This window comes from Carassius carassius, chromosome 4 (assembly GCF_963082965.1).
Source record: "Carassius carassius chromosome 4, fCarCar2.1, whole genome shotgun sequence".
Classification (NCBI taxonomy): domain Eukaryota; kingdom Metazoa; phylum Chordata; class Actinopteri; order Cypriniformes; family Cyprinidae; genus Carassius; species Carassius carassius.
The window spans coordinates 33,419,301-33,563,479 of record NC_081758.1 but is presented as its reverse complement, the minus strand read 5'-3'; the positions used below and the strand labels follow the sequence as shown (position 1 = coordinate 33,563,479).

The 144,179-nt window shown below is 38.3% G+C and overlaps 6 protein-coding genes and 1 long non-coding RNA gene across 12 annotated transcripts; 1 reads left to right on the top strand and 6 right to left on the bottom strand.

Annotated features, from left to right (window-relative positions):
* Positions 1 to 24,043: 24,043 nt before the first annotated feature.
* LOC132131192 (uncharacterized) lies at positions 24,044 to 25,584 on the bottom strand. Its single transcript, XR_009428854.1, has 2 exons — positions 25,393 to 25,584; positions 24,044 to 24,390 (listed from the first exon to the last, which is right to left on the bottom strand). It is a non-coding gene; the product is annotated as an uncharacterized LOC132131192 (long non-coding RNA).
* A 3,908-nt stretch (positions 25,585 to 29,492) lies between these two features.
* On the bottom strand, positions 29,493 to 47,029 carry LOC132139876 (SWI/SNF-related matrix-associated actin-dependent regulator of chromatin subfamily A member 5-like). Its single transcript, XM_059548544.1, has 25 exons — positions 46,854 to 47,029; positions 44,427 to 44,510; positions 43,271 to 43,437; positions 43,034 to 43,134; positions 40,429 to 40,529; positions 39,992 to 40,171; positions 39,695 to 39,850; positions 39,385 to 39,516; positions 38,772 to 38,840; positions 38,550 to 38,659; positions 38,069 to 38,295; positions 37,824 to 37,945; positions 36,188 to 36,340; positions 35,921 to 36,053; positions 35,221 to 35,366; positions 34,894 to 35,022; positions 34,566 to 34,676; positions 33,341 to 33,454; positions 33,099 to 33,221; positions 32,865 to 32,997; positions 32,343 to 32,461; positions 32,019 to 32,093; positions 31,783 to 31,920; positions 30,562 to 30,672; positions 29,493 to 30,159 (listed from the first exon to the last, which is right to left on the bottom strand). The coding sequence occupies exons 1-25, from the start codon at positions 46,908 to 46,910 to the stop codon at positions 30,100 to 30,102; spliced, it is 3,051 nt and encodes a 1,016-aa protein (XP_059404527.1). The 5' UTR covers positions 46,911 to 47,029; the 3' UTR covers positions 29,493 to 30,099.
* Positions 47,030 to 48,691: 1,662 nt separating this feature from the next.
* LOC132139875 (GRB2-associated-binding protein 3-like) lies at positions 48,692 to 77,900 on the top strand. Its single transcript, XM_059548543.1, has 10 exons — positions 48,692 to 48,869; positions 58,969 to 59,272; positions 67,610 to 67,814; positions 69,153 to 69,556; positions 70,281 to 70,333; positions 70,475 to 70,706; positions 74,584 to 74,674; positions 75,025 to 75,108; positions 76,394 to 76,505; positions 76,750 to 77,900. The coding sequence occupies exons 1-10, from the start codon at positions 48,798 to 48,800 to the stop codon at positions 76,864 to 76,866; spliced, it is 1,674 nt and encodes a 557-aa protein (XP_059404526.1). The 5' UTR covers positions 48,692 to 48,797; the 3' UTR covers positions 76,867 to 77,900.
* A 2,746-nt stretch (positions 77,901 to 80,646) lies between these two features.
* On the bottom strand, positions 80,647 to 115,635 carry LOC132139874 (rho guanine nucleotide exchange factor 9). Of its 4 annotated transcripts, none has more exons than XM_059548539.1 (11): positions 115,452 to 115,635; positions 99,926 to 100,105; positions 99,513 to 99,596; positions 92,190 to 92,405; positions 86,256 to 86,435; positions 85,927 to 86,159; positions 85,623 to 85,752; positions 83,702 to 83,833; positions 82,240 to 82,483; positions 81,955 to 82,023; positions 80,647 to 81,571 (listed from the first exon to the last, which is right to left on the bottom strand). In XM_059548539.1, the coding sequence occupies exons 1-11, from the start codon at positions 115,458 to 115,460 to the stop codon at positions 81,399 to 81,401; spliced, it is 1,650 nt and encodes a 549-aa protein (XP_059404522.1). In that variant the 5' UTR covers positions 115,461 to 115,635; the 3' UTR covers positions 80,647 to 81,398. The 4 variants fall into 4 exon arrangements, with proteins under 4 accessions (XP_059404522.1, XP_059404523.1, XP_059404524.1 ...); XM_059548540.1 differs by lacking the exon at positions 115,452 to 115,635 and adding an exon at positions 114,722 to 114,813; XM_059548541.1 differs by lacking the exon at positions 99,513 to 99,596.
* Positions 115,636 to 121,108: 5,473 nt separating this feature from the next.
* On the bottom strand, positions 121,109 to 124,464 carry LOC132139873 (APC membrane recruitment protein 1-like). Its single transcript, XM_059548537.1, has one exon. It carries the CDS (start codon positions 124,360 to 124,362, stop codon positions 121,498 to 121,500), a length of 2,865 nt encoding a protein of 954 aa, XP_059404520.1. The 5' UTR covers positions 124,363 to 124,464; the 3' UTR covers positions 121,109 to 121,497.
* A 4,294-nt stretch (positions 124,465 to 128,758) lies between these two features.
* LOC132139872 (ankyrin repeat and SOCS box protein 12-like) lies at positions 128,759 to 131,742 on the bottom strand. 3 transcript variants are annotated; one of them, XM_059548534.1, is made up of 4 exons: positions 131,610 to 131,742; positions 130,718 to 130,916; positions 130,054 to 130,626; positions 128,759 to 129,191 (listed from the first exon to the last, which is right to left on the bottom strand). In XM_059548534.1, the coding sequence occupies exons 1-4, from the start codon at positions 131,715 to 131,717 to the stop codon at positions 129,037 to 129,039; spliced, it is 1,035 nt and encodes a 344-aa protein (XP_059404517.1). In that variant the 5' UTR covers positions 131,718 to 131,742; the 3' UTR covers positions 128,759 to 129,036. The 3 variants fall into 3 exon arrangements, with proteins under 3 accessions (XP_059404517.1, XP_059404519.1, XP_059404518.1); XM_059548536.1 differs by lacking the exon at positions 131,610 to 131,742 and adding an exon at positions 130,996 to 131,541; XM_059548535.1 differs by lacking the exon at positions 131,610 to 131,742 and adding an exon at positions 130,996 to 131,548 and having other exon boundaries at positions 130,054 to 130,916.
* A 1,076-nt stretch (positions 131,743 to 132,818) lies between these two features.
* Positions 132,819 to 141,473, bottom strand: LOC132139871 (myotubularin-related protein 8-like). Its single transcript, XM_059548533.1, has 14 exons — positions 141,296 to 141,473; positions 139,470 to 139,592; positions 139,206 to 139,368; positions 138,025 to 138,179; positions 137,295 to 137,423; positions 136,679 to 136,813; positions 136,131 to 136,263; positions 135,890 to 135,999; positions 135,675 to 135,800; positions 135,072 to 135,121; positions 133,981 to 134,181; positions 133,657 to 133,785; positions 133,356 to 133,482; positions 132,819 to 133,270 (listed from the first exon to the last, which is right to left on the bottom strand). Exons 1-14 carry the CDS (start codon positions 141,317 to 141,319, stop codon positions 132,977 to 132,979), a joined length of 1,899 nt encoding a protein of 632 aa, XP_059404516.1. The 5' UTR covers positions 141,320 to 141,473; the 3' UTR covers positions 132,819 to 132,976.
* Between the last annotated feature and the right edge of the window lie 2,706 nt (positions 141,474 to 144,179).

Below are 144,179 nucleotides of genomic sequence, written 5' to 3'. Positions count from 1 at the left end.
TAAAACGCGAGTTAATATCGGCGTGGCTTTCCAGCGATAGCGAGAACTGAGGGAACTCAAGAGGCTGAAAAGTGACTCCTTGATGGCTTTATTTCTGCTGGACAGGTAAATCTTTCTTTTTGTATTTTGATCATACATATTTTTTTCATGAAGCATGTGTCATTAGCACACATAGCTGCGTAATATAGCTAACATAACATTACTTAGCGAGCCGTAGTAGAGGCTTTGGAAGGAGCCCAGAAGGGAGGGGGTGGAGTGAATGGAAATAATGAGCTGTCTTTAAAACAGTCGTGAGAGGTCTACAGTCACTCGATTTTTATACTTTCTTTTTCAGAGTACTTACATTTTAATTATGTATTGATATATAAACAAATTTGGAAAAAAAGTTTTTTATAAATTTTTTTACCTACCCTGCCTTTAAATAAAAAATATTAAGCAGCACAGCTGTTTTCAACTTTGACAATAATACAGACTTTCTAACTCATTTTGTTAGATTATCACAGAAACAAGATAATCACAGAAAAAATCATCATCTTTTTGCTTCACATGTAAATTAATCTTGTTTTAAGGGTGTTTTACTAGAAAACAAGGCAAAAATACTCATTAAGAACATTCTTTTTGCAGTGTGTTTGCTGTTATAGAGTACATCAGCCTAACCACTAACACACACACACACACACTTCAACTGTAAGACAACATTTAGTGTACCTGTCCCAGTATGTAAGCTTTGAAACATTACTATTCATGATATACTATTCATGACACACAAAACATACTGCACCACTTATAAACACACACACACACATACACAATCTTAGACTGTTAGACAGCATTTGCTGGTCACAGTCTGTCAGCGTTTCAAGCGTTCAGACATTACAGTATATGACAACTACAGACAGACCCGCACACACATACGCATACTGTAACATTTCGCTGAGCTTCATAATATAACCTGACACTTCCAAAAGCAAACCTCTTATCGTCTAAAGGTCATTGTGAATCTTCCTACAGTTGTTTAGAAATGTGAGTGTTGCTGCAATATCTTCCGACCTGCTTTTTTTAATCTTGCCAAAGGGTCCGTCAGAATCATCACAGACCCGTTCTTCTCGGGGGTTTTTTTTCTTTCTTTTTTTTTTTTGCTGCGTTGTCATGGTGATATGATTATTGCCTACCAACAGTAGAAGAACAGGATGTCGTGTTCTCTCTCTGTACAGTTTGAGCTGTGAGAGAGATTACTATTATAGCTCGCTGTAGAGATGATGAGGTGGCTCAAAGTGGAATGCATTTAATTATTTTAATGATTCGCTGCATTATAACAAGGATGTTTTCATTTATATTTTTCTCAGTCTCCATTCAGACGAAAAGGATCCAGAATTGGGCTAAAGTTCATGCGATCAGTCTTTTGGATGGAGTGTGCCGCATAAAAGAACAGTGACATGCGTACTATGCAAGACCCTGCCTGCCATCTCTCTCCTACCTTTCTCTCTGATTCAGTCACCTTTCGGCAACCCCTCATTCTTTATCCTGCTTTTCAATTTTTATTGCCCACCTTTTTCTTCGGCTCCTCCCGTCTTTGGCCCCAGTTGCCCCCGTCGCGCAGTTATACCGTGAACACCCCACACACATGGAGTTCAGGTATATAGAGGCTCATTCATCAAGGTGTCAGTGGTGATTCTGTGGTAAATTAGCCATGTCCATCCTCTCTACTCTGGACTCCCTCTTATAAACCCGCCTTCGGGGAAAGCATCCCTCAACCTTTCTCCTTCCTCGAACAGTGGTGGGGGGGGGGGTTTGTGGTATAGGTCACTGAGAGAAGGAGGGACAGAGATTATTGGGTTTGTACTTCGTTTTCCCCACTTGATCGGATACATTAATGCTGCATTGTGGCTTTTTGCCCTCAGGGTCGTTCAGCCAAACCTCGGTTCAAAAGCCACAACCTGCTTCAACATTCAGAGCTCTTACAAGCATATTTATCGCTTTAATTAAATCACCTTCGTACAGCCCAATTAAAGAAAACAAAAGCATCACATCACTGGTTGAGTTTGTTTGTGAACTGTTTTTTTTTTTTTTTATAAAATGAGTCTTATATTTTAGACCAGATATTAGATTAGACTGCACAAACCCACAAACGTTCATACGACACAAATAGTTTCAAAGCTTTAAAATGTTAAGAAAATAACAAAATCAATGATGAACTTGATCTATTCTTTTTCTATTTCATGTTTCCTTTTTATAATATAATAATAAAAAACTTGCAATTTGTACTGCGTTAAGCTAACTGAGACATTTTATAGCACTTGCATATCATTGCTCTTTTGTTGATTTTAATTTCTCATTTGTAAGTCGCTTTGGATAAAAGCGTCTGCTAAATGAAATGTAAATTATGAAAATTTTTACCAAATATGAGACAATTTCTGCTGTAAAGCAGCTCTAAGAGACAATAGTGTCATTTTTCTACTAAATTCAGTTTAGTTAAAGGGGTCATATGATGCTGCTAAAAAGAACATTATTTGGTGTATTGAAATGTGTTGGTGAAAAGCGAGGTGTGCTCTGATTGGCCAGCTATCCAGTATATTATGATTGGCCGAATACCTCAAGTGTGTGACGGAAATGTTGTGATGCCCTGTCCGGCTGGAGCGACGAGACATAAACATAAAACCCATTATGAACATGATATAAACATGATTTCTAGTCACATCCTCTTTTGGAAGGCCAAACAAATTAGTTTAGAATTCGGCGTTATGCAAATCTTCCCACATGGTGACGGAGAGATGTGGGGGCATGTTAGAAAGAGCCATTTTAGGGGGGTGTGGACAAGTCTTAACTTTTATAAAGACATCTCTCTTTGGATTTGAGACTTTAGTCTTTGCAACTTTACATATCTTCTTCATGCACAAAGAGCTTGTAACACTTCAAAGAGAAAGGAATAAATGAAATTGCATCATATGAATCCTTTAAATAATGTATTTCATCAATTATGACCAAGTTAAGCTACTGTATAAGCAGCTCTGTTGAAGACAGTTTTTTCATTATTTATCTTGATTTAGTTGTGTTGATTCAATTAAGTTTAATAACCATGTTAATGTTAAATATTGATTATATTACTGAATATTAAGTGTCTTTTAAAAACCAACTAAGCATTGGAAAGGAACTCAAACTAGCTTCAGTCAGGGCCTGAAATACAACATGTCCCACATTATTTTGTGCTACATATGCAGCAATCAAATTTAGCAATTTTGTCTGGTGAATGATAAAACAGGCAAAAAATAAATAAATACTACATTAACGGTTGGCGGCTGTACTGCGTTTGAGCTCCGTCACTATATTCTTTTCATTGACTATTTTTAACTCAAAAAACAATTGTATACATCATCGTTTCCGTTTATATAACGTGTGAATATATCCTCTATTGTATTCTACAACAAAAACAATCAGAGCGCCTCGCTATCACTAGTTTTATTTTGATCTCCCGGGTCCGCTATTAGCTTTTAGCCCGTTAGCATCAGCGGCGTGGTTGCAGCTAACTGCGCTAACATTGCTAATACTCTATTCACACACATTACCACTGCTGTACTCACTGTTACTTGCTTTAATGGCGGATGAATGTCTCCACTCTGTGCAGCTCGAGCTCGAGGCCGTGGGAAAGCAGATTCGCGACCTGGAGGTGAGGCAGGCCCAGCTGAGAGAGCGGAGAACCGCGCTGGAATCATCCCGGGCTGACGCTCACAAGTCCGGGGTAAGTATACAGCGATCTGTTAACAGTCCCACCACGTCTACTCCGTGTGTTTCTCTGCACAGGCCCGGTGCACCCAGGACGCGATCTTCCCAGATGTCCTTCACTGCGACGCCGGGACACCACGGACCCTGGGTGCATCCACAGCGGAGGACGCGAGCCGGGTCCCGGGCGACGACTTCTCCCCCTCCTGCCTTCGACATCTCCATCCGGAACCGCTTCGCTCCCCTCCGCGAGACAGGACGCGACGCTGTGATCATCGGAGACTCCATCGTCCGACACGTAAGTGCTACGTTAGCCGAAGGTAAAGTGCACACTCATTGTTTGCCTGGTGCTCGTGTTCTCGATGTTTCTGCGCAGATACCCGCGATCCTGAAGGTCGACGAGAGCCCCAGAGCGGTCGTGCTTCACGCCGGGGTTAACGACACCACGCTGCGGCAGACGGAGACGTTGAAGAGGGACTTCAGCAGCCTGATCAAGACGGTTCGCAGCACGACGCCCGCGGCGACGATCGTCGTGTCAGGACCACTGCCCACGTATCGATGAGGACACGAAAGGTTCAGTAGACTTTTTGCTTTAAATGAATGGTTGTTGTCATGGTGTAAAGAACAGAAACTGCTATTTGTTAATAACTGGAATCTTTTCTGGGAGCGTCCTAGGCTGTTTCGCGCTGATGGATTACACCCCAGCAGAATCGGAGCGGAGCTGCTCTCTGACAACATCTCCAGGACACTTCGCTCCATGTGACTAGTAAGACAATTCTCTAATAACTATTATGATGAGTTTTGTTCCACCCGCTTAAATGATAAAAGTACTTGTGCTGTAAAAACTATTAAGACTGTGTCTGTTCCCCGAATAGTGAGGTCAAAATATAATGTAGGATCTAGAAAAAATCTTATCGTAATTAAACCAGGAAAATGTAAAGTAAATGAACAAAAACAATTTTTAAAGTTTGGGCTCATAAATATTAGATCACTCACACCCAAAGCAGTTATTGTAAATGAAATGATCACAGAAAATAGTTTTGATGTACTCTGCTTGACTGAAACCTGGCTAAAACCAAATGATTATTTTGGTCTAAATGAGTCTACTCCACCAAACTACTGTTATAAGCATGAGCCCCGTCAGACTGGTCGTGGAGGAGGTGTTGCAACAATATATAGTGATATTCTCAATGTTACCCAGAAAACAGGATACAGGTTTAACTCTTTTGAAATACTTCTGCTAAATGTTACACTGTCAGACATGCAAAAGAAATCTAATGTATCTCTTGCTCTGGCTACTGTGTATAGACCACCAGGGCCGTATACAGAATTCCTAAAAGAATTTGCAGATTTCCTCTCAGACCTTCTAGTTACAGTTGATAAGGCGCTAATCATGGGAGATTTTAATATTCACGTTGATAATGCAAATGATACATTAGGACTTGCGTTTACTGACCTAATAAACTCCTTTGGAGTCAAGCAAAATGTCACCGGGCCCACTCATCGTTTTAATCATACACTAGATCTAATTATATCGCATGGAATCGATCTTACTGCTATAGATATTGTACCCCAATGTGATGATATTACAGACCATTTCCTTGTATCGTGCATGCTGCGTATAACTGATATTAACTATATGTCTCAGCGTTACCGTCTGGGCAGAACTATTGTTCCAGCCACCAAAGACAGATCCGCAAATAACCTGCCTGATCTATCTCAACTGCTATTTGTACCCAAAAATACACATGAATTAGACGAAATTACTGACAACATGGGCACTATTTTCTCTAATACATTAGAAGCTGTTGCCCCCATCAAATTGAAAAAGGTTAGAGAAAAACGTACTGTGCCATGGTATAACAGTAATACTCACTCTCTCAAGAAAGTAACTCGTAGTCTTGAACGCAAATGGAGAAAAACTAACTTGGAAGTTTTTAAAATTGCATGGAAAAACAGTATGTCCAGCTATAGACAGGCTCTAAAAACTGCTAGGGCAGAGCATATCCACAAACTCATTGAAAATAACCAAAACAATCCAAGGTTTTTATTTAGCACAGTGGCTAAATTAACAAATTACCAGACGCCACCTGATTCAAATATTCCACCAACGTTAAATAGTAATGACTTTATGAAATTCTTCACTGATAAAATAGATAACATTAGAAATACAATAGCGAATGTAGATTCTACAGCGTCTAACACTTCAGTTTCATCCATCGCACCCAAAGATAAACTGCAGTGCTTTACAAATATAGGACAGGAAGAGCTAAATAAACTTATCACTGTATCTAAACCAACAACATGTTTATTAGATCCTGTACCCACTAAATTACTAAAAGAGCTGTTACCTGTAGCCGAAGAACCACTTCTCAATATCATTAACTCGTCGTTATCTTTAGGTCACGTCCCAAAACCATTCAAGCTGGCGGTTATCAAGCCTCTTATTAAGAAACCAAAACTAGATCCTAGTGTACTGGCAAATTATAGGCCTATTTCAAATCTTCCATTTATGTCTAAAATTTTAGAAAAAGTTGTGTCTGCTCAATTGAGCACCTTCCTGCATAAAAATGATCTGTATTTCAGTCAGGTTTTAGGCCCCACCATAGCACAGAAACTGCACTTGTTAAAATTACAAATGACCTGCTTCTTGCGTCAGATCAAGGCTGCATCTCATTTCTAGTCTTACTTGATCTTAGTGCTGCGTTCGACACCATAGATCATGACATACTCATAGATCGATTACAAAACTATACAGGTATTCAAAGGCAGGCTCTAAGATGGTTTAGATCCTACCTGTCCGATCGCTACCATTTTGTTTACTTAAATGGGGTGTCATCTCATTTATCATCAGTAAAATATGGAGTGCCACAAGGATCCGTCCTAGGTCCCCTTCTATTTTCAATATACATGTTGCCCCTTGGTAATATTATTAGAAAATACGGAATTAGCTTCCACTGTTATGCTGATGATACTCAGCTATATATTTCAACGAGACCAGATGAAACTTCCCAATTATCTAAGCTAACAGAGTGTGTTAAAAATGTAAAAGATTGGATGACAAATAATTTTCTCCAATTAAATTCGGATAAGACAGAGATATTAATTATTGGACCAAAAAACACCACACAGAATCTTGTAGATTACAATCTGCAACTAGACGGATGTACTGTTACTTCCTCTACAGTCAGAAATCTGGGTGTTATATTAGAAAGCAATTTGTCTTTTGAAAATCATATTTCCAATGTTACAAAAACCGCATTCTTCCATCTTAGAAACATTGCCAAGCTACGAAACATGTTATCTGTTTCTGATGCAGAAAAGCTAGTTCATGCTTTCATGACCTCTAGACTGGACTATTGTAATGGACTTCTAGGTGGTTGTCCTGCTTCGTCAATAAACAAGCTACAGGTAGTCCAAAATGCAGCAGCTAGAGTCCTTACCAGGTCAAGAAAATATGATCATATTACCCCAATTTTACAGTCTCTGCACTGGCTACCTATTAAGTTCCGTATCTGTTACAAATTATCATTACTTACCTATAAGGCCCTAAATGGTTTAGCTCCTGCGTACCTAACTAGCCTTCTACCACGCTACAACCCATCACGCACCCTAAGGTCACAAAACGCTGGACTTTTGGTAGTTCCTAGGATAGCAAAGTCCACTAAAGGAGGTAGAGCTTTTTCACATTTGGCTCCCAAACTCTGGAATAGCCTTCCTGATAATGTTCGGGGTTCAGACACACTCTCTCTGTTTAAATCTAGATTAAAAACGCATCTCTTTCGCCAAGCATTCGAATAATGTATCTCTTAAATTGTGAGTGTAGTTGCATCTGCATTTTTATTCTTTAGCTTGGGTTAAACTAATTTTACTTTGTTGGATCAGCAGCTATGCTAATGATGTCTCTATTATCATTTCTATGTTTTGCCACAGGATTTACATCCCGTGGTAACTAGGATTTACACAAGCTCCAGTCTGGATCCAGAACACCTGAGAAGAGATGATGCTGACCCTCAGAGGACCCCAGATGATCCTAACCTTGAATCAACAAACAGAACTAACAATTATTGCTACATGTGTGACTGCATCATATAATTACTATTAATTAATAATATTGATAGTTCATCATCTAGCTGACTACGTCTTGTATTATTATTATTATTTTTATTTTTCTAAAATCCTGTCAAACGTGCACAAACTACTAGCTACTACTAAATATTGTAGAAACATAATTTTCTGTAAAGTTGCTTTGTAACGATTTGTATTGTAAAAAGCGCTATACCAATAAACTTGAATTGAATTGAATTGAATTGAACATGAGTTATGACATAGAAACCGTATTGCAGTGCCCTGACAACCACCTAGTATTATGACGGTGCATTTTTGAAACTGTAAAAAAAAAAGCCTTATGACAATGCATGACCTGTTTTTCTGTGTTCAAGGCAACTGATCTGTTTCTGAAGAAAAACCCTGAGTTTGCAGGTATGAATTGATTCTACAAGAAACTCTTAAGACTTTTGTAAGTTAATGAGACCTGTGAGTGTGTGTTTAAGCAGCTTTAATTCCCTGTGGGAAAATCCATCAGCTGAGGGAGAAAGCCAACAGAAGCAAACACAGCCAAACCACTCTGAAACTCGTAAGTCATGAATGACACTGAAATGTCCTTCAGTTGTTTCAAGGTTTTCAGATTATACATTATGGTAGTTTTGAATGGCATTTTAAGATTTTCTATTTTCAATCATTAAATTAAAATATTGTACATATAACATAGAGGAGAGTGGGGTGAGATGCACCAGTACTTACTGTGTGTTGTTCTTCAGTGAGAAATGAGAGGTAAATCTTAAATTGTAAATGAGGAATGCCTCTGATTAGCTGAAGTCATAAGGCAGCATGAGGTGTTAAAAATACAGAAATTGTACAAAAGGTGAATTATGGGTATTATGTAACTATTTCTCAATTACAAGTACCAAGGTAAAACATACTTTAGTGAAAGTAGACAGATAACACATTTAATTCCACTCACAGATCTAAAAGTTCTTAGATTAGAAATAGACAAATTAAATCAATCAGACACAGGATTTTCTCATTAAAGTAACTTTGATAGACAAACTTTGTAGTAAGTAAACTCTTTAATCACAATTTGTCCTGACTGTGTAGAGCTTTAGAAAACATTACATTTAACTGAAACCAATATCCTGAAATTCTTAAGCTTTAAATTTTTTTTTGTAATTTATATGGTTGAATTCATTCTTGAGAGATAGTGATCATTAAAAGTCTAGGTTTTAGTAATTTATGATGTGTTTCTTCATGAGGAACAGTTACCTGTTATAGTTATTGTCAACTATATTTTCAACTAAAATAGATTTCAGTGGACATTTTAAGTAAAATCTGGGAGTGCTTTTGATGTGACTTTTTTTTAAGAGGCTTAAGTCTTCATTAAGTAATATACTTTACAGACAGGGTTTTAATAGTGTTTTCATTTATGCTTACAAGAAAAAACAAAACATTTTTTACCCCCATTCAAATCACATTTAATCTTTCAAAGTGTATTGTATAAATGTAAACAATGAAAATATGACTTCTTAAAAATGTGTTGCCATGATTCAACTTTCCCTAGTTCCCAACTTTTTAATGGAGGATTTAGATGCAGGATTTTTAAGGATGAGAATGAAAATTCTGTCATTATTTACTCACCCTGACTTCCCAATCTGTTTGAGTTACTTTCTTCTGTGGAATATAATAAAAGAAGACCAAAATTCTCTAAATTTACCAACATTTTACCATGTCTACCTACACTCTTCAAAATATCAGCTTTTGTGTTCTGTAGAATAAAGAGAAAGAATCTGTATCATGAAGGACCACACCCATCCCTCCCAAAGTCTCTTCAGGCTCCTACCATCAGGAAGACGGTACCGTAGCATCAGAGCCCACTCCACCAGACTGCTCAACAGCTTTTTTCCCCAGGCTGTGATAGCCCTGAACTTAAATCACTCCGCCCCCCTCTGAAACTCCACACAAACCCCCTATTTCCTGAAACATGGATCACCAAACACCCCCCAATCTTACCACATCACTTAAAAACTGTGTGCAGCATTCGTATAGTTTGTATATTTTCAGTAAACACTTATATATAGTAAATTTATAGTCAAAATCTGTCAGGTTAGTTGTGTATAGATTTATACTGTTTTACTTAATTGTTGTATGTCTGTATTTATGTGTATATTTATGTCTGTATTTTACCGTGGTCCTGTGAGGTACGACATTTCATTCTACTGTATGTACATACATGTAGTGGAATGACAATAAAGCTCAACTTGACTTGACTTGAGAGCAGAGGTGGGTAGAGTACCCATAAACTGTACTCAAGTAAAAGTAAAAGTACTTCTAGAAATATTTACTCAAGTAAAAGTAAAAGTACTAGTCTTGAATAGTTACTTGAGTAAGAGTAAAAGAGTATCGGATAAAAAATCTACTCAAGTAGTTAGTTACTAGTTACTTTGGGTCATATATACTGAGCCTATTTTTATTTAGATATATAGATAAAATGTATGTAATGTATGTGTGCGTGTATAAATGTATATATTTCATCAGCCTTTACTCCAATTTATGTAATTTATATAGGTGTCATGCCATAACATATTTTTAATACGACTGACTTTATATTAAATGTGAATTTAACATTGAAAGTTAATGTGATATAAATATTGCTACTAATCTTTCATTGTTCAGAAAGAGAGCAAATAACATTTACATGATTAAAGATAATTTTCACTGACAGTCTAGATTTCAATCACTCTCAGAAACTCCCATTAAAATCACTGAAACTGTTAACACTGTGAAATCAATATCTTAATTAAAGATTCGTACACACATCTGCACTTTGTTGTTTCTGCGAGAGAATTCGCCAGAAAGAGGTATTCAGTCAGTGAGCGAGTGAAGGAAGCACCGGCATTTTAGCGATGACTCATCTGAACGCCTCTGATTGGCCAATGCTTTAATAAGCTCAAAAGAATCATGTGTGATTTGTTATAATGCGCAGCGCTGTATAAACGCATCTATCTCTGGCTAGCGCCAGCAAGCAATCACAGATCTGAATTTAGCAGCTGATAATATTACTCGCTGAACGTACTTGCACCAGTGTGATTGTATTAAAATTAATAAAATCTTAAACGGCTATTTTTTGTCTTTTGGAAGCTGCATTCAACTTGACTCCCCTCTGTTATAAGCCACACACGTACAACAAACAAATGTCACAGTGGTATCGTGTACTGTAATCGAATGTAGCCCAAGTTATTACCTGTTAAACAGTAGACAGCACACGCGGTGTTCATCTAATAAGGATCTCCATCGCTAGCAAATAATAACCTTTGCAGATTTCAATTCAGTGCAGTTCCAGCCACGTTTTCAACGCTCTTTCTGTTCTTAAACGTTACAACTCTGAGTGAACCACTTCAGACGCTCAGCGCGTGCGGCAGGGAACTGAACGACTCATTCAAACTGATTCATGAACCAATTCACTCGTTTGCCAATTGGTTTGATCAAGCCTTTGAACAGAATTGACTCAAAAGAATGAATCATTCGCGAATGGGCATCGCTCATTGCCCAGAGAAAAGTAGACGGCGCGTTTAGAATAAACTGAAGCATTATAACATTTATTGCATTAAGATAAAGTAACGAGAGGAGCGTCGCCCACAGTAACGAAGTAAAAGTACAGATTTTTCCCCAAAAATTTACTCAAGTAAGAGTATAAAGTACCCATCTTTAAATATACTCCGAAAAGTATTCGTTACCCCAAAAAATTACTCAAGTAAATGTAACGAAGTAAATGTAACTCGTTACTACCCACCTCTGCTTGAGAGCAAGGTTCTTCTTTCTGTCTGTAAGGATGATGAACTATGAGACCTGAAGCTCAGTGCTCCCCCTTACCCCTGGATACAGGTTAGGGTGAATGGAAAAGGGTGACTTTTACCAGTCGTCAGAAGGATAAAACACGTGCCACAGGTAGGTGCATAGTAATAACTCAACAGTTGCTGATTACAATTTCTTCAAATTCTTCTCGCTTTGTGAGCTTCGGAAGCGTTCAATTGTTTATGCAGCCAGCCGTGAAGAAGATCCCCCGTTGGGCTTAAAATGACAAATTTAACGTCATTCACAAGTTCTTAATGCAGACACAACCTACAAAAACAACAGAAAACATGTATTACCATGTATTTTACATGTGTGTATGTGTGTGTGTGTGCATGCACACTGTTTTCCCCAGCATACAGGTAGTATAGCTCTCCCTAAGGACAGATCTTAGAGTGAGCAAGCAAGTAAGAACCAGGCTTAGTGGAGATCCAGGGGAGAGAGGGGGATTTCTGACAACTCAAGCCCAGTGGGGAGTGAGGGAGCTGGGCTAAAAGAGCAGAAAGTGGGAGGGTGGGTATCTGGATCTTAGCTTTACTGATGTATAGACCAGCAGTGCAGAGATGGATGTGAGATAGTAAAGAAAGAGAAATAAAAAGGGGGGAAGAGACAGAGGCAAGGGAGTGAGGAATAGAAATGATCACTTTCTTGATACAGCTTTCTTTTTTAATGCTTTCTCTCACACATAGCCGCCTCCTCCAACACCACATTCAACATATGCAGAGGGGGAGAAGAATATGGAAGGTAGACGTTTTAAGCAACATTTATGAAATGCCGATTCACTGTAATTGCAGGGCAGAATTCAAGACGTGATCAAAATGAAGGGATTACAAGCACACGCACATATTCACTCTGTTCGTGTAAGGACATATTTCTATGTAAAGCTAATTATAATGACTAACCCAATATAACTAAAAACCCTAACCTGATCCTAAAACAAAACATTTTGCATCTTCAGAATATATATATCTGTCTATGATTAATTGATTATTTTCATCATTTTTTTGTTTGTTTGTTTTAACCACAGATTCAGGACAACAACAGATTTAATCCATTTAGGGACAATTGGACAATTGTTGTTAAATAAACCTCACTATTATTTCTATTATTGTGGGGACTTTTGTCTTGATTTTATTGCTTTTATTAGCTAACGAAATTTTCAATCCCCTAAACATAACTCACAGATACCTTTCTGCATGTTTCGATTTCCGTTATCTTTTAAGCATTTCTAAAACGCTTTTCTCGCTGGGACCATTGACTGGTATCCCAATATAGATGGTTGTGGGGAAGGTATGACAGAGAGAGAGATGATGAACATTTTTAAAAACTATCATTAATTTCTATTGAGTCAGTGTTGCATCAGTGTCATCACACAATCAAAATTCTCTGCCGCTGGCCCTGTGTGTGCGTGAGAGAGAGAGAGCAAATATCCACCCTGATCTTACACACACACCAACAAATCTAAATAGAGGGGTGAGTGATTGACTAATATAAAGGGCAGTTGTTGCTTTGCATTTATTATTGATCGAACTTAAAGAAATGTAGAAATAACAAGCAAGTATTAAATGCCAGTGGCACTAAAAAATGCTCCCTTAGGTGAATGCTGAATATCTTATTGCAGAGCTCTTTTAAAACTTTCATTTGAGGTCCAGTATGTGTGTACGTCCAGCATGTTAAGACTGAATGCAAACTAAACAACTTAATACCGTGTTTAGGATCATTAAGATAATCAGAGTTTGCAAATGAAATTGGCCATAAAGACCTGGCTGGAAAGTAAACATTCTGGGTTCACAAATTAAATGTAAAAAATCAAATGGCCTTTTTAATACTATTGTTTTCAAATTAGGAAGAACATTTATATGTTTATTTGGAGCCTAAATCATTGACATTTTAGAATATTAGAAGACAAAATATCCCAATTAACACACATTATTCACACACATACATGTGTTAATGTGTTTTACAAAACCAGTTTACTTTTAAAAGTGAAGAAAGAATAGTATATATTTCTTGTTCCATTTTAATTCACTCATTGAGAAATACAAAACATTTTTATCCTACATATTTTGTGAACAGATGGAGTCAATGAAATTTTCAAATCTGATGATGTTTGCTGAACTCAGAATGAACTTGATTAGATGATGTTTATGAGTGTGAAACACTGACAGCTACGAACACAGACTCATTTTTATCACTTTTTAGCAGCACTTAATAAGCAAATGAGGCATTGTCGGTTTAACACTTGAAGAAGGGAGAATAGTATATAAAAATTATTTTCTTTTACCGTGTTATTTTAATAGCTGCACTTCATTTGGATTAGATACAAACAATATGTTCAACTGGACCATGCTGCTTGGAAGGCAGAACAAATGTAAACATCCATTGAGACTAGATCTGTGCCGCGGTCTGCTAATTGACGACTGCTAGCTTTTGTTCAGAGAATGTCCTGATGTATTATGCAGGGCGGTGATTTCATCAAAATCAATCGGAGGGTATAAAGAATGAATGACAGGCTGGAGTCCCTTTCAGGTAAATCAGTTTGCTGAGCAGCCATCTTGACAATGTCCCCCAGGCAGCTATTTTTTATCTAGGCAATAGGCATGCAGGTACAGATCTAATTGAATGGGGGAAAACAGAAATCTCGGAAACTGTTTGTCAAGATTACTTTTCAATAACATCAGGTCAACAATCATAAATCAAACATTTTGCTTCTTTAGTTCAAATCACACTGAAAAAAAAGGTATGCATGTTCTGGAGTAAAAAGTGCCATTGCAGTTTCTCTAATTCATTTCCCCAAGAGTGTTCTGTCTTTTCCTTTTACTACTGTCTTGTGACTCCCACAGGGCAATGGCATTCTCATCAGGTCACATGAGAGTTCAGCTCTGGGCTTTACTGTGACCCCTGCTGCAGTTTACTGTTAAATCACATTTACCATTACCAGACATAATCTAACTAACAGGCGCCCAATGAGATTTGGTCCATCGACACAGTACTGAATTCACCAACCAAACAGAAAGCAGCATTATACAATAATACAACAATAATCCATAATAAATAAAGAAATCCTCGGTGAGCATAAGAGGACTCTTTCAAAGACATTACAAGATCTGAAAGACCCAAACGTTTTGAGCGATAGTGTATATAAAAGTTTCAGTGTTTATTTTGGTATTTAATAGTTTTGTGTGTTGGTGGTGCTTGTATTTAGCTGTTTTATTAAAATTAAAAAGGCTTTTTTCTTGGAACTTGACATGTGCACAGGTTTGGTAAGATCAGTGGTTGGTTCAGGGTTAGACTCTAGGATTTGATAATAAATTGTTTGGGCAGTTGTATGATTATAACACCTGCTGGTCTCAATGTTCTCCTACAGAGAAACACTTTGTAAATCTTTAGTACTGAGTTTTAAAAGATCCGGCCACAGCAGGGAGCCTTCAAAGGGTTAACTAAAGAAAGTCATAGCAAGAGAGAGAGTCTTTCTTTTTGATCTCTTGCCCCGTAGAGACGTGTGGAATTGTGGGATAGCTACAGCCTCTTTCCCACATTTGTATCTCCATGGTAACAACCCACAGGGAGGTGGAAGGGTGGAAGTGAGCTAATCTCTAAGTCGATACCGAAGAATGTTCAACTCTAACTAAACTCTGAGAGTGGGGAGAGTTAATCTATTCTCTCTTCCTACTCGATGAGCTGTGTTTGTGTGTGTGTTTTGCTGGTTATAGTATTTTGCTGTTTACATGGTTTTGTTTTCTGTCTGTTGATCTTCCATGAAGCTTCAATAAATAATTTAATAAATATTTGGGTGGTAATTAATTATTTAAAGGCAATATTTATATTTGTTGCATTGAATTATTCGGCCTGTATATTACCTGTATCAGATGAGCATTTTTCAAGTATTTGTACTATTATTTAGAAGACTTTAACTTATACTTGTAGACTATAACTTATACCAAAGTATAATATTTTATTTTTTAATCCACTATATTTTAGAGAAGTATGTTGTTTCTTGTTATTTTGAATTGAAGAAACCGAAACCTGCTCCGAGATGGAAAAGCAATCTGTCTGAATCTTTTGAGGTGATTCTTTTCAATGAAACTGTTGAATTGGTTAACAGAGTGCAATGAATAATTCATTCTCGAATTGGACTGATCCGATTGCACCTTTTCTTTAGTCAACAACTGATTCATTGATCCGGTTGGAGCATTGACTGATGGCATGAAAAGTCACTTATTTCCATTTTTTTACCAAAGGTTATAGCTTGTACTAAAAAGGTGCTATAAAAATAATTCATCCAAAAGAGAAATTTCTGCAAGCTCCTTTATATACTTTTAATGCATATGACAAAAGAAGACATTCTGAATGCTGGTAATCAAACAGTGTTCTATTGTCCATATAGTGGATATCAATGGTAACCAAACCCGAGACATACAGTGGTTATGGAAACGAATCACCCGCTTTTGAAGTCATATTTTATTGCTTTGCAGCCTGAAATGAAGACAGACACAGTGTATGTTTTATCCAGCTGTATTTTATCAAGTGCAACTGAAAAAACATCCAAGTGAAAGATATAACACCAACAACTTAGAAAAAAAAAACAATCACAGAGTTGGAAAAAGAAGCACCACCTCCTAAAAAGGACTCAATCAGGTGTAGCTAATCACCTTCTCAATGTCACACAAAGCCCTTTGACTTTCAACTGTGACCAGCTGTGGTCATTCTGATTAACTCTGCATGAAAAGAGCTTTCCTGGAGCATTTTAGTCCTTGGTAATACAACTGAAGCAAACAATCAACCATGGGTGGCAAGGCACTGTCAAAAGATATCTGGGATACAGTTGTGGATAGACACAAGTCAGGAGATGGACTTTATCAACGCCTAGAAGCACAGTGAAATTTATTATTAGATATTAATTACTAAGGGTATTTGGTACAACACAGACCCTCCCTGGATCAGGACGTCACTCCAAACTGGATGAAGGAGCAGGAGGAAATTGGTCAGAGAGGTGATAAAGAGGCCTACAGCAACTTGCAAGCTGTTGCAGGAATTTATGACAAAAAATGGTCACTGTGTGTGTGCATGTGTCAACAAAATCACTAATTATCCATAAATGTGGCTTATATGGGAGGGTTGCAAGTAAAGCCACTCCTCAAGAAAGGCCACATGCAGTCACAAGTCACGAGTTTTGCCAAAACGCACCTTAAAGATTCTGAGGAAATCTGAATTATTTGGCCTCAATACCAAACAATATGTCTGGCAGAAATCCAATACAGCTCACCATCCAAATAACAGCATTCCTATACAGTAATGCATGGAGGTGGTAATATCCTGTAATGCAGGTGTTTCTCTGCAGCAGGGACTGAAGCACTTGCAAGAAAGTTGTTAATGGGAAGCAGGTTTAGTTTCCAACATGACAATGACCCAAAGCACACAGCAAAACTGAGCACACAGTGGTTGAAGGAGAAAAAGGTGAATGTCCTCGCATGGTCTGTCAGAGCCCAGACTTAAACCCCTGATTTAAAAAAATATTTTGAATGACTTGATGACTGCAGTCCACAAACAAATCACCAAAAATGTAACTAAACTTGAGCAGTTCAGCAAAGAAGAATGGGCAAATATTGCAAACTCTAGATGTGCAAAGTTTGCAGAGACATCCCAACAGACTAAAGGCTGTATTTAAAGCAAAAGGTTGTTCAACAAAATACTACAAAAGAGAGTGATCCTTTTTCCAACTCAGTGATTCCGTATTTTTATTGTAATTTTTTTAACGACCTGTTGGTGTTATATCTTTCATTTGGATGATATGATTAAGTTGCACTGAGCTGTAGTTAGAAATTAATTTCTAAGGGGAGTGATTCTTTTCTGTGAACACTGTATCTCAAAATCTTCTTTTATGTTCCACAGAAAATTTGGAACAACACAAGGATGTGTTATATTTCATTAGAGTACCTGCACTTTAACTCTGGTATTCGGTCCACCACTCCTCTTTAACATAAAGCTGGTTTAATTGCCAATTTGAATGTTTTTCTCAGTTCTACTCAGTTTCAAGGCCTCACTCTTTCCTCAGAAGACAGGCTATAGTCAGATTAAAGGACTGTCACAATGTCTTTGAGTTCAAGGGGCAACAGTATCAAAGTTGTGGTGACAGTGAGAGAGAAGGATGAGGTGTGGAAGCCACACAAAAAGACTGTTTGGAAGCACTTTTACACTGCAAAGAGAAATTGCTGAGAGATTAAATTTTGCTTTTATAGTGCAGACCAGGCAAGTGGTGAATGAAACAGAGTCTTGATGCTGGCCAGATTTGAACCTGCAACCCTTGGAGCACAACAGGTTTTTATGCATGTTTTAAAACCATTCTTTCCTATTCTTTTCTCCAGTTTTTGTACTGACAAGAAATCATGACTAAAAGAAAACTTGTTATTGGCATCTATACAATCATATACAAAAAAAATATTTTTAATTTTAAGAGACCTATCTTAAATTTAGGTTATATAAATATATATATATATATATATATATATATATATATATATATATATATATATATATATATATATATATATATATATATATATATATATGCGCCCATAATGTTTTTTTAATGTCCTACTTTAAAAACACATGTGCTGTTTGGTTAAAAAAAAAAGTAAGTATCAAGCCCTGCGGTATATGAATGCCAGCACAGAACACAGGGAAGCTCTGGCAGTGTGAATGAACAAAATCCCACAACAGTTGCTGAAAAAACTTCTTTGTGTGAAAGAAGCTTGTACCAGGAGCACATACTACACCTGCGGTGCCACGGCTCCAACACGCTGGGTCCTCAACACGCTGGTGTTCATTGTATCTCCCTCTATGGTGAATGCAGGGAGTAGGCATGAAGATCATGAGGGCATATTTCCAGCATTCAAACTCTGAAAAATAATCTGATGAATTTATTTATGAAAGATGAAATGCTGGTCAACTAGAATGAGTGAAGAAAAGCAAGGTCAACATCTCAGATGTTCTGGCATTTATTGAAAATGAAGTCATCATGAAGGCATTTGGGAAAAGATTGTGCCAGGATCTGGACCTGCTGCTCTGAATCATGTTCTGAAAACAGACAGGCGTACAAACTTCGACCCTCCCTAATAAACCCATAAAGGTTTCTTTTTGTGTTGCTCATAGGGGAGATCTCAAATGTAGTGTATGTCAGCTCTGAAACTCTAACGCTTTGAATGTGTGGATTTTAGACCGCAAACAACCTGTATCGCTTCCCACATACACAACCAATCAGAAATGAGTGACAGTTAAATTCCCTGAACATAAGGCAACTGAAAATACTGAGAGAGAAAAAGACCACAGCAGAAGCAGGCAAGTAACCCGACGTGACTCCAGAGCTGGGACTTTGTGTGTGTGCGCGCAGGGACTCGTGTCAGCAGAGGGGCTGGCTGATGGAACGTCAGAGGCTGCAGATGAAGGGATGAGAAATTACGATGAGCTGAGCTTGGCTGTGTGACACTGGCCAAAAGCGTGTGAGGGAGATGTGAGCTCTGTAAATCAGATTAATCTTTACTCAGATGAGACGAAAGGGAAAAGCATCAAGGCTGGGTATTTTTTTCCTGATAAGTTTGTTGCTGCTGTCTACTGGGCAAAAAGATTGAGGGGCTACAAATTCAGTTCAGACTTTATGTAGCACCTTTTGTGCAACAGTGCAGCCTTACATGCTGGTAAATACATAATAAATTATTACACAAGTAAATCCATTATGTATTAAAAAGAAATATAAAATACATAAGCATGGTGGAAAGAGCAACTTTGAATGGCATGAATCATTCACTAGTTTTCAGGCTAGTATAAACCGGTTACTGGTGGTTTGGAGCTGTAGTGACCAGTTTTATTGTTTTAGTTCAAGATTTTGTCTTCTTATTAGGGATATGCCGGTATCATGTTGCGATTAATTGCTAATGCTTTTATTACGGTATACAGTATTATCACAGTATTGGAATTTAGTTTAGTGTGCCATTAAACAGTATAGCAGGTTTAATAACTTTTTTCTTATAACAAAAATAACTGAATATTTTAATACAATAAAGCAATACAGAAAAATATATAAAGTTGACCGCTTTACACAGATTAACGTGCAAAAGAACTATAAAGACCAATAGGTATCACTTTACAATAAGATTAATGCATTAACATTGACAATGAGAAATTGCTACAGAAGTTATTAATCTTTGTAAAAAATAAATAAATACGAGTCTTAGTTCATGTTAGCTCATTAAATAACACAGTTGCAAATTTCGATTTTAACAACATGTTATTAAATATTGGAATGCCTAAGATTGATGAATGTTCAGAAGAATTTTTCATTGGCAGTTTATGTTAACTAATGAATTAACTTATGTTAAATAATGAAGCCCTAATGTAAAGTGTAAACGAACATCAAAACACTTTCAAACAATATCTAGATCATGTTGTAGTCCAAATAATAAACAAAAAAGTTTGAAAATGTATAGACTATGAAGTCTAAATTTGTAAATATTTGGCGCTGTGAGGAACACCATAGCAAATCCACAAGTCTGAATGGCTATTTAAATCTATTTAAATACCTTTTAGAAAGTAGTGCAGCTGCTTTGGTGTTTCCAGGGTAAGGGCTGCATTTTCTGCAGTTTAGCGCCATCTGCTGTCAGGGAGTGAATGTGCTTTCATTCAGCGTGTCTCTCACGTGTTCACGTCAGAGCAGACACGTTTCTTTCAAGCAGCATACAGCGGTGTTGTGCATTTTGACCAGTTGATGGGAAAAGTATACTTAAAATTTATCCCAAATTCTGAATAATTTATAATGTATAATTATTCACGGTAATTTTTAGATTTCAATCTTTGTTTTAGAATTATTTTCATTTAAATATTTATCATATTTTGGCAATATTTCATTATATTCATAAAGTCTATTTGACAATTATAGTATATTGAATTGTAGTACTTATAGAATTAAACTCTAGGGGTGTAAGAAAATAAAGATACATGTGGGGATCGCAATATTTTGTTTGGCGAAACTGTATCGATTTTCAAAAACAGAATATCGATATTTAAAAAAATAATAATAATCATACAAGATTCATGGCAGTTATTTCATTTTGAGTTTATATCCCGACCACTAGATGGCAGTCTTCATTTCTGAACAAATCCTGAGTGACAGGAAATACTAGCATTAGGGCGCGCCACTAATGTTAGCGTTAATATAGTTCGCTGCTAGTAATAGAGAATGAAAGAATTGTCCCAGTTCCCGTGTTGATGTACAAAAAGCTGAAGTTAACCGTCATTTGGGCTTTTGTGGTAATGTCCACTGCACTGTGGCACTGGTTTCCGTCGCTTGCCGCGACCCGTGTTAAGAGGCTCGCGCGGGGCACAGCCATAGGCAGAAGGGTCACCGCGCCCGCAGCTTTCTCTCATTGTGGGGGCTTTTTGTGCAGTTGGTGCGGTGCTCGCATCACAGTTTGGGCGATTCCATGCAGAACATAAATACAAACTGAAAAAACCTGTGAAATCCAAGTGGAAAGGTTTAGTTTTCTTTAAGAATCCTGTAAGCACTTTATTTTACAGTGATAGTAAACAGATGCAATTCTTTTAATCGGATCAAAATATTGTATGTTACAATTGTAAATTTCACACTGTGAACCTTTAAGCAGGGTCTAAAAATAAATATGGTCTTTTTATAAAAATAAATTTTATACGTATTACACATTTAATTAAAGGATCCTGCAAGCACTTAAATTTTTCCCCCTTTACTCATACTGCACAAAAAGTGTATCAATAATGATCAAAGTTACAGGGACTGATTATTGCAAATGCAGATCGCCCTGTGTTCTGGTTCAATAATTTGTATTTATTTATTTATTGCTAATGTTTGCATATGGTGGTGTTCTTAATGACAGCTTTCCTAAAAATATATCCTATTCCAAAGTAAGAAATATCCCAATATATTGCCTTGTTTACAGTATCGCAATGTATTGCAACATATCGTATCTCAACCCCAGTATCATGATAAGTATCGTATATCAGATTCTTGGCAATACACAGCCCTATTAAACTCAATAAAAAACAAAACGTGTGTGTGTGTGTGTGTGTGTGTATATATATATATATATATATATATATAGTCAACATTTAAAGTGGATCAAATCCTTTCATTAAAGTTGTCCTAAAACCTGAAATCGTTCTTTTATTATGACAATTTTAATGAACCTTTTTGATCCACTTCAAATTGACTACTGTATATAAACACACACACACACACAATTTATATTTCGTTTTTTTTTTTTTTTGCAGCATTTTAGGTCATACGAATAGCTTTATCAAGTTTAAAAAAAGTCTAACTTTTTAAAAATGCATCTTAAGACATCTGCTTTTTTAGTTTGTTTTAGTGCACTATGTCTTTTTTTTTTTTTTTTCGCAAGAACGCATCATCTGTGAACAACTCCTCAGAGACTCTGATGTCTTCTGCAGGCTGTTCCATAGCTGAGGATTGTACATCCTCATAAATGCTAGTTCTGCCTGTTAGAACATGTTTAGAAGACCACAGAGACCTGTTTGTAACAAACTTCACTAGCTTATTAGATATGTGCTGAGCTGCAAATACATTATGGGATCTGAACACCAGCAAAGCTAAATCAATTTTAACATTTACTAGTATCCAATCAAGGGACTTCAAGGCATGTGTAATGTGATAAAGCTGGAACATTTTGGAGCCTTTCTTGGGCAGGTCAGATGATACAGGCACTGTAAAATTCCAGCGTGTGGACCAGCTGAAACAGCGACAAGATGTAATGTATTCTGAGGGGAAGAAGAGCTAAATAAATGCTTTATGGGATTTACTGGAAATTTCACGCTTTGTGACATCCACCACTTCTGCCACTGCTCATCCCTTTTGTTCACATGGAGATTTTATGCACGAATTGGTGTTAATGAGAGAAGGCGGGAGCGGGTTTCACAACTTCCTCTCTCTTTCTCTCTTTCCTTTTCGTTCCCTCTCTTCTAATTGCAATGCATACACATTAAGCAATCCATATTTTCAGACTTGCTCTCTCTTGCTCTCATTTTATCTCTTTTTCACCTGATTGTATGCACACATTAACATATATTTCCATTCGGCCTAAAAGCAGTGGCTTTGTCTGCTGCCGAATATCAAGAGAATGTACCTGCATGTTTATGAGTGATGGAGACATGGGACAATTATGAACAGAAAATTACATTTTGTTCATACTGGAAACAGAATGTAAATGGGCAACTGATGTCACAAACTCTCTGTGTGTGTGTGTGTGTGTGTGTGTGTGTGTGTGTGTGTGTGTGTGTGTGTGTGTGTGTGTGTGTGTGTGTGTGTGTGTGTGTGTAAGAGAGAGTTTTGGCATTATTTATTGAGATAAAGTGAAGGCAGCCTTAAGAAATCCAGCAAATTCTCTGCCATCTCACGATCAGGGATTAGCCAAGTCTGCATGAGCAAACACACACACACACACACTCTATCTTTGTCACACACTCACAAAAATGCAATCACTTAAACTCCAAGTAAGGCAAAGACCTCGTATGCATGCAAACACACATTAAATTAATTAACTCTAGTAATTAGTCATCTCCATTTAAGATATGACATAGCAGAGAGCGAGAGAGAGAGAGAGAGAGAGAGAGCCATTGACTGTGGAAGCAGAAGTCAACTCACAGGCACTCGGTCGCCATGGGAACCACTGATGCCCCCGACAGGGGGTCACACATGATCAGGTCAGCCCAAAGCCCCCTTATCAACTTGTGCTGTTCACAGATTTCACTTTGTTTCTCAGCCTCACATCCGTGCGATGGGGGGGCCACAATGTTTTTATAGGGAAAAAATGACATTGTCCTCTAAAAGCTGACAAGCCTATGATGTTCTGACTCACATTCTTTGTTGTCTCTCGTGATGAAACGTCTTGTGGTGTGATGTGGCGCTCTGATCTAGGACCAGCTGCTCACTCTAAACATTATCAGAGAAAGCACATGGCAGCTCTTAGACTGGTGGACATGGGTAGCCAGTGAACGCACTGCTGGATGTTGGCGGAAAGAGACCATGCCGTTTCCATTTTCGAGGCTGAGGTATTGAACGGGCTAGAAAAGATCACAGTCACACTACACAAAGTTTTGCTGAGGATAGGGGAAAGAATGAAAGAGAAAGAAAAGTGTCCCCGCCCATGTCTGCAGTGGGAATGAAATAGTGGCATTCATGAAAACTGTGTTCTTTTGGTCTGTGATGTCATATCTTATAAGTCTGTTTAATTTTTTTTTTTATTCTTTTGTGCCACTGAAGTGCTCTTGTTTAATCATTCTGAATGTATTTCTTCTTTAAAAAGTTTAAAGGTGGTGCTCTACAAGTGACTATCAATATGCGTACAGCTAACAAAAAAACTCACAAAGAAAGCCCCCCACATTTAAGGTAAAAACAGACACACCAACTTTAATATTAAAAATAACATGAGTATGGTTAAAATTACAGTGGTACGATATCATATCAGTACCTGTTATACAGCACAGTTCAGCAGTTCACACAGTGTGATGTGTGAAGCATGGAAAATGTTGACAAATGATTCATTTGTCAACGCAAGGCCACTAAGGAGATGTTTTTTCATTTAATGAGATATTTATAATTAATCCAGGTAAATGTCAGTGTTGAAAATGCCCTTTTTTCCCTCAGCAGATTGTGTTCTCAGCACAGGCTCTCGTGTGCGCTCAGGGACTCTGCATCTGACAGCCGCAGCTCCTTTTTCCTACACAGGGCTACAGAGAGCAAGCTCTGAACTTTAATAAGACTAAATGAGCTTCCAAACACAGAGATAAAGAGCAGTTTATCCCTGTTGTGTGGAAATCAGATGGTCTAAATGCATTCGTCACTGTATACAAGACAGAATATGATGAAGACAAAATCCAGGATGGATTAGTTAAATATATTGATAGAGTATGATTGATTCATAAGTATAATTAGGACTATTGCACACTACAAAGTCCTCAAGTCTTTTCTTCTGTCTATTTGAAAAATCCAACCAATCAAGCACGTTTTGTAAAAGAAATAAGAATTACATAACTCTTATACATCGGGTGTATATAATAATAATAACAATAATTTATTTATTATAGTATTACTGTTGTTGTTGTTGTTGTTGTTTTTATAGCAATATGTTTTATATATTACATATTTGATTGGATTACTTATTATTGTTTGAATGATTAGGTGACTAGTCAGAAATTCACAACATTAATAGAAAGAAATATTTCCAACATATATTTTGTCACTATTAAAAATTTCTTTATACAGGAACTTATATAGCTGTCTTTAATATTTTATGAAGGGGTCCCAAGGGGGATCATAATATTTAGGTCTGTGACATTAGAAAGTTTGAAAACCTCTGTGAGCATTAATTTAGTATTGATACCTTGGTCTAAATCTTCTAAAGCCAAAATTCTGGTATTGATTCAATCCTATTCCAGTGTGAATACAAGTGTAGCCAGACTTTTGGCCCGGGCATGAAGTCTAGTCCTAACTGCAGCTTTGTCTGACCAAGAACTGCTTAATTAATAAGCAACAGATCATTTGTTAAGGCAAGTTTATCTGAAATTAATTATACCACTGGCAATTTTTGTATTCAATAGGCAAGAGGCGGTGAACAGACTGCGGATGATGCGTGTCTGTGCCATCTGAAGCTAGTGTAAACCCAACTTTCACACTATATTTGTTTAAATTATTTTGCATTGTAAATATAATTCAGGATAAGCAAATCTTACCAGAATTTCACTGGATTGCCTTTCATGGCCTTATCTGGTCACGAGATGCTGATCTTCTCTCTTTTTTTCATTATTGCATTCTATCTGTGAGGCTGTAGATTTATTGATCATCCATGCAGGAACAGACATAGAACGTGTCAAATGAATGATTCTAAAGAAATAGGACAGAAGTGATTCACATCAAATGCATCCTAACAGATGTTCCATAGAATGTGAATTAAAGTAACTGATTCATTACAAGTGTCATTCAAACTACTCAGAACACTGTCATTCACAGGAGGTAAGCTGCATCCATGGCAACAAACTCCGAAATCTGTGTTCGGTCCTTTCATTCTACTCGGAGAGACGCGGTGTCCCTGTAGCACACCAGTGTCTCTTTTGTACATCTGGATAAACAAATTACTCCAAGCCAATTAGTACAAGCTGTTAACACTAGTGTTTCAAGGTCCCTTCACATTAAGTGTATTGCAGTTAAAAATTATTTTAATAAATGCTATAAATGCAACATCAGTAGCTGAAATAGAAATTAATAGATTTTTTTTTTTGTCTGTACTTTTAACAGACAAAAATAAACTATCAGAGCATAATAATTATTTGGGAAAAGGCTGGGTGGGGTGCAGGAACCTGAACAATTCTCCCTAACGGCTTTAAGCATGAATGCAGATGGTCTGTGGTTTAAGAATGATGCTCTTGTGACTTTTGGTTTAAAAGATGTAATTACAACTACGGGTGTATAAATGATTATGAACTGGAGGGGGGAATATGTCTCCTCATATTTAGAGAAATCTAGAGTACGTATGTTTGTCCATAGCAATTGTACTGCAAATTAGCCTTACTATGGAATAAAACTGAGGCTGTGAAGGACAGAAGTACTGTGTGTACGTGGATTGTGTGGTTTAACAACACGTCGAATATTCAACTGTCCAAAGGACAGTAGACCAAAAAAAAAGTTATGACAGTTGTGAGTTCAAAAAAGTGATTTGATCTAGGACCCTTAGACAGTGTTTTCCATTGTCAAGACTGTTAATCTACCCCTCACAGCCTCATTTTCATCTGTGTTAACTTTAATACAGCATCTAACCTTTAAAGGCTCTTTGTCATTAATTATATTTTACTCCAGTGTTCAGTCACATGATCCTTCAGAATACATTTTAATATACTGATTCGATGCTCAAAAAACATTTCTTATTATCAGTGTTTAAAACTTGTGCTGTTTAACATTTTTGCTGGAAACTGATCAATTATTCAGGATGCTTTGCTCAGTATAAAGTAAAAGATTACAGTAGTAGAAATCTTTTATAACATAAAATATGCGTTTGCTCATTAAGGAAGTATTAAATTGTTTAAAAGTGGCTTTAAATCAATATACTATTATATATATTACTATTACATATATATACACCTTTTTTGACATATCTGATGTTTATGTCAAACTCGTAGTTAATATAAGCTATTATTTGACTTCAGAAGAGCTTGAATATAATGGTAATATAAAATCATTAGTTCTTATGCAGGCTAGACGCCATATAGAATTTAACATGGATGAAAGCAATGCTTTGAAGGATGGACTTACAGTCTTTACAATGTCACACACTGTATAAATATCCTAGATCCTGTTCATGTCATTTAAAACTGTTTAAAATAAGTTTTTGTCTACTTTCAGAAAGACTGAAATCAGATTACAATCATAATGCTGTTAAATAGTAGTACAATTTAAAGAACACACTGTACTGTACTTGTATCCCTCACAGCCTCAATTTTATTTCTTTCTAAATTATATGGAGTATATTTCTTTAAGAGGTTCAGCATATTCAAACTTGTAATGTGGTTGAGTAGCCTACAAGACATGCGAGAACCAGTGACATCAGTGATGTCAACCTGGTTCATCTTGTTATAAAATCATGTAAAAAGCATCATTTTCAAGACTATCCAAACTCACATGCCATTATATTCATGATCTTCATAGTTGCAATGCCTAATAAGCAGTAGTTCATAGCTCTGAACAGTACGGGCTGTGAGAATTCATTACAAGGAAAACATTTTGTGGTAAACAACCTCTTACACTTTAGAGCACATTCCATTTTCATCAAGTCTCATATCGTATTTTGAAAACTAAGACATTATGTTCATACTCAATTCTACCTGTTCCTGTCCCCACTGAAGCAGAAGAGTGAATATTGCAGTATACCCCTTCTTTCTTGCTCTTTCTGAGCTGCATATGTGTTATGTAGTGCGTTTGGTTGAGTGAGATAAGGCACAAATCACATTAACACCTGCATTCAAGACACACACACTGATACACGCGCGCGCACGGAGATGGATGATGGGGGAGATTGGATTTATGGGCCAGTGAGCAGGAAGCAGAATGCAAGAGTGTGACTGCAGTTCTGTCACAGCAGGTCATTTGGGTACTAATGAGAGTGTGTGTGTGTGTGTGTGTGCCTTGCATAAACCCCTATATAGACTGTTTCAACGGCAACAACATAAACAAACGTTACTGCGCATGCGCGCTTTTGTGGACCTAACTTAACTTCCGGTAGACTTCCAAATAGAATCAATAACAACAGCCAAGTCCCTCTAGAGTGGATATTTTTTGATAACAAACAAAATATGTTTGCCGCGTGGATTAGGCGGACTTAATGAAAATGCAAATTCATTCTTTGCCAGCAGGAGATGTTTTAAAGCATAGACATAAAGCGCGAGAAATAGAGGTTTCCCCAGTAACAGTTGTAAACAAAGCAGAGCTACGCTCACACGCTGCTTTATCAGGCATATAACATGCAAGTCTTCCTTCAGAAATACAGCGATATAAAAACACCTGTGCCTCGTTTTGATATTTAAACATATAAATGTAAGGAATTATTATTAATAAACGTGCAGTATGTAACTTTACTCATGTTTATTCAACGAAGCCTTTTTGAAAATAGATCAGTTTTAAAATTGTGGCGAGTCTCCAAAAATAAATAAATGTATGGGAAACACATTCCGCAGCACAACCACCTGACCCCAACTTCAGTCTACTCCTCACCTTGACTTTAACTGTGTTTGTAGAAGGCACTGCAGCCAGACCAATATACACAACACAGACCGGAAGTTAACTTAGGTCCAGGCGCGTGCGCCCGATGAAACCGTCTATAGGTGCGATTGAGACCCAAATACCAGCTGCAAATTCAATTTGAATCCCCCCATTTTTATACAAAGTAGACTGAAGAGGCAGCGATAGAGATATAGGCAGGGAGAAATAGAGAGACTGTGTTAAGTGCTGTTGAACCAAAGCGGTTACCTGATGGTAAGTTACAGGTTTCTTGTCTTGTCTGCCTGCGCGCTTAAATAAGATGTCATCATTGCGGTATGGTAGCGGATGTCACCAGAACCAATGAAGTGCTCCGAGTGAGACTAAAGTTGGATACCGGCCAGCAGCTCATCTCTGCTCGTTCAGGTGTTTCTTCGTGCCTTTAAGACAACCGGTTTCTGCATTCACGTTGTCTGAGTGTGTGACAGACACGGTGAGGGCGCGCTGTACACATTAAACAGCCGAGTGGAGAGAATGTTCTGTAGCGCGCCAGGCTGAGAGAAAGTACAACAGCGCACCCATGTGGCTAGAAATGCGGTACTGCAGCCGCTGTCACTCACCAAGTGTAGCGTTCCGGAGTAAATGCAGCGCTCGTTTTGACAGTGACCAAGATTATTCTAGGTTTAATTTTAAATTAAGTATTTTATTTTCAATTCGTCTTCTTAATTTACTTTTCATTCTGTTATTGTTTTGTTTTTCAGTATATTAGGACTGCCAAAATTTATGCACTGACATTTAAAAAAAAAATGTGTCTGGTGTAATATGGTCTCTAGCTTTAGGGGAGAAAAAAATACTTAAACCAGTCTTTATGGTTTGCCGGTCTCGGAGACTGGGTTCAGAGGGGTTTTGGCTTCTTTCAGGTGGTCCTTTGGTCACTGTGAATTACCTTCAGTGTAGAAGAAAAACTTTAATTGCCGTTTTGACATGCCTGGTTGCTTGTTTAGGATTTTTAGACCCATTAAAAGGTTTGTAACGTCAAAGTGACACAATTGTTTTCCACACTAAAAACATAAGATATAAACAAAAATAAGATGTAAACAGATCCTACAATTTATTTTTTTAATAATACTGGACTTGTACATATAAAGATAAGGAAAGATTCAAACGAGTCCAAACAAATAAAAAGTGTAAAATAGCTTAAATGCAACAGTAAAATGGCACGTGAATATATAAAAGAGCTTAAGAAGACTGGATGTGCAAAGCTACAGATCACATGGATTAAGGTGCAGATCACAGAGACCTTAAACATACAATAACAGGCAAAAAGATTTTCATTTATAAAACACAAACAAGACCAGAACAGGCTTTAGAGCCTCTATTTAGCATGCTAAATAAATGTCAATGTTGATATGAACAAGGAACATTTAGATTTTTTTTTTTTTTAATACAAATAAGCTTTAGCAAAACGTGTAGCTGCCAACATGTGTGCAGCCCGTGGGACAAAATCAATACGGTGTGGAGATATTTTAGATGTCCCAAAAAAAGGTTTTTGTTAAAATGTACATGTGTATTTTAAGAAACTTGTGTTGAGTGACAGACATAACAGATAAAAACAGAACGGCCAAACACTGTAGAAGGGCGTCTGATTATTGTAGTGCTTCGTAATGGAGAACAAAGAGCTGCGGATACACAAGTCAGGTACGAGATTTCTTCTCTTTCCTGTCAGACGACACTTCGGCTTTACGCTTTTGAGCCTGTGAAATGATGAAACAAACATGTTTTTAGGAAAATCAGAACGTCAAATAGATAGATAGATTGTAGTTAGCATGTGATGTAACAGTACTGAAGCAAGAGAGAACAGCCAAAATAAAAAGGGAAAAAATGCTCCTCGCTCCAGGCAAAATCTTGCAACTCACCATGCACATGCTCTGATAGATAAACAGATACATAGATAGATAGACAGAGTTGAAATAGTCAGTGGAATATACTATAATTTACTGCGGACAGTAAATCTGAGGGGAATTTTGTTCATTTGCATGTTGCTCTTGTTTAAGTTGTTCAGGCGTGATTCTGAACTAGAGGGAAAGTCTCTGGGGACGTGAAGCACAGAGCACAACAACAGATGGAGCGAAAAGAAAGAAGACAGGACGTATTACTGATTGTCCTTTGGGTGTTCTTCTCTTTTTCTCAGCGCGCTCTTTTTCCTCTATCTCCATGTTCTCTTTCTCAATGAGAGAAATGAGCGTGTTACAGCGCCGCTGCAGCTCCTAGCAAACCAGACAAAACACATGGAGGGAAACTCTTTCATCATCTCAGCACAACAGTTATACATCACATCTCATCTCATCTCATCGACTTTTGTAATTGCTTTCAGGCACCACACAAGCATCTGCACCCACTCGCTTTCACAAACACGCACGCCAATGTGACCTGAAAAAGATCCCAGGATATAATGTGTTTAAAAACAAATTTGCATCCAGGGCTTTTTTGATGCTGATGCGTCTCTTTATGCGAGCTTCTCCTCGCTCTATCTGAGCCATGATCTTCTCAATAGCCTGCAGCTCATTACAGCGTTCCCAAAACACCGCTATTATAATGATAAACAACGTGTGAGGCATGTGTAGTTATTATAGAAGTGAAATATTTTTTGTGAGTTACTTTTCAGACTAGTGTAAGGTAGTTATTTATGCATTTTATGAATGTGTCTGTATAGGATATAATGCGTAAAAAAAAAAATTTGCATTTGAGTCTGACATGCATACACATTTACTCAGCTGTCTAATTGGGAACGTTCCATAGGCTTTTATATTTTATTTTATTGTTTTTACATAAACATTACAGACTAATTTTAAACCATCTTAATGGGTTAGAATTTATTAACTTTAGGACCTTCCCAAAAAGAAGCTTTGTCAGATTCAGTTCACTTCTGGGAACAATGTTGTCCCCAAAGTAAAGCTAGGTAAACCCTGTTCACACACACACACAACCATGAAAATATATCCATATGAGATTTTCCATTAACATCTAATCTGATCTGACTGTAACAGTTACATAAACTTAACATTCATAATAAATTAAGGTGCTTTTTAGACTCTTTAATTCATATTTTTTTTATGTGGGGATGCCTCTAAAAAAGGCTTTGCAATTGACACTTAATATCCCTTTTTTAAAGGTATATATATATATATATATATATATATATATATATATATATATATATATATACCCTAAGGTACAAAAGCTTAAAAGTACACTATACCTAAAGTGTATATATTAGTACCTTTTGAAAAGTTACCACCCAGTGACAGTTTGGTACAGGGTTTTGTTTTTTTTCTGAGAGTGAGGGAGTCTTGGCTCTAACACAAACAAGTGCTCACCATGGCAGTCCGGGACTTGATGAACCAGTCGAATCTGAACTGTGGAGCATTCCGTACACACTGTCGAAGTTCTTCATAGACATATTCTTTATCAAAGCCCATCTTATGCAACATGCAAATCAGAAACCTGTCTTCCTCCTGCAGGGGCAAACACACACACACACACACATAGAAAAGTTTCCATATTTGAAGTTTTTAGTAAACCCACTACACACATCTCTCTCACATGCACCCACCTCTGTATAGTTCTTTCCTTTGTTTGTGCCATACTGGATGCGAAGCTGGTGGAACGGAGCCTTGTACCGCGCTATCTACAAAAACACATGTCATCAAACAAGTAATATTTACTAATTATTCCTGCATCAAAAATTTTATTTTCTCTTAAAGTTTCTTGCTTCGTGTGATAAGGCTATGACTTCATTGTCTAATTTTGAGGCTGCTCATCATAGAAAGCAAGGAATAATAAGGCTACCACACAATCATAATTCAGCAGCCATTAAAGACAAACTGGCTTGTCAACAACATAATTCAATTGCATGGCAAGTTTTTGAAAGGTTGACCTTGACATCCAGGGCTTTTTTGATGCTGATGCGTCTCTGGATGCGAGCTTCTCCTCGCTCTATCTGAGCCATGATCTTCTCAATATCCTGCAGCTCATTACAGCGTTCCCAAAACACCGCTATTATAATGATAAACAACGTGTGAGGCATGTGTAGTTATTATAGAAGTGAAATAATAACTAATAATGGAAAAATAGTTTTTTGTGTGGTTCAGACTTGTGCATTTTATGTGAGTATGAGTGTGTATGATGACAGTAACAATAATATTTTATTCTAATAATATTAAATAAATATAACATTTATAACTTTTTATTGCTGTCATTATCCTTGTTTTTACTTTTTTGTTGTTTTTGTTGGGTCACATGAACCCACAAATCCAGCCAAATTATACAGGGTTCCCTTACACCATTAAATTAAAGCAACCCACCAACTAGCGGATTTTGAAAATATGTAGTTTGCATATCACATGTGTTATTTCTTTATATGTATGGTTGTGTACAGTTGATCTGGTGTGTATTGTACCAGAGTACTCCATGACTTCTTCCGGCGTCTTGCCCTCCACCTCTCTGGCGATGTTGTCAATATCATCACGACCATACTTCTCATTAGCTTTAATAAACTGATTGAAATCACGCTTGTTCCAGTTTGTGAAGCCCTGGTAAAAACAAACGTATTCTTTCATAGCACTGTGCTCTGTACTTGACACATTTATAAGTGTGTGTATATATGAGTGATAGGGAGGGTACTTCTGTGTACTTGTGTGAGTAGTTTCTCTTTTTCCTCTGTCTCTTCAGGTGAGAGGGGTTCTGCCTTGTCTAACTTTGCTTGTTCCTCCTTTTGGACCTGTGCTGAATTTGGGATATCTGGATTACGTGGAACCTACAAAAAACAACCATACACAGGCGCACACAGCTTTATATCAGATGCTTCAACACCAAACACTTGAGAAGATTGCACACAAATATTGAATACAATCAGGATGTACAGAAAGTGCTTACCTTGTATCCGATGGTTTTCCTGTAGTAAAGAATCTCCATCTCCAGCAGCTCAAACAGACGTGGTGGAAAGAACTGAAAGTCCTGGATGTTGGGCTGCTTTGGGGGTCGAGGTGCCTGGATCACATCCACACACACACACACACACACACGCACACTTTTTATGATATCTCCTCATACACTTGTGTGTCAATATTTTCATGCAAACATTTGTGTGGTACTTGATGTGTACTGTATAAGGACAAAACATTGTTATGCTCCTGGCAGATGCATCTTTATCTAGCAGACACTTCACTTTAATCAAAACACTCATTTGGTTTTCAATTTAATTTAATGATATTCATTAAAATTGAGGTTTACTGGCTCCCTGCTGAACGTGTTTTGCTGACAGGGTTATCACTTTATAAACGATCAACTTCCATCACATTTGCTAGAAAGGCAATATTAAAGCTAGTTTACACTGCCCTAGCAAATACCAACAAAACACAATTTTTCCAATGGTTGTTGGTTTTTGACAGTTACTTTTCACAATATTCTTGAATCTAGAATAATATTTATGATTGCTGGGACAATCTGATCGAGAGTAAGTGCTATTTTAGTATTATTTGTATACTATTATAGTATTTGATAATACTTTATACAATTTAAAAATATCAATTCAAATTAATCTATAAAATCCGAACAATTGCCCAACCCTACTGTTTATAATACTCTCCTATCCTAATAAAAAGGGCAAAATTAAATCTTTAAAAAAATTCAAGATGAACTGGAACACTGCATTTAATTCTTTAGCAGCCACTTTTAATCTAATTGATGTTTTTTATGACTTACAGTGCACTATTTGAAACTGTCCCTCAGGAGCAATCTAGAGTTAAGTGTCTCTCTCAAGGGCACAGCAGTGACAGGACAGACAGAAGAAGAACCTCCAGTTCATGAGGTCATTTTCTGAGTCAGCGTTTGAACCTTCAACCTTTGTGTTTCAACTCTATCCATTACATCCCTCCAACACATGATAACACAGCACCCTTCTTCTGAGTTACTTCTACATTTATTTTAACTCACTGGCTCCAGTCCAGCTGCCAGTCTGATGAAAACCGTGATCCGAGTGCATTATTTATTGTGTACTGTAGTAGGGCTGTGTACACTGAACTTGCATTAGAGTATGCAGTCATGAGTTGTGCTGACAAAAAAATCATTTCAGAGTGTCTAAACCATGCACGTGTGTTACCTTTGGGGCTCTTGGTTCGCTGACTCGCAGTGCTTCTCTGAAGTAAGCATCTACAGCATAATTGGCCTTCCTTTCTCTCTTAGGAGGCTCGATCCATTCGATCAAACTTAGCTGCACAACACAAAGAGTTCTTTAACACACACTTACACACACACGCTTTCAGCTACAAACATACACTTTCAGCTTCACATAAACTCTTACAGTCTGTGACATAAAAGTGCAAAGCTTAAAAAGCTGCCAAAGGCACACCAATAGACTCAGATGCACCTCAGAGCTTTTTTATACACAAGTATGAATCGATTCCCAACCGGTAAACCTCCACACTAACTTTTTGTTTCTCTCTGTAATCCTCTCCCTCAAAGTTGTAAAGGCTGGTCTCGGTGCAACCTGTGTCCATGCTGAAGTTCCTCAGTGAGCTCTCACCGAGGTTCTTCAAGCGTTCGTTCATCTCCGCCGTCTGAGTGGGAAAACAGGGTTATATAGAAGCAACTGGAGTGTAAGAATATGATTGTGAAGGAAATCTGATGGGTTTTTATTCATACATATTTGAATATGAATGTTTTCGGAATTTGAATCTGATGCTCTTATGAAGTTTACCAGTAAAATAAAACCAACTTTGTAGTTTTCAGTCTAGTCTGTGTTTGTGTCCACTCACCTTCTTGGCGCCTCTTTCCAGAATGGTGTTAATGTCTTCATCTGTTAGTTCACTGTCTTTAGAGGCGAACACGTGTGTTGCTCCATGTCGAATCATTTGTAGCATATCGTCCTTCCCAAGTTTATTCTGCTGGTCAATCAGCCGTCCTGTAAGAGGACAAATAACAGCACATAATAGGTCATAGGACTGACACAAAGGCTACTTTCTTTTTTATATATACATTTTTCACAGTTCAGTTTGTGTCATAAATTGGTTAGGTAACCACATACACTACTAACCAGTTTTATTACACTAAACTATTCCAACTAAAAACTTTTAAAAAGTAGTGTCTTTTGAACAGTAGTGTTTCAACATCACACACCAAACCCATGCATCCACTGGGAAATCTATTAGCATCTACAATTTGCAAACCATCTTTAGGATTTTGTTTACTTAAGTAATGCAAATTACTTATAATTACACATTTGCAATACAAAGTCTGAGTTCTTTTTGTTCAATTAACTGTTAAATCAATTTCCTCTCTGTCAGTACAGCCTTTCAGAGAGAGAATTACTGTAATTACTTCTGGAAAATAGACACCTTAAAATTCATACAGTTTAAATATTTATATTTTTAGAAGTATCATTATACATGAGAATTGAACCGTGAGGAATCTTTTTTTTTCTCTGCAGGGACTTTTTTACTCCTAGTGTTTTCCTACCCTGCTGAATCACTATAGAGTCCAGACGTAGTTTCATCTCCGCTCTCTCCACAATTCTCTCCTCCACTGTGTTGTCTGTGATCAACCTGAACACTTTTACTGGTTTCCTCTGTCCAATACGGTGAGCACGGTCCTAAAAAACAGTACACGGCACAACAACCATTTAAGACAACAATCATAAAGAAAGCTGGCATCTCTCTGAGGCTCACAATGATAAAGATTAGTCAGCTTGGTTTTGTAGTTTTGTGTGTGTGCAGTGTTTTTCACCATGGCCTGCAGGTCCACCTGTGGGTTCCAGTCTGAGTCGTAGAGAATCACCACGTCAGCTGTAGCCAAATTAATCCCCAGCCCACCTGCCCGTGTGCTCAGCATGAAGATAAATTTACTGCTGTTTGGGGCATTAAAAGCATCTATGGCTTGCTAATGCACAACAACAGAGATTAGAAAAGACATGAGAAGAGAGAGACAAATTATGGAACACACAACACTATTTAAACACTCATACACTTATTTATCTAACACACACACACACTTAGTCTACACTTCAAATCTGCATGTAATATACCTGTACATATAAAACTGTCTATTGTAATATACCTGCACATACAATTGTCAATTTGTATATTGTTATTCCATATTTACTTGTTCTATTCTTTTCTTTCCTTTTATTTAATCTGTGTTTTTGTTCTGTCGCTGTCATTCTGTTGCACTGCGGAGCTTCTGTCATGAAAACAAATTCCTCGTATGTGTAAACATACCTGCCAATAAAGTTAATTCTGATTCTGATTATGAAATTATTTATTTGAACTACTTATCTAATTATAATTCATATGGTTTACTTATCATTAGTACTCAATCAGTGTGGTCAGTGGCCAATTTACATATAAATAATGCAATTTGTGTATAAAACTAATTTTTACATATACAACAAATTTACCTAGACGTTATGAACAATATTTACTTAAAATTCACTAAAACATTAAAAACAGACAAACTGGTTGTTAGATTTGAAATGGATATAAAAAGAAACTAACACTTTTAATTTGCTTGGATATTATTTGCTAATAAGCCTATGAGGGTGTCTAACATGTAACCAGAGTTTGCATTCACCCCACATTCACCGGTTTCCATGACTACCAGCTTGGATAATCAGTGTCTTTATATAAACTCTGCTGAGATTCCACATGAAGTATCTGTAGGTTTCTCATAATTTTATAAAGCCTGTTCAATCATTTCTTTATACCGCCTGCTATTTAGAGACAGGAATCGTGATGTATCGACTGAGGTTCTGGTTTCTCTTACCAGACCATAAACAATACCTTTAGTTCTAAAAAGAAATATTTTGGTAGATGAAACCCAAATCCTTTGCAGCATGATATCAAATAAATGTAAAGCTATTTTATAATAAAAATAAAAAAATCACAGAAGGAATAGAGACAATACTCTACTACAAAGACAAACTATATATTAAATAACAATTCTAAACAATCTACAGAATGGCCCCAACTTTTTTTCAGCTTTAAAAAGAGAGTATTTACAGTTCATTTTAAACCATGTATATAAGGGAAAACTCTCTATGTGTAGTTTATATATAGTCTTTTAGAACAATATACTAATATTCTTTATTAATTCATTAATTTGTGTTGTTGTTGTTTTGCTACTGACAAAACTCATAATGTGTCTCTTTAACTAAAAATTGTAATTTAAAGAACCAGCCAATAATCACTGATTCACTATTCATAACTGACTCAAAAGAGTCATTTGTTCATAAATCGTTTGTACTACACATGTTCAAGACAATAAATAAAACTGGCTCATTTGTTGCGTAACATGCATGTGTCTGCATGAAACTATGTATGCATTTTAATATATGTATGTATGTGCATGGCAAGTGTATGTATACCTCTCTGGCCTCGTGAGGTGTATTGCCATCCAATCTGCAGTACTCAAACCCTCTCCACATGCAGTAATCTTCCAGAATATCCAACACACGTGTCATCTGGCTAAATATTAACACTCTGGATCCTGCACACACATATATCCAGGGATGCATGCACGAAAAACATGAAAAAATTAATCTGCATTCCTACTAAAATCATAACAAATTTTTATCAACTAAAAGCTAACAAACACACATACACTGCCTACCTTGCTCTTGCACTTTAGGCAGAAGTTTATCAAGCACAACCATCTTGCCGCTGTTGGTGACTAAGTGTGTGTCTGTAGTGTATGGGGGTCCAGGCTCAGCCCCGTCAAACAGGTACGGATGGTTGCAGCATTTCCGCAGCTGCATCAGAATATTCAAAAGCCGCATCTTATCCATCTTTCCAGCAGAATTCAGGATGTCAATATCCTTCATCAGGATACGTGTGTACCTAGTTAAACCAAGTAAAAAAACACTGTGTGTGATTTATTCTTTTATTCCAACGTAACTGCTAATTGTGTTTTTTTTTTCAGCATTTACATCTTTGTGTGGTCAGAAACAGTCCCTGTCTGCCACTGAGTGTTGCTTCAGTGATATGATTACAATGCATCTAGTAAATTTAAACTTGACTTTTAATGTCTCATCCCTTTAATTATTGTTTGTTTGTTTTTTTAGGAAATTGTGTGTGTGTGTGTGTGATCTTACCATTCTCTCTGCATTTTACTGAGCCCCAGGTAAATCTTCACCTCTTTCTTGGGAGGAAGACTCTTCTCAACCTCCGCTTTAATACGACGCAACAAGAATGGACGAAGAACCTGAAAACAACCAATCAATAGCCTGAGTGTCCCAATCATCATATTCAACATCAAAACTACTTCAATGCTGAACAATACTAAAAATCCCCTCCAAACAGAGAGTTAAACTCACTGCATGAAGTCTTTCAACCAGCTTCTGGTCACCCAGGCAGTTATTTGTGTCAAACCATGAATCAAAATCCTGAAATTTTAGAAACACACACGTTTTCATGGTAGTAACATTCACTTGACTTCTACTGTCTTTATACTGAGCTAATTAGATATTTTTATCCTGTACCTCAAAACCTAAATTTTACAGAAGCATTTTTTGCACTTTTATATTTATATTGAGAAACTATTTTGTAAGTTTATTAATCTATTTTTCTCTAGGGAACTGTTGAGTTACAATCAAAACCGTGCCTCTTAGACTATAATCTATCTAATATACACTAACCTAAAATAAAAGTTTTCTCATTTAATACAGTTTGAAATGTCATTTCTCCAGTCTTCAGTGTCACATGATCCATCAGAAATTTAAACAGAATTTAATGAAAATTCAACTAAAACCAATCTGAAGTCTCTTTGCTCATTTAATGATAAACTTTGTTTTATAATCTAAGGTGAAGACTTCTTTAAACACACAACACATTTGCACACAAACTTTCAACACAACTGTGACAGATACAGCAACATAACGTGTGGGTGGAGATAAAACAGCCTGCAATATTTAAAAAAGTATGACTCACACTGGCAGAGTTGAACACATCAGGCAGCAGAAAGTTCAAAAGAGACCAGAGCTCATGTAGATTATTCTGCAGTGGGGTACCAGTCAACAACAGACGATTGGTCGTCTTAAACTCACGCACAATCTCTGACAACTGTGAGCCAGAGATAAAAGAGAAAGAGATGTCAAGAAGGAAAAACATTGCTCTGAAGTATTTTCCTCTGTATAAGATCACTAAATCACCTCAAAAGTGTTATGAGACATACTGCTCTGCTTTTTAGCTACTCTTGTATTAATTGGTTCTCATCAGATGTTCGTCTGGGTTCAAATACCTTTGATTTCTCGTTTTTGATGCGATGGGCTTCATCGATAACCAGATAGCGCCAATTAAACTTCTTAAAGACAGATTTCTCCCGAATCACCATCTCGTATGATGTCACACACACATCCCATTCACCGGGCATCATCACATCACGTATGAACGCTGCCTAAAACATGCACATACTAATTAGAACTGATTAATTATTACACAAGCATTTTGAAGGACCTGCTGGTAGGATGAAAGTGGGTAGAACGGAAAAAGAACAAAGTAAAGCTTGAGAAAAACAGAAGGACTTGAGCAGCCTTACTCTTTCATCTTTATTCCCGATGAGACAGACGGCCTTCAGGGTGGGCACCCAGCGTTTGAATTCATTCATCCAGTTATGCAGGGTAGATTTGGGCACTAGGACCATGTGGGGGCCGGGAATGTTCCTATAGTGCTTAAGGTAGCCTAGCAACGCGATTGTCTGCAGAGTCTTACCCAGACCCTGAACCAATCAGAACACAGAAATGTAGTGAGTCACAGTCTATGACATCAACAAGACCCAGAAAAATCAGTGTTTTCATTGTCATGAATCTGTGTGGTTCCACTATGACGCATATTCAGACTATTTCTGAAAATGTGGGCGTTCAGCTAAGGATTAAATCATATTGTTGCTTTTAAGCAGACCTGCCACTATGAACATTCTGTATTTCAGTGTGTTGAGCTTTATTTTAAAACATTAGAGAGAGATTGGGGTTTTACCATCTCATCAGCCAGGATGCCATTGATGCCATTCTCGTACAGAGAAATCATCCAGTTCAGGCCTCGGATTTGATAATCTCTCAAAGCTCCATTCTTAACATCTGTCAATGAATCAAAAATTAATAATCAATGACCATTAAATCTGTTCACAAGTGAATAAGCTATAATAAATCATCATCTACTGGAAGAGGTGCTTAAATGTTACACATCACATGACAGGCGTCTGTTGTTCTGGACAGCTTGTTATCACAGTTTGTGTGAATTTGTTTTCACTTTGTCTGTTATTAAAGGTGCAGTGTGTCATTTTAAAACTAAAAAATAACTGTTGTTTCCAAACAATCAGAAGCACAAAGAGACTATAAAGTACGAAAACAGGCCATACAATTCCAAAGAAAATCAGACAGAAAATAATAATGAAACATGGCCTCTGTGGGATTCTTTGTGATTGGAAACAATCTTTATTTTTGCAATTCCATTTGGGGTTGTTAGTGTTGCAGAAATTTCACACTTCACCTTTAAAGCAGTGGTTCCCAACCTTTTTGATTCCAAACCCCATCACTGTTTGCAACAAGGATTAAGGATAAGGATTTTAAAAAATACATATATATATATTATTCACAATTTCTACCTGATAAAATATTTGGAAGCTTGGCATAAGTAAAAAAATAATAATAATTATAAAATCTGACCATAAAGTTAATTAATTGACATTTTTATTATTATTTTTTTTAGATCATATTAATGTCTACCTCATATAATAGGCTTTTCAAAGAAAGTGCATAGTTCTTCTAATGCCGCGTTTCCACCGAAATTACCCGGAACATTTGTACCAGGAACTTTTTTTTCCCAGGAACTTTTTTCCCCCCAGACCTGTTGCTTTCTGCGTTTCCACCACAGTGTAAAGTACCGGGAAGATTAGGCAAATAGACTAGTGACGTATTTCTGTGCGCATTTCTCAATACAAAGTACGTTGATTTTGGACGTGCATCCTCGGTAGTTCAGACTTTGTGAATTCGTCTCTGGAGTGTGATGTCCGCGACAACATCTAATCTGCAAAAAGCAACGTACTTGATAACTTCAGTCAGCTGACCATGGCTACTGCAATTTTCCTCTCTGTACGTATATTTACAATAAAACGAAATGGGATATCAAATACCACTGCCTCCTTTTGTTTTCATTCAAACATAATAACAGCTGCAGAAATGTACTTAGTTCAGGGAAATGTGTATATACAGTCATTACAATGAAACTAAATATTATATAAATTTGCCTTTTTTATTTTCATTTTAACATATAGATAAATTGATACAGACCAAAGATAACCTGTTAGATTTACCCAAAACTAATTATATTTTATGTTTAACCACTAAAGAGACATCAGAGCCAGCGGCACATATCAGAAGGTCTAGCCGAGGTGAGGCTGCTTCTCGGCGGATAGATGATCACTGAGCTCCCGCTGATCGCGTGGAGCTCACCGTCTCTGAGATCGGCGGAACACATTTTTAAATAGGCGCTGTCTTTATAAATAAAACACAGATTTGAGTTTTAAACAACTACATTCTCGCCTGAAATACTTTTAAAATTACATTTCATGATATCACAATAACAGTAATATTTTGAAAATTATCCAAATAAATGGTGGTTGAACCCAACCAATGCTGCATGAACTCAACAAATCAGGATGTTTAGCGCCCAAGTCCCGCCCCCGAAAGTTCCGGATCTTTGAAAAAGTACTACCTCTCCAGCAGGGACTTTCTGAGGGGCATTTTTTTACCCGGAACTTTATTTAGCTCCTGCGGTGGAAACACACCGAGTACCAGGCCAAAGTCCCTAGTTCCTGCGTAAAGTTCCTGCTGTGGAAACACGGCATAAGAAAAAAAAAGTTGTTGAGTGCTTCAATTAAAATAAATTATTTTTATTTATTTTTTAGGTGTCCTAGCTTATTTTAATGCTTGTTTTGTTTAATTTGAAATAATTTTAAGTCATCTTGAGACTCCTTGGAATTTTGCTGAGGCTAATTGAGAACCACTGCTGTAAAGAAATTTACTTACTCTCAAGCGGTTGCAAACCTGTATGCTGTTATTTTTCTGTGGAATACAATTTTTTAAAATTGTTTAAAAGAACCTTTATCAAAAAAAAACCTCATTTAGTGACTACGAACTGTCAAGATCCAGAAAGAAAAAAAAACAAACAAAAAAAACAATGAAATTACCATAAACGTAGCCCATATGACTACATTCAGAGACTTCTGAAGTCATATGATAGCTTTGTGTTGTCCAAAATGATGTCAATATTCACCTTTTTTTGGATGTCAGTAACATCAATAGGCAATTATTCTAAATAAATGTAACTAAATGTCACGTCAAATAAATTTCACCATATTAAAAGTTCTATATTAAGATTCTTCGAAATAGTCTTTTTGAGTTTCATGGAAAAAAATTGCAGCATATGGGTTTTAAATGACATGGGGATGATTAAAAAATACAGTTATTTTTTTTAAATAACCAATATATTAATGTACCAATTATTATTTGTATTTAAAACAGTGTGAGACTCACTGATAAACAGAAACAGACTGACTGTTCATAAAAACATTGATTCATACATGAGGGTGACTCCTCAAACCGAACAAGAACATTAGCTGCCTTCCTGCTCTCGGATAAGAGTTCCTCATCCTCTTCCTGCTCTGTTCGACGATGCCGGTTACTGGAAGGCATAAAGATGGGCCAGAAATAAATCAAACCAAATCACACATGTCTGACCAACAGCTTTGGGAATAATCGCTAAGCTCATGCATCTGAATGTGTGAGCATGCATGTCTGTGTATGTGTGTCTGACTCACTCTCCGACAGACAGCAGGTTCTGTTTCTCATCCTGTTTGATTCGGGGTCTCCCCACCTTCACCTTCAAAGGTGAGGTGGGGGATTTTTGACTGGCAGGCTGAATGAAATGAGCAAACAGCTCAGTCTGCTTCAGCAGGAACTCAAACCTGTTTGCACGGTCTGTTTTCTAGAGGCAAGGGAGAGACAAAGATTTTGAGTAAATTATGATTATAAATTATTGCTTCAAGTTCTATAAAAACTATTTTAACTTCACAATGTTTTGTTTAAAAAATTTTCACATTTATTGTATTTTAAAATCGATTGTTTGATTTTAAATGTTTTGTATTTTATGAATTAAAAATGATTTCAAATTCTGCTAAATGTGACCTAAACTGTGCCTGAAACCTAACAAATGCTGAATTCACAAGCAGTATATGAATGTAGGAAGGCAGTGTTATCTGTATTATCTGGTAAATTCCTCAATTTAGTTGGTTTCACCTCCATCTCTGGTTGGTTTTGAGGGCCGGTAGTACAAACCCATAGACTGTATAAAAACATGTACGTAGTGTCCGTGACGTCACCCGTAGTCTCCTGAAGTGTGTTTTTGAAGCCTAAAGTGTTTGTAGAGCGGGCCGTCGCCATCTTGGCAGCGCGTCACCGCGCGACTCTGCCGGACAATCAAATAAAGGGGCAAAAAAGCGGGAGCTAGTTGCTGAAGCCACACCCACCTAGCACAACGGCAGTCAGCAGCGGCAATCCACCTGTCACTCAAGTGGCTACGCCCTTAATTATGCAGATCTTTAAGTCTTAATATAATTTAAACGGATGAGTTATAAAAAATTTCACCCCCTTCACAGTTGTCATGAAGGGCAAAATTAGCTATTTAGACCAAAATCATTTTTTGAACCAGGCTGTAAACATGTTTTTTCCTGCTGTAAAGTTGGGCATTTTAACATGGGGAGTCTATGGAACTGACGGCCTTTTGCAGCCAGCCTCAAGCGGCCAGTCGATGAATTGCAGTTTTAGTCACTTCCTTATTGGCCTCACGAGAGAGAGCCGGAGGTTGGCGCTCGTACAAACCTCATTCTTGCCTGTGGTTAACACTGAATAACACCTCAATGTATTTAAAAACCTGTTGGCACTACATGAAACATTAAAAGTGTAATGAAAACTCACTCTTTTTTCCTCATACTCAGGGTCAGCCAAGCTCTCCTTCACAGCTGCTTTAGGAGGAGGATCCAGGAGAAATGGTGGGTCTTCCTAGAAACACAAATTAACGACATACATTAGATACCAATACATGCAGACAATACACACACACATATATATATATAAACAGTATATAGTAACTATTCAATGCCAGGTGCTGTAACAGATACATGTGCTGTTTAATGCATTAGACTTTCATATAACTTTCATCAGGCAAATATTTCCACTTTGTCCTCATCTTGACAGCCAGCTAGCCAACTTCACAGACTTCTCTGAATAGGCGCCAGTGCATAAACAGATGAAACAGATGGATTTCTTTAGAAAAAGATCATATTTTTTTCTGAAGAATTTATTATTGGACATTAAATTTAGCTCAAAAAAATGTATTTGATATAAATGTATTAAAACAGTGGCAGTCCATCCATTTCATTCAGTTTACACAAATGCATAAAATCTGATCTCCACTCACATATATATATATATAACCAATCATGATAAGGTAACAATTTAGACCCATCAGCTTTCAGTATCACATTTGTGTGTCACCAAACCCGTTTGTATGAAGACAACGGATGAAGAAGAGCTTTTATGGATGAAAAGCAAATTATTGAAAGATCTGAAAACAAGTGAGACTGAACAAAAGGTTAATATTTAAAAAAAAATCATAATGAAGTAGTGTATAAATATTTAAATAAGGGTCACTGTACATGGTGCTGCGACATTTGTCCTGGTATTGTGTTGGTAATATAATAGATAAAGAGTCATTACTTATCAAGACTATTCGAAAAATATCAAGAGAATATCATTTATGTACGGAAGCATTGTTAATAATAAATATATGAATTTCAAACATAATTTATTGGCTCGGTCAATATTAATGTACATATCAGCCTCTCGTGGGGTACCACCAAGATATAACAATAACATGTTATTACGTACATGAGAAATAAATGTGTGATCTCTTATAGTTTAGTTGTACATTAGAGTTTTGTTAAATTTAGCAATTCTGCTCTACAGCTGTATGTAAACAGGTGTTTTTGTTTTATAATATAATAGTCACAAATTCAAACCTTTCACATATACATACATTTACTACATTTATTTTTATAACCTGCACTTTGCAGGCTGTCTAGAGGACAACACTGATGTCAGAATATGAAACCATGTTTGTTTGTTTTTTCCAAAAATACAGACAAAAATTGGCTATTTTTATCCAGTTAAACAAAGCTACAGTCTTACTTCACCTGTAAGTTCAGCGTAAAGCTGTGCGGTTTCTTCATTAGGGCAACGCACCACCAAAGAGTGAAAGGGAGGGATTTTTTGTCTATCACATTAAAGCAGTGTTACGCTAGCTGTCCCTGTTCTAAACTGTTTGTTTTGACTCTGTCTGGATACAGTCCAATCAGCGTCTAGTCACGTTCTGGGGAGCATATGAAGTATTTCAACTTGAATTTGATAAAACAATTAGCTATCCTTATTTAAAATGTTGCAAGTCTTAATCTGTTTTCCTTTTGTTATACTGGGATAAATCACAATGAAATGTATGCTAAAATTGTTGGACATGGTGCCCTGCCTAGACAGTTTTACACTGGAGTAGAGTCACAGTTAAAGCAAACAACCGTTACTACAGGTTGTAATGTTAACCATTATTGTTTCTACTGTACATTCAAAATAAATCACTATGAGAATTCCTATATTATTATTATTACGCTATTAGTGGCATATATACGTTATCAAAATTTTATTCTAATAACAATAACTGTACGTTATGATTTTTAGGCAGAAGCTATGGCTAGCATTTGGGGGATGTGTTACAAGTCTTACATCACAATCACAATAGTATAACAATAAATAACAATACAAATTGATTTCACGCTATTTCTGTAAACTCAGCAATATGAACAACAGTAAAGTGTTACCAGTCATGTAATATAATGTTTAAATCGCTTATTAAAACGACTTTTTGACAACTAAAAGTTGCACCCCGGCCTTATAGTGCCAAAAGATAAATCCTCTCACTGACCCAGGCTTATAAAGCCAGAATAACATCAGAGTCATTTCAGCTCAGAGTAACAGTGAGTATGTGAGTTTTTGTTTACGCATGTCTGCATGTAGTTGTTAATGTTGATTAGACAGATTTGCACGCGTTCCATCGCATGAACAGTGGCGCAACTCTGCTCCGACCGCAGACGGAACACATGCAAATCTGTCAAAGCCACGAAAACATGCTCTGAAGCACCGAATAATACACATCTAAAGCTCTGCAGATGTGAATTGAACTCAGCCTTCCCGCCATGTTCCGTTCCCCCCAAACGCAGATGAACTGGAAACTTCTGCATTCTGCTTCTCATGTCCGTCTGCAAACACATTCTGTACTTCACTCTTTCGCTTTACCTCTTCTGCCTCCCCGTGCACCTCCCGAGAAGTAGACGGTAGCTCTTCGTCCGACATGTTGGTTAATGTGCGAAGGTTTTCATGAGTTACTGGTGACTAGACAGTAAGTTATAAAGCATAATTTTGGCGTATGCGTCATGACAGGACCATACAGACACGGCGCGCGCACACGCCCCTTTCAGTCTTCATACCAAATCTCGCGAGAACAGAGTGTCCCGTAGTCACTTTCAGAGCTGTTCTCTAGATCTCGCGATATTATCAAAAGCTTAAAAATGGGAAACAGTCAAACATCAAACACTGAGACAAAAAAAAACCACTGAGACACAGTACAGAGAGATCAAATGTATCTTTATGGGGTTTTTTTTATGTGTCAGCTTAAACTAAATGCCCTGATATTGTAAGGTGACCAGATTATAATTAATATTATCTGTTATTAAAAACGGGATAATACATTGTGTGTTTTAATTGTCTGTGGGTTACATAAACTATTATGATTAATGATTATTATGATGTCGGGTCAAATGACCCTAACTGGTTTGAATACAGTTCTCTGAAAACAAATGAGAACAGAATAAATAAATTAAAACTTTATTTAACAAACATTTTTGAATTTCTAATTGAATTTAATAGTTTCATTTTTACTATTTTCACCCTCTTTTACTCCAAGGAACACTACTGCCCTTATGACTTTTCCAGTTGTTTGTGATTTAATGGATCAGCTTTACTTACAATTTCTAGTAGCTAGACGTGTGTGTGTGTGTGTGTGTGTGTGTGTGTGTGTGTGTGTGTGTGTGCGTGCGTGCGTGCGTGCGTGCGTGCGTGTGTGTGTGTGTGTACATGTTTTTGTGACATATCAGGACACAACTCTGTATAATGACATGGGTATGACACAGGTATAACAAGGAGAGGTTGACTTATGAGGACATAACCCATGTCCCCATTTTTCAAAACGCTTATAAACCATACAGAATGAGTTTTTTTTTTTTGAGAAAGTAAAAATGCACAAAGTTTCCTGTGAGTGTTAGGGTTAGGTGTAGGGTTGGTGTAGGGCCATAGAATATACAGTTTGTACAGTATAAAAACCATTACGCCTATGGGTTATCCCCATTTTCCACAAAAATAAACACACACACACACACCTGCGTGTTTGTGTGTGTATCTTGAGACAAGATTTTTTTAAATGTTATTTTATGCTTGTGCTTTTGAATGTTGATTTTGTAAACACAATCATAAAAGGTGGTATTAATATTTATGTATGTATGTATTTATTTATTTAGCCAATGAAGTATTTTGATATAGATACTGGTCACTAGATGGCACACAGACACCACAGCATTTCCTCATGAAGCACAACCTGCTACTTCCCATAATGTGCAGATAGGAAAAATAGTGTTTTACCTAAAAAGATATTTGTAGGACAGATTTTGTTGGCATGCATAACAAAATCATTGTTAAAATGAACAAAAGTTTGAAATAATCCCCCATTTTTCATTTCTCTTCTCCTTTCTTTCTCTCAGGCTCCAACAACAGATGGTCTAGTAAACCAGTTAAAATTCCCCTCACAGCATTTTCCAAACTGACCTTGAGTTTTCCCACATAAACACAAACACAAGGTCATGCTGGTTTGTTACAAGATACTGGAGGGAGGAACATCTTTTTTCTTCCTCCACCCAGAATACACACACAGACGGTTCGCTTGTACATACATGTCCTCTTCACAGATCACACACAAATACAAAAACACACACAGTCTCTCCTCCCACCCTCTGTTTGTTCCTCCTCCGTCTCTCGCTCTTTCTCTCTCACTCTGTCCCTGGTCGATGCTGTCAGTTCCTCCTCTCCGTGTTTGGGGGGGTTGAACACAGGATTCTCTCTGCTTTCCTCTCAGTCGGCAATCAGCAACGGACACACACACACACACACACACGCAGAGACGCAGCAGCTATGAGCGCAGGCGATGTTGTGTGCACAGGATGGCTCATAAAATCCCCTCCGGAGAAGAAGCTAAAGAGATTTGTGAGTAAAAAGTCCTGTGTGTGTGCGTGTGTGTGATGCATTCTGCATCAGAACCGGGTACTGCAGTATAATGATCCACTGTCAGTTCTGTGTGTTCTCTGTGTTTTATAACCCAGCTGTTTCTCTGTAATGCATGGTTGCATTTCAATACATATTAAGTGTGGAACTATGCATTGTGACTATTGCTTACACTTGTGCTTTCCCTGCTGCTTTCCATCACTATCAGTGTTTTATACTATTTAACTGTACCGTGCCAAAGGCTCTGCTTGGCTGCATTTTAATTTCAGTTGCCTGTGGACTTTAGATTGTTGTTATGCGATGCTTTACACATGCTAATTCTCAGCTGTGTTTGTGCAGTATTTGTGTGGCTTCTTGCATGTGGCTGTGCTGTTTTGCATTGCCTCTTGCCTGTCAAATTCAGTGCTGTGCTTTGTGACAAAGCAGTTTAACCTGTGCTGTATATCTTCCATAAGTTGCTCTGTCATGGAATGCATCTCAAATTCTGTATTTCTTGTATATAATTTGTTATTGCAGTTTACTTTGGTATGTAAGTGACAGAGCATTGTGCTTTGTCATTTAACTGCAGTCTGTATGTTATTTGTCTATTGCAGAAACGCACAGTGCATGCATATTTTGTTCTTTTACGGTTCTTGTTGTCTTCTGCTAGATGCATTTCTTTTAGCATGTATCTGCAATCTGTTTATGTTTACAGTGCTTAATTGTGCAAGTGTTTCAGTGGCTCAGCTTTCATTTCACCATGTGCTTTCATCTGTCAGACTAGAAGCCACAGTACACATTTTACCTGTGTCTAAGCTAATATTTCTTCTATTGCTGTGGTAATGTTTGCTATACATGTAAACAGGAAACAGTTTAATACAGAAACTATTAAAGTAAAACTGGAACAGTTTAAAACTGAAACAGTTTAACTGGTTTCTCTTTTTACTGTGTTAAACGGTGCTGTATAATGTGTTGACTTCAGTTTTGTTGTAAACAGGGATGAGCGGTATGTCATGGTTATCCCTGTTAACAGTATACAGAACTGTTTACTTCAAAAATGATATTTATTACCATAACTATATAAGCATCCACACCAATGGATGTTAACTGTCGAGATTATGTTTATGCCAATAGTTGTTTGTCATTATTAAATCCTTAAGCTTGTAAATGTTGGGTGTATTCTGGGTTTTTTTAATTGTTTGCACAACATAATTTGTTCTGAAAGTGATTCCAGTGGTATTGTTCCTCTGTGTCATAATGAAGCCACGTTCACACCAAGGACTATAACTATAACATAGCTATAACTATAAAGTTTTATTAATCGCTCTAGTTCTGCAAGAATAGGTCCACACCAGAGTATGTGAGCGGAGTGGAGCGGCAAAAATTTCTCCTCCGCACTCCAAACGTTCAATCAATCATTCCGCTTCAGTTTCCTCTCTCAAGAAATGCCACTCCGCCTTCTCTCCATGACAACATTTATGGCTAAAGTATTTCAGAATGTTTTGAAATATAATGCAGATATGTTCAGAACTGATATTAAACGAAAAATAAATACACAATACTAAAAGAATAGTTTTAACATAGTTTATTGAAACACTACAATTACTGTGTAAATCAGGGGTCTCTTAACTCGATCCTGGAGGGCCAGTGTCCTGCAGAGTTTAGCTCCAACTTGCCTCAATACACCTGTCTGGAAGTTTCAAGTATATCTAGTAAGACCTTGATTCGCTGGTTCAGGTGTGTTTGATTTGGGTTGCACATTATGTGCGAGCTTGTGTGTGGTGTGCATGTGCAGCAATGACATTAGGACATTAATATAGTTACAGTTATAGTTATTGTTTTGGTCTGAACAAGCCTTAACTGTGACGTGGACTTCCCTATTCTATAGAATTAGAATGATTATTAAAACTTTATGGTTAGAGATATCATCCTTGGTGTGAAGCAGTTAAATTCTAAAATTAAGTATTCAATCATTAGTCATATCATAGCATCATGCAAGTATAGCATTGTTATTTTAAATGCACTATGATAATATTATAGTTTTTATTTATATTTTGAATTAGTTTTTATTTTTATATTTTTTATTTTCATCTCCATTTCAATTAAAGATTTAGTAATACTGTTGTGTTTTATTTTTTTAATAGTTTTTGCATTTCTTAATGTCCATATATTTGTTTTGTTCTTTTTTTATTTAATTTTTTAAGTTATTTTACCTCATGAAGTTAAACTAGGTTAATGAAAATGAGAAATGTTGGCTTGGCAACTAGTTATATATATTTGATTTTAATTCAGTTAGTGTTTATTTTAAGGGATGAAGATGCTTTATTTATTTTTAAGTTAGCTATAATAACCCTAATAACTTGAACATTTAGGGGAAAAAAAATAAGTAAAATGTATATAAATAAATAAATGAGCTATATTTTAGGTGCTGTGCTTGATCAACATTTCCTTTAAGTTTTTGGTAGGTAGTTTACTTGAATAGTCCTTTGGTAAGTTGTATTAAATTTTAAAAGCAAATATTTAAATTATTTTCCTTAAATAAGAACTGTGTGTACAAGAATTACTCTCAAAATCGAACTTCTAGATGAAATATAGTATGACAAACTTAAGTGCACTGCTCTCACTGCTGACATGTCATGTCAACTAGTCATTTACTAGTACTTTCTTTGGCTAAATGGATAACTGAGTTCTTTTTGCCTGTAATTAATTAAGGTGTCATAAAACACCCTTTCCAAAAGCAAGGTGCACAGTATTAATCAAAAGATTTATATACAGAAGAATACTGTTTACTCTAATTACAACCCGATTAGACACTCAGAGATACTGCGTTAAGTTAGTCCTCTGCATCGAAGTGGAGATCTCAGTTGTTTGGGTGAGAAGAGGAAGGGAGGACCACCAGTCATAAGATGTATGTTCAAAGTGTCAGTACAAACATGTTCTCTCACACCCCTCTCTCTCTTTCGCTCTGTTTCTGTGAAATTTGGGTGTGTTGCAAAACATGGGAAGTGTAGGGTGCCAGGCAGTTGAGTGACCATGCATTCAGAAATGAGCTGAGCTATCTGAGACCACACAGGCAAAAGTGGCTTGACTGCTGTTAGTTAGAAAATGTAACCTGGTGACTGACAAATAGTGAGTGGCACATGTGTAAACGAGTGTGCCTGTATTCTGTGTTTGTGCTTCTGTGCAAGTCAGTAAATAGTTTAAGGAACTGCATGAAGAGCAAGCAAACGCTTTCTCTTGCTCGCTCGCTCGCTCACTCTCTCTTTCTCTTTAGCTCTCTCTCGTTCTCTGGTTTTGTGGCTTTATCTGATAATACAATGGGAAGGAGTGTTTGTTGTGTGCTACCAGTGTGATCTCTCTCTCTCTCTCTTTCTCTCTCTCTCTCTCTCTCTCTCTCTCTCTCTCTTTCTTTCTTTCTTTCTTTCTTTTTTTTCTTCCCTCCTTCCTTCCTTTCTCTTTTATTCTTTCTGTGAATTGGAGATGTATATATGAACAAGACAAATGATGAACAAGACAAATTGACAGCTACAGTACAGCACAAATAGCATGTCTGTGAATGTTTTTAAACATGTTAGGTAAAAAAAAAAGTATTATTGTAGGAGCTGTGACAGTTCGCTATTTTGAAATGTTTCTCTATTTCGAATGATCTTTAGGCTTAAATATACATTTTTTACATTATTTTATTGAAAAGAAATTCCATGCAGTCCATGCATTTCAGTTAATATGATTTTGCCACTTCATATGCTTTAACTGAGAAATAATAATCTTAATAACATAACAAAGAAATGACATTTTAGCCTTATAATTTTTAACTGAATACTACATCATTTGAAATACACAGTAAGCATTTCCTTTAACCCTAAAACAAAATATGTAATATAAATATAAATAATATAAATCTCAATTTTGAAAAATGTACCACTATGACTGGTTTTGTGGTCCAGCGTCACAAATAAGGTGGATAGACCTATACATAAATACAAAGACTTCATCAAGACTAACATTACTTGTTTGCGCAAAATGAAAACATTTACTTTTTACTCTTTGTTGTTACCCTTAGGAAGAAAACAAAACATATTGTTAAATGTTAGTTTAGATTCACATTTACTTAGCATATCCATCTAAAAAGAACTACACAGACTAAACTACGGATATGTGCTGCAAACACATGAAGACAAACTCACACAGACTCAATTTACCTGTGCACATTAACACATACAAACACATTCACGCAAACATGAATGTGTTGGTGTTGTTAAGCCAGTTTTAGACTTCCCTTCTGTGAAGGGTTCTGGGAAAATGTAGCTCTAGTTCCTCTCTTTGACTAAAACATGCATGCATAAGGGGAAGAAAATATAACCATTCCAAAAGGAAGAATAGAGAGAGGGTCTTTGTTTGCGACAGAAGTAAATCAAGGCCATGGCCTGACTGTGCTGTTCTGAGCATGCCCAGAATGATGTGTGGTCTCTGACAAATTCTGTAGAAAAACAGATACGGGTAGGGTAATGTATGCGGTTTAGTGAGATTCACACACACAAAGACTTGTTAGTCACTCAAGATAAAAGAATTGTAAAAGATAGCTGTTTTAATCAATGTCTGTTGGTTTTTGTTTTTAACTCTTGACATACTGTACTTCAATGCTGTTTAAAAACAAGGAGCAGCAGTACAGCATTGCTAATAATCAAACTTTTATGGCTTTTTAAAAAAAAAATTATAACCGAGCGAGAAATCGCTTAGGTTTCACGGTAACATGTATCAACTTTGTCACCCTTTGCCAGCTTTCTTGCATGTCTGTATCATAAAGCCCACAAAGATGGAGACTTTTGCCTTGTAAGCAGTTTTTAAGCCAAAACAGTTACTGTGCATCTTCTGTGCATGCCTTGCATGTAAAATTAATGAGATTTGATAACTTTTTAACGACGTGTTTGTGGCCATTTTTATCACCATCAGTGATCAATGTATATTTTTGTTGTTTTGTTTTATGGAAAAGAACAGCTTTGATGTTTTTTTTAAATAGATCCCATAGTTTTCCAGAGGGAAAAGTTATATGTTCGGAGCGACTATGGAAGCAAATGATCTATGGAAGGTGTGACTCCCATCATACTAACCAAATGATTTATCACTATTTTTTTTTTACAATTAACCCTTGATTGATTGATTGATTGATTGATTGATTGATGTTGCATTCAAAATCCTCTTGTCTTTAAAATGTGAGGTGCCACAAGTCCCCTCTATTTTAATAGACATGACACTCCTGGAAGTACTGTAAGTGTATTATGAGTCACATTGGATAAAAAGTTGGCTGTAAGACCAAAGTACAAACCCGATTCCAAAAAAGTTGGGACACTGTACAAATTGTAAGTAAAAAAGGAATGGAATAATTTACAAATCTCATAAACTTATATTTTATTCACAATAGAATATAGATAACATATCAAACGTTGAAAGTGAGACATTTTGAAATGTCATGCCAAATATTGGCTCATTTTGGATTTCATGAGAGCTACACATTCCAAATAAGTTGGGACAGGAATCAATAAGAGGCTGGAAAAGTTAAATGTACATATAAGGAACAGCTGGAGGACCAATTTACAACTTATTAGGTCAATTGGCAACATGATTGGGTATAAAAAGAGCCTCTCAGAGTGGTAGTGTGTCTCAGAAGTCAAGATGGACAGAGGATCACCAATTCCCCCAATGCTGTGGCGAAAAATAGTGGAGCAATATCAGAAAGGAGTTTCTCAGAGAAAAATTGCAAAGAGTTTGAAGTTATCATCATCTACAGTGCATAATATCATCCAAAGATTCAGAGAATCTGGAACAATCTCTGTGCGTAAGGGTCAAGGCCGGAAAACCATACTGGATTTGTGTGATCTTCGGGCCCTTAGACGGCACTGCATCACATACCAGTAGGGCTGTCGAAATTGCTCAAAATTGACGTTCGAATATTCCCTCTAAGAAATACATGAATATTCGAACTATTCGAACATCTGGTTGCGCATGTTGTCAGTGACGCGCATTACGTCAATAACAGGCAAAAATAATACAAAGAGACATAACTACTTGTATAGATAGTCTATTTAAGTTTAAAAATATATGACAACGTATAACCTACACAAAAACAAGGAAATCAACTAATGGTCAAGACTGCAGACCTCACGCTCTCTCACCCTCACGTTCTCTGCGCATAATGGTTTAAATGAACAAACAAATTTTTGTGCATGCAATTTAAGGTCGCGAATGTCCCAAATATAGCAGGCTTCATTCAGTGATTGAAGCAAATATTATTAATATTAATTGAAGTTTTACAGCATATAGAACTGACATTGAATGCTCCGAGCGAGCTGTGCTGTGGTAAACATGGAACTTTTCCTTGACATGAAACGATAAATAATCAAACCTCGGATCCATTGCTTGACAGAACTCCCCGAAGCATGCCCCATCCGCGATACTGATTGGTCTTATGTCCTTAAAAATGAACGAAATTATTTTATCCGTTATGGCCCCTTGTCATGTTGCAGACAAAGAGCTTGCGGCGGGCGATGCAAAGTAACGTTAGCTAAGTGTCAAGACATGACTGTTTAGCTGGAGTTCCACACATTATGCCATCCTCATTTGGGTGCACATTTTTGAGATGTGACCTCATGTTGCTAGTTGTCGAATGGTATGCTAACTGTATCTTAAATAGCTTGCATACAACAATCTCGCGGGTCAACAATTTTACCTCATTTTCTCTGCTGCGGTCGAGTTGGGCTCTGCACTTGCTGGCATCTTCCATGAAGACGCGTCAACTTTCAGCAATGATGCTGTGCCAGACAGTGCGACTCCTGTGAGGCTGTGACCTGTCCCTGAACCCTCAGGCGCGCTAGCGCGCCCACTCGCAAAGCAGACAACCACGCCGCTACTACCGCGGGCCTTTTTTTCCACATATTTTTTTTATTCAAATATTAATTTTCACCTTCGAAATTCGTTTTTTTTAAACTATTCGAATACATATTCGAATTTAGAATATTCGTTGACAGCCCTACATACCAGGAATGCTACTGTAATGGAAATCACAACATGGGCTCAGGAATACTTCCAGAAAACATTGTCGGTGAACACAATCCACCGTGCCATTCGCTGTTGCTGGCTAAAACTCTATAGGTCAAAAAAGAAGCCATATCTAAACATGATCCAGAAGCGCAGGCCATTTTCTCTGGGCCAAAGCTCATTTAAAATGGCCTGTGGCAAAGTGGAAAACTGTTCTGTGGTCAGACGAATCAAAATTTGAAGTTCTTTTTGGAAAACTGGGACGCCATGTCATCCGGACTAAAGAGGACAAGGACAACCCAAGTTGTTATCAGCGCTCAGTTCAGAAGCCTGCATCTCTGATGGTCTGGGGTTGCATGAGTGCGTGTGGCATAAGCAGCTTACACATCTAGGAAGGCACCATCAATGCTGAAAGGTATATCCAAGTTCTAGAACAACATATGCTCCCATCCAGACGTCATCTCTTTCAGGTAAGACCTTGCATTTCCCAACATGACAATGCCAGACCACATACTGCATCAATTACAACAGCATAGCTGCGTAGAAGAAGGATCTGGGTACTGAAATTACCAGCCTGCAGTCCAGATCTTTCACCCATAGAAAACATTTGGCACATTATAAAGAGGATGATGCAACAAAGAAGACCTAAGACAGTTGAGCAACTAGAAGCCTGTATTAGACAAGAATGGGACAACATTCCTATTCCTAAACTTGATCAACTTGTCTCCTCAGTCCCCAGACGTTTGCAGACGGTTATAAAAAGAAGAGGGGATGCCACACAGTGGTAAACATGGCCTTGCTCCAACTTTTTGGAGATGTGTTGATGCCATGAAATTCTAAATCATCTTATTTTCCCCTTAAAATTATAAATTTTCTCAGTTTAAACATTTGATATGTCATCTATGTTGTGTTGTGAATAAAATGTTGAAATTTGAAACTTCCACATCATTGCATTCTGTTTTATTCACAATTTGAATAGTGTCCCAACTTTTTTGGAATCGGGTTTGTAATTGTAGAAGTCTTTTCTGGCCTCTTCTTGTTTAATCTGGCTCAGCACAGTCTGGATCTCAAAGAAGAGGAAGAGAGTTTGTCTTGTGATGCTAGAGGGATCTAAATCCTGCAGATCTGCAGCTTTCTCAGCCATCATGTATTTGTTTAGACCATATTAAATCACATCTTTAAAAAAAAATAACTCAAGGTGGGAAGTAGGGGTCTTCCTGATGATACAAGTGTGAGACTGTGGTCTTTATAAAATGTTGCTATAAAAAAGAAGCTTGTTTTTTAGAATGTATTGAACATAAATAGAGAAATTCTTGAGAAAACGGTTTCTCAAGAGATCTAAATGACAATCCCCTGTTGCTGTGTTAATTTGATTATTTAGATTCTTGGAGGCCGGTGTGTGATATCTTTACCATCAGGTGTTGTGTAACAGCTGACTGCTGTGGTGAAATCTTGGTTACAGAAAGAAAACAGCAACTAAGTGAAAAAAGACATTTTAACTTGACACAACAGAGAACGTCTTGGTTACATATGTAACCCTCGTTCCCTGAAGGAGGGAACGGAGACGTTACAAATGGGATCTCGCCCAAGAGCCAAATCACCTTCGAGTGGTACAAAACGGGCCAATGGTACACAACTTTCTCTTCTTTCACTTGAAGCAGTATCCAGTCCAATTGGACTATAAGTTAGTGGCAATGACATATGATGTTTGTTTCTCAATCTTGTTTGATTTGGGTATTAGGTGACACATCTGATGGTCAGTTTGGCTTTCTAATTGTATTTCACCTTATTGTCATATATCAATTCCTAAGAACTTAAATCAGTTTATCAAAGATAATATGTATATGTAACAAGTAACAGTTTTAATAGTTTAAATAAATATATTTATTTATTGTCTGTTTATCTTGTCTAACATATACTATAGAGTGAACCCCCTCGAAACATGGTGCCCCTACTTTAACTTTTTGGGTTATAGTATTATCTTTCTTAGTGAGAGAGAACCTATGAGTTGACTGGGGACTACAAAATAGTTGCTACTTTCTCTCTGTTCCCTGTCATTCTCTTTCCCGCAGTAGTTTCTTTGATAGTTTCTGTTACATCATTGAAAATGGAAAGTCACATGCATAGGAGAATTATCTGAAAGATAGATTTCACCTGGGGCAGGTACTGCTTGCACTTAACAAATAAAAACACATAATACACTGTATAATAATCAGACATAATGACCTAATAACCTAAAGTATATGCATTTACCTCATAAGCTAATATTAAACGAATTACCTCATGATGACATAATAGCTTAATATCTGTTAAATGGAATAACAACGTAATACGTCTAATAACCATGTTTTTGGAACTGATTACAGTGCAGAAACTGGATTTCTAGTTACTGGTAAAGCCAGAAGTTTTATACTAATTTACTTGGTGTGTTATTGTTGATTATTTACTTCTTGTTAGTATTGCAAGTATATGTTCAACCTGTTTCTGCTCTGAGAGATTAATGTATGTGTGTTTCTTGGAAAGTAAGTATGTAACTCATCTGACTGCAGACCGCACCCTGCCCAGCTTAGACAGAAGTTTATCTGTAAGTTTGTTCTTGCATTTACACTAGCCTTGCCATAGTTACACTTGGTTATGGACAACACTAGTGTGAAATTTTATATTGGGTAAATAAGGGAAATGATATGCATCATGCATGTTTTATTTTCATCACAGTTGCCAATGGAACATTTCAAATTTTCGTTTAAGTTGAATTTGAATTCATTTTATGATTACAACTTTAATAGTTTTAGTCAACAGAACTGATTTTTAATTATTTAAGTTAATAAATGTCCACAGACGAACTTTTCAAAATAATACCAATCAAAACCAACGTGTTAAGATCTAAATGGGGGCAGATGTTGCTTTCATGTGAAGAGCGAAGGCCTGCAGTCTGAAGACAAGACAAGATCTAAAGGATCAAAGGAGACTTTTTGACTTGATTGCTAACCTGTGTGAGTGCACAGAGGTTTCAATGTTAATCCAGTTCTGTTCCCCTCTCTTTCTCGCTCTCTGTCCCTTTCTCTCTCAGTCATGGCGAAAGCGATGGTTTGTTTTGCGGAGGGGTCGGATGAGCGGGGATCCTGACGTTTTGGAATATTACCGTAGCCAAAGCTCCCGGAAACCAATCAGAACCATCGACCTGCAGGAATGCGAGGTCACCATCGAGGCAGAGGTGCGGCCCACTAAACGCCAGTATCAGAATCAGCACCTGTTTGTGGTCAAGACAGCCACACGTATCTTTTACCTGCTGGCCAAAACAGCAGAAGAGATGAACATCTGGGTACAGAGCATTGGACAGATTTGTACATTTGGAGGACTGAATAGAAATTCAGGTGAGTAGGTTTATTATAAAAGTTTTTAAATCTTTTGACTTTGTTTTTAAATCTTGAACCACTTAGTGTGTCATTAGCTGACTTTTTTGATGAATTGTAGCCTCTGATAAAGTTCTGATAGTGTCAGTCGGGTCATAGTTGGGTAATAGTCCTGCAGTCATTTTGCTTTCCCTTTACGCTATCATCATGCTGTCAAAATTATCTTACTATTTCTCTGAAGAATGAGCAGTCCATGACTCCTTTCTTCTGGGCACAACTGATTCTAGAAACTTTTAATTATTTCCCCTCTATTTGTCTATGCAAAACTCTGCACATTAATATTAGCACAAGGGTTTGTTTTGAAATTTTAATTTTACATGAGAATGTGAGAATGAATGCAGATTTGTCCAGTAAATTATATAAAAAAAGATAATAATGTTTTATCATCATACTAAATAACTTACGCTCACAAAGACTGCATTTATTTGATCAAAATACAGTAAAAACAGTACTGTTGTAAAATATAATTACAATTAAAAATAGCTGTTTTTATTTTAATTTTATTGAAAAAATTTAATGCATTCCTGTAAAATGAAAACTGAATTGTCAGCAGTCGTTACTCTAGTCTTTAATGTCACATTATTCATCAAAAATCATTGATAAGCAATAGTTATTTGTACCTCAGCAAGTGACAGGTGGCACTAACAAACTGTATTACAGGAAAATATATAACTTATTTATTATAAAATAGTAATAATAATGTACAGTCTAATGAAAAAGAAAACGCCTCAAGGTTACGTATGTAACCCTAGTTCCTTGAAGGAACGAGACGCTGCGTCTAGCGCTTTGGGGAACGTCCCTGACGAGACCGACTCTGAATATCGTGTGTAATCCGTCCATCGGAAAGGCGTGACGTCACGAGCGGGGTGACGTAGCGACCAGGAAGCTATAAAAGCACGTGCCGTGCAGCTGGCCTCAGCTTCGAGTAGGGAAGCAAGCGCCGGCAGGGGTGCCGGGAGTATGGCTTTGCGACGCAGCGTCTCGTTCCTTCAAGGAACTAGGGTTACATACGTAACCTTGAGGCGTTCCTTTTCAGGAACTCAAGCTGCGTCTAGCGCTTTGGGGAACGATGTGCCAACGCTGCCAGACTTCCAAATCCCTGCCTAGTGTGTATCCGAAGAGCACAGTTAAGACGAGAGAACAGAAGAGCCCGGCGTGGCTCGCATGTCAAGATTGTAAAATCGGACAAATGTGGAGGGCGTGGACCACCCCGCAGCGTTGCAGATGTCCAAGAGGGACACACCTGCTGAGAAGGCCTTAGAGGCCAACATACCCCGAGTAGAGGGGGGGGGGGGGGAAGACCAGAGGACTCATAGGAGACATTGATAGCCTCGACTATCCAACGACTAAGGGTCTGCTTGGTGGCAGGAGAACCCTTGTTAGAAGGACCATAGCAAACAAGCAGTTGGTCGGATTTTCTCCACAGGGCAGCTCTGTGGACGTATGCGTCCAGTGCTCGCACTGGACACATACAGTTTAGCTTCTCTTGGTCTGGCTCCCGAAAGGGAGGAGAACAGAAGGCCTGCAGTACGATAGGTTGTGGTGTGACAGAGGGAACCTTCGGAACATAACCCGCTCGAGGGTGTAAGAATGCTTTGGCCATACCAGGGGCAAAGTCTAGGTAGGTAGGGGCCACCGAGAGGGCCTGGAGATCTCCAACTCTCTTTAGAGAGGTGATTGCCAATAACAGGGCAGTTTTAATTGTTAGATGTCTGTCTGAGATGTCTTGAATTGGCTCGAATGGAGCTTTACAAAGAGCCTCTAGCACCAAAACCAAATCCCAGGGGGGAACACGGGACCGTACTGGAGGTCTCAGCCTCAGTGCACCTTGGAGGAAACGTGTAACTAGGGGGTGTCTACCCACTGACTGATCATTGAAAGGGACATGGAAAGCAGCTATGGCCGCCACGTAAACCTTTAAGGTGGAGTGGGACAACCCCGCAGAGAGCCTGGCTTGTTAAAACTCCAGAACTGTACCAACTGGGCAGTTTGCTGGGTCAAGCTGGCGGTCTCTGCACCATGAAGTGAAGAGTTTCCACTTCAGGGCGTACAGTTTCCTCGTAGCGGGAGCTCTGGATTGGAGTAGGGTCTCAACAACCTCGGTTGAGAGACCAGCTGCTAACAGTTGTGCCCCCTCAGGGGCCACACCCACAGCTTCCACAACTCCGGGCGAGGGTGAATTATCGTGCCCTGCGCCTGTGAGAGTAGGTCTGTCCTGATCGGTATCTCCCACGGAGAGCCGTCGAGGAGCGAGACTAGATCTGAGAACCATGGTCGGCCCGGCCAGAACGGGGCTACTAATAACAGACGGACCCCGTCCTGGCGTACTCTCGCCAGAACTCCCGGGAGCAGAGCGATAGGGGGAAAAGCGTACAGACGAAGCCTCGGCCAGGTCTGTACCATAGCGTCCAGTCCCAGAGGAGCTGGATGAACTAGAGAGAACCAGAGGGGACATTGCGATGTCTCCTGAGTCGCAAAGAGGTCCACCTGGGCTGTGCCAAATACTCTCCATATCTGCTTCACCACCTCGGGGTGAAGCATCCATTCCCCGGGCCTCGGCCCCTGCCTCGACAGTATGTCTGTCGAATATTTCAATGCTCGATAGACTGCTAGCATCTCTAGGCAATTGATGTGCCATGTCAGATGGCGATCGCTCCACAGACCGCGGGCAGGGTGGCCACTCATGACCGCACCCCAACCGGTGAGGGACGCGTCTGTCGCTAGCGTTACACGGCGACAAGGAGCTCCCAGCACCGTGCCCTGATTCAAGAACCAAGGTTTCTTCCACATGTCTAAGGCACAAAGGCACCGCCGCGTGACCTTGATAACTCAAAGTGGATTTCCCCTCGGGGAAAAGCCCTTGGACTTGAGCCACCACTGTAGGGGTCTCATGTACAGCAGGCCAAAAGGTATCACGTTGGACGCAGCTGCCATCAGCCCTAACAATCTCTGGAATTGTTTGACAGTGAGTGACTGGCCTTCTTTGACTCTCTCGACTGACGTGAGGATCGACTCGATCCGAGCAGGAGACAAGCGTGCCTGCATCGTGGTCGAATTCCACACTACGCCTAGATAGGTGGTTCTCTGAACTGGAGAAAGTACACTCTTCTTGGCGTTTAGTCTCAAACCCAGCTCCCCCATGTGTGCGAGAACGACATCTCGATGTCGAACCGCCATCTGCTCTGATTGAGCTAGAATCAACCAATCGTCGATATAATTTAGAATGCGGATGCCCTGCATACGGAGGGATACCAGAGCCGCATCTACACATTTCGTGAACGTGCGGGGTGAGAGTGCGAGGCCAAAGGGAAGTACTCGATATTGATAAGCTTTGCCCCCGAAAGCGAACCTCAGAAACCTCCTGTGTTGTGGAAGGATGGATATGTGGAAGTATGCGTCTTTGAGATCTATTGTGACAAACCAGTCCTCGGATCTGATTTGAGCTACAACCTGATTGACAGTGAGCATTTTGAACTTCAGTGGCATAACTGAGCGGTTCAGGAGACGTAAGTCTAAGATCGGACGCAACCCCCCATTCTTCTTTGGAACTATGAAATACCGGCTGTAGAATCCGGATTCCCTGTCTAGAGGAGGGACCACCTCGATGGCCTCCTTCCTTAATAGGGTATTCACTTCTTGTTCCATAACCAGAGCCTGCTGGGGGCCGACCACAGTCGGTGTAACCCCGTTGAACTTTGGTGGTGGATGACCGAACTGAATGCAATAGCCTCTTTCTATTGTACGCAGGACCCACTGAGATACATTTGGCAGTAGCTTCCACGCTGCTAAATAATCTACTAAGGGAATCAGTCTCTCGAGACTGACCTCTGGTGTAAGAGGCCCCCGAAGGGGCGGCGAGCATCCCAGCTCCGCTGCGCTCACGGGCGAAAATAACTGGGAGTTGCGCTCGCTGGAGGCCGCTGCGCCCTGAAACTCTGGCAGGGTTGGCAGGCCGACCTCCTGAGGGCACTGAGGTGAGGCGGGCACCGTATAATGAGGTGGACCGCGCTCTACCTCAGCAGGGGCTGCCCTCTGGATCCTGGCGTCAGGATCTTTTCGTCGAGGACTTCCGGGCTTCGATGACAGATCTTAAATCGGCTTTCGCCCTAGAAGCCCCCGACTCAGAGCGTCGCTGGGGCCCTCGGTCCCGACGTGGGGGAGCACGAGCGGCGACACTCTGTTTTTGTACTTCCCGGTATGAGGAGCCGGTATGTGCGTGGTCATCTCCCGCCCAGATGCACCACGAGAGCGACGAGGGAGGATACTCTGGAACGCCGCCGCCTGTTTGCGTGCCTCCTGGAACCTGTCGACGACAGTGTTGACTGTGTCGCCAAACAGGCCCGAGGCTTGAAGCGGGGCGTCCAGGAGGCAGACCCTGTCTCTTTCTTTGATCTCTGACAGGGTCAGCCACAAATGCCTCTCCGCGGCCACTAAGGCTGCCATAGACCGCCCAATTGCGCGAGCGGTCTCTTTAGTGGTGCGGAGGGAGAGATCAGCGGTCTTTCTGAGTTCTTCTATATCTCCAGACTTAATCCCCTCCCCCTCATCGACATCTCTCAGCAGGTCAGCCTGATAAGCTTGAAGGACTGCCATAGTGTGAAGGCAAGCCCCAGCCTGACCTGCTGCCACATAAACTTTGCCCACTAGCGATGATGTAACTCGAAGAGGCTTAGTGGGCAATGTCGGAGCCTTAAGAGACGATGCCAAACCCGGCGACAGATAGCCCACGAGCGTCTGTTCGACCCGTGGCATCGCTCTATAACCCCGCTCTCCCAGCCCCATTACGTTGCCATAATATAGTGAATCGGGGCCGAAGAGGCGGGTTGAATAAGGGTGGTTCCACGATCTCGATAACTCATCGTGGAGATCGGGAAAATATGGAAGGCTCCGACGTGGAGGTGGTTGCCTCGGCCGCAGAAAGCGTTCGTCTAGTTTGCTTCTCTGCGGCTCGGTTTGTTTTTCAGCAGGCCATTCGATTTTTAATTTATCTCCTGCTCGCGTAACCACCTCCAACAGCTCCTCATACTGGGGCGACAGGGTTGGCGAATCCCCAGCAACCGACTCCACATCGACCTCCTCGGAGGAAGAGAGGTGAAGAGTTGATCCCTCACCCTGGGGGGAAGAAACCGACGAGCGTGCTTCCGAACCCAGGGTTTGGGCGCCGGATCTGGCAGATGAGGAAGGAGATAAGGACTGGCCCGTCTCCATTCCCTCTGACAGATCCACCTGTGATCCCCACGAGTGCAGCAGCCGCTCTGCCTCGGCAGAAGCGGGGCCAGCACCACGAGGAACGCTGGTGAAGGCTCCCTCCTCGAAGAGAGCCCTCCGGGATCGAAGCGTCCGCATTGGCAATCGCTCGCAATGCGGACAGTCGGCCCCCTCGAGAGCCGACTCAGCGTGCTTCGATCCCAGGCAAGCCACGCACAGACTGTGTGTATCCCCGCTCGTAATGTAGCGAGGACAGGGAGGAACACACAATCTATAACGTGGCTTGGAATCGCCCTTCATATGTTTGGTCTTTTGCTTTTGTTTTGGCATATTGAGCTGTTTTAGCGATCTTTTAATGGCTAAGGGACAGACAACAATAAATAGGACCAACGGGACAGACTTTTGACATGCACACACAGAGCGCTTGCTGACAGACGCGAAGCTGAGGCCAGCTGCACGGCACGTGCTTTTATAGCTTCCTGGTCGCTACGTCACCCAGCCCGTGACGTCACGCCTTTCTGATGGACGGATTACACACGATATTCAGAGTCGGTCTCGTCAGGGACGTTCCCCAAAGCGCTAGACGCAGCTCGAGTTCCTGAAAAGGAACTACCTTAAAAATTTTCATTCTTAAAACTACAATTATTTAACCTTTCTCTGCAGTAAACATGACGTTAATTAATACATACCGTATTTGTGCGTAGGTTTATGAGAAAGGAAAGTGCTACAGATGAGCTAAAACAGGAAAAACCCTTGTATGTAACGCCCTTTCACCACATCAGATACCTGCATTAACCTAAATACTTACATTCCTCTAACTGCAGTTTTAAAATGAATAAACCTAGACTGGGAAATAATGAACCACAGGACGTTTCTCCAGAGAGAGAGATGCAGAGACTGAGAGATGCAGACGAAATCCGTGAGAGAACGACGCTGTAATCTAGGCGAGGTCTAATTTTAATATTCTGTTCCATTCCTCCATCTCTCTTCCTCTCTTTCAAATAGTCTGCAGAGCAACAGCTGCGTCACAGAGGAGCGTTCAGACACACATGCGTCTGTCATAACAGACAGCTCACAAGTACGTAGCATCCCATATATTTAACTAACAGCAAACAGCCAGCGTCACAATCTGTGTCCACAGCTCCTATGACTGCTATTACAGCAAGGAAATATGTTTTTGTTAAAACTGGAATATAATGTAAGTCACATGGGGAAAAAACGTTAGCAGTTAGTGTAGCTAATGTGATATACCAAACACAGAGAGAGAGAGAAACCACAAGTTATACATTACTTGGAAAGATAACAGAAAGATGAGTGATGCAGCAGCCAGGAGGGTTTCAGACACACATGCACATGGTTACTGTTTAATTCACAACAAGCTGGACGGTTGCACATTCCTCTAAACTTGCAGAGGCTGATTGTGAAATATAAAGCTAGTATATACAGAACAACAGGCACGTCTATGCCCTTTTCTCCACACACATGCAAGAATAAAAAAGACTTAATTTATCAACTTTCTTCATGTTGTTCATGTCTCAGATGAAGGCCAGAGGTAACTATCAGACGTACTGTTGAAATAGCTAGTGTAGTTTTTGAGACACCAAATCTTAGCCACTAATCTCATTACGAACCCCAGCAGGACTCCGGCTGTGAACTAGATCTCAGCACTTTACTTTACAAACAGACTCTTTTGCAGTGAGGCAGATGGACAGCAGGGTGAGAGAAGAACACATCAGAGATTGTAGTCACACCTGGAGAGCCGCAGTTTCAGATCCTGAGATGCTTAGAACACATGCTGGATAAAAACAGTGTGGGGTCCGGTTAAACAAAGGCTTCTGTGAACTTTTGTAAACTCAAATGTTGATCTCTGCCGGGACCACAAGTTAAATAACACTGCTATATCTCTTCTCTTCTCTTACTCTGACCTGACACCATGACCTGTCGCCGCATACTATATTGTACTCTGCCTGTTACCATAACTTCTCAATATGTCTCTCACTCAAATCTGTCTCCATGATAACTGTATCTTCACTGTCCCTCTAAACCATCACCATTACAACTGTTAACTACTGCTCTGTTCTCCTGAATCCCTTTACCATAGCAACCTCGGGCTGCAGGTGTTAAAATAGATCTACATAATAATTAAACCACATCTCACTGCAGCTTTATCTAAAATCTTAAACCTACTACTGTGCAAAATCATTATAGGCTTATACATTTGAATAAAATCCTAAAAATGAATAAGATGATAAGAATGCCTCTCAGAATTCTCTTCTGGCAGAAAGGTTGTGAATCATTGTCAGTTATTCAAGGGTTGGATACCCAGTAGTAGGCTCTGCCAAAAAGCAATGTTTACGTGAGCCCAAACAATCCCCTTCAGATGAACATGCTGGCTGCAATGTGATCAAAAGCCAGTTATCTGTGACTGTTTACCCACAACATTACCTCAGCATTACTCACAAAGCCTTTCAAGCACCAGCAGGTTTAGTGTGATATCAGACGTCCAAACACTGAATCACCACTGGACACCTCGGTTTATGTGCAATTAAAACTATTTGGATTATTTCAAATTGCCTATTTAATTAATCTGCTCAACAGTAATTCCAAAAATGAGAGATGTGTCACTCAAATCGCTTTCTCACAAGCACAAATAGATATGAACGTGGAAATGGCACAAAACTTTCTACAGTGACCTTTATCTGCATTATTTCAACTCAGTTCCACCTTACAAAAATATTTTTGCTTACTATTAAAAAGAGAAATGATTACACCCAAAAAACAACCATAAAGGCGTCTTGTGCTTCCAGTGAGTCTCATGCGTTCATCTGAGTAGTTTAGAAGTATCTGCCCACTACTAACACACTGTTGAGTCTACACAGGAAGACAAAGAAAGTGTGTGAGGGCTGGAAGGGGGTGATTTGGGTCTGCCACCTTCTGGAATAAAAGCACATGTACTTCAGAAACTGAATTTGTGAAGTATGGTTATTGCACTTATTTTTTTGACATAAGATGAAATGTATTGATAACATATAAAGCAAATCTCTCTCTCCTCTCTCTCTCTCTCTCTCTCTCTCTCTCTCTTTTTGACAGAATCAATGGACAGTCTTAATCTCACTCCCTCTTCCCAGCAGCACTCTCCAGCACTATCTCCTCATGTTTCTCTTGTGGCCAATCAAGACACAGTTACCGTCGAAAACCACGATGTCCTAGACAGGCCCAGCGAATCAGAGATCAGCCCTCCACTTGACTACCTCTTCCTCTCTCAGTGTGAAACTGGCACAAAGAACATCGTCAGGCAAGGCCCACCTCATTTCTTATGATCACACGCTGCAGAAATAATAATTATATATTAATCTCAATACGGAAATTATATTCATTCCATGTAGCACCAGACTATCAGCTTTTCCTTTAATCTGATTTAATGAAGGTGACTGAGAGAATAAATGACAACGGAAAATATCTCACGCTTTTTGCTTCAGTGAAATCTTTTGATCTTGGTCACTGCAGCATAACACATTGTGATTAGAGTCAAAAAAAATCTTCAGAGCCTGCATGCAAAGTAGGGGACTTTATTATTATTAAAAATGCTATCATAATGCAGTTTTGTATTAGTATAGCAGTTTTGTAATACTGAGGCATATTATGGAGGGTTATAGCTGATTAATGAAACAGCTATGCAGGTTTATCACACTTCAAAAGTTTAGGGTTGGTAAGATTTTCTATCAAATACAATAAAAACAGTAATATTGTGAAATATTATTACAGATATATATATATATATATTAATATTTATTTTAAAATGTAATTTATCCTTGTGTTGGCAAAACTGAATTTTCAGCAGCCATTACTCCAGTCTTCAGTTTCACATGATCCTTCAGAAATCAGTCTAATATGTTCAATAATAATTTCTTATTATTATAATAGTTGGAATCGGTTGTGCTACTAAATATAAAAAAATTAAAAATGTTGGTTTGTTTTACATTTTTATGATTCTTTGATTAATAGAAAGCACAGTTTTTTTTAAATATAAATATTTTGTAGCATTATAAATACTGTATATTTACTCTCACATCTGATCCATTCATCCTTGCTGAATATAACTGTTAATTTCTCAAGAAAATAAAATTCTTACTATCTTACTAACTATTTGTTACTAGTTACTATAGTTACTATTAACATGAGCTGGAATTAGAAATCATTGTGTTTCTAAACATATATACATCATTTATTTTCTTTATAATAATACCCAAAGCAAAATAATTCACAATAGGACCAGGAAAGTCTAATAAAGGGTACATTTTTATTTCATGTAGACTCGTGTCTCAGAGACCTCTTTTGTTTTTTGTTTTTTGATTTGTTTTGTCTTCCTCTGGCATTTCATATGAAAGAAAATTTGTTATGCAAATTTGTGATTTATAAATCATTATTACTCATTTGGTAAAGAAAGGCTAAATGAGAAAAAAATAGTTTCGTTATGTCACAACACACCACACATTTTCCATATGCTTGCTCTGAACCACAAATATTTTCCATAGAGGAGTCTGAACAGGTTTTATTTTGAAAAACATTTAGTTGACATTAGTCAGTATTGTTTTGTGATTATATGCTTATCTCTGTGTTTGTCCTTCCCTAGGTGTGACAGCATCTCTAACTCTGAACGCTCCTTTGAGCAGAGCTCGTCTGATTACACAGAGGATGTGTTTAGCCCCACCCCACGCATTGACTCCTCCCCCTCCCCTTTCCTTGTGGCTGGGGTGCCCGAGCCCCCATTCAGCGCCCCCTGTGGCCCACTCTCTCTATCCTCCTCCCTTTCATCCAGCCTCTCATCTCCAATCTCTCAGCGCCGTCCACCGGACATTTTCAGATTCGACAGGCCCTTCTACGGAACATCAGACCCACAGACGCCTCCCCCCCTCCCACCCAAACCCACACACCTGTCTGATCACCATAGTAATGATGATACCGGCCATAATCAGATGCAACCTGCTCTCCTCCCTCGCAGGACGTCACTTTCAGAAATAGACCAATATAGGAGAGGTGAGAATGCTATGCACACACAAAACATTCTGCTGATTTACACCAAAAAATTCCTTTTACTTAATTTGATGATGCTGATTTAAAAAATATAGTCAAAAATTTCTCACAAATGTACTTTTCAAAATAATAAAAGCAGTCAAATGTCAAAAGTTTCAGGAGGCGTTTTGTGTGGGGTGGGGTTCTGCCTTTACATAAATTAGTATTCGAAAGAGTGGGAAAGTTTTTAAATACACCATTTAATGTCAACTTTACATTACCCCCCCCACCCCCCACCACCACCACACACACACACACACAAAATCTGTAATTTTTTTTTTGCTGTTTGTGGAAATTAAATGTCTCACCGACATAGCAGAAAACACCTGGGACATGTTTACATCTTCTTTTGTCAATGGCCATCATTTTTACCTGTTTTAACAAACAGTTGTAACCGGGTTCAGAGGAAGATTTGAGCAATGCCTTTGTGGCAGTTTTGCTGGTGATTAGGGATAATACAAGACTTCTTGACCTAATAAAATGATTGTTGTAAGCGAAAATGCTACAAAATGCTCATCATATTTTATGTGAAATTGTGACATGCTACAGCAAAACAAATTAGTAAGAAAGAAGTATTGGATTTCATTCAGAAAATAGGATGCAGGGCAGTGTTATTAATTACTCCACCCCCCACCCTTTTCTCAGGAAAACATTTCCATAATATTTTCCACTACATTCGTGTTTTCAGGAGAGTTTGACAATGCCGGAAGAAACTGGAACAAACGTCTAAGCCTCAACCTGGTAATGAAATATTCAAATCTAAAATAGTCAAATGAGCCTGGAGAAATTTAAACAGACACCGTAAATATGCATCAATTTGAATATATTTCCTGCCAGAAACCAGATGTGTCACTGTGTTTCCCTCTGTATTTCTATTTCTAGCCAATATTTCTGAATAGCACAGTAACTGAAAACCACTCTGAGGATTCATATGTGCCCATGGCCTCCCCACCAATCAGCTGCTCTGATGTGACTTCAGATGGCTACATACCCATGAGCCCCTCCACCCTGCCTATCTCCCTACTCACCAACGGCAAACCAGAGCTGCCTTCGCCTTCCAATCCTGACCTTGAACCTCCTCCAGTCAACCGCAACCTTAAACCAAGAAGACGGGGTAAATCTTTCTGGGTTAAAAAAATGCAAGGATTACCAGTATCATTCACAATCAAAGCATGTGGTATTACAAAAAATTAAAGACATAGTTTTGTTATTGTAGCATTTGCATTACTTATTGTGACTGACCTGCTGCCTTTAGATGCAAATATTTAAATTGGAAATAAGATTTGCATGTCCCATGTTATTTTACCACATGTTGAATACAACCCGAATTCCGGAAAAGTTGGGACGTTTTTTAAATTTTAATAAAATGAAAACTAAAGGAATTTCAAATCACATGAGCCAATATTTTATTCACAATAGAACATAGATAACGTAGCAAATGTTTAAACTGAGAAATTTTACACTTTTATCCACTTAATTAGCTCATTTAAAATTTAATGCCTGCTACAGGTCTCAAAAAAGTTGGCACGGGGGCAACAAATGGCTAAAAAAGCAAGCAGTTTTGAAAAGATTCAGCTGGGAGAACATCTAGTGATTAATTAAGTTAATTGATATCAGGTCTGTAACATGATTAGCTATAAAAGCTTTGTCTTAGAGAAGCAGAGTCTCTCAGAAGTAAAGATGGGCAGAGGCTCTCCAATCTGTGAAAGACTGCGTAAAAAAATTGTGGAAATGTTTAAAAACAATGTTCCTCAACGTCAAATTGCAAAGGCTTTGCAAATCTCATCATCTACAGTGCATAACATCATCAAAAGATTCAGAGAAACTGGAGAAATCTCTGTGCGTAAGGGACAAGGCCGGAGACTTTTATTGGATGCCCGTGGTCTTCGGGCTCTCAGACGACACTGCATCACTCATCGGCATGATTGTGTCAATGACATTACTAAATGGGCCCAGGAATACTTTCAGAAACCACTGTCGGTAAACACAATCCGCCGTGCCATCAGCAGATGCCAACTAAAGCTCTATCATGCAAAAAGGAAGCCATATGTGAACATGGTCCAGAAGCGCCGTCGTGTCCTGTGGGCCAAGGCTTATTTAAAATGGACTATTTCAAAGTGGAATAGTGTTTTATGGTCAGACGAGTCCAAATTTGACATTCTTGTTGGAAATCACGGACGCCGTGTCCTCCGGGCTAAAGAGGAGGGAGACCTTCCAGCATGTTATCAGCGTTCAGTTCAAAAGCCAGCATCTCTGATGGTATGGGGGTGCATAAGTGCATACGGTATGGGCAGCTTGCATGTTTTGGAAGGCTCTGTGAATGCTGAAAGGTATATAAAGGTTTTAGAGCAACATATGCTTCCCTCCAAACAACGTCTATTTCAGGGAAGGCCTTGTTTATTTCAGCAGGACAATGCAAAACCACATACTGCAGCTATAACAACAGCATGGCATCGTCGTAGAAGAGTCCGGGTGCTAACCTGGCCTGCCTGCAGTCCAGATCTTTCACCTATAGAGAACATTTGGCGCATCATTAAACGAAAAATACGTCAAAGATGACCACGAACTCTTCAGCAGCTGGAAATCTATATAAGGCAAGAATGGGACCAAATTCCAACAGCAAAACTCCAGCAACTCATAGCCTCAATGCCCAGACGTCTTCAAACTGTTTTGAAAAGAAAAGGAGATGCTACACCATGGTAAACATGCCCCGTCCCAACTATTTTGAGACCTGTAGCAGAAATCAAAATCGAAATGAGCTCATTTTGTGCATAAAATTGTAAACTTTCTCAGTTTAATCATTTGCTATGTTATCTATGTTCTATTGTGAATAAAATATTGGCTCATGTGATTTGAAAGTCTTTTAGTTTTCATTTTATTAAAATTTAAAAAACGTCCCAACTTTTCCGGAATCCGGGTTGTATATTGTGCCAGTGACTAATGTCTAGCTCAAAGACAGGAGGTGTTATTTCAGAATTCTTCGTTTTTTGAGGTATTTGTACAACATAGCAATGTGACATTGGTGTGCTATGTTAGCTGTAACTGCTGTTATGAAGCAATTTCAGTAACTGGAATATCACTGGAGATATCAGTAAGCTATGTCATAAAACAAAAATAGAGATGATCCCATGTGAGGAGAGGTACAGAAGAGTGATGAAATGTTAAAAATTAATGAGGAAGATGAGATGCAGTAAAGCTCGTGATCATGATCTATGTGTCAAACAGAAACCACATTTCTTTTTTAAGCTCTAAATTCAAGAGTTGTTTTACTGATGTTTATTGGCAGTCTTTCCTAGATACTGTAGATAATACATGGTGTGACAGGGAAAAATTAAAAAGACACTCAAATATATACAGTATATATACTGGCTGGATTTCTGTTGAAATAACTGGAAATGTGACATTACCTTTAATCGCTGTGCGTCTCCAAGCATCACACAGTAGTGCTGTACTTGAATTAATCATTGTTTTTGAACAATTAGCTTCTTGAGGTAACAGTTAAATAACTCGCTCACTGTTTCGTTGCTGAATGAATCCGTGTGCTTGAACGAATTCTGATTTGTTAAATGACTCAATGACTCGCTAAGTCATGTGAACTAGCTGGCGTTACCAGCACACATGGGCTGAGAAAAAGAATAGTAAAAAAATAATAGGCCAAAGTAATTAATGTGAATAGAGATTACAACAAAAAAAGCCCTAGAAATAAATATTTCTATTCGAAATTTGTATTAGCCTCCTGTAAACGTTCAAGTCTTCAAATTGACCCATAACATTTCTAGAAGCTGCATCTCAAGTGACATTAAGGTGTATTTATACAGACTGTTCAGAGGTGGCATGGACCAAATAATGCTATGAGATTAGTGGGTTTTAAATTGACATTAATAGGCTTTTTTATTATTTAAAAAAGAAAAATACACGTGATATACTTTTTTTAAATGAACTGATACTCTAAATATGAAACTACCATGAGGTGGCGGCGGCAAGTCAGTAAAAGTCATTCAGTCCGATTCAACCGATTCGTTCAAGCGACTGATTCATTCAGACACCAAGTCACTGAATCAGTGGCTCACTGGATTCATTCATAAACTTGGATTCATTTAGCAACGAAACACCGCTGTGTGAGTGTGTGGCTCGGAAAGGCTTCTGCTGAGGTGGCTTTTTGGAGCAACATTTTGTCTAAAATAACACAATACTAACTTCTTGTTTACCTAACTGTTGTATAAAATCACTTTCGCATTTGCAATCGTGTTGATATTCGGGGGAAAACTACGGTGCCCATAAAGTGACTTGTTCGATTTACTTAGTTTTGTCATGGCCACGACATAATATGACGTTCCCACGAGTTAATATGACGTTCCCACAAATTAATATCTCGTGGCCACGACATATTATCACGTTCCCACGAGTTATTATTTCGTGGCCACAACAAAACTAAGTAAACCGAACAAGTCACCTTACGGGCACCGTAGAAAACAGCTCTCTTGCTCGTGTTATTGAGTATTGCGTAACTTTACGTCCACAAGAATAAAGACATTTTCTAAATTTGACATCCGATGGGAAACGTCCTATAAACATATTGCAGATGAGCAAACACTCAAAAAAATTTATCTTGCAGATGTAAATGCAGACGTCAAATAGACTATCAGGGATGATATAAATATAAGACAGTCATCATTACAGTACCTCTCAGGCATTCCGAGACATATTTCATTCTAAATAGGTGCATGCTTCTTTAAGAGGTTTACATTATTTTTAAAATGAGAATTTGTCAAGCCAAACACACAAGAGAGGAAGTGCATTATACTGTCAGAGACAGAACAGGAACCTCAGACAGCAGTGTGTCTTGAGTGGAGGCGCAGGGTTCCTACAGGTCATGCACCTCCACACAAAGGAAATGCCTCATTAAAAGTGAAAGTGTGTTTGCATGTTGTGTGCAAAAGAGAAAAAGATAAGGAGTTACTGAGTGTTCTGCTTTGTGTTTGCTTCCACAGCTCGACCGCCACCTCTAGACCTACGAGGTCTGTCCACAATTTCTGAATGTCCATTTCACGTTCCCCTCGCAAGCACCATGACAGAACCCTGGTGAGCATTATGATAAACTCATATTTATAGACCCAACAATTACTCAAAACTGATCCTCTGCAACTCTGTTATTCTTCTCAACCACTTCCATCTGTATCCTGCATCTACAGCGAAGATATTGTGTCTGTCTTGAGTCTTGACACTGCTCTTCCTCAGGTCACCTGATCTTTATTTCCTGCCTTCACAACCCCCTGTGCACAATTGTCTTCTCATTGACATGTTTGTGGTGGTTATGAATACCACACTGATTTTTATGTTTTTTGTTAATTGTATGGTAGGCCTATTGTTTTGCTTTCCTATAGCTGTATTTGAACATGAATGTGTTTTGTGTTGGTTTGTTTTGTCTCTAGCGCATCACTTCAGTTTGCTCCTTTGGACAGGCGGCGGGGATGGGGCATAAACGGCTTTGAACAGGAAAGGAGCATCACGCAAACGGTAACATGATTTCCTGTTATAGCATTAATCATTTTTAGCTCTTGTTTCTCTTTGAGCAAGAGGGCAACAGAGGCAGAAAAATTATAAAACAAGGCAAACAACAGCAACAGCAAATCTCTAAATTACAATGGAAAATAGCAGGAAATTCAGCAAAGAGAAAAAAATAGCAGAAAGGGAAATTATTCATGACAAATATTTATAAGAAATTTATTTTATGTAAAAGTTCCATATATAAACAATATCATTCAAAAGCTTTTTTTTTTTTTTTTGAAAGAAATTAACACTTTTATTCAGCATAGATGTATTAAGTTGATCAAAAGTGACAGTAAAGACATTTATGTTACAAAAGATAAATGCTGTTATGTTGTACTTTTTATTCATCAGATAATCCACGAAAATATAAAGCAGCATTCTTTAACAATGATAATAACAATAAGGCAGTGGCAATTAGATGCTATTTACACTAAATGAAAATTGCATCTTTTCTTAGCGATAGATGCTATTTACACTAAGTGCAAATAGCAGCATTTTTTAGTGATATGCTATTTACGCTAAGTGCAAAAAGCTATAGATTATATTTACACTATGTTAAAATTTTACTACTTATTGCAAATAGTGGCAGTTTTCTGCACCTCAGTATTGTAGTACATTGTAAAACAGTACACAATATTAACTTATTCAGTGTAAATTTTAATTCAAATTATTAAATGAATGCCACCTTATTGGGACAATAAAGCCCTCCTTGCACCTATCCTAACCCTACCCAATACATTGTTTTCAACTTTTTGATTATATTCTTCATTTTCATTGAAAATAATAGCTTTTCTGATTTGATTTGAAATTTGAAAAGGGAGGAAATTGTTCTCCAAAAGGCGGATTCGAACTCAGGTCGATCGTGTCAAAATGAACATGTGACACGTTTTACCATCTGCGCCACCAGAGATATCATCTGTCATTTGTCTTTTGCAGTGTTAACTAGCCGAATCACATGTTGGTGGGTGGAGTTAGTGTAAATAGCTTCAGCCAACAAGGCAGGCTATTTGTACAAAGTGTAAATAGACACTCCGTAACAATAAATGTTCCCTGAGCGACAAATCAACATTTTTGAATGATTTCTGCGACACAGAAGACTGCTGGAAAGTCACTTTTGCCATTACAGGAATAAATTACATTTTCTAAAATATATAAAAAAAAACATTTGTTTATAATAATTGTAATATTTCACAATACTGCTTACTTATTTGCTTTTTAAATAAATGCAGCATTGGTGTTTTCCTTCGTTCATGATTCTCGGCAGATGTTCCCAGCTTGTGATTCTGCCCCCAGGATGAGGCGTTCTCAGCTGGATTACTTGTCACTTGACTTCAACTCGGCCTCCCCCTCACCTGTCCAGAAGGTCAGTGGTAGGAATTATATCTTACATGCAGCTGACAGACATTTGGAGAGTGTTTGGAGAGTGGGGTTTTAGTGGGTACTGCTATCTCTCGTAGTAATCTTTTCTGTGGCTTTATAAAATGTTCATAAAACAGTTACTCAGCATCTCCTGTCCCAGTTACTCTAAATCTGCCTGCTGGGTTGTTACATTTCTGCCATGTTGATTAGTGTTTTGACTGTTGGAATTGTGTTATTGATGTTTTCAGAAACCGCTGCTGGCGGACGAGTACAGGGTCGATTATGTGCAGGTAGATGAGAAGAAGACACAGGCTTTACAAAGCACCAAGATGGAGTGGAAGGATGTCCGTCAGTCAAAATCCTAAAGCCCTTGGTTGGGGGGGGGGGGGGTTAAATTATTACATGGTTCAAAACTTGACTTGTTTTCATCTTCTACAATTTCAGGTACATGTTGTTGTTGTTTTTTACACTGCTATGAAAGGAGGCAGTACAGAGCCGGACTGGAAACCTTCAGAAATTAAATGAGTTTATTCAGGAAATCATTCCAGAATAAAAGACCTCTGACACAATGATTCAAGAATAAAGCTTTGTTTTGTAGTTCTTATACCAGGAAGACAATTAAGACAATTAGCATTTCCTATGCATTTTTTAGAATTTTGGTTTTTGGTTTATGAGTAAAGGAAAATGTGAGGTTGACCTCAGTTTGCTATACAACATAGATTATACACAGTCATACCTCAAATGTGAATAATATTTTTTTTTTAAGTTGCTAACAAAGTGATAATAAGTGAGTACTTAATAAGTACAAAAGAGGAATGTGAATGCTCAGTCCCAAGTTGTGGTAACTTGTTAGCTGCATAAACTAGTTTTCAAAAGTTTGGGGTTGGTAAGACTTTTTAATAATTTTGAAAGAAAACTTATCTGCACAACAAGGCTGCATTTGATCATTTGAAAAATACAGAGCAAAAACAAATATTGAAAAATATGATTTCAATTTAATGTTTTCTATTTGAATATATTTTAAAATGTGGGACATGATCCTTTGGAAATCAGAATTCTCAAGATTCTTTGATGAATAGAAAGTGTAAAAGAACAGCATTTATTTGAAATAGAATCTTTTGTAACATTATGTCCTTACCTCTGGGGAATTCAATATATAGTTGCTGAATAAAAGTATTAAATTCTTTCCCTAAAAATCTTACTCACCCCTAACTTTTGAACCATAGTGTATTTTGTTGAAAAACATGAAATTCTTTTCAAATAAATGTTTACCACAGACTACGAACTGACATCATGATTGAACAGCTCTAATAAAAGTAATTCTAAACCTGAATGAGTAATGAAATCCAAACAATGCTAACAGCATAAATTTCATCTAAAAACATTTGTCACCAAAGCTTAAACTGCTTTTTACAACAGAAATAATTCATATAATTAATATTGGTCATTTACTTAACTTGGAAAATGTACAGAGTGACTTTTTTTGTTGCACTCCCTTGGGATGTTATTTTCAAAAAACAATAATTCCCTGAATATAACAGCACACTGTTTTACATGTGTTTTACACTGTTTTACAATGCAACGCATTGCCTGTTTGTGAATTCTGAAATAATGTTGTCACGTAAAGGTGTCACAAAGTCTTTAAGTAGATATTATGAATATGTTACATATTTATGACATGTACAATCACTGAAGAGTGCAACAGAAAATGATGACATCACTGAATGTTTTTATTGCACTGATTTAAAAACACCTTTGAGACCATGTTTATACTACAATATGTTTCTTGAGAGTCCGATCACTGTAAAATACTAGAACCACACACTGTGATTGAATGCTGGAACAAAACAATGAAGGAACTGAACATTTTGTAGAAGGGATTTTGTTAGGATTGAAAATCGAGTGAATATTGAATGTTGAATATGTTAGACTACTGTCAAATTATTAACCTAATAGGGTTATGAAGGTTTGTCAACATTTATTGGAATGTATTTTTCCCATCGACCTTTCACGATTATGAGGCATTATGAATGTATTTCTGTCATGGGTTGTAGAATTTTAGTGCCATGTCATGCTGTGCTTATGACACTCTTCTTTCATGGTGGTCAGATTTTGCTGTACTGATGAGAGCACAAAAATCTCATTGAAAACTATCACTGTGACATCAACAGTTTCCCGCCAATCCTGATATTCTTCAGTGTATGCTTTATGTCTCATGAAGAAATGTAATACATGAGTGAGAGAGAGAAAGAGTGAGTGAGTGAGAGAGAGAGAAGAGTGTGTGTGTTTTGCTGAAATTTAGAGACCTTACTAACCTGTGTGAATCAATGGATGTTTATCCATCAGCAGGTAAATTATTGTGATGCATATTGAACACAATAAAAACACTTTAAAACAATTCAGCTCAATAAACTGAAAGCAAAAAAAAAAAACAGACTTTTTTTAAATCTGTTGTTTTTAAAATATAAAATATACATGTGAAACTTGTACCTACATTAAGATTGTTTTAAATGCTTTGAAAGATGTTTTCAAAAATATTCATTTGACTTTTTTAATTTATCAAAAATACAGTAAAAACTGTAAAATTGTGAAATTATATATTTTAAAATGTAATTTATTCTTGTGATGGCAAAGCTGAATTTTCAGCATCCATAACCCCAGTCTTCAGTGTCACATGATCCTTCAAAATTCATTTTAATATGCTTTTGGTGCTTATTTTTATTCTTGATGTTGAAAACAGTTTAATATTTTTGGGAAGACTGTTGCAGGAATCTTTTGTAACATAAATATCTTCACTGTCGCTTTTGACAAATTTAACACGTCCTTGGTGAATAAAAATATTAATTTCTTTAAAAAAAAAAAGAATTCTCACCACAAAATTCTGAATAGTGTATATCTGTAACAACTTCGAAACAGTTTAATACTAGTTTTAAGTACCATGTGGTTTTATATATTCTTTTTATCTTATAAACCTAAAACATTACATACTCTTCTTTGGAACATAAGCTATTTCCCAATTTATGTTGGTAATTTGAATTACCCTAAAAAAAAAATCTTAATGAAACCAGCATAATTGTGTTTAACAAAATGAGTAATAAAAAGAGACCAGAGGAAACATACTAATTTCAACTCTGTTTTCTCCATAATGAAGTTTATTATGAAATAGTGATATAATGTTATTTCAATCAGATCACTGAATCAAAAATATTAAACTGATATTTTCCTTTGTAACATAAATAGTTTCATGTGGCACTTAGTACACATGTGTGAAATATTTCTTCCATAAAGTCCTCTTACATTTTTATTCCCTAAAAGGGTCTTTAACACTCCAGCAGAAGCTCTAAAATATAGAAAGAGGATCAAGATGGAAAAAAAGAAAATCACACTTGAATAGAATAAATAATGTTTTATAGCAATACTTTAAATATTGTCATTGGACTAAATACTATCCTTTGAAAGTTATCAGACAAAACGCGAAATATACCATAAATGAATTTTTGCACAGGTCCCTTAATTTGGGAAAAAATAAATATATATATACATATATATATATATATATATATGTATATATGTATATACTGTATATATATAGAGAACCAAAAACGACCCCCAAAAAAACAAAACCGAGAAAAAAAAGAAAAAAAACGCTATGTCATGCTAATCCTAGCAGCGATAACCAAATTTCTTTACTTAATGTTCGCCTGAGAAGTCACATGGCGGGGAACCAGCTCATGGGGTTGGCATTTGCACATGCCAATGCACCTGTTAGAGGAAAATTTGCCAACTAGATTATTTTGGCATGTTAGAGATGAATTGGCACGTCATTATGAAGTTGATCAGCAGGATTAAAGTTGGCCTGGTCCAGGTATCATTCCTCATAAAATGAAGGCAGGGCTCAGAGGTGGCATTATTACTTTTTGGGGGGTTTTCCGGTCTTCTGTCAGATTGCACTTATGACGGGAGAGAGGAAACAATGTTGAAACCAAGATCAAGACCTAAGGATAAACAAGGCTCTGACGTAAACACGCTACAGAGGTCCTCTGTTCAGAGCAAAACTGTTCCTCCTTCAGGTTTCTCTGATCTGTAGCTTAATCAAGGTATCTAAATGCTCCAGCAAACCAAAATGACTTTTAATTTGATTGATTGAAGTTCTCTCTGAATGTCAAAGTTGTTCCAGTAGACTGTGACCAGTGTAAGCACAACTTGCGCGACAAATTTGCAAATCGTGATCCACTGTTCTTTGAGACCCGTACGAATATAACAACATAAATAAAAATACCTGTAATGAACTGAATCTCATGCAAAACAAACTAAAGAGTGTAGCAGGTTCCATCCAAGGAGTAATTGTCCAGGGGAAAAAAGTCTTCAGCTTTGATCAGACTTGAAACTGTTGGAAAAACAGATGATAATGTGGAGTATGAGATCGAGAGAGACTGGGTGAGAGACAATGCCCCAAATAGTCACAGTGCACGGAGGAACACCAGGGCGGCACTAGAGAGCAAGAGTCATTACAGTGGTTTAGTGCTTCAAACGGTGAAAGTTAACTATCTTGTCGATTTGTATAGAGAAGAAGAAACCATAAGAGATTTTCCATATTTCATGATTTAAAACCTCTCTAAAAAGAGTGCCGAGGAATAAAATCGATGTTTTGTGTGTGCGTGTTTGCGTGATTTTTTTGTCGTGTGCAGTATTCAGTGCAGCCAGCCCAGCAAGATGTCCCCGTAACCCCAGTGAAAGTAATACGCCAGGTAAACCCTAGTAAAGCGAGGTCGGTCCTCTCTCCTGTAGTTAGTGTGTGTGTGGGTCCTTCTCAAGTCCCGCAGATGTATCTTAAGTAGAATAGTGCTTTTCCAAGTATACAGAGGCTGGTGTATCCCACCCCTGGTGGATATGTGTTCTATTTTTTAAAGGGAGCTAACCGACTGAAGTTCTGCCAGAAGGGAGATGTGCTGCGTTTAGGCTCATATTCATATCCGTCCGCCTGCCCGTAGCCGTCAGGGAGGAGGTACTGCCCGGGGTTCATGGGGTCCAAAGGAGGTGGGTATGTTGGGGGCCCCGACCGGCCCACACCTGAGAAGACGGACACATACGAATGCACAATGATTAATGCATAAACTCTATTTTTCTGTTTAACATCGCTTATTATTAGATTTCTTTGACATTTGTGTAGCTTTATGCTGTATGTAACATCCACAAGTACCATTTATTGCAAGGCAAAACAATATCAATTTGTATCAATTAACTTCTATTTTCTCAGCAGGAATTTTTTCACCATGGTAACAGCAATACAACAGAACACAGTATAATTTATTGGCCATTAGAATGCAAATTATGTTATGCAAAAATATTTTTCTGCCTAAAGCAGCCATCATAGATGTGAGACACAACAACCTCTAAGAACATCTAAATTCCGTGAGGAACATATTTCAAGAACAGGCTTCAAGATTTCATACCTTTCTGTCTGGTGACTCTCCTAACAGTCAGGGCGGCTTGTTTCTTCTGATATTCAGAGATTTCAAACCCTAAAGGGACAAAAAAAGACAATATTCGGCGTAAACATTTAATAGCTTCATGTGAAGAACAGAAAATTTAAATCACTGTGAACTTGTTTGATCATTGTATCGTAAAGACTGGACTAAACACTCTTCAAAATACATCTTTTGTGTTCAAAATAAAAAATGAGGATGAGGATGAATAAGAACTAAACAAACAATTGTCTGTGATGTAAAAATTCTCACCAATCTTCTCATCTTCCTGGACCATCTTTCTTTCCTCTTGAAACGCCCGAAGCCAACGGATTTTCTCCTCCAGTTTTTTGGGCAGGAACAGATGGATCTCGTCTGTGTCTCTGTTGGCCAGTTTGAAGGCGTTTTTCACGCTAACGTTAAAATCATCATCTCGGCCATCGATTGCGTCAATGACCTCATAATGATCCAGATCAATCCGACCCTTATAATAGAGAATATCACGGCGAATGAGATCCTGTGGAAGGCGGAGAGACTTTATGAGTATGTCTGTAATACAGACAGATTACTGATAGAATGAAACGATTGATTGATTATTCTGTTCCAGCACGAAACATCTAATACATCATTCTCATTTTTCACCTCTTTTCCTTTCCACACACCAATGTACTTGTTACACCAGGAGGTTTTATTCAATGTGACAGCAAGTGTGACTGGCCATGATACATTTTTGTTCTATACATTTAAATATATGTCTGTGTTTATAAATATATACCTACAATATGGGAAAATATATGTTTTTATATTTTTTTTTTTTAGATTATAGTGATTAAGTGAAGACTATTCACTAAGACTATTTAGACTCCAATCTATTCAGTGTTCATTAAAATACTTTTGAAACAATTAAGAACTGGACACAAATAGAAAGGCTACTTGTTGGTTATGGAAATACTCTGTTGATTTGACAGATTAACTGATAAATAGCTGGTCTGGGTAATGTCATATCAGTCTTCTAAGAAACTGATATGAAAAGTGCTGATTGTCTCTGTTTTTGTGTTGCTGAATTGCCTGTGTCTCTCTTTGTGCTGAAGAGCTGTTTTTGCACCTTTTTGGAGAGTAAAAATGGGCCGTGTGCTTTGAGCTTGAGGGTGTTTGGAGGACACCTAAAACACAAACAGCTTCTGCAGGGTTCATACACATTATTACCAATGAATTTCCATGCCTTTCCATGACATTTGAGACAATATTCATGACCTAATGATCCATTATTTTACAAGTATACATGTAAAATAAGAATAATAACCTATTTTCAAATGTATCATAGCATATGTTAACTAAATCAATGACTATTAATTACTTGTTTGTCTCTTTGTCTTTTGTTGTTTTATTAACATTAATGACAGACAGCACAGCTTTATTAGGCTGCTGTCAAAAGACCGAACACACGGATTCTAATATACTGATAGACACGTTTTCTTTCTCTCGGTTGTGCTACACTACTATAATTTAATTATAGTTATTTGCTTCTGGATGCCTGTCTGGTTCGGTTCTGCATCTTTGCTCTCAAAATGAAAGTTCCAGTGTCTGTCTGTCTATCTATCTGCATCACTTAATTTTTCAAGTTTTCTACACTTCATTTCCAGACCCATGTGTCCCAATTAAAGCTGATTTAAAAAACTAATTATAATGTCATTCTTTCCTTCATCCCCTCTTTCTACCCTATTTATTTTCTCACCTTCTTACAGAGGACCATCTGATGATCGAATAGGAAGAAGATTCTGGTTTGGCTGCGCCCATATGCTTGATATATCCAGGACATCTCCCCAGTGTACACTAGCTCTGAGCTCCTGTCCAGAATATCCTCACCCTGCACACAAACGAAAAACAAATGAATCATTACATCTGACACCACTGAGGCTCTTATGTGTTTATGTCTCAATATGCAGCTCTCAAATTAAATATGGTGTCTGTGGTGCAGGTTGCATGTCAGTAACATGCATTGTTGAATTTGTATAGATAAATTCTCCTTTTGAAAAAGGAGATATTAAATAGAATAATAATTTGAATGTTTCTTTATGCTCACCAGGGCAGAATTTATCTGATCTACAATTATTATTTAAAAAAATTTAATTATTACAATTTCTCTACATGTAATATGTAATTTTCGATTTAATATGTCATTATCAGCAGCCATTATTCTACTCTTCAGTGCCACATGATCTTTCAGAAATCATTCTAATATGCTGATTTGGTACTCAAGAAACAGGTTTGTGACGTAACAACCCAGATAAACCCTGCCCTCAGGAAAAGGAAGCAAAGGGGGCGAGGCCATGCTACTCTGCCTTAGAGAGGAGGAAGAGAAAACTAGAGGTGCACCTAAAAATCTATTCAAATATGAATCACACTTCTGTCTTCTAACGATTCTAATATATTTACAGGTTTCAAAAAATAAATGTTCTAAATCAGCGGTTCTTTGATGTTTATCTGCTTACCCCCAGGGCATCCAAGATGTCTGATCCCAAGGACAGTTTGAACTGCATGTATCAGAGGTAAAAAAAAACAATATAAATACTGTTAAGTTTCTTCAACAGACTGATCATTTTGTGTCTTTAAACATCAATGTATCGTCACGAGCCGCAGGGTTTAATTTGGTTTTATTCGTGTATGGTTTTTTGACTCTCAAAGCCGTGATTCCCAACCTCTTACATTATATGATTGAAAGACTGCAACAGTTTGTGCTAAACATCTTTGTTTGTGTTCTAATGAAGAAACAAAGTCACCTACATCTTGGATGCCCTGGGGTAAGCAGATAAACATCAAATTTTCAATTTTGGGTGAACTATTCCTTTAATACTGTTCCTCGCGTCCCCCTGCTTTGCACACACTCTGCATCTCTCTCTCTCTCTCTCTCATTTAGCTCAGCTCCAACAATGAATTGTTCCAATTATACACTTATTGTCACATAGTTATAAGAAGCGTTAAACATGGATGCGCATGCAGTTGCCATACTGTATTAAAGCTTTAATCAGGATAAAACCGTATATTAAAAGGTAACATAAGCAGTCGCATTTACAAATAACAGCGTATCTAAAAGTATGAGAAACAAAAAACACAGGTCTCACATTAAAAGCCGTGCTTGCACAGGTTCTGCACGATCCTCTTCAATAATATGCTCTGCTACTCAATCGGGCTCAAACTTATAAGCGATATTAAAGACGCCGTTGTTTACAATGCAACCACAGCACATGTCGCTGAGGTACGGGCGGGACATTTAGAAGCAAACTGGAGCCCATCGCCTATGCCTGAGGGAGGGGCTTTCTTAAAATCAGGAAATGTTCAGCACGTTTCTCAGAGAAGGGACAGAGCGGTGTGGAATAAAGGTAATTACATGGAAAATAATGCTTTTTTTTTTAAACAAAGCATTAACACATGTTAGACTGCACCCCTTTAAACAAAATCAAGCCTAGAAGAAAAACAGTGAACCACCCCTTTAATTATACCAAGCTTTAGCCAGTAGGGTGCATGTATACACACAGCTGCGCTGCACATTTATTCATTTACTATCATTATTTATATATAATTTCAGGTTCAACTATTCCATTGCTCTTCTTTTTATCCTATTAATTAAGTTTGTCTGAAAAGCTTTGGCCACAAACCTCCCAGTCCAGTACCGATGCCTGCCATTGGGCGATTTTGTCAATGTTCTCAAGCCTTCGTTTGCGTTCGTTGATTTGCTGAGTGACATTTCTCATTACAGCTAGCGCAGCAGCCACATACCGATAATCACTGGGAGAGAAAGGGAAAAGAATGAGCGAACAAAAAGGGATGTCAAAATGATAAGTGGAAACCAGATATGTCAGTTCAAAATTTGTCGTTTACACAGTCATAAATTTTGTAGACCTGACCACCATTATCTTCACGATGCACCTGGAATACACACATCTGTGTTTGTGTGTGTACCTGTGTTCTTGTACTGTGTATTTCAATAACTCTGCCAGCTGTAGAGGGTATTTGCAGATTTTCTGGACTGGTGTGAGCAGGTAGCCATCAATGGCGATGTCGATCATCTGCTGAACCAATCGGCAAGCTTCGAAGAAGTGCTGGTATCGTGCGTCTCGCATGAGACGTGTGAGCTCCATGCAGGCATCCACATGGTTGTTACAGTATTCCGAGTAGATCCAGAATCCATCTTGCTGTACAAAAACAACAAAAAAAGCATACAAACATAAACAATCTGTATGCTCGACTCATTGTGTATATATGTGTGATTTCTGTATTTTAATACAGACGTGTTCCAAAAAGCAAGGTCCGATCTCGCTGAGATGAGGTTCTTCAGTGTTAAACTGTTTCTCCAGGTCTCTGACGAAGCTCAACTGGAATCTGTAAATATCTTCGATATTTCCAAAGATCACTTTCAGCTGATCGTCGTTAAACATGTCTCTTCTCTTTTTACACTGACGGAGATACCCCTAAAATCCAAACACAATCACAGTTTTACACTACCATTCAAGAGTGTGTGTTTTTTAGATTTGTATCATGTTTTTGAAATAAGTCTCTTACACTCACCAAGGCTGTATGTTTTAACTGTTTTTATTTACATAGCTGAATTTTCAGCAGTCAGAATCATTACTCCAGTTTTCAGATTCACATGATCCTTCAGAAATAATTCTAATATGCTGATTTGCTGCTCAAAAATAATTTGTTATTATTATTTGTTATTATTACTGAAAATAGTTGCGCTGCTTTGATGTTAAGGATTTTTTGATGAATTCAAAGTTCAAAAGAACTTAAAATAGATATTTTTTTGTAGATTTTTTAAAATGTCTTTACATTCACCTTTGATCAATTTAATGCATCCTTTCTGATTAAAAGTATTCAAAAAACATTTGCTGACACCAAACTTTAGAATGGTTTTCATAGTAAGTTTAAGCATAAGTTTATGTTTAAACATTTCATAGACATACAGTTTTGGGCATACATTTTCTCCTAGACATGAAATTAAATTCAGAACAAATGCAGAAAAGAGCGTAGTAATCTCACACGTGTCTTCTCTGGAGTTCCCTATGACATTTCAGCAATGTCACATACCATGCACACATTTACCAAGCCAACAATTAAAAGATAAAAAAAAAGAAAGAAAACGTACTCGGTTACTAACGTAACCTCGGTTCTCTCTAGAAGAGGGAACGAGTACTGCGTCTTGCTACGGGAAAAGTCTCTTTTCACGAAATACTGAAGCAAAAAATTATCCTTAATTTTGAATTTTTGTAAAGCGCATTTGCAGCAGCACACAGCCATAGGCGAGATGGCTCGCTCGCTCATTGGCTGCTCTGCGGCAACTGCACAGCCTATCGATCGCAGGCTGATGCAACATCAGACCAATAAGTGGCCCTTCATGCCACTTCCCACCGAAACGGGTGTGGCCCAACCCTGTAAAAGGAGCTTGAAAAGGCTGACTCACCTGATTTATTTCATCGCCGAAGCGAACCAGAGTGAATCGTACGCACGGCAGAGAACGCAGTACTCGTTCCCTCTTCTAGAGAGAACCGAGGTTACGTTAGTAACCGAGTACGTTCTCTTACGAGAGTTCTCTCGTACTGCGTCTTAGCTAAGACGCTACGGGAACCCCATGTAAAGCGCCGTGCGCGCAGGGATCACACACCACTAAAACTGGAAGCAACGCCCAGGATTTACAGTGCACAGTCACCCGAGGGACTCACAGAGAGTCGAGGACAAGAGGGGGGGGGGGGCCCTCCATCCCATATCTTGCAGCACCCGTAGATGCTACAATATGACATCACACAGTCGAGGCAAGGCCTGACCAATGTGGCAATGCGGGTCTTACGCAATACTGCCCATATAACAGTCGGCAGCGCATAACGCTCGCGATCTCAGAGTTCCAATCAGGGCCCTGATTCGACTATACCGACAAGGCGGGAACCTCCAGGTTATAGAACCTGATAAATGTAGACGGCGAGGCCCAACCCGCCGCCATACATATATCCCGCAAGGAGATCCTCGTAGACCACGCCCACGACGAGGCGACGCCCCTTGTGGAGTGTGCTCTGACGCCCAGTGGGCACTGAAGGCCCCTGGAAGCGTAACTAACGCTATGGCGTCAACTATTTATCTGGATAGAGTCTGTCTCGAAACAGCCATTCCCTTGGAACGTCCACTGAACGAGACAAACAGCTGCTCAGTCTGTCTAAAGACAGCGGAGCGAGACACATAAGCTCTTAAAGCCCTAACAGGGCAAAGAAGACTCGAGCCTCCATCCTCTCCTGACACCGACAGGGCAGACAGGGCAACAACCTGAGCCCGAAACAGCGTGTTGAGGGATTTCGGCACATAACCGTGCCTAGGTTTGAGTATGACCCTTGAGTCATTAGGCCCAAACTCCAAGCACGACTGGCTCACAGAGAGCGCGTGCAGGTCACCCACACGCTTCACTGAAGCGAGAGCCAACAAGAACACTGTCTTGAATGACAGATGCTGGAGGCTAATCGTTTGGACAGGCTCGAAAGGGGGACCCTTCATGGCCTCCAAAACCGTCGCAAGGTCCCATACAGGGACTGACGGAGGTCTGGGAGGATTCAGCCTCCTAGCTCCTCTAAGGAAGCAGATGACCAAATCGTTCCTTCCTATTTACTGACCGAGCGCCGTCTCAGAAAACGTTGCGATGGCCGCCACATACACTTTGAGTGTGGATGGGGCTCTGCACCAGCTGGAGAACACCGACCACTTCGAGGCATACAGCCGTCGTGTTGACACTGAGACCTGAGTTTCTCGAGGTGATCGAGTAAAATGGCCCCGTGCTCCGCTCGTGATTGAGCCAGAATCAGCCAGTCGTCCAAATAGTTCAGCACTCGCATGCCTCTGAGTCTGAGAGGAGCGAGCGCTGCGTCCATGCACCTCGTAAACGTACGAGGAGCTACGGACAAGCCGAACGGCAGGACTGTAAACTGGTATGTCTGGCCCTCGAAGGCGAATCTCAAATATCGCCTGTGACTTGACGCTATCTGTATTTGAAAATATGCGTCCTTCAGATCTATTGACATGAACCAGCCTCCTCTGCGAATATGCGCGAGGAGTTTCCTGGTCGTAAGCATTCTGAAACTGTGTTTCACCAATGCCTTGTTCAGTTGTCCCCCGTCTTTCTTGGGCACTAGAAAGTATCTGCTGTACAGCCCCCCTCGCTTTGAGCTTGAGACACAGGCTCTACAGCCCCTTTGCTCAACAGTTTTGATATTTCGGCCCGAAGTATGTGTGCTACTTCTGTTTTGACCGCAGTTTCGACGGGCGCTTAAAAACGCGGAGGGCGTCGAAAAAAAAAAACTGTAGCGAGTAGCCTCTCTTTATAATGCCTAGCACCCAATCCAAAACCCCAGGAAGCGCTGACCATGCATCTGCATGAATGGCTAAGGGCTGGATGCGAAGTGCGCTCTGTTGGCTGGGCAACGGCAGCGCTTCGATGTGCTCTAACATGGGCGTTAAGCCTGTGACATTTGAGGTGGGGAGCGCGCTGATCACAGCGCGCAGATCACTCGTCCTCGACCCCCCCCACGGTGCTTAACCGAGCGAGGGAGGGCTGAGCGGGTCCCGTGGGACTCGTGCTGTCTGTGAGTAATTGTGGGCTGTGAGCGTGCACATTTACTGCTTTAGACTCGCTGTCTGCCTGGGCAGAACAAACGTGCACGGGTTTCGTTTTGACAGAAACCACATGACGCGTGTGACATAGTGTTTGTGGGCACTGAGAAGTGGGCACATTTACTATGCAGTGCGCTCAATCGACTTGAGTCGCTTTTATGGGCGCGAGCCCTGCGTGAAGGGCTGTGCTTATATGTGGAGATGGGCACTGAGCAGTGGGCATCGTCACTACATTCATAGCACCAGAAATTACACCTTTTTCGGGAAATATCTGGGTAGCCGTGACAACGGTTTTTGTGTGCAGGCAAGCGGGCAACCGTACAGGCTTGCGCATTGCAGAAAACGCTGAGACAGTCACAATTCCTGGAACTGAAACAGCGGCGCGCTTGGGTGAGAGTTCGGCCACAGCGGAACTCGTACACCGGCGCTTCGATGAAGCAGCAGGAGGCGGGGGGGGTGGCTGAGAGCTTTGCGAGGCCGGTCTAGAATGACACGCTGCAGAACCGGAGCGCTTGCCATGTCTGAGAAGCGTCAGCCCTAGATGCCTCTCAGCCACCGTAGCGGAAGGCATAACTCGTCCCATGACTTGTGCAGCGGATTTAGTAGCGAAGCACTCCTAAAATCCGCAAGACATATAGCCTCAGGTCCCATCTCGTCCAGTTTACAGAGGAGATCACCCTGGAATATCTGCAGCCATCGTGTGTAGTGCAGACGCAGCCTGCTCAGCAGCAGAAAAGATTTGCGCGAGCAAAGATGACATCATGCGGCAGGCTTTAGATGGCAACACCGCTTTCGTCCGCCGTCCAGCAGAGGGCGGGCAAAGGTGCGTCGCTGTCGCCTGTTCCACCGGCGGAAGTGACTGGTAGTTCCTGTTTTTAGCATCATCCAGTGCGGAGAATGCTAGTGAGACAGACGAACGAGTTCGAGCTGAATATGAAGCGTTCCAAGCCTTTGCCACCTCTTCATGAAGCTCAGGAAGAAATGAGGCGGGCTTTGAGTACGCTCATCCGAAAGGAAACTACCATCCAGCCGGGAACGAGAGGGGGGGAGGCGCTGGTGCAGACCACTCGAGGCCGAGGCTCGCCGCGGCCAGCGTGAGCACTCGCATCAGCTCTTTCTCGATATCAGCCCGTCCGCTGGGCCTCTGAGCAGAAAGCGCGAGATCCGCGGAGCTCACCCAACCCTCACTGCCCGAAGCTAGCAGAGAGCACATGTCCTCTTCCTCCGACGCGGCCCTGAGATCCACTTCCTCGGAGGACGGGAAGCGATGCAGGGGAGGCCGGTGAAGCGGGGAGAACCGGCAAGCTCGGTTGAGCTGGAGGCGGTTCCAATAAACGCTGGGAGCGGCGCATTTTACGGCGCTGCGGTGCAGCGGAGGAATCAGGCTCTGAGAAGAATGCCAGGCGAGTCCTCAGAGTCACGATCGGCAGTAGCTCGCAGTGAGGGCAGCCGCCGTCAGCGAGCGCGAGCGCTGCATGATCCTCACCCAGGCAGTAGACACAGATGGCGTGACGGTTTCCTTCGCTGAGCGGGGCTCTGCACGAGCCGCACGAGGGCATCTTTAAAAAGACGCAGCTCTTTTACGAGTGTGCGTCGCAGGGCGAACATACACAAGGATATAAAAGGATATAGGCGCCGGAGAGCGCAGCAGGAACGGCAGTGGAAGGCGGTGAAGGCCAGCAGCTTCAGAAGTAGCTCGTCCCGCTGAGATGCTTATCAGACGGCGCTTGCTTCCTTCGTGATCCAACGATGCGTGAGCTTCGCTGAAGAGATGAAAAATCAGGTGAGTCAGCCTTTTCGAGCTCCTTTTATAGGGTTGGGCCACACCCGTTTCAGCGGGAAGTGGCATGAAGGGCGCGAAGCGCCTGATTGGTCAGGCCATTATTGGTCTGATGTTGCAATACCACGACCTTCAATACCACGACTTAGGTGCCCTTGAGCAAGGCATCGAACCCCCAACTGCTCCCCAGGCGCCGCAGCATAAATGGCTGCCCACTGCTCCGGGTGTGTGCTCACAGTGTGTGTGTGTGTGTTCACTGCTCTGTGTGTGTGCATTTCGGATGGGTTAAATGCAGAGCACAAATTCTGAGTATGGGTCACCATACTTGGCTGAATGTCACTTCACTTTTCTTTCTTTCTTTTTCAGCCTGCGCTCGATAGGCTGTGCAGTTGCCGCAGAGCAGCCAATGAGCGAGCGAGCCGTCTCGCCTATGGCTGTGTGCTGCTGCAAATGCGCTTTACAAAAATTCAAAATTAAGGATAATTTTTTGCTTCAGTATTTCGTGAAAAGAGACTTTTCCCGTAGCGTCTTAGCTAAGACGCAGTACGAGAGAACTCTCGTAAGAGAACCTCAAACATATCTCATCGGATTCTGACAAGAACAAATGATCTGAGCTATGCAATTTACATAAACTTTATAGTTTTATACTTTTAACAGTTAAAAAGCCTCAGTTGTGTTTATGTATATTTCTTCTCTGGAATATTAGGAGAAACATCTGAGACAACCAAACATGATGCTTAAAAGAGAACTCAATCAGGTCTTCTGAGCTTCGAAAGGGCTGGTATGTGTTTTTTACCTCACAGATGTCCTTCAGATGTTTGATGTAATGTCGTTCTGTGCTCATGATCTCATTGATGACATTGGCCCTCATCTGGTCCCGGTTCTGAGTGGCCTGGCCCAGACACAAGCAGTTGGTGCTGGGGTTTGGACTAGCCTCTGCATGGCCATTCTGCACCTCGCTGGAGCTTTCGGCAGCCTCGACCACGGTGTTTTCCTCCTGATTTACCCATAACTACAAGACACACATTAAGACAGACATTACTTGAGCTTCAAGCCCTGTTATTATCAATTAAAGTAATCACATTAATTGTGCTCACGTTCGATTAGAATCCGGCTCAGAGCATCCAGAGTTAACGGCCTGAATGATTGCTTTCACAAAAGGTCTAGATAGGGCTTTTAAAGCTTCAGGGGTTAAAGTTACATTGATGTGAAGAAAAAAAAAAAAAAACAAGAGTCAGAGTGTGCCCTCTGGTGGCACCGGTCCCAGCTGCATATATCCACATTAAAGGCATTGCAGTAAACAATTATAAAATCTGTTTTCACAAGGACTTAAATGAATCTACATTTGGACCTGTTACACAGCAGCCAAGATACACACATAAGCCAGGAGAAGGGAACAGAAGGAGGGACATACAGAAGTGCACATTGGGAACACAGTATATGTGTGTGTCTGTGTGTTTAGTTGAAAGAATCTGATGTGATTTTATTTGCCCTGATTATGTAACCTATCATTTGCTTTCCCAGGTGAGTCAACTGATGTGAACACACATGATGTGAACACACAATAAAAACGCATGTATATGCACCATTTTGTAAACTGAGCTAGTTATATTGATATATTCTACTCTTAATACTATCACAGAAACTTTGTACATTTTAAAGGGGCATAAAAGGTATAATTTAAATGAATAGTTGACACAAAAATGAAAATGCTGTTTTAATTCACTCAGATAATCTCTCCTCATGTTGTTCCAAACTTCTATGACTTATTTTCTTCTGTGAAATATGAAATAAAATATCTTGAAGAATATTTTGATTACCACTGACTTCCACTGTATGGACAAAAAAGCACTTGACAAAATAACTTCTACTGTGTTCTGCAAAAAAAAAATCATACAGGTTTGGAACTGTCAGGAAATCATACAGGTTTGGAACAACATGAGTGTATGATGACATGATTTTCATTTTTGAGTGAACTTGTTCCCTTAAAGGTGCCATCTGTCATATCTGGCAAAAAAATCAAGTCATACTCCACATTCCATACCAGATGGGGGCAGTATGCCTCAATAAAGTGAATTGGTCTACTCTAGAGTAACAAACGAGAAACGGCATAGTCTCTATGCTCCGCCCCTACCTTCACAACAACCCTAGAGCATAGCTGAAGCCTATAAGAGGACGTTTTGCCTCCAGAGGACGTTTGGTTATGTCAAGTGATTTTGAAACATGACATCTTCAAGCTACTCCCCTTCACCTTTCCCAGTGAATATGTTCATATTTGTTTTGTTCATATTACATTGAGTTGTATATACACATTATTTGAATTAAATTAATTTGACAGACAGCATTCTGTCAACATCATTGGTCAACATCAGACAGCTGATGTTGACCAAGCTAGCGCCAACCAACGTAACCAGAGCTGCCAACTCTCAAGCATTCACCGTGAGACACACGCAATTGACTCTTTTCACACGCTTTCACGCCACACATCAATTTTCTCACGTACAGAAAAACCACGAAGCAAAGAGGACACGGAGACCAACAGACTAGTTAGAGCAGGTTACTTATGATATAAAAAAATGGGTAAGTTATAGTTAGCTAATTATCAAACGCAGCTACGGTTAGCCATCGCTAACATTAGCACGTTTATAGAACAGCCTTCGATACATTTCTATGTTATAACTTCCCGAAAAAAAATACACAAACATATAAAACTAACTTCTAGCGAAATACTAACAGCATCTAACTTACCAATCCAAAAGAAATGTTGCAAGTTCGGTGTCGAACCTCATTTCTTTCAGGTCCATCAGTTGTCTCCAGCGATTGAAAGCAGTGCCGATGTTTACTCTGGTTCGGCTCCTTTTCTTATCGGATTTGATTTGTGATTCCGAGCGCGGTTGTTTCCCTGTAGTGGGTGGTGGTCTCTTGCCAAGGGCTTAAGTCATCCTTGCGCTCTCTTCCCTGAACTGAAGTAGTGGGCTGTACTTTCCACATGATTGACATCAGGTATAAGTACGCCCACAAGCCGTGCGAGTTATTCGTGTATTGCAGGTTGGCTGGTGGTTATGTTGCCCGCATACTGCCTCCCATGGCCGAAACTGGTATTACGACACCTGTCGGGCCGGGGCTAGTAATGCTACTGCTAATTAAGGTTGATATCTCTGCAGCACTATAACTTGACATTTTTTTAATTACATCATCGCCCTTATTTCTTCTCATACTTTTGATGCGTGTAGGTAATTTTTTGAATATTTTTACCTAAATTTTTGCACATGGCACCTTTAAGAAAAGAGTAATAATTTTGAAAAATATGTCAAATCATGTACATTTGCGATGACTTGAGTACATGAGATGAGGACTCATGTTACTAGCCTTAAAAATCCAACATAATCAAAAATAATTGCAAACTGCCCCTTTAAAACATTATTTTATACCCTTTATTCAAAGGAAAGGTCACACAAAAATGAAATTCTACCCTCTTTTACTCACATTCATGTTGTTACAAACATGTATGACTTTCTTCCTTTGTGGACCACTAAAAGTGAATTTTTGAAGAAAATATTGGTCGCTGACATTTGTTAACCATTGTGACTAAATCACTGAGTCAGTGAGAAACAGATCAATACTATTTGTGATTGAATAATTCAAACATATTTTGTGAACTGGATCAACTGATTCAACTCATAAAAAAGTTCTGAATATTGCTATTGAAGGGTTTTCCACCAGTTTTATGGGGGGGGGGGGGGCAGCATACATGAGAATGAGTAAATAATGACAGAATTTCCATTTCAGGTGAACTGTCCCTTTAAGCTTTATTCTTCATGGAAACTGTTGGCTGGTCCCCACAGTGTAGGAGATTTCAGGTTTTGTTAACCTTGTAGGGACACTGAGATCGTATAGAGATAGCACAAAATCTGACCCACACATACATACACACACACACACAAACACTGCTGCGGACCTGATCTGGAGTCACAAATACTGGAAAAAAAGACAAAATTAAAAATAGATTTTCATAAATACACAACTCCCTCGCCCTCTCTCTCTCTTTATGTCTCACACACTCTGTTTCTACACAGAGTCATGGATTTGATGTCTAATCTAATCTCTGTTTCTCAGATTAAGATCTCATTAAAATCTCAAATTATACTTGTATACCTCGAAACCTCTGCCTCAGCGCAACTTTCCAGTGCATTACCCTTGCTAGCTGTCCGTCCTCATCCTCATCAAACGAAAGGCTTAGTTTAGTGATCCTGCTGCCTGGCTACACAACGTGTGTTGCTACGGTTGTCTGTTTCAAGAAATAGAGGAATCAGAAGAACATTGATGATGCAGATGTTGAACACACACACCTGCGCACACATACACACACATGCCAACTTCAATCTTCTCTTTCCTTCCTCACAGTGTCCAATCCATTTTAGCCTCTCTCTCTCTCTCTCTCTCTCACTATCTCCTCCCAAAGCTCCCAAATCTGTTTTTATTTTTTTGTCTATTCTTCTCTCCTGTCCTCTAATGAAAAGTGACGTCTCATTTTATGCTTCATGACTCAACCTCACTGAACAGAGAAGAGAAACACAAGACACAGCAGAACAGAGAATACAGTGTAAAGGTGTCAGCATCTTACAACAAAGACCAAAAACGCAAAGCATGACCAGTGTAATCTGATTCACAAATGCACACACTGCAAAATTCGAAAGAAATCAGTCGAACAGACTTATAGTTTTTGTGGTTTGAGTCACTCTAATGAACTTAAAGGACTTTGAAAAAACACACATCTAGGGGTAATTAATGTTTGTTTTCTAATTATTATTTAGATAAAAAATGTAAAATATATATATATTTTTTAATGAATTTATTTTAAAATATTCTAGATATTAACGTAAAGCTTTGGAGTTCAAGAAATTCATATGGAACTTCAATAAATGTGTAAAAATGTGTATTAAATGCATTTTGATTTTAATGATATGCTCAAATATATTCAAGTATTTTAATGTTGTCTTGTTAAACTCCAGATTATTGTTAAACTCCAGATTAAAGGTGAAGTGTGTGGGGTTTGTGCTACTAGCACCACCAAACAGAATTAGAAAAATATCAGTTAAACAACAAATCCGTAGTCCTGCCTACAATTCAAGTTCACATGTCAGACTGTACAAAAAAACAACAACAAAAAACAGGTACCTCATCTGACTGCAAATAGTCATTTTTTCAAGAATTGCATTTGCTAAGTAATAAAATGCATACCTCACATTTAAGCTGTGCTTGTCTTTATATATGTAATGTTTCTTTATTAAAACACTATTAACGCCACTGTAAATACTGACAATTTTAATACTAACCCTGACAATGATGCTGATCGTCGTATGCAGGCACAGTTTGTGTTGTGCGTGGACTGTGAGTAAACAGTGAGCAATGATTTCTGATGACACGAGAGCTCCAGGTCTCAGCAGGAGAGAAACGCTAAACCTGCAGGCCAGCGCCACCAACTGGTGTGACATAATGCTTTCAGACTCTAACGCATCCATCTCTCTCACACTCTTTCTTTTCCTGTCTGTTTCTTCTTGTCTTTTCCCAATGTTGCATAAAAGATGCCCAAAGGGTCAAAATAAAGACTATGCTGTACAGACTGATATAGTGTGTGTGTGTGTGTGTGTGTGTGTGTGTGTGTGTGTGTGTGTGTGTGTGTGTGTGTGTCGGTGTGTGTGTTAAATTTGTATCTGTCTGTGTGGACACAGGTGATATTCGCGAAGAGATTTTCTCACACCTGTCATGCCCGAGAGAGTGGCTTACACAACCTGCCATCTGCGTGAGTGTGTGTTTGGGGAGGAAGGGGGATAGATGATTGTAAGAGAAGATAGGAAAGAGAAATATAAGAAGAAAGCAAAAAGGGGAACTGAGAAATGCACTTAGGAAGCTCAACATATGTAGCCAAAGTTAAGCCCAAGTTACATAAAAATCCCATTAAAGAGCGCTCCACCTTTACAAACACACTCCTCTTTCATAAGCAAATCTCATCCTACACTTTTTATCCTTTCACCCATTATCCCCAATAAAAGGGTTTATGTTCATATTTCGGTGCTAAGCTTGGAATTTCTCAGAGAAAGGCTGCATTAATTCGACCAAAAAACAGTATCATTATTAACTTACATTATTAACATTTAAAATAATTAATTATTATTTTAATGTATTTTAAAATGTAATTAATTGCGCAATGTCAAAGCTTAATTTTCACCAGTCATTGCTCCAGTCTCCAGTGTCACATGATCTTTCAGAAATCATTCTAATACTCTGATTTGATGTTCAAAAAACCTTTCTTTTTTTATCAGTGTTGATATTTTTGTGGAAACCGCATTACTTTTTTAGAATTCTTTGATGAATACTGTCTTTACTGTCACTTATCAATTGAATGAATTCTTGCTGAATAAAAGTATTAATTTCTATAAATTATATATAAATTGCATTATAATATGTCTTATGTAGCATGTAGAGGGATCGTGGTAAAAAAAAAATCAAACCGTACTGTTCTCCACACATGGTTCGGCATGCGCTAGGACCACGGTTCAACTTAAATCTGACAACGCATCTATGGTTTGTTTAATAAGACAAACAGGGTTCAGCTAATGCATATTTCTGTTGATGGATGCACATTCTGCACATTCATCTTTATAACTCATCCGTTTAAATTATATTAAGCCTTAAAGTTCTGCATAATTAAGGGCGTGGTCACTTGAGTGACAGGTGGATTGCAGCTGCTGTCACCGCTGTCGAGCTAGGTGGGCGTGGCTTCAGCTACCAGCTCCCGCCTTTTTGCCCATTTTCGATTGTCCAGGAGAGTCGCACGGTGATGCGCTGCCAAGATGATGATGGCCCGCTCTGCACACTTTAAGCTTCAAAAACACTCTTCACGAGACTACGCGTGACGTTTTTATACAGTCATGGTGAAAACCCATGCCACAGAATGCGTGCAAATAGAGCTCTCTCTGAAGTATTGTGTTTAAATGGACAAATTCACACAAAAAATATGTAAAAATGCCTTGTCTTGGTGAGCATCCTATAGCAGACATAGCCAGCTAAATGTAGGCCTACTGTATCAGTGCACTGGATCAGTGCATTATCTTAAAGTGACAGCACTTTCTTAATATTGATCAAACAGCAACAACAAAGAAATCACTCACTGCTCTTGACTGAATAGCTTTTTTATCTTTAATAAAGACTAATCTTTAATTTGTACAGTCAAATATGCAATGCTGTTTTACATTTGATTACTTTATTCAATTTCTATAACTAAAAACTAATGTTAGACACACCTAAAAAAACTGAAAATCAACAACGGCAAATGGTTGTGCACACACACCATTATTATTTTAGTTTTACTGTGCAACATGTTCATAATACCTCCTTTTTACTCATGAAAATTGGAGCTGGGTTTTATATTAACTGATAACCTAACACTCAAAATCCAACAGACACTTAAATACAGCTTAGGTTTATATTATATACAAGAGTTGGAGGGGTACATGCATAAAACTGGATTACTATGGAGAGAGAAAAGGTAGAGATGGAAGAAGTGTTTGAAATGGGACCCCAATGAGACCCTTGACACAATTTGAGGACTGGTTTAGAGGTGGAGGAGAGATGCTGGAAGAATCACTGAAGGGCCTGATGAAATTGTTGTTGTAGCTGAGGGTTTATGTTTAAACTTCTATCGGAAAATCTATATTTGAGTTTTCTTCCTCTGTAGCTCTCTTTATATATATATATATATATATATATATATATATATATATATATGATTAAAAATAGACATTTTTAGCAGTCAGAGAGGCTCAAATTAAGACCAACAAAAAACAAGATGTCACCAAATACTGTCAGAAAAGAGGGAAATACTGATAATAGTCATCGTTAAATGTCTTAATTGAGTCAGCATTACATTAACAAAATCTTTTTCCTATTTCAGTATTTTCTGACAGACCCAGACAGAAGATAAGTTGCCTTGGAAGCGAAGCGCAGCAACTGTGGCTGAAAGGAAACGTTGGAACACAGCGACAGCATGTGAGCAGTAAGCGATGGGATGCATTCAACGGTCAAACGGTAAGCAGTGGTTTTGGGGAAAAAAACGCACCTTAGCTGTGGTGTTTGTGAGGCGTGATGCAGCGACAGGGTTGATATAAAAAAGCTGTTTGGTTTGAGGGGGGTGGGACTCCACCTTAGAGAAACAACAACAGCAACACAAACAAGAGTTTGGGTTCAAGATGGAGGTTAAACGGAAGTATGTGACCTCTTCTGACTGAGGTGTGTCTGTATGTCTTTAATATTGAATTATTTACCTGAAAATTGGTTATATTGTCAATTTCTATATTGTGTTGCATCTCTTTTAAACAGCTTTCATTTAACTTCTATTCAGTTAAAAACGGTATTGGATATGAAAACAGCTGTGGTTCTGCAGATATGTCTTAGAAAGGTGTTTGTTAGACAGGTGGCCATCAGACAGATATATGTCAGACGGAAAGTGTTAAAAGTCAGAGATGGACTCACCCTGACGAAGCTGGCAGGAAACCAGCCCTCCTCCTCCTCGATTTGACCCCACCACCAGTCCTTATTCGAGGCGTCCAACACCTTTATGACATCACCAGCCTTGAAGGCCAGCTCCCGGTCAGCCATAGTCACATGGTCCCATACTGCCTCGGCATTCACTACAGAGCCTCCGCTGACCAACTACAGAAAGATATATGGAGCAGACGCAGGATAAGCTACAGGAAGTCAACAGTTACATAACATCACAAACATTCAGGATTAACATCAAACAGTCACATCCTGGCTTCCACTCCACAGTCAGCTCTCTGGAAACAAAACTGACGGGTGTTGAGATATAACTCTGTATCTTTGGATTTGTTTCAGCTGCTTTGGTTCAGTTTTGAAAAAGGGGGAAAACGAGGTTGATAGGATAAACAAAATACCAAAAATATTTTTTTTTTTTAGCTGAGACAAGTTGATAGTCATATTTAGTATTAACAGCAAAAAACTGAGATTGATAGAATTGCTTAATGTTTTTGAAAGATGTCTCTTATGCTTACCAAAGCTACATTTATTTGATCAGAAATACAGTAAAAACTGAAATATTAAGAAATATTTTGTACAATATAAAATAACTGTTTTCTATTTTAATGTACACTGTAAATGATTTCTGTTGTTTACACAGTATTATACTGTAAATCTCAACAGTTTCTTGCTGTATAAGCTGTGTACAGTGTGTTACTGTAGATTTGGTTGTTTTCACAGTATTATATTGTATTCTCAACAGTTGAGTACTGTGTACCCGGTTGACAGTATGTTACCGTAGAATTGCAATGCATTCTGGGAAATTATCAATTACTGTGAATCAATATACAGCAGTGCAAACTGACCCCGAAAAACACCACACAGAATTTCGCAGGTAAAACTGCTATTCCTACATAAAAAAAAAATTCAGGACTGGGTGATATGGATTAACACTCTTAATTTCTGTCAGTGGGGGTTGCAAGAGAAGCATTTTAAAGAGTTTTTCCTGTAATGTCGGAAACATCGTGTCTTCTCTGCGACCTGGAAACGTGCTTCATCTGGTGAGTAATACATAGTAATATTTTCATACAAACAGACATTCTAGCTAATAGATTTAATGTTAGTTTAGAATAGCTGACCTTTATTTCGATATTCAAGGTTTATACTCAACATTTTAGTGTATGTGTACAGTACTCTTTCAATGTAGTCTGCGACATGTTACTGTAAATTTAAATACAGTAATACGAAATGACCGCGAAAAACAACCACAAACTGCCATTTTGTGAAGAACTCTTTCAGTTCTCTGAGCAACTTTGAGGGTGCCTTCGCCTCGCGACACTGTCTGTAAAGTTCGCCGTAAATATCTTGTAAATATCTTTGTTGTCTGCAAACCAAAATGTCAGTAATAGCGTTAATGTTAGTTTAGAAGAAGTGCCGTGCGTTGATGTTAACAGGGGTAAAGTTAGTGAACATCGGTCCTGAGAGCCGCAGCCCTGCAGAGTTTTTCTTCAGCCTTAATCAAACACACCTGAACAAGACAATCAAGGTCTGAAGGGTTACTAGAATGCTACAGACAGGCGAGTTTTAATTAGGATTGGATCTGAACTCTGCTCGCCACCCCGTTCTATATCATCATCTTCGGAAGACATATTAAGTTATTTTTGATTAGATCCGATGGCTTAGTGAGGGCTCTATAGACCCCAACGTCATTGAACTTCTCAAGATCCATAAAGGTATTAAAAACATATTTAAAACAGTTCATGTGAGTTCAGTGGTTCAATCGTAATATTATAGAGCGACGATAAATCTTTTTGTGCGCCTAAAAAATACAATAACGACATTTCAACGATATTTAGTGATGGGTGATTTCAAAACACTGCTTCAAATCTTTTGTTTCGAATCGGTGATTTGAATCGCGTGTCAAAATGCCAAACTGCTGAAATCACGTGACCTTGGCGCTCCGAATCACTGATTCGAAACAAAAGATTCAAGTTCAATGTTCAATGACGTTACTGTCTATAGAGGCCTCACTGAGCCATCGGATTTAATCAAAAATATCTTAATCTGTGTTCCGAGGATGAACGAAGGTTTTACGGGTGTAGAACGACATGAGAGTGAGTAATAAACCCTTTAACACCAGGCGAGAGGGATGTTATTAGGTTCATGAGACTCCAAAAAAAAAAGATCAGACTACTAGGGCCCAACAAATTTCACTTCATTCACACACTTTTGTTACAAATTAATTTCCACTAGTAACACCAATGGGCTTTTGCATAAATGAATGTTTAGAGCTTATCCCTTATTGTGACATGACTTATTAAAGATGATGCTACATATTGTGATCACAAATCTTTTTATTTTTTTCTATTTAGAGGTTTCTTGTCAGGATAAATACTGAAAATTCGAAATGCAATTCTGAGTTCAAGGTGAGCAGAAAGAGCGGGAGGATTGTTGGGAGGAAAATCACAGCCTTAAACCTACAAGCTTCATATTTCGTCAGGGAGTTTGCACAATATGTCTGGCAGAATCATTAAGGTAAGAGTAATAATAGGGGTGTGCAAAGGAGCAAAGCAATATCTGTAGTAATCTCAGAATTATTTGTGTCTCAATTTGTATTTAGAAAAATCTTAAAAATGGTGGAAAAGGCCAGAAATAACCAAATGTTTGTGAAAAAATGAAGTCCGTTTTAAAATGTAATTCTGTTCCCTTCAAAGTTTTCATTTAACAAATATGGTTTGTATAACTCACAGAATTTATATATATATTTTAAATTATAATTGTAACATTTTTTTAAACAAGTAAAACAATACCTGATTTCTGAAAGACACACCGAAACAGCAGTGCGGTTATTTGATTTGCAGGTGTGCTGTGCTCATTTTATTCATGGAGTTTACACTCATTTTTGTTTCATAGGGCTGATTGAAATGAACAAAAATTATCTTGATAAAATGTTTCATATCAGTCATATCATATCAGTTTATATATTCATTAAATGTCTTTCCTGAGGTAAGTGTAAAATTGCTTGACATTATTGCTTTCGGTTTTGGCAACCAGATACATCACAATGTGAATTACTTTTTAACGGATTAGTTCACTTTCAACTGAAAATAAACACAGTCTGAGAAATGTTAATCAATATCTTGACGAATCCAAATTTTATAATGGCAGTGAGTGATACCAACGAGTATGAATCTGATGAAACTGCTTCTTTCCCATCATTTAAAGGTGTTGATAATGTGAGGTTTTTGATGATTAGTTGTATGTTTGGCCTCAACGATTGATTTGTGCTTATCATTTCTTGCAGGATTATCAGAAGCGTGACTTTTTCCACATGACACCAGCCCTCCTCACTTGGCCTTCATCCTCACCTTCTTTCTTTGTTCTACTGAGTTGTGTAAGTTTGTATTTTACCTATTAATTTTTTCATGAATTGTTCACTGATTTTAATTACTAATTATGAATTAATTAGTCGTGTTTAAAAACAGATTTTTATTGTTGCATTATGTCACAGTTATTTCAATTTTTAATTAAAATTGTTCTTCAGTCTTGTTTTTAAAACATATTTTAATGTTGTATTATATGCTATTATTATTATTATTACTAATGTATTGTTCTGTGGGGTTTTTTTAATTATAAATTGTTAGTTAGTCTTGTTTTTAAAAGACATTTTATTGTTGTATTATATACTATTGTTACTAATGTATTGTTCTGTGATTTTAATGATTTATCATAAATTGTTAGTCTTTTAATTTGTTAGTTAGATATTTGTCATTATTTTTTTTACTAATGTATTGTTTAAAAATTTTAAATAAACTGTTTTGTGCAATTAAATCTTCAATTGTTCTTTTTCCTATTTCCCATCAGCAGTTGAACTAGCACTTTTACAGGTTTTCTACAAATTCTAAACGTTATACAGTAGCACTATAAAAAAATTAAAATAACATTTCATAACTGTATAATACTATACAGTATTATTAAAAATCAACAGTATAATACTGTACTTTAAAATGGTAAAAAAATACAGTAAAATGCTGTATTCAATATTACAGTAAGCTAAACACTACTGTAGTTAGTATTACAGTAATTGTACTGTTGAATGAAATACAGCATCTCCTGGATAATTGTTGCCAGTAAGTTACTGTTAATTTGACAATAAATCTTTTACAGTGTACTTTCAAATGTAATGTATTCCAGTGATGGCAAAGCAGCATTTTCAGCAGACTCTACTCCAGTCTTCAGTGTCACATGACCCTTCAGAAATCATTCTAACATACTTTAGTGCTCAAGAACTATTTCTTATATTATTTTCAGTGAGGAAAATCATAACACTGTTTTGACATTTTGTGATGAATATAAAGATTAGAAGAATATAGCATTTATTTGGAATAGAAACTATTTTAACATGATATAAAAGTCTTTACTGTCACTTTTCAATTTAATGTGCTTGCTGAACAAAAGTATACATTTCTTTAAAAAAAAAGACAAAAAAAAGACTTGGTTTTAAACTTTTGAACAGTAGTGTATAATAAATATTTTTTTACATTCACATCCATTCTATTGTTACAAAATTTTGCTTCTAGGCAACAAACATATTTATGCAAATCTTTTATACAAATAATTTACAAATAAAATATATCAACTATATCAAACTGTTAAACTATCCCATTATTGAATTGTAAAAAAAAAAAAAGCTAGTTATAAGCACTGATCTACATAATGACTGGATTGCTCATAGCTTTCTGAACAGCAAAAACCTTGACCTAAAATCATACGATTTGAAGAGTATCAGTCACACGGGATTAGTATTAAAGATATGTGTATGTAAATTAATTTTTACTTCAGATGTTATCTGCAGTGTTCATGGTCTTTTCGGACAGGATAAGTGATGTAATGAAAATGCTTAGGTGGGTGTATATAACATAAAATATATTTTTTCTATGTACTTAATTATGAAGGAAATATTAAACATGAATATATATCTGGTATTAGTATCAGAAATTGATTTGAATATACAATAAATATTGCGATATAACCCTCTATTACTATATTGCTCTATGTTGTTTTGAAACTCAAATCTTGGAAATTAAAAAAGTTCATACCGTATATAGTCAGCATTATTTCTCTGAATAAGTTATGATGTGTAGGTATTTAATGTCCTGATTGAGCAACATCTAATTCAGACAAATTCTATTGCTTTTTACTATCATTACTGTTTCCATAGGAGTAAAATGTATATACATATGTTGAAATATTTGTTAATTTAACCAGAGTTTAAATCATAAACTGCTTCAATATTTTTTTTGGAAACATCTGCAGTTAGCTTACTTTATAATAAATACAACAAAATTACATAAACAGTGAATAACTGCACAAGGCAAATTAAGGTATGCATATACAAAGCATACAGTACGTTTTCTCATTAAAATTGTGTGATTTTCTATTAATTCAAAAAAATGTATAAGAATTCTAGGGAATACCAATATTGTGGCACGATGGCTTCACTTCTATAGATAATTTTAATAGATCAGTGGTTATAACAGACTGCTAGTTATTGGCAACAATTTCATTCAAACAGCACACCTCAACCCAACCAAAACATTCCATTGTGACTGTTAATTTAATGAAATATACCGAATGTGGCTGTCACCACCAGTTGACACCCAGATTGTGGCTGTTCTCTTCTGAACCGGTTACAAATCAGATCTGAAATGAACTGGATCTCACGGTTCCTTTGTGTTCATACAGGAAGTAAGTGACAATGTACAAGGTCACAGAGCCTTAGAGACGCTGTGCTTGAGTAACCATGGCTTCCACGCTCGAGTAAAGAAAAGAGGCGTTATAGTATTGCTTCCTGCTGACTTTCACATATACAAGCCCATGACAGTGACTTGAGATGATGGCTGGGTAATTTTCTACACAGAAACACTCATACATAATCAGCTCCAAGATTTCACCCCTACAACTCCAGGATCTTTTCCTCTCTCTCTCTCTTTCTCTCTCTCTCTCTATCTCTCTCTCTCTGTTTCAGATGCAGCCAAGCTGTAAAAAAATATCTTTTGCAAATTTAAAGAGAAAAACATTTTATGTTGTCAGCAGAAAGAGTAAAATCAGTTTGATTTGTATAAAGCAACTGCATTTGATACACATCCCCGCAGTTGTTATCTCGGTGTCACAACATGCTGTGGTTAAATGTGAAGAGTTCTCGGCTGATCTGATATCTAAACTCCATTGCTGCTGTTCAAGTGTATATGTGTACATGTGTGTGTGTGTGTGTGCGCGTGCGATGACATGCAGATACACACAGCCTTTAAGGGCTTGAATTATCGGTCCACCATCAATATTCTTTCTATTTACTGTACAGAATTTTCTTCAGAGGTGATATGTATCTGTGTGTGTGTAAACACATTATTTGTGTCTTGTACCTGTTTCTAATTGGATATGGTGACTGCATCTGCATTACTTGCTCGACGATGAAACAAATGGCTGTTTATGTAAGTGAATCACTGAATGATGCACTCAATTCATTCAGCAACGAATTACTATACTATCATTACTATGTTTCAAAGTGATTTGCTGTTGTTAATTCTGCTGTAGTTTATTTGAAACTATTTAATTAGCAAACCCAAAACTGACAAAATTACTGGCAAATGTGTCTAAAATCTGTTTTTTGAAAAATAACTTCTTGCTCACTCACTTTTACAATATAAAAGCAATATCTCATTTGATACTGTGCTGTTTTTGTAAATATCAAGACAGCTGTAATTGCCTGAGATACTATTACCTGTGTGATATTGCTTCATTAATATATTTATAATATGTTTTATTATTAATTATAGACTGGGTTAAAAACATCAATTTCTGGGGGTTTTTGGCAACCAACGCTGGGTAATTATTGGATAGAACACATGCTGGGTAATTTTGACCCAGCTTGTTGGGTTTTATATTAACCCATTTGCTGGGTTGTGTTTTGACATAGTGCTGGGTCAGTCAACTAATTGAAGTTTTTTTTTTTTTTTTAATAATACAAATGCATTCTAAAATCTGTTTTATACAGGACAAGAACAGATCACATAATTATTATTTTTTTATTCAAAGTCAAGTCAGTCTTTAACAATCATAAAATCTTCACAAACATTCAGTAAAGGTTTTAGGACATGACAGGAGCAGTGAGAGCAGCCAATGAAGAAGAAAACTGCTATCAGTAGGCTGTTCATTAAATGAAGTTATAATCATGACTTATCATTTATTTGTGTTTGAAAAGTTAGATCAAAAACAGCTTTACCTCGTGCTGTCTTGTCTGTCAGAAACTTAAGTTTCAACCCGTCAAATGCACAGCGCAACCACACCTGCAACACATTAGATCGATAGTGCTCTGTGACGAGTTGGGCGAAGCCGAGAGCCATGGGAACGGAGCGAGGCTGGTGGGGTTTGTGCGCAGCAGTCTATTTTCAGTTTTGTGTTTATTTTTGTATTAAATTATGTTTAAATGTTCACCGGTTCCCGCCTCCTTTTTCCTGATCTACAAATGTGTTAGAAAACTGAAAATAGCATGATGGTCCCTCACGGACAACTACCACACACAAACAGAACCAAAACAACATAAGGTCCAGGCCTGGTCCTGGTCCTGGCCCTGGTCCTCCACTGTTGTTACTCCTCTTTTTATCCTTCCGAAGCTCCTCCGTGGGACTCGAGACCAGTGAGTGGAGCAGGTGTCGCTCATTATCATTACCTCCATCGGCGGAGTTCCCAGCAGTGATGCGCGGGTCAATGTATTAATAACCCGCACCTGACCGACGTTTACAACTAACCCGCCCGCAACTCGGACCGCAAAAAAAGGAAAAGCAAATATTGTACCCGACCTGCTTCCTGACCCGCATTTTTTTAGAAGTAAATGCTCATCATAGCGTCATTTGGCCATAGACGTAGAACTAGGCAAAAAAATATATATTATATTCTAATTTTGTCAAGAATTATAAAACAAATCGTCAATAAGCTCATAATTTGTTCTAAAATAGTCTAGTCTGGCTATGTCTATTTTGATGTTTCTGTTCAGCAGACAGTGAGGTTCGGGTTTGTTCCGATCAGAGCTCGTGAGCGGAGAGTGCATTTCTCCATATATTACGCTATGCTCACTCATTCCGCGGGGTCTCGCTCAACCCAGAATGGCCTACTGGTTCGAAAATATGCAAGGAGACATTTAATTGTTTAGTAATAAACTGGTGTTTTCTGTGTTGCTGCAAAGATGAAGTTGACGATGCGGACTTGCCACGCCAGAGAGAAATGCACATTTCATATGGATTACATAATCAGAGAGTTATTTTGGTTTTAATATTTTTCGTTTAAAAGTAGACATTTCAAGCTTTCTGTAATATATAGCCTATATTTCTCAAATCTGTGAGGCACAAGCTGAGTTTCAGCGCCCTCCAGTTCACATGCAATGCAAGTGATCCTGCCGGCACCTCATTACATTGTCTGCTATATATTTGCTCCTTATTTATAAAACACGGGCAATTGATTGATAAAACATTGATCAAAATTAAGATACAATTTATACAAAACGAAAATCTTTTACAAAGAGTTTTTTGTAAAACAAACTTAATGAAGTCGTCAAAATCATGTTTTACCAAAAACAGCGTCTTCACCTTTTCTCTTTCCGCCTCCATCTCTACCTGCAGACTGAGCTCGTGCATCATCTTCGCGTAACTCGTAACCGCGGGCAACCGTGGGTGATCGCAGGCACCCGCTCATTTTGGATCAACCCATGCATCACTGGTTCCCAGGGCTCTCGGCCCCGCCCACTCATCGCATGTGCCTGTTGTAGTCTGTGGAGGGCATGGAAACTTTGTTACAGATAACAGTGAAGTTTCGTTGTTTTTAAGCCCTGGTCGCGCATTCGTTAAGTAAGAGATAAAACTTCCACATGGCGCACATACTCTTCGAGCGCAGATCTGGTGAATGTTGCGTTTGTTGAAGGCTAGCATACTAACCAAATGTTAGCTACGATGTACATTTAAACAAGAAAGGAAATGTGAGATTACAGATGTTTTCCTATTTATACAGTAAACATTTGACAGGAATACAATTTAATACAAACCTCAATTTCATTCAGGAGGTTTCCGTCAGTCAAGTTTTCTCTCAGGACAAAATCTAACGTTTTAACTGGCTTAGCACAGACTACACAACAGTGGGTTACATTGACCCAGCGCTGGGTAGGTACGTGACAGGGTTCATATTGACAGTAAAAATGACCCAGCAGCACTACTCAGTACCTGGGAAAATAAAAAAAATAAAATAAAACAATAAATGACCCAACAGGCTGAACCCAGCATTTGGGTAAAAAAATGACCAAGCATTTTTTGTGTGTACTTAATATAATTTCACAGTTCGGTGTGTTGTTTGTTCCATGATTCAACTCATAAAAACATAAAGTAATTTATTATTTGTGTTTTAATAAAATAATATCTGTTTACCAACTGTAAATTCATAAACATAATAAATTCTCTCAAAATGTTTTTGCTATCCTCTCACTCATCAGTTCTTGGCTCATTAGGAAAAAGACAGTTCAACGTTTAAGTTAAGAAGAAGATATCTCTAAGAAGTTAAGAAATGTCTCTCAGTGCAGTTTCAATAATGTTGCAACGTGCTTTTCTATCTCTCTCAGGGAACAGTAGGCAGTAGGATTATGCAAATCAGTCAGAAAAACTGCAGTGCAAAAGCTGTGTTCCTGTCCCAGCTAGCATCAGATCTCACTAGAACAGAAAAAGACATCAGCTGATGAGGATCATGTACAACCCTAAACATCCCAATTCATCCACAGTTTATTCTCATGTGAGATATTATTATGTGGCACGGCATGTAACAGAGCTGTATAGTAGGCTATCAACCACACACTGAAATATTACACCGCACACACACACACTAAAATGATGTAACAGCGCCTGAGATTATCAGATTAGATGGTGTTGAATTTAGCGGGATGAAATTGTGTCTATAAGAGCCAAACCAATCTGTTCATAAAGAGTGAGAATACAGCAGTACACTAACACCAGCATTAGAGGGCCATGACTTTGTGTGTGTGTGTGTGTGTGTGTGTGTGTGTCATCTCTTCATTCCTCTTTGCCTTGATTCCTGCATGAATGAACTGTACTCAGGAACATTCTTTCTCTTTCTCTCTCACTGTCTTGCTCAGTCTCTCTTTCTCTGTGTGAATGCCTTGCTGCATTAATCTACAGATGTGCTGTCCTTTAGTAAACAGCCTCACACACATTACATTGATTATGGATCACAGGTTAACTGGTTAACATTTGAACCAAATCACTGAGCTTTCCCTTAAACCGACAACTGAATAGGGATGGTCTCAATTTACTGTTTTAGACCATTCTGTCTTCTCTGGCCTCTGGCTTTAGATGAATGTTACATGCCTCATAGCCAGGGTTCAAAAGTGAATTGAAAATGCCTTTCAAATAAAAATTTCTGAATCGAGTTAGAATGTTGAATCAAAACTGCAATTCAAATGTGAATGTAAGGAAGTAGAATAACAATTCATTTTAGGCACACTATGTTACTTTTGCTGCTATTGCCGTTAATAAACAAAACTGAATGTACCTTGCAGAAGAACAGCTGGAGATACTTCTCTCGGTTTATGGATATGAGTTACTCCAAAGTAGTTGTCATCCCGACAGGTCTAAAATAGTCTGAATAAAAACACTAAATATAGGCGTAACATAGTGATTAAGAACACCGTTTGGAAAATGGATGAATGTACTTGCTCATTTGATAAAGTTTTAACATTGAACAATAAAAAATTTAAATATTGTAGCTTTAAATTCAAAGAACATAATATGATTGTAATTTTTAACTAAAAAAATTAATAATAATTGAATGTAGCTTTGATTAAAATTTTAAAAAGTGTTTTAAAACTGAAGGTTTATGCCATATAGACAGAACAACAGAACAACAGACAGATGGATAGATAGATCAAAACCAGTTTTGTTACCTTTTAATTTTCAGTTATTCACAAGGAAATGTCCCCTCACTAGCACAGATGTCAACAACTTCTGCTCCAAGAAAGCTGTGGTTCTTTGGACAAATGGAATAGCAGAGGCTTAAAATAATCAACAGGGTGTCTAACTCAACATCTGGTCCAAATGACCCATTAGGTCCTCTAACAACATCCCACGTCCAATACTCTAATATATCCACCCCTCCAGCAGAACAGCTGCTGTCAGCACTTCACTTCTCACTGACTGCCATCACTCCATCCAGATGCAGCTTACCTGAGTTCCCTTCAACAAGACAAGGAGCTTTGGGTGTCTGAACAGAAAATAAAGTGTCTCCTTCATTCAGTATCATTATTACTGCTTTACAGACAGAACAACCCTTTAATTCAAAGGACTATAACATTGAGATGGGAAAAAAGGAAAACAGGACATCTAAGAGACGAGAGAATGCTGCCTCGCCATAGACACACACGCACACACACCTGACTGGGGAGGACGATTATGTAATCGGAGTACAGTGGGCTAGGAGTCTAGGAGAGAGAACTGGAGAAAGCACGTGGAGGGGGGAGGGGACAGAAGAGAGAGAGATTGCATTAACATAGACTGCTACGCTATGGATTAAGCTCTTATAACTCCATGCACACACAAACAAACTCATATAGCCATTAATTCTCATCATATCTTGCTGGGAGAGACAATAAAAGAAACTAAATGCGCAGACAGCGACGTAACATTATGAACAAATGTTTTAAGGACCTACTTGAGTCTGAGCTGCTTAGCCATATGATGCTGTTAAGCCAGTTATTCCATCCACGTTGATACGAATCGCCCTGATAAAACATTTTGCACTTTTCTTGAAGTCTAAATTTGGATTATAAATGCTTTAAACTCATGCAGCTTTGCCTGCCCACATTTTTCCTAAAACAAACACAAGCAGAGAAAATGCACAAAAGCCTTTCAACCATTAAAGATGCAAAAGATATGTGTGTTTGATACAGGCATGTGTGCGTGTTTGTGTGTGTGGGTGGGAGGATTCCCAGCCTACGCTTCCAGTGCAGATGTTTCTAAATCTGTCCATTCTCTTGATTTTCCCGCTCTTTCCCACACTTACATAGTCCTATTTTTAGATGCACATGCCTCTCCATGTGAATGTAGTACACCAGCTCAGTGGAACGGTTCTGAAACCTCAAGCCGCTGATTTGAAAGGCCAGAACGCACCCCTAAAATGTGCACCATGAAGTCAGAAGCACCATACTATCTAGAAAACCTCCATACATTGGTTGTTCTCCAATCACCTTTTACGTAAGTGTTTCCGAGCTGAATCTAGCGCATTTTAAGATTGCTACAGAGGACAGGATTAAAGGCTGTCTGTGTCTCAAGAGTAGGATGTAAAGTGATTCTGTAAGCTTCTGTTTTAACGAATACACCAACATATGCACTCGTGAAAGATTTCGCACTAAAAGAAGGCAGAGAATCTGTCTCTAGGGCATATATAACACAAACTGTATGATGTCATTTGCAACATTCAAGTCCAAGTTACTCTTACATTGGCAGTACATTTCCCAGACTTCCCTTCACTGTTAACAGGTGCTTCAGACCTGTTGGGAGAGAAGGACTGCATGCTAATGCAAAAGGGAAATATCCTGCCTTAACCTAGCAATACAGAATGACAGTCAGCGTTCTACATTCCGCACCAGTGCTAACTGATGTCTCAATGCATAATTGCAATGTGTGCGTACAACCGCTTTACATGTGACAATATGCTAAAATGTCCCATCTGGTGTTTCTAATATTATATGACAGAACATAAACACATTGCTTAATATGTTTGGTGTGTCAGTGGCTTCATATCACATGGCAGTTACAGCTGTATGTAATGTTTACTTTGCTTTAGAGGAATAGTGGAAGGTAATAAAGCAGTTATACTCTGTTTTAAAATTAAAACAGGTCATTAAACTCAGAAAAAGGTACAAAATCTGTCAAATGGTACACCTATTTACAGTACTATAAAATGTATGCCTTTGTACATTATTTACCCTTTAAATATGTGTATTAGTACCTTATAGGTACTACACATCAGTACCTAAAGTGTAAATACCTGAATGGTACATATACATGTATCACACCACTCACAGTCTTTGAACCTTTCTTTTTTTGGGGGGGGGGGGGGGGGTATATGTTTATAGATAATTTATTGTGGTTTTGAGTGTCCAACTGAAGTATTACAAGGAAGTTTGATGCAGCACGCCAGTTTTCGGGAGCAATATTGTTTCTCCGTAGAGACTGTGAGTCAATGGTTTCAGCACTTCAATGTGATGCATCTGAACCATTGTGCTCCAAAGCACAACAAAACCCCAGTCTGCAAATATGTGCTTGCAGCATGAACACATAAAACACTAAGGCTGAGGGTTTGAGCAACATGAGGTCAAGGGAATGATTCAGCTGATTCACATTATAGCTGATGGCAGTGATTCCATAATCATCTTTAATGAGAATAGCCAAATGCCTCTGTCCTCTAGAAGGGGTCAGGTTAAGGATAAGCATGTAGGAACACCATCAGTTTAACCAATTAGTAATGGCGAAATCCCTATCATACATGACCATCACTGATCTGAGGTGAAAGCACACAGGGTCTGTAAGTCTCTGTACAGAAATAATAAAAATGCACAGAAAATTTCAAACCTATTTTGAGGTTTGAAGGTCTTGTACATCTGATATATAATTTGAGCAGCAATTGTTTTAAATGACAGAAATGGTATCACCTGAATCGGCTGGATCTCTTGTTTCATTTAACATCAACACAAAAGTTTCACCAAGATTTAAAAACAAAGAAGAACCACGATTGACCAGAAAAGAAGGGATATAGCACTTTCCAACTTCTACTAGACCAACAAATATTGCACAACAGTGTACAAGCCACATTTGTGACAATTACACCTAAACACAAACAAACAGTGTCAGTTTCGAATTGCTAGCCCTTGTTTCTTGTAGGCCTACTTCTATATATGCTGACATTTTGGCTTGCTTTTCATAACTTCAGATTTTTTGTTTACCATTTGGAATTATAAAGCAAGGGATACTTATTTTAAATAAGTATATTTGATTATCACACACACACACACACAAAAAAAAAATCTAGGCACAAATTCTAAAATGTCCATGACAGTGTATTTTATAAAATTTAGGGACAAACTGTACCGCAAAAACACTGAGCTATGGGCTTTAAAATGAAATTCATTACAACACTCCCCTGAGACAGTCTAGCATCTACCTGCACAAGAAACGTGTGAAATCTGATTCAAACAAACCATGCAATGGAATCTCAATGGAAGATTTAATGGCAACTTTTCTTGTGTTTATAACCTGAACCTTGATGAATGGGGTGTGCAAAAAGGCATGGCCTCAATATATGACTATTCAGGTGCAACTGCCTGGATACACTGATCACGCAATACATGCATAGACATACAAATTCTCTTCCAGCTCCATCACTAGTTGATAAATGTAATGTGCTTATAGGTAAATAGATTATAAGTGGCTTCTCTATAACAGACCTAAACTATTTAACATTAGAGAAACCAAAGATGGTGTAGGATGGTGCATACTGTAGGATTTTAAAGATGTGAGAGGCACCAGGGCACCTGTGATCATCAGAGCGTTGTGATCAGCTCGCGGACACACCTCAGTATTTCCCTCTAAGGAAACAAAATACGCGAGCATCCTTCCACATGCTCGTTCGCCACTCGCGCATTTTGTCCTCGAGAAGCTTCTGCTCGAGCTTCACAGTACTTACATGCCAAACGGAACGTCGGTCTCCGTCGCAACCCCTCACGGCTTTTAAGGGTTTTATCCTCTCAAACGCTTGACAGAGGCCAGAGCAGCGTCATCACCGGCCTAGCTTGCGAAATCCACAGATAAACTGCGCACAAACGATCATGTCTGTCAAAATAAATGAAGCGGACGCACGCGTGCGCGCAACGCGCGCCCCTGCACTTGACTACGGAATGCCGGTCGCTTAAAATCGATAAACGACAAAACACGGACTCGCGTCAGAAACAACCACAACGAAGCGACAGAAGCAGAAAAGACAAGGGATTTTGCGCACGCACCTACGTCGCGCTTCAGTTAAAGGTGAACAGCTTCTAACGGGCACCGTGAAACATTTAGGAGAGCGCAAAATATACCAACGTCATTGACATGCCCGAGGCGGCGCTGAGGTGCTGGGTATCCCCCTCTGTCGTGCGCTCGCTCCATCTCTCCCGTTTCTATAGCACTGGAACGGCGCGAGTCTCTCCGCGCGTACGGATGGATAGCGGCGCAAGGGGGGGCGTCCTTTAACTCGCAGCCTCCCAGGTAAATAACACGAAGAATACTTCACATTGTCGAGATGTCACATCCTGCTTTCGTGACCTCTATTCAGCTCGTGTATACCCCCTCCTCTCCTCTCCTCTCCTCTCCCCCAACCTCCTTCTTTTTCGTATCCGTTAACAGAGACCGTCGGTAAGCATCACAGTCAACCTCACCTTCATCATCCTCAGGGTCAGTCCCGGTGCAGGATTCGTGTCCTTTCCGCAGGTTCGTGCCCCCGACGCCAGCTGCAACCCTGTATCCGCGCCCCCGTTAGCAACGCGCGGTTTACTGTGGAAGAGAAACGCACGTCCGGTTCAACACCGTTCTGTTCTCACGGCGAGGTGGGAGTCTGCGTCTCTCTCTCTCTCTCTATGAATAGAGCTGAAGTATGGGCGGCGCTTGCACACACACACACACACACACACACACACTTAGGAGCCAACCATCAGTCAAAAAAGGGGTGCTTCACTCTGCTATTGAGGAGGCTACAAACATTACATAATCTAAATAAATAAATAAATAAAAATAATGCTGTGCTATTGGCTCTTGGGAACTCACATCACCTTCTCAGTGCAGAAAAGAAAATGTCCAATAAGCAAAAACAAAGAAAAAATTGGATGGTGTTTTACATCATTCAGAGGCACGCAGGCAGCACGCAGAATATCTATATATCTTTTTAACACAGCCTGCAAATTATACAACACCTGCAATATGTCCAGGGTCAAGAGTAAGATCAAGAGCAATAAAAAAAGATCCTAATATAATCATTTTTGCTACTACTTCTAATCAAGTTAGGCTATATTATTTAATTCCTTCTCTCTTTTTGTTAGATCAGTTTCCATGCTTTTTAAAGTAAATGTTTAAATGTAAAATGTTTATTTTTGTCAAAATCAGAATACATTCAACATGCAGGTGTTTTTCTAAATATTCTAAATACAGCTTTACTTTTAAAGGACATAATTCATTTTTAAATAGTTTATTATTATTTTTTTTATCATCATATGCAGGCTTAATGTTATATGATACTGAAAACATTGATCTCATTGATGAGAGGAGATGTGCTGTAGCAGATTACCCTCTGCCACCAGGCATTATATACAGCGTGTGATTGAAAGACGAGGAGTTAGTGATGTTTGAATCACCACTTTATTTCTAAAGGGTGATCTTGATGGCTATGAAGGTACACATTAGTTAGACCCAGTGCCTGTATAAAATTTTGGGGTCCGTAAGGATTTTATCTTATGCCCACTGAGCTCCATTTATTTGATCAGAAATACAGCAAAACATAAACATTACGAAATATTATTACAATTTAAAATATCTATTTTATATATTTTCAGGGTTTTTTTTTCCAGCAGCTATTACTCCAGTCTTTAGTGTCACATGATCCTTCAGAAATCATTTTAATATGTTGATTTGGTCCTCAAGGAACATTTCTTATTATTAATGTTAAATATATTTGTGATGGTTATTATTTTTTTTAAAACATTTTTTCGGGATTCTAAAGAACAGCATTTTTGTACAAAAGTCAAAGCTTTTACTGTCACTTTTGATCAATTTAATGCATCCTTCCTGAATTGAAGTGTTATTTACTTCAGAAAATCCATCTTACTGACACCAAATGGTAGAGCGGTATATTGTTTTTAGTTATTTGATGCATCCTTACATTATTTAACATATATTATAATTGTACTAAATTCGGTTTAAATTGTAAGGTTTAAGGTTTGCAGTATTTAGAGTATGTTTATGTTTTTATTTATATATATATATATAATTTATCTTACGAAAATGGAGTTTTGAAATATTCCATAGTCTCGCTATATGAGTTTATAAAAGCTGCATGAGTTTGATTCCCAAAGGAGTTCAAACAATGATTTAAAAAAAGTATGCCTTAAATACAGTACAAGTCAATATGCATAAAAGTGTCTGCCAAATGTACAGGCTTAGATGACGTTTATTATATCACACTGCAGGAACGCTGTGTCAACTTTCCATGTAAATTCCTTGTTGTAGAATTTGAAAGTGAAGCCAAAACATCTATAGCCTACAATCATCGTCTCCATCACTGTTTTTGAAATGATTAGGAGGCAAATGAACCCTGCAAGAAAGCTCCGATCTCATATTTCTGTACTGAGACAGAAAACGACAGAGACACACAGAACACCAATCCAGAGGTGCTGTTCAGTTGTTAGAATCTTTCTAGATTAATTTCACATATATATTTTTGTTACATTATGCAATGAAGCAAGAGAGATGATGTAACCAGCATCACAAGAACCTACCCCCCAACTTCCCTCTGTGTCCTGTCCTGACTTTTTCTGTGATGTAGCTCTTGCATACGTAAGAGTGTATTCAGGACAGTGTGTGAATTGGGATGTCACAAATGGACCCAGTGTTCGGGGGCATATGTGTGTGTATAACAGAGAGGGAGTGGCTGTGTACTTGTATAAAAGCTTTTGGAGACAATATGTCCTCTCCAGCTCATGCAGTTTTAACCTTTTGGCATCTAATACACACGCACACACAGTCCTCATAAGCTTTACCTCGTTCCCAAGGCAATATTTAGAAAAGTGTATTTTGTGTATGTGAGTCATGAATAAATTAGCTGAGAAGGGCGCTCAAAGTTTCATAAATAAAACATGGTGCTATACTTGCTATTATTATGTGGAATATATAAGTGAAGTCCTTCACTATATCTGTAGATAAAAGGAGGTTTTGAAGTCTTGAACGCCAGGCTATTGACATTTACACAGGTATGAATAATTAGTGGTTTTTACTTCTTTTATATTGCTAAAAATACAATTGTATATACTACTTTTTATACTATTTTAAATTAGCTTAAACCTAAAATCTAAAATTAAATTGCTATTAAGGATCTACAATTGCTTTTAAAATATAGCGAAAAAAGCAATACAATACCAAAGGTATGTTTAGTAGTAGAATGGTACTTTGATATATACAATGGTACTAAATGATCTCCATGTTCATAGAGGGTTCTAAACTTTTTCTTTAAAAAAAAAAAGCTATAAAACTTTTTGCTATTTCTTTTAAAATAACATTAAAAATCTTTATGTTTAAACTGAAAACCTACTAAAATAAACTTCTAACATATAGTGCAAAGCAGTACACAAAAGGGATTATCAATATTCATAAACTGCTTATTTGCATGGTTCTCCAACTTATCTAAAAATACTAGTAAAATTTGAGCTTAAACCTGAAATCTAACAAAATACAACAAAATTACTATTAAAAAAAATACTTCTAGAATGTAGTGCAAAGCAGTACAAAAATGGTACATCAGTAAAACTTTGATGTATATAAAAGTACTAAATGATCTCCATATTCATGCATTGCTTAATCACTTGGCTCCAAGGTACTTCAAAGAATGCCATGGTAAAAAAAAAAGGTTGTTTCTTGTTAATAGCTTTTCCCTCTTAAAAAAAAGCTATAAAAAAAAAATAGACAATTGCAAAAATAACATCAGTACAAGCTTGTCTATACAAACTCTCCAATACTCATGTGTGTGTATGACATCTGGGATGAATGCCAATGTTGTTCAGGGAGTGAGAGAAAGAGACTGAAGGCTTATGTAATAAACTCTCTCCTGAGAAAGAGACTCATCACACAGCTCTGTGCCAACGGAGGAATTATCAACATGCTCACACAAACCACGTAGAAATAGGTCATATTGAAATCTGGCCACTGTTCAGTTCTGGTTGTTAGCCAAAACTACTGTGTATCTTCTGAAATGCACCTTTCTTTAAATTACCTTACAATGTGCACTCGTACCTGAGTTCAGTAAACCAGCCATCGGTTTCAATTCAATTCAGACAAACAGATGATAATGTCAATATGACAGTCATTCCTCTCATAATAAATCTGGCTAATTTTGTACAGAATTAATTGACTGACATGGTAAAAGGCAAAATACTAAACCTGGTTGAGAGGTTTTGTATAGTGTATAAATGACACTAAATACTACACAACACTATCATCACATGTAAACCTAGTAATGCCCACAGATGAATAAATTAAGGTTAAATTAACAACAAGATGGTTTAGAATTAGAAAACTTATCTTTATGTTTAATAGTGTAAAAAATTAAATTAAAACTCTTGACATTAGAATAAAATGATTCTTTAGATTTAAAACATATTAGACACAACCTAACCAGTAGAGGGAGCCACAACCTGGTGTGATGCTCAAGTGATCACAGATTCATTCTCTTACATTTAGAATGCACATACTGCACTACATGTATAGAAAAAAAAGGGAAAAGCAAGAGGGGAGGCTGGGAAAGACAATATGACACATCAGTTGCTGTCAGTCACGAACTGCCTACATTTATTTTGTTCTCCCCAGCTCATAACATTAAGACGAGCATGACAGCTTCAACTAGTTTCCATGACAACTGGAGCCTCCTTGACTTTAGAGCGGAGACCACCTGTCAATCAATTACAGCATCAGCCCTGCTTATCAGCTCAAAAACTAACAAGGCACTAATGCTGCTTCACCTGTAAGTGCCACATCTGCCATGCATTTGCCCATTGTTTCTCTACATTTGCAAACAGAATTACAGTGCATTAGAGAGGCCTATGAGATCTCACAGACATTATAGTTTTGACAGGTCAAACAGTTCAGTTTTCTCACTGCCAGTCAGAAGAATGTGTTTTTTGCTATGCAACATGCAACTATGCAACTGCATGCAACAAGGGCAAATAATGACCTATGGCTGCAGCACTAATCACAAACCAACTGTCATAGCAAACTACAGCACCTTATGATCGTCCTAAAAAAACATTCACAAACTTGCATTATTGGTGTCTCAAGGGTTTATTTCCAGTCAGTGTTGATTTGTGTGGAAAAAGATTGTGTCAGGGGTGTGATGGGGTTGATATGCATTTAAACCTTTTAAAAAATTACAACATTTAGGCTAATGAATGTCAAGTTTTACTGAGATGTTCTAACATTCTTTGTCTGTGTATGTGCATCCTTGTGTAAAAAAAATTAAATTATTTTGGTTTTCTGATTCCGCTGACAGATGAGGTATGCACAATAATTTTCAATCGCACAAATGTACCAAATGCAAGAAAAAAGAACAAAACATTAATTATAGAACAGCATAGATTCATCTACAGGGAAACACAAAGGTTGATTCATTCTTAAGAGATGAATATAAGCACTGGTTAAAAAATGGTAAGTGCATTAAGCTGACTTTGGCATTCTGATGACAGTAGATGATTGTGACTGTAGTACAACAGCACAGAACAATCACATAACTTCATTAAAGGCTTTACTGACATTCTGTCTCAAATGACTTAAGATAGTACCCTTTGATTATCAACTATATAGATCATATTTACTGAAGACTTTAGGCCAGATCTGAGTTGAATGTACGCAGAGAATACGCAAATATTCAGATATCCATACAGTTAATACAGTACATTATCCCAAACAACCCCATACTGTTTAGCAGCAAAAAAAAAAGAAATAAACCAGATTCTACACTCACATCCTTAAGTCTTCAGTGAATAGGTGTAACAGGGAGGTTGGTCAAAATGCCACTGAGTTAACAGGCATTGTTGCTATGAATGTAGTGTGTGCTATGCCAAAAACAAAAATGGCCATATAAAACAAATATCTGACTAGCTAAACAAGACTTTTAAAAGGTTCCAAGATGTCAACACTAAAACTTTGAAGCATATAGCATATTTCCAAACTCAAAAAATTGTTGTATTAAAAAAAAGTATTTGTTCAAACTAAGTTTGATTCTTGAACAAGATTATATTAGGTGCTAATGTAGGTTTCCATTCTCACGCTAAAATAAGTAATTTATAGCATTGCTGTCTTTTTGCAAATATAATTAAAACATATTCAAAACATCCAAACAAAATGAATTAATTTCTATGGCATTACCAGGCTACATAAATGCGACACATTATAGCATCTATATATAGACAGCACCTGCTGATTGAGTAATGCTGTAACAAATCCAGTACAAATACACATTTTCTTAAACTAACAGAAACTAAAAACATAGCTCAAAAACTACACAGTACATCACAAAAGAATACAATAGCTTATCAGGCAGTAACGGCAACTACAGTATGTGTGAGTGTGATACAATTCAAGAGTGTCACTAAACATCCAGCATAGACTTTGATGACGAGACGTATCTATTTGGATTACTGTTTTATTTTGAGAGGAAGAGATTGTTTATTATTTGGGTGGTACAGGGGTGAAGCCACCCTCAAGTTGCCCCTTCCGGTTCTTTATGGGAATTTCTCGATGGTCTGCCAATTGCTCAGAGCGAACATGGGGCACACCCTGAGTGAACCCAACTGGTCGATTCTTCCACTGCATGCCTGTAGGGGGGTAACTGCAGGGATAAAGCGCATTGCCTCCCCCAAACAAAATCTCCCCATCACCATCAGCTCTACTGGCACCAGGGAGGTTACGATTACTGCCGTTGTTCTTTAGGGGGAGATGGGAAGGTCTTACAGTTGACTGGCCCACATGTGCCAATTTTGGTTCTTGCTGAGAAGATTTGGAAGAGTCAAAACCACGCCTATAGCCCCACCTAAAACTATCAACAGTAACCCTGCAGGGTTGTTGTGGTAAAACCATATCTCTACAATCAGCAGTCCTATGCTGTGAAAATGCAGCCCCCTTTAAGTCATAGTTGGTAACAGCCGTGTAAAGATCACTTGTCTGAAACTCTAGACCGTCCGTGTCAAGAGAGCGACTGCGACGATTTAGTGCTAATGGGGCAGGGACAGGTGGACAAGGTCGACCCAAACTGAGGTGGCGAGGAAGGCTTGCGATGCCCCAAGCATTACTTAGCAACAGACTTTGTTCGTAGGCATCGAAAGTACGCTCAGCAAAGGCGTCTTGCTGAAGGTAACATCCATCATCTTCGAAGGGTTCGTAAGGAGATGCCAACTCTTCCTCCTCCTCCTCGACAAGCTCAGTCTGCTGCTCACATTCACCTTCGTTGTCCATGTCGACCACATCAAATGTGACAATGGCAGGCAAGGCGCTCAGACTTGGTCCAAAAGGAGAACTCGACTCTGAGCCATCAAGACTCTCAGTTGAGTTGCAGTAAAGCCGGGTGTTCTTTGTGAAATCTACAAGCGCTTGGGAGAAACAGACCATCAGCTCTTCTTGGGATTGGCTACAGCCTCTGGTGGGTAGTAATGTGCTCTGATTCTCAGATTGAGGCTGCTGTCTGGTTGTCTCAGTGACATGTGGACTAAAACCTGAACCGGCACGGGGTGCAAACAATGGAGTCTCCTGGATTTGGCCCATGCTGAGAGGGACATTCTCTTTCACAGCTTGGGATCTTGATCGTGATTGGGGATAGCGCTGATTGATAACTTCTTTCAAAAAAATCTTACCGTTGCCTGCGGAAAGGCTCGAGTCATTGTAGAAGCAGTCGGCATGGAACAGACGCTGATCTTTGGATGGGCTTCTGAGATTCTGGAGCTCACAGCACAGAAGGGCTTGCTGGATCTTGTTCAGACGCTCCTCCTCCGTCTCTATGCTTCCTGTCTCTAGGGCAGAGGATGCCAGGGCATACAAAGGGTTTGTTGGACTCTTATCACCCTGCAGGGCTGCACCAACAAATGAGTGGGCATCCTTGGGAGGAAGAGCAGGGCTGAGCAGGTGATCGTCAGGCTCAAAAAGTTCATAAAGGGCATCACCACTGTAGCTATCCCGTGGAAGCCTATCCTGGTGTGGACGTTCTCTGCTATCCTCCTCCATACTTGGCGTGGTGGAGTCATAGTATCCCTCATCGCTATTGGGTACCGACTCCTGTCGATCACTCTGTGGGCTTAAGAGACCAACAGGAGTGAAGGCTGTTTCTGTGATTCCCAGTGGGCTGCTGTCGGAAGGAACATGGATGGAGCTGATTTGCTGATCATGAGTGAGTGAAGGGCTATCTGAGCCCCTGTCTGAAGGTACATAGCATACTTCATTACTAGTTTCAGACTCCCATAAGCTCTGCAAGTAATCCGCATCCATCTCATCGGGAGTCGCCATCTCTTCCCCTCCACCTTGATATGTGACAAAACACGAGCTCCGTTTTCCTGCATTTTGGCTGCCTCTCTCGGCAGACACTGAGCTCTCAACGACACCGACATCATCCTGGTCTGCAATGATGTCTCCGCAACCTGTCAGGGAATCAAAGCTTTTCAATGATGAAACATCCCCAAAGACTAAGTTTTCAGAGGAGCAGGATACAGCAGGAGGCTCCCCATCGGGCATGTCCACATTCTGCTGAGCCAAGCGGTCCAGTTCTGACTCGGCACACAAGGGCTGATATGTCGTCAGTCCTTCCAGTCTCTCATCTTGCATCTCTTCCTCCTTATTCTCCTCTTCTTTTGCTCTCTTCCTCTTGTCCACCTCCACTCTGCTGCTCCTCCTTTTCTCAGGCACTAGCGTTACATCTTTCTTACATTCAGTGGCAGCCAATGGCAGATCATACTCACTGCCTGCGGTTTGATTAGGCACAACTGGCAACAACTCTTCACCCTGACTGTCTACATGGTTATCACTACGGTCACTGACGCTCGACAGGACACCAGGCACTGTTTCGGCATGGAAGCTTGAAGACATTTCGAGTGCCTCCCGCTTTTCTTGTTCAACATTTCTGTTTTTCCTGTGTCTCCGAATGCTGCTGAAAAGACCCCGAAGACCTCTGCGCTGTCGGGGTAGAGACTGAGACTTCCCATGATTCTCCTGTGATTTCTGAGGGTCACCGGAGGTGCAAAACTCAAAGTCCCCAGAGGCCACTTCACTGCTACCTCTGCCCAAATTATCCCAGCATGCTCGGCTCACCCCATCGTATGTTTGGCTCTTTGTAACACCTGTTTTTGACGAAGCCTTACTTTGACTTCTGCCTCGGCCACTGAAAAAGCTGGGCAATATACAAATGCTCTTCCGACCTCCAAAAAACTTGAAAGCCGTCTTCCTTATTTTCACAGAAGGGGGGGACTGAGGTTGAGGGGTGTCATGGGAAACAGAGTCTGACTGTGGACCCCCTATTGCACCAACAACCTCACTTCCTGTGGTGGTCTCCATAGTGACACAGATGTCTGTGGCTAATGGAGCATGTCTGAAGTAAATACTCCACCCTGAGAGCCAGGCTGGAAGGTATGGGGTCTGTGTTTACCAGACATGTTATACCTGTGAATGTAACAGAAATTAAGACGGATCATTAGAAACAGTCAAAAATAGAAAAAAACTAAGGCACATATTTATTAAGAAACATTTACAAAATTGTATTCAGACACTAAAAGTTGTATCTGTACATCTCTGTTTGAGATGCCCATCTCTTTAAGCCCCATAAAAAAAAGTAAAACCCTGACAAAATTCTAAACATACTATCATATTTGATCAATATAAATATTTAAAGGGTCTATTTATGAATATATTAATACAATTCCTTGGGCTCATTTAGTAAACATGGTTGTAATTTTGACAAGTGAGAAAGTCCTATTCTGACTAGGTAACCACCAGATAAATGCATTCAAAATAAATTCACCATAGGCCTATTTTTTTTATTAAATTAATCAAACCAATAATAAAGGTTTTATTTTTACGTTTTCCCCATAATTATTTATATCATACTTGTGTTACTTTATCATATCTTTTGCTTTATTTGCACCGTTGTTTCCCCAGTGGTTACAGCTATCACTAAGAACAAAATGTACTATCATGCAGTTTGTCTCTGGGCTATGGAATGAGTAAATTACGTTTGCTTATTTAACGTTAGGTGGAAATAATTTGATTTAAAAAAATCTAAACCACAGAGGCAGACAGGCTAACCTACAACAGTACAAAAACAAAATGCAATGCAACACATAACGTAAGTGAAGTTCCGCTGGATTAAACCTACAATCAAAACAAAAGCTGACTGAAGCCATCGGGCCTGAACTCTCACTGTAAGTACATCATAAACAAAGGAGAAACACATATAAGATAGCGTGAAGTCCAAAGAACTACACCCCATGGACCAATTACTCCAACTACTGCAGTGAAACTGTTATTAGTATTTGAAAAGAACTTCTATTAAAAGACTGCACAGTGTCCCCAGCTGGACACCATCACTGCGAATGAACGCGCAACTGGCGCGCGCTAGCCCAGACGCTAACCAGCTCGCGACCGCTTCACTGATATACACCTGACTTGCATTCACAAACAGCTGTTTCTGCATGAACACTCACGTACGTTCACAGTCAATGAGCGAATAATACACAGAGATAGAAACATCAGCGATACTCGCCTTATTTTCCCATCTTTTCCCCCGAGCGTGCAGTGATGTGCTCTGCCCTCGCGTAGCGCTGCAGGAGCTTGCGGCCAAAGAGTAGTCATGGTACTACATTTCCCAGAATGCACATAGCACGGAAACGCCGCCAGTTCCTCCAGAGCTCAATGAACAAAGTGAATCATAGCCGAAACAAAGAGTTTTTGAACTCTTGCTGAGTTTGAGAGAGTTATACATGCTTTCATCTCATCTCGACTAGACTACTACAATTCAGTGTATATCTGTATTAGCCAATCACACATGATATGAATCGCCTACAAACAGTACAAAACACAGCTGCTAGACTTTTGACTAGCACTCGCAAATACAAACATATTACCCGTCCTACTCTTTTTGCACTGGCTGACAATCCATTTTAAAATAGTAATACATTTTGTTTGTAAGGTTTTAAATGGACGGACACCTTCATATCTTTCTGATCTTTTGAGGTTACCCACCCCAGATGTCTAAGGTCATCGAAACGTATTGGTCCCTAGAGATCTAGGCTAAAGAAAAAACATGGAACAGCTTTCCAATCTCTATTAAAACAATTGCAACACAATAACTTTTTGAAGCAAAACTAAAAGCCTATCTTTTAGAGAAGGGTGTATATATTTGCATGTATATATTTAATATTTTTATTTATTTATATATAAATTATTTATATTTATATATAATATAAATTATGTATAAATGTATATACATGCATATGCGTGTATTTATATACAAAATAATTATACACAGTACACTCACATATATTATGCAAACACAAACTTTTATTTTGGATGCAATTAATTTTTTTCCCAGCACTAAAATATATATATATAGGGGTGTAACGGTTCACAAAATTCACGGTTCGGTTCGATGCAATACACTTGTGTCACGGTACGTTTTTGTTACAGCAAAAAGAAAGAAATGCCAGAGAAATTTCCTTGATTTCTTTTTTTTATATTAAAACTAACATAATAAAGTGTGATATTTTTTACTTTGAGTAATTCTGGAGCTATAATTGATTCTTCTTATGAGCATATAAAACAAAACAGCTTCTTGGAAAAAATGAAATTGTAGTAGTTATAAACCAAGGTTTATTTTCAGATTAACATTTGAGGGCAGCAATTGTATTCATAATGTCAAAATAAAACCTACGTAATGTTACTTGAAGGCATTATAGCCTACTATTCCTGCCAAACTTCCATGGTTGCAGTTAGTGTTACTACAGTAAATCCATGGTGAATGTTGCAGATCTGGACACTGGATAGTTCATTCACGGCACAATGTTTCTTCCTGGTTTCCACGCGCTGTTTGATCCGTTAATAACGGAGAAATGTGAATGTTTCTCTCTAGATCTCGCAGCGATGTTATTACTTCTGTGGCAAATTCAAATGCTTTCTTTACTGGATCTCTTATTAGCGCTGTGTAGTAACAGCGTCACATGATAACGATCGGCTCGCGCTGCAATGGTCCAAACTGATAAACGGTCCGTCAACCACACAATAACGAGCAGTTTCGTCCCGCTTGCATTATATTTGCCATTTGATGTTGGGCACTGTTGTGGTCGCGTCGGCGTCTCTTACATTATGAGCGCGCTTGCCACGCGCAACGCGCCTACATTTGAAATAACGAAATTGGCATTGTTAGCATATGATTTTTTAAAAACTTTGAAAAAATATTTTTAGATAAAATTATTAGTAGAACATTTTATGCATCTTTATTCACCTCAAAGCATATCCGCTCCCGCGCCCCCCCCCTGTGAACTCTGGTTGGGAACCAATGGTTTAACCCTCTGGGCTTCTTCGCCCGAAAACGGGCGAAAACTTGAACGTTTTGAAATGTTTAATTTTTTTGCTTCATCGGATGGGGATGAAACTTGGTGACTTTTGTTGTATTACCTATATGAACACACAAAAAAATCAAGGAGATGATTCTGATATGTTAAAGGGTCGTAAAAAAAAAAGTCACACTTAGCTTCCTCCCGCCCGAAAACGGGCGACATAGGAAATGAATGGGAAATACGAAAAAATAGGAAAACTCAGAGAAACTTTTGGTGGTACAAGCTACAGATCAGCAACTGTGCTGAAAAAAAGTGTACAGCAATGAAGGGGTGACACTCTAGAACATCAAGAGTGCAAATAAGATCCCCCCCCCCCCACACACACACACACCCACGCACACAAACACACACACACATACACAGATAAACTGGCGACTGCAACAGCAAATTTGTAGAATATTCCACATAAAATCAATAAATGAAAAAAAAAACTTGCTCAAATGCACACACACACACACACACAGAGAGAGAGAGAGAGAGAGAGAGAGAGAGAGAGAGAGAGAGAGAGAGAGAGAGAGAGAGAGAGAGAGAGAGAGAGAGACTGGTAAGACTGCAACAGCAAATTTTGAGAATATGCAAAAATAAATAAATAAAAAATACAAAAAGAGACTCTCGCTCAAATGCAACACACACACACACACACACACACACACACACACACACACACACACACACACATTCACTCACACATACACACACACACACACACACACACACACACATTGTGTTCCCTTTCTAACCAAATGCTATAGTTTGATTGTAATCATAATGCAAAACCTGATACTTATCTAAACATTTTTGTTAAGAAAATAAAGTAATCATCTTTTAGAATATCTAAATGTATATCTAAATAAAAAAAACGAATAAGATAGAGAAATCATGTCTAAAACAACAAAAGGAATCAAAAAGCCTTTCTACATAGGATATATAGGAAGCTATAGACAGCCTACAGGCTGGTACAGGACATTACACAAAAGTGGCTATTTTTTAAAGCCACTAGATGAAGTTCTTCTCCTGGAACATTTTTTTTTAGGCTGGCACTCTATTTTGATGTGAAATGCTGCATTTATTGATTTTTTTTTTTAAATAAATATAAAATAAAAAATGATATATTAATTCTAATGGAAAAAATAGCTCATAAAAATTATATAATTAATGCAAAGTATCATAAAAAAATCTAAAAATTCTAAATAATAATCAGAAAACATTATAGAACAAAAATATATTTGATTGGTTATCCTGGGAAAAAGTAAAGTACAATTTTAAGGCTTCGCCCGTTTTCGGGCGGGAGGAAGCTAAGTGTGACCCATTTACGAAGAAGCCCAGAGGGTTAAGGGATTAACAACAACACTTCTGGTAATATACACTTTCAATTTTGAAGGACATTAAAGCAAATACATTTATGAGGAGGTTTAACACACTCAGTTTATGTAAACCAGGGATGTTAGCAGTGTATCGGTCTGTCTGTGAGATTGCATACGAATGAGTCCACATCATAAGTCCAGATCTTCTGTCTGTTTCGTTCCCTCTGATGTCTGTATGGTCCACCTGTCCAGTCTGTGTGTGAATAAATGAGTCTGTCCTTTAGTAAAGGCACAATGGAGTGTACTCCGTTTTGTCAGTAAACCAATGCACTGTTCACAGGGTTGTGTTTGAGATAGTCGATGAGCCTGGGTGGAATTTCCAGAGAGTCCAAAGAATGAATCTTGTTCACCTGTATCAGGTGTCTACGAATAGCCAATCTACACTGAGATGCAAGAGTCTTCGGACACCCTGAAAAAAAAAGGAAAAAAAGAGAGAGAATAAAAAAAAAGGTTATTTAACAATTGCAAGATAATCAGTGTTATTTTTATTTGTTTTTATCATTTATATACTAATTTGTTTATTTTAAATTAATTTAAAATTAGCTTTAATTTTTATTTATTTGAATTCAAATAATTTTATGTGCTTTTGTCTTTATACATACACACACACACACACACACACACACACACATATATATATATATTTTTTTTTTTTTTTTTTCGTTTAGCTTTAGTAATTTAGTAAATTTCAATTTTAGCAATTTAAGTACTTCAACTTAAATGTATTTATTTTAGATAGTTGACAAGACAAGTTTAATAAAACATTGTATCATACGAACATCGTATTTTGTATTTTTTTTAAAGACAGTTAATAGTTTTAGTTAATAAATGATAATATGGAAGCTTGTTTCCAGAACGAATAATACAAAAATTAAAATAAATAAAAATTAATGGCAACATTTCATCTAACAATTCTGACTTTTTCCTCATAATTCTGCATTGTTAGATTTGAGCTTAAAAATTGCAAGATAAAAAGTCAGGTTTATAAGATATATATATATATACTCACAATTATGAGGAAAAAAAAACCCTCTGAATTCAAAGAAAAAAATAAAAATAAAAACGATTAATTTTTTATATAGAGTTTATATCTTGCAGTTCTGGCTTTATATGTCAACTCTGAGTTTATACTTTGCAATTTTTACTTTTTTTTTCTCAGAATTATGAGGGGAAAATAATTACCTCTTTTATTTTTATTTTTTATTCCATTCAAGAACAATGGCAATTAAAAAACAAAAACAATGCTACAATACTGCTTGAACTTCTCTCACCTCGCTCTTTCAGCAACAGCTCAAGAGCTTCATTCTGTTTGGTGCTCTTTTCTATAATGAGGGTCGGCAGGTAGACGTTTGCCCCAAAGTCAATGAGCAGTTGAATGTATTCGACCCCACAGCCGTGTCTCAAACACAATTCCAGGACTGTCTTCTGCTGCGTGGCTCTGCCGATCACCTTCTCATCCGGACTGTTATAGTTCGGATCTGCCCCATATAACAGCAACATTTTGAAGCAATCCAGGTGTTCATATATGGCTGACAGGTAAAGCGGGCCACTGCACACAGCAACCCCTGAGGCCCACAGCGTCACCTTTGACCTGGCGTTGACCTCCGCCCCATGCTGAAGCAGCTGGCGGAGGATCTCCGGGTCACCCTCTCGGGCGGCAGTGAGCACGGGCGAGCTGTTGTTCAGATGACTTCCATTTGGATTAGCTCCGGCACGGAGAAGTGCGAGCACACAGCTCAGGTAACGCCCACACACAGCAGTGAAAAGAGGGGTCTGGGCTTTAACATCAAGTCGGTCTACCTCTGCCCCATGGGCCAGGAGCAACTGCAGGCACCTCAGGTGACCTACAGGGCAAATAATTGCTGCGTTGTGGTCGTGGTGGACAACAAACTCAGATGTGACATCTGAGAGTGCATGGAAGGGTGACACACGTACCTTTTGACGCAGCCATACGTAACGGGGTACCTGGGATCCCCCAACCGGTCTGCTGATTAATGCACTTCCTGTAACGTTCTTGTGAAAGTAGCTCGGCCAACAGGAAATGGTCATTGTATGCCACAGCTCGGTTCAGCTCCAGACTCTCAGCAGCTGATTCATCCTCCTCCACCGGCCGCAGCTGGAGCATAGAGGAGAACTGCAGAGAAACAGTATTTGCACAGATGAGTGCCTCTGCATGACTGTTGAAAATAACAGCAGGATAGTGAGCAGCCTACCTAGACAATGCCCAGAAATGCTGTCTAGGTATGCAGCTCACTAGGGTCTGAGCCAGAGTATTCAGAATGAATTGCCTTTATTTACGTTACGTGAAGTGTTGCACGCAGTTCAGTTTTGCATAACAACAAACCCTCACATTGGGATATTGTTACTTATGAGAAAATTGTTATTATATTATAGTAATATCTTTGACAGCGTTTAAACAAGCTTCTAAAATATAGGAACGCTTTATCATGAACTTCGTTTATACCCATTAGCTTTAACGACTAAATTACTAGCAAGAATCCACGGTCAATTAGCCGGTTAGCAAACGAGATTAACCACATAAGTACAAGCAGAACTAGAATACTTTTATATGCGAATAAACTCATCTGAGATAAATACTAATCCCATTCGGGAGGAGATTTATTCCCCGGCTCTTGGAGCTCGGTGGATTTAACGTTAACTCCAGTAACGTTAGCGTTAACGTTATATGTAAACAACGCAGAGTTGGACTCGCTCTTTCTGGCCTGCTGTCGAACAAATACGCATTTTATGATATAAACGACTACACATATAAAACATAAGCATATAGTAGATATTTTAAATGAGTTTTCGCCTCAAGGACACTCACCGAGCTAATAAGCCAAACACTGACGGGCAGTAAACAGCGGAAACTGTTTGGTGGGCGGCCAGAGGGGGCGCTGTGCGCGCACACACCGCCACTGAAATATTCAGTCATACGTTTTGTAAGATGAGTGGGCTTTAATGTCAACAAACATTATGCAAATGATATAATCACATAACTTTTTTTTAACTGAAATCTATTTATTTAAAGAAAACAATTTCAAATGTAATATAATGTACAAAAGAGGTACAAAACAGTGCAATGATCAAAATAAGCGTGTATAAAATGAGCTGACATGATTATTACACAGAGCCAAACTATTACTTTTAAAAGCAATAAATGTAATGTAATCACAGTCTGTCATTTTCAGTGGTATCACTCTCATTGCTTATTTCAAAATTCCCTTTTGACTATTGCTGTACATTTAATCAATAGAAAATATTTATTCAAAAATAAATTCAAAAAATAATAATGTAAACAAATGCTTCTCAATAAAGAAAACATTTTTAAACATTGGTCTTATATTCCACATAATAATAAAAGCTTGTCTGGAGCTCCATAGCAGCCAGGGTTCAAGAAGTTGAATATTAAAACTAAAGCTGGGAAAACTTTTACACATCCATTAGCAATAAACATCCAGTAGACAAATTAAAAACAATGTTGCTTAGCAAAACTATATGCGATTCAAAAGGCTTGGTCAAAAGAACATAAGCAATGTTCCTCAAATATTTTTATGTTCCTCAAATTATTTGTTTGGCATTAGAGCTTGGCTCAGGCAATGTGACATCCTATTGCAATCAATGAGCAGCATTTCAACTGTGAAATGAACCGCATTTGCAGTAAACACCACAAAAATAATACTAAGCCCTTTGTGCAAAAAACACAATCAATTTGATGCATTTTTTTAACAACGTGTTCCCTTTATCAATCTTAATTTCACATCAGTATCAAAGTCTGGTTTTTTTAAAATGTACTACACATTATATGGAAAGTATTACTAAAAGAAAGACATTAAAAACAATCTACTGTACAATGGAGTGAGGCTAAATTTGATCAGAGAGGCATTTAAACAAAAATGTAGATGATTCTGACTGCCTTCGATCAAAGCATATAACTTCAATCCTGTTTTATAAACACACTGAAGTCCACAAAAACATCCAGAACATTTCAGGACTGTTCAGAACAGATATAACAGGGAACAAGAATCCACCCAGTGATCGAAACTAGTATATGGCAGAACGCTGCACTTTGAATGTTTGTTTTTTTTGCATTACAGTGGCTTCAGTTGTGGAGACAATACTGTATGCATATTTTCAAAAACACGGACATTTGTTCTTTGGGTTCTCAGTCAAAAAGTCTGCTACTATGGAGACTCAAGAGGATTCTTGTACCTCCTCTTTGGAATGTTCAGTTTCCACAGAAACTGGTTTGTCCTTAGAGGAGGTCAGATCGTGTTCGGTGGCTCCTGGCTCCGCCCCTTCTTTCTCATTGCACTTTTCAGCTCCTGGACCCGCCTCCTCTGCGTCGCCATTACTCAAAGGAGCGCAGCTTCCATTAGATTGGTTAACAGGAGCGGCGTGAGTCTCTTCACGTGGACTGTCCTGTTCCGCAGGTGTGTTGATTGGTCCAGATGGATCAGGGAGAACTCCATCTGCAACAGCCAGCTGCTGTAAATGAATGAGATGGAGACAGCGTCATGTCAGTCAAATACCTCTCAACCCTGACAAAATCTAATCCCACAACCCCACTTACTCGCTGTAATTCAGTCATAGTTCGCTCTCTGTCTACCTGCTTCTGTGTGAGGGACAGCAGCTGGTCTAGAACAGACTGTTTTGGGTGCATGCCTCTGTCATAGTAGTTATACATCCCACACCAGAACCTGGGAGACACATAAACAAGTACAAATTTGGTGCAAAACTATTCAGTAAACATCAGACAAATCCAATTACTTTAAATACAAATCACATTAATTTGGTCTCTCAAAAGATTTTGTGAAAAGTTTCATTTTAATCTGCAGCAGCACAGCCTCATATGTTAAAGAGTGCATCCATACTTGAAGTGCAGTGGTAAAGTGCTGGGTCTGAGAACTGTGCACTCTAATGAACGCCGGTACAAAGGGTTTCGATACAGATGTTGGTTCTTCAGAAGATGTGGCCACAATGAAAACGTCTTTTCATGCAACCTAAAATCCCACACAGAACAGTGAAGCAAAGCATTTTAAAATCATTCAAGTCTTGGAAACAAGCAAATAAACAGTACGTTTGATTTTATTTATAATAAAGAACATTCGCTTTCATTTTGAAGCATACACATTCAATGCCGAGCGTATCAGTTTTGTACATACATGAATGTGTTTGCATGTGCATTCTATCCTCACCCTATTTCCAGTCTCTCTTTCTGGCAGTTGCCGATGAAGTTTCCATACTGGCAGGCATAGACTTGATTGTGTATTTCTATTAGGTAACGTTCATTGAACTCAAACACACAAGGGAACTGTTCTGACAGCTGCCACACACACTCTAGGAACTGGGTGAAGACTGGAGACACTTCCTTGGAGTCGGTGTCCAGATGGCCACACCTAGAGTACATGCATATATACAAACAAAACATGTCACAAAGTTGGACTTGGTATTGATACAAATGGTTTACGATGAAAGGATTACTACTAATAACATTAGCCTTTTTATAGTATACAAAAACATTGAGTATTTTAATATTTAAATCATTTATCATTAAAGGGATAGTTCACCCAAAAATGAAAATTACCCCATGATTTACTCACCCTCAAGCCATCCTGGGTGTATATAACGAATACTATATGAGTTACATTAAAAAAAAAAATCTCCCGGCTCTTCTAAGCTTTATAATGGCAGTGAATGGCTGTTGAAATTTTGAAGTCCAATAAATTGCATCCATCCATCATAAAAAGTACTCCACACAGCTCTGGGGGGTTAATAAAGGCCTTCTAAAGCAAACCACTGCTTCGAAGAATGTTTTATATACACCTAGAATTGCATTAGGGTGAGTAAATCATGGAGTAATTTTCATTTTTGGGTAAACTATCCTTTTAATTCTATTGATAAATAATATTTATGTATTTGCAGTTTTTAAAAGCTGTGAAAATGTTTTGAGGGGGTGAAAGTGAAAGTGACGTGACATACAGCCAAGTATAGTGACCCATACTCAGAATTCGTGCTCTGCATTTAACCCATCCAAAGTGCACACACACAGAGCAGTGAACACACACACAGCCATTTTTTGAGCAGCCATTTATGCTGCGGCGCCCGGGGAGCAGTTGGGGGTTCGTTGCCTTTCTCAAGGGCACCTCAGTCGTGGTATTGCCAGCCCGAGACTCGAACCCACAACCCTAGGGTTAGGAGTAATACTCTCCAACCACTAGGCCACGACTTCCCCAAAAAATGTACTGGGTTATTAACCAATACATGCAAGAGCAGTAAAAGTATTTACCTGTGACTGAATTTATGACCAAAAGAGATCCACTCCTTTTCTATTAACACCTGTATAAAAAACAAACAAACAAACAAAACCTTAAATTCTATTATTTTACAATATTTTTTGTAAGTCTAGGTGTTTCACATTTGAATATAAACTACTGTTCAAAAGTTTGGAGTCAGTAAATGTTTTAAAAGAAATTAATACTTTCAGGTATTTAATGCAAAGATGCATTAAATTGATCAAAAGTGACAGTGAAGACTTTTATGCATGTTAATATTTTTTATAGCAAATAAATGCTGTTTATTTGAACAAAGAATCGGGAAAAGATCACGGTTTCCACAAAAATATTAAGCAGCACAACTGTTTTTAACATCAATAATAATTAAAAAAAGCACCAAATCAGCATTTAAGAATGATTTCTGAAGAATCATGACACTGAAGATTCAAAATTCAACTTTGCCATAACAAATTATGTTAAAACTTTTGAATGCTGACGTATATTAAGTTACACAGGAATAGTTGGTGACTTAATTTGCCATTACCAGCCCAACAGAGTGACATGCGAGTCCTGTGTTGAGGGTACAGGTTATATGTTATAGGTTACTGGGTCATTACCATGAGGCCTTTAATAGTTCTGTAGTATGGGTCCAGCAGTATGCAAGCCAAAGAGCACACCTGGGCCGTCCTGTCCCAACCATCAGAACAATGTACTAACACACTTGCCCGCTCTTCACAGACAGCCTAGAACGCAAAGAAAATGACTGAGTATATCATTGTTAATATTCTTCTGTTGGTGACTCTCTATGCAGTAATAGCATGGAGGTCAGTACCTTGGCAAGGAACACGCCTGCATCCATCACAGATTTGATGTGCCTCAGCCAGCCAGAGTTCTCCAGACCTGTCAGATAATCACTCATGGAAGGAGACTTGATAGAACACACTGGAAGAACAAAGGTTCAACCAACCATCATTTTATCTACTACTGATTTAAAAGACACAATCAATACTAAACTGAGCAACTTAACCAGCTACTGAATATACCAGTACTAATAAAAAATTGTGTTTTCTCACCCTCCAGCAATTTTTGTAGGCTGTTTCTCATGACGTGGATGTTTTCGATTCCTTGAAACTGGAACCTGATATTGGAGTAGTTGTCCTCATTCTCATAGCCTTTACCAGCTGCGCGGTTCGCCATTGCATTCAACTGAAAAAGACAAAAATATGTACAAATGTATGCACACATAGCTCCAGAGGGTCAGGTTAAGATTTATGGTCTCCTAAATAAAGAGAATTAAATAAAGGAATTAAATGTTTCCTCAGTTATAGTGGCGAAACATGAGATGACCAACAATAAATAGAACAGAATATAATCAATATTGGCAATAGATACAGAAACACTAGAATTTAATGGTTAACTAGTCAGTTGCCTTGAAAGTTAGTTTACCATATGAACAGAAGAGTAATTTGTGTCAGAGGGTGAAAGATCACACATTTTCCTATGTGTCTCTTACATATATGCCAGAGCAGCTGAGATTGAAAGTTTAAAGATAAACATTTACAAGTCTGATCCTGGAGCTGTCCTCCTATGTATATAGAGAGGTTAAGGTTAAAGGTCAAACCTTAGGCCGTGTGTCCACTACATATATAAAAGGGCAGTTGGGGTTTGCTTCACTGATGGCCTGAAGCATCTGCTCATCTTCCACACAGCGAGAAGTCAAACCTGACAAAGGCTGACTGCAACGACAGATTGCAGCCTGCAAGACAGTACCACAAAATACAAAGAACAGATAAAGATAGTTGTTAGCAGCCATTCCTGTTTAAACCTACTGAAGCCTTTCTATGTCCCCAAACATAGTCTCTAGGTTTAATCTACTTTTAAATTAATCATTTAATTTATTAATCTGATTGGACTTTTTATTCAATACTTTGCAGTATTGAATGAAATATGTATACATTATATATATATTATAATTAGATTTTCTCTTGACTCTGTCAGCCATCTTTGATGAATGTGATCGGTTTGTTGCAGTGTATTTTGGCACTCTTTTATCTATGATGCATGCATGCAATGTTACCTTAGAATATGGTCAAATGGCAGGCAGCATAATTATGATGTCTACTGTCTGAAACAGCCTGCATGCTTAAGGTGCCTTAAAATGCTGTCTAGGTAGGGAGCTTACTTGGTTGTGGAACAGATCTTTTATGTGCATTTATGACGTGCGTGTGCTTGTATACCTTTGTGTCTTTGTGAAAGTAAGACAGAGCAGGCAATCGCCCACGGCTCCTAAACTTTGCGCTGCCTGTTACTGTAGCAACACTGACATTTTTAGGGAGTCCTAGGATAGATGGATAAGTGCTACAGATCTGTGTGAAAGAGAGACCGAGAAACATTTAAAGATCCGTTAGACAGAACATACAAATATATATATATATATATAAAATATGAATTATAATTAGAGCATCATTTATAATTTTAATACTACCATTCAAAACGTTAAGATTATGTTTTCTGCACTTTCATCAAAAATAACAGTAATACTCTGATGTATTGTTACAATTTGTGCCTAAGAAACATCTCTCATCATTATCAGTGTTGAAAACAGTTGTGCTTCATAGTTATTTTTTTGTGGAAACTTTTTTTTTCGGGATTCTTTGATTAATAGGAAGTTTGAAGAACAGCATTCATTAAAAAAAAAAAAAAAAAAAAAAAAACAGTGAAGATTTTGACAAATTTAAATCAATTCGATGCTTTTTTTGCTGAATAAAAGTATTTATTTATTGAAAGAAAAACATAATTTACCCCAAAGTTTTGAACGGCAGTGTATACATGTGTTATGTTGAAACTGTTTGTACCTAAAGCATATTAATCTCTGTGATCAGTAGATAAAAGAGTTAAGCTGATTATTGTGAAATGGTCCTAAACAAGAAGCATGATTAGTAGATTGTCTTGTAAAAAAGGTGATACCTCATAGTTTTTGTTAAGGTGGCTGATTTCCCAGTAATCATTGGAGAGACCCATCCTGCTGAAGTCATTTGCCACATTGATGAATTCCCAACCCTGTCTCCTGTCCTCATTTTGGTGTGGATTATAGAGAAAGGCAAACAGCTCCTCTTCTTTGACTGAAATGACACAAAAGCACAGTTAGAATCTAAGAGCAAACATCTGCACAGTAGGGTCAGTCTGCAAGACATAACTGCATTTTTCAATATGAAATAAACATAACTGGTAGATTACTGGACTGGACACTAAATAAGAATGATTTTGAAACAAAAGTGTTGCTTGGCAGCTAACTAAAATAAAATGTTTAAGTTGAAGTACTCAAATGACTAAAACTAAAACTTTATCAAATATTTATCAAAGCTATATCAAAATATGAATTAAATAATAATTAAAAATGAAAAAAAAAAAGACTAAATTTGATTAAATTTGAATGGATTGTTATTGTTACTTCCATAGACATGTGTGTATTTTTCAAACAAAAAATTTTTCAAAACAAAAATATGTATTGTTTTACTAGTATTTATGTGCATTTAAACATCTGAAACCAAATATGCATTATGTGGTTGATAACACTACATAGTTGTGATAATATGACAAGAGCAGTCTCTCGTCTGTCTCTGGCTCAGCGTCAGCCAACGCGTGAAACCACAATTAGAATTTGACAGTTCTGCGACGTCACTGAACGTTCTTAATCCCATATGTGGGATTTTAAAAAAAAATACTATAATATTACATAAATAATACTGAATTAACACTTTCATGTGCATGTGTTTTTATGCATTGCATACATAACTGCATACATTAGATTTTCTGTTGGTTACCTGCTCAAAACAAAAAAAAGAATTCTCATAAGTTCTAAACATGTTGCTCATTTGAATGCAACAAACCATATGTGTATATGTATATTGACTATATTTGTACATTAGGCTTATAAATCAGCCAAAGATGTTCTTATTTAAATCTAGTGTTCTGCATATGTTTCGGTGAGGTCTAGGTTTAGGGGAAGGAGTTGGGTTAGGTGATAGAAAATATCATTAACCTGATATAAAAGAAATCAATGGTCTATGCAATAAAAGTCTATGCAATAAAAGATAGCGAAACAAACGTGTGTGTGTGTGTGTGTGTGTGTGTGCTTGTGAGTGTACCTGGTTGAAACAGACGCAGAAGTGACTGATAGACATCCTGACAATCTTTCTCTCTTTGGAACAGCAGATGAAGCAGCTGGAAGGTTTTACAGCGGATCAGGAGCGGACAACCGGATGCAGTTAATGGAAGCTTCTCTAGCGACATGATGTGATGATGCAGCACCTTCACACACATCAGACATTTCAAGATGTGTATTTCTAAAAGACCCAACAACAGATAAGTTGAAGACTATTACGTATATTGTTCCCACTGGCCTATATTACCCATGTTTCTTTGCGTGTGATGTTGGTTTGTTCCACATAGATAAGGTGAGTAGCAGTCAAATAAAGAGTTCCCAGAGTTGACTTCTTTTCAGGGTACCTATTCAGTAGTTTCACATACTCCACCTGCATAAAAAGTCCAGCAGAATTATTGACTCAACTGTCTGAAGTAATATACAAAGCACTAGCCAGCAATCGCAAGGGTAAATGACACAATCAAGTCTGTGGGTTTGGATGTACACCTCATCCAGCCTGTGTTTAACACAATGGAGAGGAAATCCTGCAGAACCTCTTAAGACTACTGTCAGCACTTCCTGTTCCTCCATCTCTTGGCATTTTGGTTACTGAGTAACAGGCAATGGAACAATATTATAACACAAGATGCCACTTCAGCACTAAGTAGCATTTTCTTTTGAGTCAAAGTCTAATATATTCTGCTCGTTTATACTTGCTAAACTACATGAGAACTAATCTTTTCAGTAAATGATTAGAACAATCCCTTTAGGTCGTTAGGATAGCAAAACCAAGCTGAACAGGTTAAGTAATGTTTTTCAGCAAGACATAAAAGCCAAGGTGAGCCCCAGTAGGTCCAATTTAGATTCCATTGGTCAATTCTGATGAAGAATTAAACCCACAATTCTCAGGCAGAGTAGATCTGAATAGAGGTGTCAGCTGCTAATACAGAGACTTCCTGTAGTACTGCTGATTAAACGTGACATCCTTTGAGCTGACCCCTCCATGCTGCCAAAAACATCCAAAAAGACAATGCTCATATCACCATATAATGTTATGTAACAAAGGTGCCCCAGAACTGCACATTTTGAAGGTCTCTCTGCCTAGTTCAGGTCTTGGGAGGCTCTTCTAATAATAAGCTGATGTCTATATCTTACTGAACTTTATTAACATCTAAAATGGGCACTGATGGGATACCACATAACCATTGGAACTGAGAATATATAGCCAGAACACCAGAATATGATAATATAAAGTGTTACAGCTCATAGCTCATACTTTAGGCCAGTTTTTTTTTTTTACATTTATATTCATGGAAAACTTCAAATTGGGGTATGTGGTACACTTTAGAGAACATGTGATATAAGTGTGTGTGTGTGTGTGTGTGTGTATATGTATGTATATATATATATATATATATATATATATATATATAGTAACATTTAATAAATAATACAAATATAATTCAAATTATAAATTCAACTAAATAAATGCAAAAAAACAAACATGCAAATAAATAAACACTACTATAAAAGTACAGTACGAAAATGAGTAGAAAGCAACATATTAATGTAACTTTATAGAAATATATTTTCCAAATAATAGTTTAGACATTTTCATACATATATATATATATATATATATATATATATATATATATATATAAACACAAATTTTTCCACTGTATAAATTGGGTCTCTATACAAGAAACTATACAGATGCAAGTCCCTTGCATGAGGACGATCATATTTAGAGGTCTGTGGCATCTTAAAAGCAAAGCCTGCAGGTTCACCTGAGCAAAGTTACATCCGGATTTTAGAGGGGAAAAAATACTCCTGTACATACAGTTATGAAGTGATGACTGAAAACTCCTTCAACTTCATTAACGTTACATTCAGTAACCAACATTAAAATGCATTGGATGGATTTAACAGCCGACTACAACAAATCTAACAACTCAGAATCTTTTTCACGAACCAATTTAAACGCTTCGTTCTGTATGTTTTACATCCATCGAGAGTTCAGAATATCCAGTCTGGAATAAAGACACGAGTTCTGCCAACTTTACACGTGCACACCTGTTGATACAGACTTACCTTTGGCGTTATAATGTGCTCCATATTTTCAGTGGCTTATCTTTCAACAGTCCACGTTAATTTTTCGATGTTTATGTGTTTAGCGGTTATCATGTTTGTTTCAAAAACTGCTGCGTTCCTTCCTGACATGACAACTACAATCATGTCAGCTGACGGGAGCAGATATCGCGATAAGTCGAAGCGAGACGTGATTTCAAGTGTTTTCTTGAAGGATGCAGTAATAATTTAACCCACTGCAGTACGTATATCAACAATGATATATCAGTTTAAAATAAATAATGCAAATTACCTTAGTAACACAATGTTAAAGGTAAAAATCAGTCTGAAAACTATACTTCATTTCCTCTACATTTAAAATACAACTAGCCTTAATATGCTACATCTAATACAGTAGTGAGCAGAAAAAAATCACAATGTAAAATAATAGAAACTAAATATTTTTCCAATTATATTTTATACATATTTATAATATTATAATTTAACATTATTAATTGGGTCTTTATACATTACAGTGGGGAAAATATTCATTTGATCCCCTGCTGATTTTGTAAGTTTGCCCACTTACAAAGAAATGAAGGGTCTGTAATTTCTATGGTAGGTTTATTTTAACACATAGAGACAGAACATCAACCAAACAATCCAGAAAAAAACACATAATTTAAAGGTTAGAAATTGATTTGCATTTCATTGAGTGAAATAAGTATTTGATCCCCAAGCAAAACATGACTTATTACTTGGTGTAGAAACCCTTGTTGGCAAGCACAGAGTTAAGACATTTTTGTAGTTGGTCACCAGGTTTGCACACATCTCAGGAGGGATTTTGATCCACCCCTCTTTACAGATCCTCTCTAAATCCTTAAAGTTTCTTGGCTGTCATTTGGCATCACAAAGTTTCAGCCCCCTTCACAGATAGGATTGAGGTCTGGAGGCTGGCTAGGCCACTCCTTGACCTTAATGTGTTTCTTCTTGAGCCACTCCTTTGTTATCTTGGTTGTATGTTTCTGGTCATTGTCATGCTGGAAGACTCATAGATGACACATCTTCAGTGCTCTGGCTGAGGGAAGGATGTTCTCATCCAAGATTTTAATGTACATTTCCCTGTCCATTTGCCCCTCAATGCAGTGAAGTCATCCTGTTCCCAAAGCAGAAAAACAGCCCCAAAGCATGATGTTTCCACCTCCGTGCTTGACTGTAGGGATGGTGCTCTTGGGGTCATAGTAAGCTTTTCTCTTCCTCCAAACACGGCGAGTGGAGTTAATGCCAAAGAGCTCAATTTTGGTCTCATCTGACCACAGCACTTTCTCTCAGGCCTTCTCTGAATCATTTAGATGTTCTTTGACAAACTTTAAACGGGCCTGTACATGTGCCTTCTTGAGCATGGTGCTCTGCAGGATTTCAGTCCATTGCAGCATAGTGTGATACCAATGGTTTGCTTGGTGACTATGGTCCCAACTGCTTTAAGATCATTAACAAGCTCCTCCCATCTAGTTCGGGGCTGATCCCTCAACTTTCTCATGATCATCCTTACCTCATGAAGCGAGATCTTGCACCGAGCTCCAGACCAAGGCCGACTGATGGTTGTTTTGTATTTGTCTCAATTCCGAATAATCGCACCAACAGTTGTCTCCTTCTCACCAAGCTTCTTGCTGATGGTCTAGTAGCCCATTTCAGCCTTGTGCAGATCTACAATCTTGTCTCTGACATTCTTTGACAATTCTTTGATCTTGCACATGGTGGTGGGAGAGGTTGGAATGGAAGATACAGATTGTGTGGACAGATGTCTTATACACCTAACAAGCTGCCATCAGGTGTAATTTAAGTGACAGGACTAATCTGTGTTCCACATGGGCACATACTCAATCTGTGGGAGCAAGAATTATTATTGCTGGTGGCTAGGGGGATCAAATACTTATTTCACTCACTGAATTGCAAATAAATTTCTAAGCTTTATATAATGTGTTTTTATTTTGGTTGATATTCTGTGCCTATATGTTAAAATTAACGTACCATAAAAATGACAGAACCTTCATTTCTTTGTAAGTGGGCAAACTTACAAAATCAGCAGGAGATCAAATAAATATTTCCCCCACTGTATATATATATCTTTCTTTTAAATTTTAACATAGGGTTCCATGACATGAGGGTGGTCATATTTGGTGGTCTGTGGCATCTAAATGATTGAAAACCTAATCTTCTGGACATAAACTAAATATATCTGGAAACTTCATTAAACCACACCCAGACACAAGCAGCACAGGCAGGCTGCTCCCGCAAGGTGGCCCAACCAGATTTGCCTAATCACTGGGGAGGAACCCCATCGCTTGACCCATTGTCACCATAACGACCTCCCGACTCCTAGGCTCAGTTACTTGATAACAGCACACTAATGAAGAACATTAACATAACAGCTCACTAAGCTTAAGCCAAATTTGCTCTCAAATACCTGCCAATGTCCTGTAAGCACAAAGCACATAATACATATGCTGAATTGTTGACTGCAATTAAAAGCAAAGGTAAGTTTTATTTAAATCAAGGCAGAGCTTACTCAAGAAATACAGTTGTTACTGCATCTGAATATGCATACTTCCCTACTATTTAGTAGGCAAAAACAGTATGTGAAAAGAGAAATATGTCCAAATTCACATTATTCATCAAAGAGTAGGCCAGGATGACCTACTATTTCTGACAATATTCTGAAGTGCTTATCTGATGGATACTTTACAATACCATGAGGCCACAGAAGAGGATTTCTGAATTACAGTGAGCTGTTGCTGTAGGTCACAAGATAATGACAACATAACAGATGTAGTAGGTCCGGTTTATGTACACATTTTCACACTGTATCCACAATATTTGCAATGTGGAAGTAATCTGTCTTCTGCTA

Bases quoted from the DNA above. Each gene is read 5' to 3' on its own strand.
- LOC132139876 (XM_059548544.1), bottom strand. From the start codon at position 46,910: ATGTCGGACGAAGAGCTACCGTCTACTTCTCGGGAGGTGCACGGGGAG. The intron at 39,851-39,991 runs GTAAGGCTGCTC...TGCATGTTTTAG, and splicing joins TCGGGAATAAAGATGAAAGA to GCAGCGTTCATACGTGATGT. The intron at 35,367-35,920 runs GTAGGAAAACAC...GTCCTCTTACAG, and splicing joins CTCTATAGTGATTCAGCAGG to GACGGCTGATTGACCAGCAG.
- LOC132139875 (XM_059548543.1), top strand. From the start codon at position 48,798: ATGAGCGCAGGCGATGTTGTGTGCACAGGATGGCTCATAAAATCCCCT. The intron at 74,675-75,024 runs GTGAGCATTATG...TTTTGTCTCTAG, and splicing joins AGCACCATGACAGAACCCTG to CGCATCACTTCAGTTTGCTC. The intron at 75,109-76,393 runs GGTAACATGATT...TTCCTTCGTTCA, and splicing joins GAAAGGAGCATCACGCAAAC to TGATTCTCGGCAGATGTTCC.
- LOC132139874 (XM_059548539.1), bottom strand. The intron at 83,834-85,622 runs GTTTGTGGCCAA...GTTTGTGTGCAG, and splicing joins CATCGGTACTGGACTGGGAG to GGTGAGGATATTCTGGACAG. The intron at 82,024-82,239 runs GTGAGAATTTTT...TTGTCCCTTTAG, and splicing joins CCAGGAAGATGAGAAGATTG to GGTTTGAAATCTCTGAATAT.
- LOC132139873 (XM_059548537.1), bottom strand. From the start codon at position 124,362: ATGGAGACCACCACAGGAAGTGAGGTTGTTGGTGCAATAGGGGGTCCA.
- LOC132139872 (XM_059548534.1), bottom strand. From the start codon at position 131,717: ATGACTGAATATTTCAGTGGCGGTGTGTGCGCGCACAGCGCCCCCTCT. The intron at 130,917-131,609 runs GTGAGTGTCCTT...GTTTCTCTGCAG, and splicing joins GTGTTTGGCTTATTAGCTCG to TTCTCCTCTATGCTCCAGCT. The intron at 130,627-130,717 runs GTACGTGTGTCA...TTTGCCCTGTAG, and splicing joins ACGTATGGCTGCGTCAAAAG to GTCACCTGAGGTGCCTGCAG.
- LOC132139871 (XM_059548533.1), bottom strand. From the start codon at position 141,319: ATGGAGCACATTATAACGCCAAAG. The intron at 137,424-138,024 runs GTATCACCTTTT...TCTTTCACACAG, and splicing joins ACCTTAACAAAAACTATGAG to ATCTGTAGCACTTATCCATC. The intron at 136,000-136,130 runs GTGAGAAAACAC...TTGTTCTTCCAG, and splicing joins CCTACAAAAATTGCTGGAGG to TGTGTTCTATCAAGTCTCCT.